Here is a 143,727-nt window from a genome sequence, read left to right on the forward strand (position 1 = left end):
GTTTGTTCTTTGCTTCGCATATTCTCTTTTTCTTGCCTTCTATTGAATTGATTATGTGTTCCTAATTCCCTTTCACCTGACCAGGTTGGACATTATATATTCTACTAAAGAGGGAACCTTAAATTTTTAAAATAAATACTGAACAAATTCTAATTTCCCATCAATATCTATCACTTTCTTATGAAATGGAGGACTGTTAACTTCGTATCCTGATGTCTCCCCAATCATCTTTTTCTTCTTTGACAAATATTTAATTTCTGCCTTGTCTGACAATCCCCCTGAGGTTAGTTGTTGTTGAATGGGGAGGGAAGTATTTTACCTAATATTTCTGTGTACTCAGAGCAGAACAGAGGCTTCCCATGTAAGTTTCGTACAGCACATCGATTGGAGTCCCTGATTTCAGTACGTTTGACAAATCAATTACCTTCACTGGGTGCCCATTTTTGGTCACACCTGGGAGAGAACATCTAGAAAAGGAGCTACCTCATTTTGAACTGAAGAGTGAGGACGATGCATATTATGATATTTAGTAAAGGAGGAAATCACTGTAGTCTGAAAAGTCCAGAGCTAACCACGGTTAGTCCTAGAAGAATGGGCAGAAAAGTTTCTTAAGAACAAGAGTGATGCGATCAAGGTGGAATTTCCTAAGATCAGTGAGCAGCAGCTTACCACAAGCTCCGTGCAGGAAGGGTTATTCTTTATAGATAGGGCAGTTTCATTAGAGCTGGCAGGAGTGGGGGAGGGCCTGCCTTCGGTAGGTGGCAGGAGTTAGGGAAGGAAGCGCCGAGTGGGAGGTGGTTGGACAGAAGAATTTCAGGAGGTGGATGCTAGCTGCACAGGAGAGGAAGGAAGGGGGGCCGGCGCTGATTGCAAGGGTTCCAACGGCGGGGCAGGGAAACTACCTTTGTTGGGCCTTTCATGGAAGCTTTTGGATTTCCATCTAGGTGGGGGTTTGTGAAGGCGCTGCCCTGTATGGTGCATGGAGATGACTGGCCTCTGGTGGGACTGGCGGGAGTTAGTGCTGGAAGGCCTCAATTGTGACGCCAGGCTTTAGTCACCCTGAGCTGTCCTGGCTGCTCGTGTACTCATTTGGGGAAGGCAGATAGTTCGCTACTGGGAAAGTCGCAGGTCCAAAGCCCAGCATGAGCTGACTTTCAGTGCCAGGGCCAAGGCTGGGTGGCTCCAGGAGGGCCTGGGCCTGGCTGAGGGAGGCCAGCCTCCAGGGGAGCAGGTGGGGGTGGGGGGGGGGTGGGGTGCCTGCTGGACTCTGCAAATAAAGAAATGCAGGAGTGAGTGGTATCCGAGATCTTAAAGATGGTTATGTCAGGGTGCAGGATTTCAGGTGTCTTTCCCTCTTTCTTCATTATATTTTTTCCTGTATTGTTTTACTTATTTGCAATGAGTAATTTGTATATTCAGAAAAAAATGTCATTTTCCTCGTGGGGATAAGCTACTGTTTCCAAGCACTGCCTGTTGCGCTCGGGGTCTTAAACCAGTCTAATCTCAAGCTGCTGTCTGCACTCAATATTCCAAGTTGATGGACGAGAACGAAGGCCCAGAGGCTAGCTTGCGCAGGGCTAGGGGAGGCAGAACGAGGTGTCGCAGGTCCCCAGGGCTAGCTCCTGGCGGGCCTCAGAGCAACAGGGCAGTCCTGAGGACTGACAACACCTGGGGACCCGGTTTAGCTGGAAGGATCCCGCTCACCTGGGCGGCTCGGGGCTGCTGGGGCGAGGCTGAGCTGGCTTCCGTCCCGCCCTGCGCTCGAGCTCCGCCCCCGCACGCCGATCCCGGCCCAGACCACGCCCCCAACGCTCGTCCCGCCCACAGCCTAGGTCCCGCCCCCCCCGGCCGCGCGGGTAGCCCCCTCAGACCCCGCCTCCTGCCGCTGGAGGAAACGGAAGTGGCGGCGGGCTCGGGCGGAAGCAGGAAGCGGCGGAGCAGGACCACGCGCGGGGCGGTGTTTGTTGTGGGGCCATGGCGGAGAAGTTCGACCACCTCGAGGAGCACCTGGAGAAGTTCGTGGAGAACATCCGGCAGCTCGGCATCATCGTCAGCGACTTCCAGCCCAGCAGCCAGGCCGGGCTCAACCAGAAGCTGTGAGTGGCGGCCCGAGTCCGCGGGCGTCTGCCGGGGCTGGCGGGGCGGCGTCTGCCGGGAGTCGCGCCGGGGAGCCGGGGAGCCGGGCCGCGGGGGAGCCGGGGCCTGGCCGGGAGCCGCCCCTCTCCGCCGTCGTCTGGGCCTGGTCTGGCTCCAGGCTGAGCGCCCGGGGCGGGCTCGCCGCCGCCTCTTGCCGGCCCTCCTCCCTCCCGCTCTGCTTTGCTGCAACCTTTTCTTGGGGGCCCATTTGGAGACGTCACCATGGGCCGACTGTGCAGTTTCTGGGCCTGATAATCAAAGCCTGTCCTCGAGCGCGTGTGACTCCTTCCTTTTCTCCTGGGCCCTCCTGGGGAGTTCTGTCCCCGTCCCCAGAGGGGAGGCGGACTTCACGGGGGAGTGCACCGGATTGAGCCCCGGAAGGAGAGGGGTCTGAAACCACTTGCTGTGGAGGCCTGAATGTGGAGGAGTTGGATGGGGGAGGTGGTGAGGAAGGTTGCAGACCGTTTATTAACTTTTTTGGCAACAGCTCCGTGCTGGCCATGGTATTAGTCCCTGGGATGAACAAGAGGCAAATACGCGAACAGAATGTCCTGATGAAGAGCTCGGCTTTATAGGGGGTACAGACATCCAACATAATTGCAACCCAGCATTACAAACCCAGTGCAGGGGAACTAGCCTGGTGATCTCTGAAGCCTCCAAAAGGAGGCTGAGATTGAACCAGCCAGGGATGGTTTTCTTACCCCCAGACTCGGAGGATGGGTTCTTAAGTGGGAGTCCGCTGCCCCATGTGTTCTCTGAAATTGCACACAAAACCAGGTGGAAGTCAGGGTAATTGTTTTTGAGAGAAGATTGATAGTTTTCATCAGATTCTCAAAAGGGTTGGTTTCTGTCCCCCCCCCCCCCCCCGCCCCCTGTATTGGTTGTTTCTACTTTAGCAAAGAAAGTCAAGGGTTGCCTGGGTGACTCAGTGGTTAAGCGTCTGCCTTCAGCTCAGGTCATGATCTCGCTGTTCATGAGTTCGAGCCTCACATCTGGCTCTGTGCTGTCTGCACGGAGCCTGCTTCAGATCCTCTATCCCCTCCCTTTCTGCCCCTCCCCTGCGTGCGCTCACTCTCTCTCTCTCAAAAATTAATACATGAAAAAAGGAAGAAAGTCAGATACCTGAGGGTATTCTCCAACTCCAGAGCTTTCCTAGGAATTCTGTAGCTAAACAGAGCCATGCGCCTTGTTGGGGTAAGGAACTCTGTCCCCTGTGGAGTTCTAGTTGGCCGCCTGAGTGGTGTTCCTGCTGTCATGTGAATTAACCACATGGCCCACTTTTGTTTTTTCCCCCAGGAATTTTATCGTTACTGGCTTACAGGATATTGATAAGTGCAGGCAGCAGCTTCATGACATTACTGTGCCTTTAGAAGTTTTTGAGTAAGTATCATTCTTGATTTTCATTTGAGTAGAATTCTTGTTTAATGATGCTATAATGACTCCTTCAGCTACTGGCATTTAGCAATTTATAGGTGCTGGGGATAAGCCAGTGAAGATAGACGAAAATTACTTGCTTTCAGGGAGCCTGTGTTTTAATGGGATTAAAAACTCAAAAAAAAAATCTACATATTGTTGAAAAAGAGTTAACATGTGAGTAAAGGTTTATTAAATATGTGAAAAACACCATAGGCTCTCAAAAGTCCATATCGCTTTTTTTCTTGAGGGATAAAAAGTTCTACTCGGGCTGTTATAAAAGAAAAAAGAAAAAACTATAGGCGGAAACAGCGTGAGAAGTAATTTGGTGTGATGTCTTTCAGGCTGCACTGGGAGTGCTAATTTTAGGAGATGGTAAATATCTGCTCTGGGGGGGGAAATAAAGGTTCTTAGACCAAGTGAAATTGGGAAGGCTGTTCACTGTTTGCTGCCGGGAGAGCTGTGTGTGCCTGTCCTAGGCGTGGCCCAGAGAACGCCTCCAGGAAATAAAGTTACAGATTTGTTTAGTTCAGGTTTTATCACACTGATTTTACAGGTGAGAGAACTGGTAAGTAACTGCGCCGGGCTGTGTGGCTCCTAAGTGTCAGAGTTAAGAGAAAAATTCTGGACTCGTCCTTCCTTGCCCAGAGCCGATGTCTCTTGCCGGGCAGCGTCTCTCTCCGGAGGCGGAGCCAGCATTGATGGCAAGAGCATGTCAGTCCTTTTGGCCTTAAAACTGCAAATGTTGAGTCACTAGATTTCCTTGGACAGTTAAGGGAAACGTTACCATTTTAACGTCGCGGAAAGGTCAGAGATGCAGGGCCTCGTGACAGCACAGCTCAGGAGCTGCCCACATAGACGGGACACACAGGCTGCACTCTTACTGCTCTTGGCCCTGTCCTTTCTCCCTGGCTATGGTGTTGCGTGTTCTTAGCGTGTTCTGTGAGCCCATCGAGTTCTCCGCGTGCGTGTGTTACGGCTTTAGGCTCCCGGACGGTGGCTGCCTGCCTACCTGCCTGTCTGCCTGTGAATTGCAGGAACGTGGAGGCTAATTTGCTTTTCTTGAAGTGTCCTCATTAGTGCTGTTCTGGCCGTGAATGTGTGGGATGGATGTCAGGCCAGATGCCAGGTGACTGCCCCAGCCTTCCGAAGGGCCAGTGAGAGAAAGGGATGGGGACTGATTGTGTATGGGCAGCAGGCGGTGCGGCCTGGGCCGCCACGGCCACAGCCAGTGGGCAGAAGGGACGGTTGAGGTTCATCCGGGGCGTTGGGACCGCGTTGGCCTCTGAGCTCCACCAGGTAGCAGGTGAGAACTGTCCGTCGACGTGCACGATGCGGGAGGAGTTTCCGGGGTCTCAGGGGCCTTTTTTAGCTCACGCTTCCAGACAGGCACACTGACTGGCAGAGAGAAAACTGTAACCCGTGCTCCTCTCTCCGGGACTGGGGGTTGATGTGTCCGCGGGAGCGCACTTGGCCCTTGGGCCTGGAGAGAGAGCCCCATCCGAACGCTGTTGCTGTTGAGACACTTACTTGTTTCGGACACTTGAGCCTGTCAGGTATTTTTCTTCAGAATTGGATGTGTTTTGTTCAGAACTAACCCTAACTTGGCTTCTTTCATTCCATCATTTCAAAAACATTACAATAAAATGGAATTTCTAAAACATGTGATGTATTGATTTTTTTATCTGTCATAATTGAAGGCCAGTTTTTATGCCATTAACAGTAACTGAACAGTGTTTTTGTTTTTTTTTTAATCTCTGAAGTGACAGTTTTTTGTTGGAGCGTAAACTGGACTTCGTGGCCGTGATTTCTTTTCCTTTGTAATGAGTAATTAGTGTAGCTGAAGGGTATGAAGGTCTGTAAGGTACGGAAGCGGGCACGTGGCCCACGGCTGGTAAACGTGGATATTCAGCCAGCCAGTGCGCTTGGTGAAGTCTGCAGGGGAATGAAGGCATGTTGGGGACAAGTGTCAGAAATGTCAAAAACAGCTCTACAATTTAGAAACAATTGGAGAGCATCCCTCTGTTAAATTCATGTTACTTGGGTGTATTTAGGGAAGTAGTGTGTCAGGGCCCCCGCCCCCCAAAAGTGGTACAGCAGTTTGTGTGTAATCTTGGGGCCGGCAGGGCTGGGGCTGCCCCGTGCACCGCTCCCCGGCCGCTCCGGCAGTCCCCAGGCTCCTCTGCAAAGGGGTTCCCCAGGACTGATGGGGTGCCCCCCCCTTCCCCCCCCCGCCCCGGAGTGGAGGCCACATAGTGGCGAGAACCCCTCCCCTCCCCAGCCTGAAACCCTGGCTCGCGTCGGTCCTCTCTTTGTCGAGAGCTGCCCGACCTTACAGGTTATCGTGAGGGTCAAGGGAACGGAAGTAGAGCGAACACTGAGGATGTGAAGCTCGCTTGGGTTGTAATTGGTCATTGCTTGGTTGCGTGAGTCAGTCGCGCTATTAGAGGTCATAGACCAAATCATCTATACTTGCGTGAATGGAAGAATCCTGATTCACTTGGTTCCCGGGCACTGTTTCGTCCAAACAAGGCCATGTGAAGTTATATCGCGCTCGCTCCTTTCTGTCCCTGAGAAAACTGAGAATAGGTGTCAGCCAGGAGAACGTTAATGGAGGTGTTTGCTGTCTCCAGATACATAGATCAAGGACGAAACCCCCAACTCTACACCAAAGAGTGCCTGGAGAGGGCCCTGGCCAGGAATGAACAGGTGAAAGGCAAGATCGACACCATGAAGGTAAGGCGCTTGTGAGCACAAGCTAAGGTCCGAATGTGAAGAGATCCTTACAAAGCAGATTTGGCCGATAGACCTTGTTCCTTTCCACACGTGGTAAAACGTGCACTATTTCCCACGGTGGCACAGCTGAGATCTCTGTGTGTAACGGGCGGTAAGTGACACAGAGCAGTGGAGGGCCTGGCCGGGGCGGACGGGACGCAGCAGGTGGCGGCCTGCCTTTTAGGAGAGCCCGGCGAGTTCTCGCGACGGTTCCTTGTCGCTGGCCAGCCGTTGGCACAAGTCCAACTGCAGGTTGTACTTTGCTGCTTTTTGATGCCGTCTGTTCTGCCACTTCCTGGAATGATGGTTCCGGGGCTTAGAAGGTTCCGAAATCTTTATTCCCTGCTCCTTGTTCAGTGCTTGTCTCCAGCGCCTGGCTCCAGGCCCGTTCGTGCTGTGGCCCCTGTCCTCAGCGCTCCACAGAGCACTTCTCTGTGTGTTCTTTGCTTTGATGAGAACTAGAAAATTCCATGCATCTTGGACGTGAAATATGCAGGGCTTTTTTTTTTCAATTTACATTGACTGAGTGGTGGTTCAGATTGGGGTGCGTGGTTCTTCCTTTCCCGCGCTGCGCCGTCCCCTCGTCGCCCATGCGTGCTGGCTTCGTGCTGCGAGCTCCCGCCTCCACCCACTCCTCACCCCTGCCTGGCTGCCCGGCCTCGTGTCCCCCTCCCTCCTGTTTCCTCTCGCGCGGCCTTCTCTGGAGCTCTGGCCTGTCCTCTGCACCCTCCGTCCTCGGGGCTCAGCCTGCGTCTCCTCCTCAGGCCTTGGGGACCAACCTTTCCATGGGGGCGCCTGAGGAGGAAGCCCCTCTTCCCTTCCTCTCCCATCTCGTCCGTGGCAGCCTGGGCTCCAGCACCTTGGGGACGAGCGTTGTGTCCCTGCTGGGGCCCAGCGCCCACTGAGTGCCAGGCCGGTATCTCGTGTGTGCGGGGATGGCCACGCGGTGACCTCGGGGCTCGGGGCCCAGGGCTCTGTGGCTGAGCGCGGGGAAGGAGCAGAGAGGCCCTGCCTGGATGACCGTGACGACTTTGTCACCTGCTGCCCTGGGTCACCGGGCTTCCTAACGTCTCCCCCGGTGATCCGTCCTGGTGGTGGGTAGCCTGCCCTGCGCGTGGCACTGCTGTGAAGGTCTGTGTGGTGCCCGCAGCTTCCTTCCTGTTTTGTCAGTTTGGGGTGCGTTGCCCTTGAGCTCAGCGTCACCCTCAGGACATCAGGCCGTGGTGGCCGGTGCCCTTGTGAGCGAGCGGACGGGTTGTGGGCTGTGTGCGCTCGGCTCCCGCTTTGGCCTCGCCCTGGTCGACTCCAGCGCCGCGGACAGTGCGGGGATCCCTGCGGGCGGTGACGCATGGGGACTGTGACCTTCAGCGCGCATCCGTCTCCGTCATCGGAGATCTGTGCGGGTCTCGTGGCGCAGTTCCGTGGCCTTCGTCTGCCCCGCGGACCGTGTGTTCAACCTTGCCCGAGTTCCAGCTTAGACGGTGGTTGTGTTGAGGTGCGGTGTCCCTTGAGAACATGTGTGAGGTCTGCTCGTGTCTGTAGAGCTGCCTTTCAGTGTGACTCTCAGGGAGAGGCTTTCAGATGCTGGCAGGTACTTCGCTGCTTTTCAGACCGGATTAGAACGAGTGTGAGGCGGATAAGGAGGATCCAGAAGCCGCAGCATTTGCAGTAGAGAGGTTTCCAGGTGCTCCGAAAGCTTTGATCAGGCTGCTTGCACACAGCGAGTTTGACGTGGTTTGAGTTAATAATTGCTTAGTTAAATATTGTGTGAGGATTCCCGTTACGTGTGTTGTCTGCAAAAGTCATTTCCACATGTGTGGCTGGCACCTTACAGGAGGGGCTTTTCTGGTTGAAGTATTTATGTTGTGCTCATGGATTCCTCTCTCAGGTAGTTCGTTAACGTACCTCTAACACAGTTCTAAGCTCGTAGGCATTGCTCGTAGCCGGGTCATGAGCAGGCACTGTAGACCGCCGCTTACGCAGAGGGAAGGCACAGTTTCTGTTCTTTTGAGTTTGAGGCTTGGGGGGTGGGGAGTAAGTAGTCTGTGACTTGGGTGACGGGTCACCAACAAAGATACTTTGATGCTGTGTGTTTTTCTTCTTAGAAATTTAAAAGCCTGTTGATTCAAGAACTTTCTAAAGTATTCCCTGAAGACATGGCTAAGTATCGAAGCATCCGAGGGGAGGACCACCCCCCTTCCTAACTTCACCGCCCTGCTTTCTGAAGACCCTCCTGGTCTTGCGTGAGTCGCTGTGACCTTCAGGCAGGCTGGGACTGACCGCGGCACCAGTGCGGCTTTCCCGGGCCCGTCCTCCAGCCACCCTGTCCTCGTCCTTGGCCCTGGGGGACGGTGGGGCCCGGAGGGCCGGCAGAGCTGTGCTCCCGGCTGCCCCTCTGTCCCCGATGTGCGTCTGTTCGGTCCCTGAGCTTTCACATGGCTGGGGATCGCACGTCTTTGAGTGCGATGCATTTAATTGTCCACAGCAGAGTAGTCTTGGGAATACTCGCTATAATAGTTAAATTAAGTTTTTAAAAATCCACCTGATGGTTTCTTTTTATGTGCTGTTTCTTTTCCATCTTACCATGGTTTCACACCTTAAAACAAAGAAAAATTGCTTTTATTTGAGCAATACTTTGAGTCGGTTTTGTGTTTTATGTTTTCAGTTATGGTGCATAAAGAATGTGTTCAGTGTGACTGTCCATGGATTTCGATTAGACGTAAGCACATAATAAAGCCTTTAAGTATTTACATGATGTATTCCGTGCAGTGATTTTTATGACATTTTATAGTGTAGTACAGTATATCTTGTAAACCGTCAAGTATCGCTTCCCCCAAAGTGTGAGTAATATTCATACAATTTGTTCTCCAGGCAGAATTCTGGAGGCGCCTGGGGGCTCAGTCCGTTACGTGTCTGACTCTTGATTTTGGCTCCGGTCACGATCTCAGTGTTTGTGAGATTGAGCCCTGAGTCGGGCTCTGCGCTGACCGTGCAGGGCCTGCTTGGGATTCTCTCTCTCCCTTTCCCTCTGTGCCCCTCCCCTGTTCACCTGCACGCTCTCTCGCTCTCTCTCTCTCAAAATAAATAAACATTAAAAACTACAGAGCAGCTTTGTGATTTCCTGCAGCCGGTTTCCTAGAGGGTGTACCATCCTGAGGGAGGCGGGTTCACGGACACCAGTGAAATGGCCCGGGGCTGCGCCTTTCAGCCGCAGGATGTGCAGGTCCGGGAGCCTGGTTCCTCGTAAACTCGGGCGATTCTCCTGGGGCAGGACAGCGGCCGTGAGGAGGGATCCTTGGAGTGGGCTGAGCACCGAGCACAGGGACCTGCTCCGGAACGTCTGCCTGTGCCCTGGGAGTTTTGTGTGGCTGCCGAAACAGAGCGCCACAAACCGGGTGGCTTAAAACAATGGAGGTTTAGCTTCTGGTTCCAGAGACCGGAAATGAAGGTGTCGGCAGCAGGGGGGGTCCTTCCTGCCTCCCGCGGGGTTCTGGTGGCTCCGGGTGCTCCTGAGGCAGCGCTGCCCCGATCTGTGCCTGTGTTCACGTGGCTCTGTCTTCTCCACGTGTCTCCCCCGTCTCTCCCAGTGACGTTTGTTGCTGGGCTTAGGTCCCACCTGGACAATCCAGGTCCAGAATCTTAATCGCACCTGCGAAGACTTTCAAAATAAGGTGACATTCACAGGGTCCAAGGGGACACACCTTTCTGGGGGCCACCACTCACCCACACGGTGTCCTGTTTGGCGGGTCCAGCCGTCAAGCGCCCTGGCTTTGCTGCTGGGGGGCTGCCGTGTCTGCACCCCCAGATCCGCTCAAAGCGGACTGCTGCCTGCGTGACTGCCTGATGAGCCCCTGTCACCCGGGGCCACGGGCCACAAATTGAGTTTGAAGCTGCGGGCTGGTGAAGACGGTGAAGCTATGTGTGTCTACGTGGAGACAGAATGATACTTTTTCCTTCTTCTGTAAGCTCTTTTTCTACGTTTTGAAGGCAAATACTAAGTTGTGCAAAAAAGGAAGACACAGGCATTATGGTTTGGTGACGAGGAAGCAGCATTGTGGGTGATGGTGGTGGAAGTTACAGAGACCCAGATACAGGCACATGCACACGGATCCAGACAGACACACAGACACACACACACAGAAGCACGTACACACAGATCCAGACGGACGTGGCCACGTGCATTGACACAGACCCGTCCGTGACGACTGCCTTACTGCAGGTGTGCTGGGGCCGGGGCGGGGGTGCGAGGGAAGGCAGTGTGTGAAAAGGCAGTGACTGGAGCCCAGCTGCAGCTTGGGGGAGCTTTGGGATCCTGGGGACGGAGGCTCCGGAAGGGCACTGCAGCCTCCGCGGCAGCCTTGGGGAGCCCTGTGTCACGCCCACGGGAGGAACGGTAGCGTGAAGTGACCAAAGCCACACCTCCTCATCTGGGTGCGGAGCCCACCGGCCTTCTCCCGAGCGGAGGACGCGTCCTGTCTGGTGGCACGTGCCGTGCAAGCTCCCACCGGTCCTTTATGTGAGTACGGCCTCCCAAAGCAGACATTTAAAATGGGTTCCGATTTTTGGGTAAGTGTGCTGCAAACACAGAGAGACGGGACGCACACGTCCATTTAATTGTAAGACACGTTGGAGGGCGCCTGGGTGGCCCAGTCGGTTAAGCGTCTGACTTTTGATTTCGGCTCAGGTCATGATCTCGGGTTTGTGAGATCCAGCCTCGCATCGGGCTCTGCTCTGACCCTGCAGAGCCTGCTCGGGTTTCCCGTCTCCCTCGCTCTCTGCCCCTCCCCTGCCTGCAGTCTCTCCATCCCTCTCAAAATAAACAAACTTAAACCACGTTGGAAGTACAGGCAGAGGACAGCTCTAAATCACCGGCCATCGTTTTGGGCTTTAGTTCCATCTGTGCACGGGATTGCATCCTGCCTCATCCACCAGTGACGGGAGGGGAGGGCCACCTGCATAGGAACCGTCTGGGTCACAAGCGGACTAAATGGTGGCACAGTGCCGTCCCAAGCCTGACCTCTAATCTGGTGCTCAGGAGCAGAGGGCTTTATTACTGAACTGACGTGGTAGCAGCCTTGAGTGTCAGTGGGGCGGGAACGAGCCTCGTCGGGGGCCGGCTGACGACGGCCTGTGCTGTGGGGCTGGAGAGGGAGGGACGGGGCCAGCCCTGTCCTTCTGGTCTTTGCACTGGAGGGTTGGTTTTCACCACATGGACTCAGGAGCTGAACTTGGACTTAAAAATGATTCCTCCAAAGGAGGTGAAGTCTGTTTGGTTCGGGGTGTCCGAGATGAACCGCTTGGAGGCATTCTTGGGAACCCTGCCCCATCCCACCGGGAGCCTTGTGGAGGCCTGGGTGTGTGGGCACCCCGGTGGCCCTGCCCGCCCCACATCAGGCCTCCCCACGGTGCCAGGCGTTGAGGCCGACGGCTGGCCTCCAGACATACACTGCGGAGGGGATCTGGCTGCCGCCGACTTTGGGAGCGCGAGAGCACGTGGTCACTGACCCCACGGAGAAAACGAAGTTGTTGCCCCTCCGAGTCTGCGTGGTGGCAGAGATGGCTGATGGGGATCAGTCACTGACTGTCCTGTCTCCTTTCACCCTCAGACCACATTCGCGAGGCCTCTCTTGTTCCCGCTGAGAGGGTTAGTGAACCTGGGACAGAAGGTGTGTTCCTGGGGTCTCGTACCCCCCAGGGGGTCTGTGCTCAGAGGCCACCGGTGAGGGGACCAGTGTGCTGCAGGAGAGGTGCTGGGGACAGTGGGCGGGACTTGGCCGGAGCTCCCAGGGAGGAGTGAAGAGACGCGGTGGGGACATGGCTGCCGGCCTGTGCAGCCAGTAATGCCTTCTGTTTGCAGGAACTCCGATTGTCTCGTGCACCTGGAACCCCCCCCAGGCCGGCCGGTGCCGCTCTCGCTGCTGGCATGGAGGGGAATGTGCTCGGACGGTTGTTCAGGAGGGGCGTGGGCAGGGCAGCGGGTGCCGGTCGTGGTCCGTGGTCCCCGATCCGTGCCACGCAGAAGGCACCGTCTGTCCTGGCTCTGGAAGAGCCACGCAGGGAGCAGGGACCTCAAGGAACCCCACCGGGGGTGTTCCAGGCCCAGATCTGCAATTCGGTGTAGATGGTGACCCCTAAGTCACAGAGGTAGCCAAAATAATAACCGTAGGATTCCCGTCGGTCTAACGATAGACGTGCAAATACGTGTGTGCCCGCCTGCGTTTCTGCACTGTGTAATGCATCATGGGCACCATGTGTATACAGACACACGCATGCATGTATGTATACACGTCCATAGAGTCCCCACCCCCTCCAAAGTCACATGTCCTAACCACCAGTGTGGCTGTATTTAGAGATGGGACCTCTGAGGACGTTAAGTACGGTTAAGTGAGGTCATGGTGTGGGGTCCTAATCAAATAGGATCGATGGCAGCAGAGGAAGAAGAGGAAGGACGCTGGCGGGCTTGAAAGTCCACATGGGGACACGGCGGGGACAGGGGGCCGTCTACAACGCACCAGGACCCGACCTCGGCAGCCCCATTGCCGACCTCTAGCCTCCAGAGCCGTGAGGAGCGGATGCCAGAGGTTGAAGCCGTCCGTCTGTGGTGCTTTGTTGCCAGCAGCCGAGCTGGCTGGGACACACCTGTGTACTCTGTGCTTGGGACACGACAGCTTATCAATCTACAGACCGACCGACTGACCGATAATGATCAGTCAATAAAGAGTCACGCACTTTTACGATTTCTCTGTTAAATTTTACTTAGTCTGATTGCTAGTCTCGGTTCCCAGAGCCACTGTCTGATTATTTTGCCCATCACACCCAGCTCGTCCACGCAGTGGGGTGCTTTACACTGGCTGGAGGAGGGGGAGGGGGGGAGGAGGAGGTAGAGGAGGGGGAAGGGGAGGGGGAGGAGGAGGCAGAGGAGGAGGCAGAGGAGGAGGAGGAGGAGGAAGAGGGTGATTGGGGGAGGAGAGGGGGAAGGGGAGGAGGAGGAGGAGGGGGAAGGGGGGGGACGAGGAAACAGGAGGAGGAGGAGGAGGAGGAGGAGGAAGAGGGTGGTTGGGGGAGGAGGAGGGGGAAGGGGAGGAGGAGGAGGAGGAAGAAGAGGGAGGTGGGGGAGGAGGAGGGGGAAGGGGAGGGGGAGGAGGAGGCAGAGGAGGAGGCAGAGGAGGAGGAGGAAGAGGGTGGTTGGGGGAGGAGAGGGGGAAGGGGAGGGGGAGGAGGAAGAAGAGGGAGGGGGAGGAGGAGGGGGAAGGGGAGGAGGAGGAGGAAGAAGAGGGAGGTGGGGGAGGAGGAGGGGGAAGGGGAGGGGGAGGAGGAGGCAGAGGAGGAGGAGGGGGAAGGGGAGGAGGAGGAGGAAGAAGAGGGAGGGGGAGGAGGAGGGGGAAGGGGAGGGGGAGGAGGAGGCAGAGGAGGAGGAGGGGGAAGGGGAGGAGGAGGAGGAAGAAGAGGGAGGTGGGGGAGGAGGAGGGGGAAGGGGAGGGGGAGGAGGAGGCAGGAGGAGGAGGAGGAGGAGGAAGAGGGTGGTTGGGGGAGGAGGAGGGGGAAGGGGAGGAGGGGGAGGAGGAAGAGGGTGGTTGGGGGAGGAGGAGGGGGAAGGGGAGGGGGAGGAGGAGGCAGAGGAGGAGGCGGAGGAGGAGGAGGAGGAGGAAGAGGGTGGTTGGGGGAGGAGAGGGGGAAGGGGAGGAGGAGGGGGAAGGGGAGGGGGAGGAGGAAGAAGAGGGAGGGGGGAGGAGGAGGGGGAAGGGGAGGGGGAGGAGGAGGCAGAGGAGGAGGAGGGGGAAGGGGGAGGAGGAGGAGGAAGAAGAGGGAGGTGGGGGAGGAGGAGGGGGAAGGGGAGGGGGAGGAGGAGGCAGGAGGAGGAGGAGGAGGAGGAAGAGGGTGGTTGGGGGAGGAGGAGGGGGAAGGGGAGGAGGGGGAGGAGGAAGAGGGTGGTTGGGGGAGGAGGAGGGGGAAGGGGAGGGGGGAGGAGGAGGCAGAGGAGGAGGCAGAGGAGGAGGAGGAGGAGGAAGAGGGTGGTTGGGGGAGGAGAGGGGGAAGGGGAGGGGGAGGAGGAAGAAGAGGGAGGGGGAGGAGGAGGGGGAAGGGGAGGGGGAGGAGGAGGCAGAGGAGGAGGCAGAGGAGGAGGAGGAGGAGGAAGAGGGTGGTTGGGGGAGGAGAGGGGGAAGGGGAGGAGGAGGAGGAGGACGAGGAAACAGGAGGAGGAGGAGGAGGAGGAAGAGGGTGGTTGGGGGAGGAGGAGGGGGAAGGGGAGGAGGAGGAGGAGGAAGAAGAGGGAGGTGGGGGAGGAGGAGGGGGAAGGGGAGGGGGAGGAGGAGGCAGAGGAGGAGGCAGAGGAGGAGGAGGAAGAGGGTGGTTGGGGGAGGAGAGGGGGAAGGGGAGGGGGAGGAGGAAGAAGAGGGAGGGGGAGGAGGAGGGGGGAAGGGGAGGGGGAGGAGGAGGCAGGAGGAGGAGGGGGAAGGGGAGGAGGAGGAGGAAGAAGAGGGAGGTGGGGGAGGAGGAGGGGGAAGGGGAGGAGGGGGAAGGGGAGGAGGGGGAAGGGGAGGAGGGGGAAGGGGAGGAGGAGGAGGAGGAAGAGGGTGGTTGGGGGAGGGGGAGGGGGAAGGGGAGGGGGAGGAAGAAGAAGAGGGTGGTTGGGGGAGGAGGAGGGGAAGGGGAGGGGGACGAGGAGGAGAGGGAAGGGGAGGGGGACGAGGAGGAGGAGGAAGAGGGTGGTCCCATGGCATCTCCACCGCGGGCAACCACAGCCTGCTTGGAGAAGACAAGACTCAGGTCCTTTGTTATCTTCTTGGAACTTTTCCAGCCTAGACATGCAGTCTGGGCAGAAGGGAGACAGACTGCTCCTCGAGGTGGGCACAGACCAATGGGGGGCACAAGAGCTGTCTTCTTTGCCATTTTTGGCGGGGGGGGGGGGGGCGCCGTTAGGATAATGAGGGTGGGAAGGGAGGCCAGCCTCGCTGTGCAGCTGAACACACACAGGCTGAGGAAACAAGGGATGTGCTGATGGAATATTTATTCCTGGCTTTATTTAGAGCATCGTCTGGTGCGGAATCAGAAATCCGCTAAGCAGCAGATAGGTGGGGCCGTCCCTCCCGTGTCCCGCCGCTGCTGGGACTTTGTGGGCTCTGGGGCTTTGTTTCCTCCCGCAGCTCTGACCCGTGTTCTGCTCCGGCCCCTGCAGTCCGGTCGTCAGGTTCTGTGGCCGAGTTACAGTCCGCGAGGCCTTTTACTGCCCGGTAAACGAAGGGACTCGTGTGCAAGAGAAGCAGGATTGTGAGAATCTCTCTTTCAGGAGGGCTTTCCCACCTTTCCATTTTTGTTAGGGAATGGTGTCTCACCTGGGCTGGGATTTCTCACTAGGACCCAGAGACATTTACTTTGTCCACTGTCTTTTCAAGTTTCAAAGGCTTTTCGGGCATGAGCAATCTTAGGTAGAATAATGCTATCAATAATGTTTTAAAACTTACAATGTTGTATAACTTATCTCGTTTGATAATTGCAATATACATTGAAAATAATTACGTACGCGTGTGCATGTATAATTTCATTGCTTTCATTTTTGTTACAGTTTTATTTGGTTGCCATCATTATTATTAGCCTCTATCACTCTTACAGGTGTGTAGGCAGCAGATTAGGGAAGGTTCAGCTAACAATTGTGAAAAAAGATGGGGCTTAGATTTCTTTCTCCCGTGGCAAGCGATTTGAAGTTGTCTGTCCAGAGCAGCTACAGCCCCTCCCAAGCATTAACCAGGCTCCACAGCGACACACCTTTGTCAATGCCACTTGTAGCAGATGGTCTTGCCTTCACATCACAAGATGGCTGCTCTCCGGGCACAGCGACTGCATTCCAGGCAGGGAGAACGTAGAAGAGGAATGGGCAAAGGGTGACAGAAAGACCGCGACTGCGGAGGCCTCGCCATTTCATTCTGGAGGAACTGTCTCCTTGAGGGGCTTGTACTGCGTCTCATTGGCCAGGATGGTGTCTCTTGGGCACCTCGAATCGCGAGGGTGGCGAGGGGATCTAGATCTTAGCTTTTACGGCCTGTAGGGCAGAGGCAGGCCAGGAGGGAGGGGACGGGGGAAAGGGAACTGTCAGGTGACCTACAGGGCCCCTTCTGGCACATTCAGGACATGAGACCTGGATTTCCAGGTAGCAGGTGCTGACGTCGATTCTTTCCCGCAGAAGCTCACTTGTAGGGGTAATTTAAGGCCAAAACCTTAAATTTCGTGGAAGTAAATTTAGATCCCAGATGCAGCGCTAGGAGTGTTTCAAGTTTAGTTTACTTGGCGCACACGTGGTGTCTTTTGTATTATGAGCCGAAGGTACAAAGCTACGTGTGGTCCCGCTGCGTGGACAGCGTGTGGAAGGGGAAGGGGCAGGACGCAGGGCCCTCCCCAGGCTCATCCCGGGCGCCGGGGGATAATCTGGACTCCAGAGATCAAGAGCAGGTGGAGCCTGTGACCCACTTCTCCTTTCGCCAGGGAGCTGAGTGGCCTCGGCAGTGCCTTGCCCCAGGTCCTTGTCACGCCTCTGACCCGGCTTCACTGTCGTCCCTGCCCGTGTGGTCCTTCTTAGTGGCTCCAGAGGCCGCCGTGGCCAGTGCTGGCTCTGGTCCTCCAAGGCCAGGTGGAGGAGCCCCGGGTCCCTGAGCTGCAAGAGCCTTGGGTGCCCCGTGGTTCTAAAGCTTCCTGCAGCTGGAGGGGGCGGGGGAGGGGAAGCGGGGGCCTGGGGAGCGCGGGGACAGCCATCGGCCTCTTCAAAGCCCGCTGCCCCACACGTTCCCCGCTTCTCCCCAACATCTGCCGTCACCTCTTCCACCTCCTTGTGTTCTCCCTTCTCCAGGCTGGGTTCCTGCAGGGTCTGCTGGCCCCCAGCCCCACCCCTGCCCCCCTTCTTCTCGAGAGGCCCTGAGCTCCGTCCAGACCGTCTCAGCTGCCCTCCTAGGGAGGCGCCGAGTGTGAGATGCGCTCGGGATGAAGGAGAGACTGGTCTTTTCCGCCCCGTCCTCCCTTCCCGCCCTCTCTGTGTGCTACCCCAGGCGACACTGCAGGACCCTTCTGGTAACTGGGCGGGGCCCCGTGTTCGGGGACCTGTGCACGTATTGTAGCCTGTGGGCATCCGTGTGTGCCGAGGCATTTATGAATTTGCGAGTGTGTGCAGACAGGAGCGTTTAGTGTCCAAAGGGATGCTAACGCGGTTGTCGGCGGATTTAATCAAAGGAAGCAGCTGGGGCCCCGGCAGAGAGCAGAACAAGAGATGGGCCTTTCATGTAAACTGTCTTCTGACCTCTTTAAGTTCGAGATGGGAGTGGAAAGCCAAAGGCCCGTCTTCAGAGTATATCCTGCCCCACGGTGAAGCCAATGGTGTTGCAGGAGCAAATGGAGGCCGTCATTACTGTTATTAATAACTGTTCACTCACCGTGCACAGTGTGCAGCCAGGCTCTTCGCACAGAGCGTCGCGGCCTCCCCACGTAGAGAAGGCGGGCCACGCGGTATCGATCGGGACCGGTTTTTCTTCCTGCGTCTTGTGTTAAGCTTCAGTGGTCCTGTTGGTACAGATGTACAGCAAGCGAAATCAGAGAGCATGCTTAGCGCTGTTATCTCACGTGCTTGTTTTCCACCTTGAAAAATGCAGACAGCACAGTGTGAATGGCATATGCCAGCCCCCAGCTTATTAAGTCCAGATACCTTCCCGGCAACCACAGATGCTCTAAGTATACGTCCACGCTTCTGCTTATACAGAAGCATGTGTGGGTGGCTCAGTCAGTTAAGCGTCCGACTTCGGCTCAGGTCACGATCTCACGGGTCGTGACTTTGAGCCCCGCGAAGCGCTCCCTACTGTCAGCACAGAGCTCCCTTTGGATTCTCTGTCCCCACCCCCCCTCCCCCCTGCTCGCGCTCTCTTTCTCTCTCTCAAAATAAACAAACTTCAAAAAATACAAACAGGATCACGTTATACACACTGTTCAGCCTCTCACTGTTTTTACTTACAGTATCTCTGGAGATGCCCTCCTGTCAGCATGTGTGGGGCCAGCTCAGGCTGGCACCAGAGCCTTGTCCCCCGGATGCGCTGTCCAGCACCCACACTGTCTCCATCGGGTGGTCCTTGGGCCCTTCTCTCAGCTCTAGCACAGATACCACAGGATGCACCTTTGTTCAGTACCGACGACATCGGAGGGTATCCCTTGAGATTAATTTCTTGGAGGGGAGTTGCACGTATATACATTTTCATAATTATTGCCAGATTGCTAGCCAGAGAGAGGCCCCGAGTAGGTCTCCCAGCGTGGAGCTCGGAAGCCCTGAGCCGGGACTGACCTCCGAGTTGCTGAGCACCAGTTCTCTGGACCCTCTGCACAGGCAGGCAGACCTCCAAAGCTCAAGGTTTTCTGGGTGTCCTTCCAGCGGTCGTGTATGTGTGCTGAGGTCATGTGCGTGCTCGCTCCCTTAATCCCCCAAATAGTCCGGGAAAATCTCCCCGGGCTGGGACGTGTGGGTCCCGGGAGCACTGGAAGTGCTTGGGGAGGTGCAGGCCCCACAGCGATGGCCGTGTCTGGCCAAGGAAATCAGAGATGTGTCCCCTTCTCGCCTTCCAGACACGGGCATCCACGTTCATGCAGGAGGCCGGCTGGGGAGGAGGGATGCAGACCCCGAACAAGCCGGCCCGACTCTTGTGTGGCTCGGAGGCCGTGGTTGGAACAAGGGGAAGGGTGGCTCTGTGTGCGCTTGGCTGGCTCATGCCAAGGTCAGTACGTCCGTTTCTGCTTTCAAATAGCTTCAGTGCACCCATGGTCAGAAACACAGTTTCCATCCCCTTCCAGGACCACGTACCCAAAGCCTCACAGAATCATACCTACTTTGGCCATACGTGTGAGCTTTGACCTACCCGACCCTCCCCCTCCCCTCCCTTCCCCTCCCCTCCTTTCTTTCTCCTTCTCTTCCCAGAAGCAATGGTGATTCACTAAACTGGGTTCACAGCCCATGGAGGGGCCCCTACCTGCCGAGGGAAAAGTATGCTGTGCTCCCCCAGTGTTCTTGTGATGAGAGGCGCAGTGTTGATTCAAGCCACCCAAGGTTAAAAATGGCTGAATCTCACCGCTCTGTTATCACTCCTCTGTCCTCACCCATGTCCGCCCCTGCCGTTTGGCCTTCCTCCGGCCAGCTGGCCATGGCCGGGCGCCCTGCACATGATGGAGGCCCCGTGGGCCCAGAGTGACGCTCTCAGACCTGGTGGCTCCTTCCCCCACCTGTGTGACGTCTGCAAGGGATGGGCTGTGGATCAGACGGTCACCCAGGGCACAGGTGTGAGGTCCGTGCGTGTGGAAGCCTTCTTCCCAGGAAGGGCGAGGAGGAGGAAGAGAAGGACACTGACACTGAAGGAAGGTTATTGTCACAACAGTTGTGTCCTCCCCACTTGGCCATGGAAGCGGATCCGGAGAAGCTGAGTCCCGGCCAAGGGCCCAGGCTGGCGGAACTGGCTTGGAGCTGGGCTGCCTTGCCCCAAGCTGGAGAGCTGGCTGCGGCTGTCCTTCCGTGGACAGCCCTTTTCCTCTGCAGCTGCTGGTGTGGCTCTGGCCGTGTAGTTAGTACGCGCCGGTCGGGCTGTGGACAGCCCAGGAACACGCTGTGCGCGTGGCCTTTCAGAGCGGCCTGCTGGCACCGCGGAGCCGGGAGAGGTCCATTTCTTTTGGGAGCAAAGCAGCACCGATCTGTAACCACACACTTGGAAATGGGACACTGCCCTCTAAGGACACCTCAGTTGACCGGACGGCCGCCTGTCCCTGAAGATGTCCTCTGAGGTGGGCAGCCCGCGACCGGCCTCCTGCAGCCCCTGTCCGCTCCACCCTCTCGGCACATGGCTCCCACCCTGGAGTGGGGGGGGGGGGGTCATGGCAGATGGAGCCCTCGGGAACCGCTCGCTCAGACGGAGGAGGCTGAGGTCCAGTTGGGCTTTGCAAAAAGAGCTCTGGGATGGATGCTGGGATGTCGTCTCTCAAGATTGCTGTGAAGAGGTGAGCAATCCCAGCCGTAGGAGCGGAAGGTAAAGGAGTAGGACGGAGAGGGAGCAGGGAGAGAGACTGCTTCCGGTCCTGGGCCAGGGCCTCATGAGAGGCGAAACCCTGTGCTTACATCCCCAGGCTTTTGCGGGGCACGAGACGTGGAACGCGCTGCCACCGGACCAGCCACGAGCAAGCTTCTCAGCTCCTGTGTCTTCCTCGAGGGCCGTTAATGATACGGATCTGAGATACTTTGAGGTTCCCCTCTCAGTCGCTGCAGCTTGAACTACGTACGTCTTACCCGAAGCTCCTCTCAGTTCTCGAAACATCTGTTTGGTTTCAGCTGAAGACCAAATGTTGGAATTTTCCTTTTTCTTGATTTCTAGTGTCAGTGACCCCAGTGTGGCTCACTCCTCCCCCGTTTTCTTCCACCCACGCACCGTCTCACTGTGCCCTGGCTGCTGTCTTCCCAGCCAGGGCTAAAATGTTACAGATGGTCACCGTTGCCGGGGGTCCCGCAAAGCCGTGATGCCTTCTAAACTCCGTATCTCTGATGGGCCGGGGTCCCTTTAGTTTTGAAGGAATCCATTCTCAAAACTTTGGAGATGGAAAGTTATTGGTACCTAGAGCTGGAAGAAGCCTGGGCCTTCAGGTGGTAGGTACCACGACTGCTTTTGCCGAGAACCCTCCGCAGAGGAGCGTCAGTGTCCCCAGGGCCTCTTTGTGAGCGCCAAGGGAAGAACTTGGTCCGTCCCCAGGCCACCCCCTCCTTCCACCTCTGAACGCTGGATTGTCAGAAAGTCCTCTTATGTGGTGACCAAGTGTGTTTGCCTGCAGCTTTCCTCTGGTGGTTTCAGTTTTGCTCTCCCTGGAACAAGATAGCCGTATGTCTACTGACATTTCCAATATAATGTATTTTGGGGTCTTCTCGGTAACTTTCCATTTGAGTGAACTTCTATCTATCCATCCATCCATCCATCCGTCTTTTATTTATCTACCCATCCATCCATCCATTCATCTGTTATCTATCGTATGTCTATTTTTAAAATTTTTTTTTTTTTTCAACGTTTTTTATTTATTTTTGGGACAGAGAGAGACAGAGCATGAACGGGGGGAGGGGCAGAGAGAGAGGGAGACACAGAATCGGAAACAGGCTCCAGGCTCCGAGCCATCAGCCCAGAGCCTGACGCGGGGCTCGAACTCACGGACCGCGAGATCGTGACCTGGCTGAAGTCGGACGCTTAACCGACTGCGCCACCCAGGCGCCCCTATCGTATGTCTATTTATCTGTCTATCCGTCCATTATCCATCCATTCATCCATCCATCCATCTGTCCATCTGTTATCTATCATCTATCAATTATCTATCAATCATCTATTATATATCGATAGGCTATCTATCATCTATCAATTGTCTATCATCTATCTATGTGTCCATTATTCATCCATCCATTCATCTATCCATCCATCTGTCCATCTGTTATCTATCGTCTATCAATTATCTATCAATCATCTATTATATATCGATGGGCTATCTATCATCTATCAATTGTTTACCCATCCATTATCCATCCATCCATTCATCCATCTATTTGTCCATCTGTTATCTATCACCTATCAATCATCTATCAATCATCTATTATATATCGATGGGCTATCTATCATCTATCAATCGTCTATCATCTTTCTCTCTCTCTCTCTCTCTCTCTCTGTCTGGTTGATACACCCTAAGATGACTCTCAATGAGTCACACTCGTGTATAATCCCCTCTCCCTTGAGTGCAGGTGGAACCTGTGAGTCCTAACCAATAGAGTGTAACCAAGGAGAGGACATGTGCCTTCCCAGACCACATAACATCATCTAACACGCCGTCTTAGCAGACTGGTGTGAAAGACATTCTTTCTTCTACTGGCCTTGACGATGCAAACGGCCATGTTGTGACCTGCCTGTAGAACCGAGGTGGCCTCCAGTGACAGCCTGTAGGAATCATAGTGCTCAAGGAGATGAATTCTGGAGCTGGAGCTCTTAGCCAGTGTGTTCATAAACACAATGTGTTACGAGGTAGGACACCTGAATTATGACCGTTGTTTATCTCACTTGTCCGAGAGTCTGACACCGGGCTGCACAGACTTTAGCAGCAGACCGTTCATGAGCTCATGCGGCAGGCGAGGAGCTGTGCATTTCTTCCCTTCGTGGGTGGGATGGAGCCCCCCTGCACGCAAGGACTGTTTCTTGATAAAGAAGAGGCTGGGAGGAGACTCCGGAAGACCTCCCTGCCTTCCTCTGTTGTGCTCCCTGGTGCGGGAGCCTGGTCCCTGCACCCTGCATCGCTCCAGACCCTTGCTGGTGGATCGAGCTAGTGCTGCTTGTGGTGGATGAACGTCCTCATCCCAACCCCCAGAACCTGGGAATGCTATCCTGTGCGGCAAAGGGGACTTGGCAGCTGGGATTAGGTTAAGCATCATGAGATGGGGAGGCTGTCTGGATGATCCAGGTGGGCCCAAAGTAACAATAAGTGTCCTTATGGGGGAACGACAGGCAGGAGATCAGAAGAGGAAGTGGGAAAGTCACAATGGAGGTAAGAGGTTGGGGTGATGTGAGGGAGGGGCCACACACCAGACAATGTGGGTGGCCCAGAAGCAGAAAAGACAGGAAAGGGATTCTCCCCTGGCGCCTGCGGAAGGAACCCCCGGCGACTCCTTGACTTTAGCCCAGTGAGACCAATTTCAAAATTCTGGTCTCCAGCACTGTAAGAAAATACATTTGTGTTGTCTTCAGCGTGTGGTGATTTACTTGCAGCCACAGGAAACATACAGCTGCCCTTTCTGCAAGAGGAATACCTCTCTTGCCTACCGCCACGGGGCTGATGGGGACCCTGTGTGGATGGAGCTCTCTCATCCGTGTTGGGCTGGGCCATGTGACTTGCGTCGTCCCATGAAGTGTGGGCCCTTCCAGGGCCCGGCACAGCCTCCTTGGTGGTCCTTGACCCGCCCTGACCCCCCTTGTCTGCCATGAGGACAGCACACCTGCTCTTCAGCCCAGACCCAGGTGTGATGGGCACTGGAGCAGAGTGAGAAACAGGCCTTCCTTGTGAGCCACCAAGGTGGTTTGTCCCTGTGCACAGCCAGGCTCCTGGCCTGGGTCGGCCCGTGGGCGGCATTGGAAGGAGGGTTGCAGCAGCCAGGGTGTCTTTGCTGCTTGTCAACCCCAGCAGGTGTCCCAGGACCCTCTCCCCTCCCTTCAGCCCCAGCAGGTGTCCCAGGACCCTCTCCCCTCTCCCCTCTCTTCAACCCCAGAGCCAGCCCTGGACCCTCTCCCGTCCCTTCAGCCCCAGCAGGTGTCCCAGGACCCTCTCCCCTCCCTTCAGCCCCAACAGGTATCCCTGGACGCCCTCCCCTCTCCCCTCCCTTCAGCCCCAGCAGGTGTCCCTGGACCCTCTCCCTTCTCCCCTCTCTTCAACCCCAGAGTTGTCCCTGGACTCTCTCTCCTCTCTTCAGCCCCAGGAGGTGTCCCCAGACCCTCTCCCCTCTCTTCAGCCCCAGAGCTGTCCCAGGACCCTCTCCCCTCCCTTCAGCCCCAGCAGGTGTCCCAGGACCCTCTCCCCTCCCTTCAGCCCCAGCAGGTGTCCCAGGACCCTCTCCCCTCCTTTCAGCCCCAACAGGTGTCCCAGGACCCTCTCCCCTCCTTTCAGCCCCAGAGCTGTCCCAGGACCCTCTCCCCTCCCTTCAGCCCCAGGAGGTGTCCCAGGACCCTCTCCCCTCCCTTCAGCCCCAGCAGGTGTCCCAGGACCCTCTCCCCTCCCTTCAGCCCCAGAGCTGTCCCAGGACCCTCTCCCCTCCCTTCAGCCCCAACAGGTATCCCTGCACCCTCTCCCCTCCCTTCAGCCCCAACAGGTATCCCTGCACCCTCTCCCCTCACCCCTCTCTTCAGCCCCAGCAGGTGTCCCAGGACCCTCTCCCCTCCCTTCAGCCCCAGGTGGTGTCCCTGGACCCTCTCCCCTCCCTTCAGCCCCAGGAGGTGTCCCTGGACCCTCTCCCCTCCCTTCAGCCCTAACAGGTATCCCTGCACCCTCTCCCCTCACCCCTCTCTTCAGCCCCAGCAGGTGTCCCAGGACCCTCTCCCCTCCCTTCAGCTCCAGCAGGTGTCCCAGGACCCTCTCCCCTCCCTTCAGCCCCAGGAGGTGTCCCTGGACCCTCTCCCCTCCCTTCAGCCCCAACAGGTATCCCTGCACCCTCTCCCCTCACCCCTCTCTTCAGCCCCAGCAGGTGTCCCAGGACCCTCTCCCCTCCCTTCAGCCCCAGGTGGTGTCTCTGGACCCTCTCCCCTCCCTTCAGCTCCAGCAGGTGTCCCAGGACCCTCTCCCCTCCCTTCAGCCCCAACAGGTATCCCTGCACCCTCTCCCCTCACCCTTCTCTTCAGCCCCAACAGGTGTCCCAGGACCCTCTCCCCTCCCTTCAGCCCCAGCAGGTGTCCCAGGACCCTCTCCCCTCCCTTCAGCCCCAACAGGTATCCCTGCACCCTCTCCCCTCACCCCTCTCTTCAGCCCCAGCAGGTGTCCCAGGACCCTCTCCCCTCCCTTCAGCCCCAGCAGGTGTCCCAGGACCCTCTCCCCTCCCTTCAGCCCCAGGAGGTGTCCCTGGACCCTCTCCCCTCCCTTCAGCCCCAGCAGGTGTCCCAGGACCAGGACCCTCTCCCCTCCCTTCAGCCCCAGGAGGTGTCCCTGGAGCCTCTCCCCTCTCCCCTGCCTTCAGCCCCAGCAGGTGTCCCTGGACCCTCTCCTCTCTCTTCAGCCCCAGGAGGTATTTCTGGCAGCTGCTATGTGCTGGCTGTGGTTCCAGCTTTTGCCTTATGGCCCCTCCTGAGGACCCAGCTCCTGCAGGGGACCTGGCCTCTGGGCTCCACCAACCTCTGCCTCTCTCTGGTAGTCCTCCCATCCCGGGGGAGGGTTCTTCTGCTTTAGCCAATCCTTGGGTTGCCTCATGGTTTGGTTTTCTATCTCTTCTAACATCTTTGTAACCAGTTTCCCATATTAAATGTTGTCTATTGAACTGTCTGGTACGGTCCTTGTTTTTCTGGCTACGTAGAGCTGGAATAGCTGGTGAGTGAATTAGGAGAAAGACGACAGCTGTTGGCAAAGGAAACAGAACACGACATGCGGACGTGTTTTGGCGGGTAGTAGGAATATAAGAGATGCACGGACCCTTCCCCCTACGAAGTGCAATTTACAGATGCTTCATTCTTGCAGATGATGCTGAAACCCCTACTCTCTTTCTTAGGCAGACACATTCACGCACATGCACACGTGTGCGCGCATCTGTCTGTGGGGCCCCCAACTGCACGTCCTTGGGGACGGGTAAAGCTTCCTGGGAAGCTGTGATCTAGAGGTTCTGGACGGAAGCATACGGGAAGAGAAAACACTGCATGTTTGCAAAAAATGGCAGCGATGATTCCCCTCCCTGTCTGCAGTGTGACGTCCACTCTCTTCTGTCAGGAGGTACCGTCTGTTTTTCTCCTGCTTGAATCTGGGCCGATCTCACGACTTGCTCTGACCGACAGTCGGTAACGGACGTGGTGCCGTGTCAGTGCCAAGTGCGGGCTTAACGGGGCCGTGTGCGCTTCTGCGGTCTCCTGAGAACTCTGCCCGGCTGCCGTCGTGGGCAGGTCAGGGCTGGTGTGCAGGAGGATCAGAACCTCGTGGTGTAGACTGACCTACCCAGCGGAGGCCCCCTGGACCGGCCAGTCCCCAGCTGACCCGGAAGCCGAGCTCAGGTCCGTGAGAGAGCCCCGCTGAGCCCAGAGCTGCCCGCTGAGTCCAGGCCAGATGTCACTGAGGAGGAAGACTTGTAGAGCTGGCCCGGGGTCCCCGTGAGCACAAACACGGCACAGTACTTGGAGAGGAAGTTAAAAGCATAATCGTGTGCAGCCTGAGCCTGGTTCTGTGGACCTTTCCAGGTCTACTGGTGAGAGGCTCTGGGAGGAACAGCAGGCCCACAGATGGACCGGGATTTCAGCGCGCAGGGCCATTGCAGCTGGGCGAGAGGGGGGGCCCGCTGCTGCTCAGCGTCCTGGGACCCTTTCACCAAAGCCTCTCTTCACAGCAGAGAAGGAGTCCGGCCTGGATTCCTGGTCTGGAAGCAGGGATAGAAGATCTGCCTCAGGGGGCACCGGGGTGACTCAGTCCGTTAAGCCTCCGACTCTTGGTTTTGGCTCAGGTCTTGGTCTCGAGGTTTCTTGAGCTGATAGCCTGGAACCTGCTTGGGATTCTCTCTCCCCTCCTCTCCTCCCCTCCCCTCCCCTCCCCTCCTCTCCTCTCTCTCTCTCTCAAAATAAATAAGCGAATTAAAAAAAAGACCTTCCACAGAACATTTTTTGAAAAATCATCACTCGTCTCACTTAAAGAATAATGAGTACTGTCTAGTTTAATAGGCTTGCATTTGCTCTAAATAAAAGAAGTTAAAATTTGTCTGCCTTGAGCAACATTGTTGGCACAGAAAGTGTTCCTTGTTTTACCCTGGTGCTTTTTGTCCCTTTGGTGTGCTCGTGGCCCCTGGTTGAAAAGCATGGTGGTGGGGTGGGCTGGGGAGGGTGTAGAATCGTGGGACAATTGGCTCCTAGGGTTTTAAACCCAGTTACCACTTGGTTCTTGGACCCAGATCTGCATTTTCAGCAATGCCTGAGGGCCAAGTAGGCAAAGTGCCATTAATAGGTGCTTAATATGCACTAATTAGTACCCCTCTGCTGGGGAGAAAAGAAGTTTGCTAGAAGATGAAACGAACAAGGTACGTGTGAAACAAGGAACTCACGTCTAAGCGACTGTCCCGCATGGCTCTCCATGCAACGCGGGTCGTCTCTTCAGAGGGGAGCCCTTTGGAGGGAACGCTGGTCACATGTTCCTCCTGCTTCTGCTCCGGGGTCTTGTCACGGCCCGCCCTCCTTGCTTCTCCTCAGTCTCTGCCTTGGAGCACACGCCATTCCGATCCTGGCGGGTTCTTGTTCCCCTAGTGGTGAGTCGGCCTGGGACCAACATACCAGTTGCAGAAACTTTCCAGTTTTTAATTGTGGCTTTCAGAATTTCGGGATTGTTGGCTACTGTGTTTCTATTGCTCTCATTACTTGTTGATGATGCTGGCTTCTGCACAGAGCTGTGCAGTTGTCAGAGCGGGGGACTCTCGGTGATGATGAGGCCACAGAAGCCCTTCTTTCCTTGCCCTTCCAGGAACCCAGTGGAAGAGCATAGGCTTGGAGAAGAGAAGAGGAAACCATGGGACACCAGCCAGGGGTAGGGAAGGTGCTGAGGGGCAGTGGGTTCCTCCTGACCCCCCCTCCCCCCGGGTCCAGGGCACAGTGGGAGCCCAGACTCATTGGACACCGGTACAGGCTTGTCCCACACCACGGGTCACTGTTGATGGTGCTGTCCCTGCACCGAGGGTGATGCTGTAGGTCTTGAAGAGAAGAGGTAGGGACTACGCTTCCCAGAGACACCTCACAACACCTTCTGTAGCCAGAGACACCCTGGGACACGATGGCACAGGCTGGAAAGTCTTCTTGGCATGATCGACGGCCAGTTTATAAGCACTTGTGCGCAAATGTGTTTACGGAGCCGGGTATCCCTGCCGTGACAGCCCTCTGGTATTTACCAACTGGTGCCCTTACACAATTCTTATATAATAATGCGTGGACGGGACAAGAACAACTGTGAGCACCACGGTGCCTCTTTATCAGAAAGTTTCCAATCCTGTCTCTCCCACTTCCTCTCCCCTGCCCTCTACCCAGGGCGCTGCCATTATTGTAGGGTTCCGGCCATAACAAGAAAATTCTTTCATTTAGAGATGAATTTTCAGGCCCCAAGATTATTGCTCTTACGGTACAACTATTGCTTTTGGGAGTGGCTGGCGAGTAATATTGTCAGATTTATTCTGAAACCAGAAATGAAGGTCAATTAAATGAACCTTATTATTAAAGAGTTCACTAATTAAGCAGCGTTGCACGTTCATTAGCTGCCCCCTTTGACAAAGGTAATAATGATTTTGAAGCTACATACAGAGAGAGGCAGTATCCCATATATAATTGCATATGCATGAAGGAAAAAAAATCATTGATTTTCTTAGCGCCTTTAACCCGTTAGACGAGTGTGTGCCGACTTCAGGTAAGTGATGCCAGACTGGCACGTTCCCTTGGACGCTATTCTTTTCTCATGTGTTGACACATATGTTCACTACTTCCTGTCCCTCGTAACCTCTTGTACGTTAATGGCCGATTGATAATATGGCCCCCAAATATGAGTGCACGGAGAGGTGAGAGCTGGCCAGGGTTTTCGCCTCCAGTCAGCCTCTGCCTCAGGAAGCCTGATGGTGCCAGGGCACCTCTGTCGCGTCTCAGAGCCAGCGTGCACGGTTCCCTGACCTGCCAGCGGGGACGGCCAGGCCCGTCCCCTCCTTCCAGGGGGCGAGGAGTGGTGTCCAGTGTGGGACACGCGTGGGGCACCAAGGTGAGGCTGAGCTTCTGGTGCGGGGCCCTTAAAGCCACGTCTGCCGCCTCCTTCTCTGCGGGTGACGGTGCCGTGTGGCTTCTCGCGGGGACAAGCACTTCTGGAGATAAAGGCGGGGCTGGAAAGGTGCATCCTTGACTCAGGGCCCTGGGGGCCCTTCTGCTGGCCACCCACCCACCTTCTCTTGCCTCAGCTGTTGGAAACTACATTAAAAGCTAGAGCGGGGTTCAGGTTCTGGGCGGTAGGTGTGGCAGTGGCTCTCCTGGGCCTTGGAGAGCCCCTCCGAGCCTCTGCTCCTTCTCTGGAAGGTGTCTGTGAACTAGCGATGGGAAGGTCAAGAGGTTGCCGCTGAAGGTCACGGAGAAGGGGAGTCTGGCCACTGTGAAGTTACCAGATCAGTCATTGGGGAAGTGGGGTTCAGAGCGGTGTAAGTGGAAGTCACTTGAGATTTCTCCCCCAAAGCCCTCCTTTCATAGATCAGAAGGCTGGCTTGGGAGGCACAGAGTGGGGCCTGGAATCCGGGCCTTGGGGTCCCAGGCTGGCTTCCTACCACCCCTGTGGGTCGGCCTCTTCCGTGGGAGACAGAAGCTGGCTCCTCAGTCAGGGTCAAACAGCCACCCCCAGGCTCCTGTCGTTGGGTTCGGGGTAGGGGGGCAGTGGCGGTTTCCATGACCCTAAGGAAGTAGCAGCAGGTGGAACGTTACCTGTCCTGTGAGGACACAGAGGGGGCCTGCGCCCCGCTGGCGGCTGGAAGCCCCGAAGCCATGTGAAGCTGGGTTCCTGCTCTGGGGGCCCCTCTCTGGGACCACAGCCCCGCGTTGTTGTCCCCCAGGCTTGCCGCCAGGCGCAGCCCTCTTCTGCCTCTGCCTCCTGCGGCCTGCCAAGCAGCCGGTCTGTTAAGAGTTGAATCTGTCCCCCAAAAGTGGTGTGGAAGTCCTAGAGCCTGGCGAATGTGACCTTATTTGGAAAGAAGGTCTTTGCCGACGTCATCAAGTTATGGTGATGAGGTAGGAGACTAGGCTGGTGCTCATCCCACGGGTGGTGTCCCCATAAGAAGAGGAATCCCAGGGTGGGCAAGCAGGGAGGGAAGGCCATGTGACGTCACGCAGGGAGACTGCCATGTGGCAGCAGAGGCAAGGACCGGAACACCGGGAACCTGGGCAAGCACCAGGGCCGCGAGGAGGGCGCGGATCAGACACTCCCCTGGAGCCCACAGAGGGAGCAAGGTCCTGCCACCACCCTGAGGACCCTGGCCTCCAGCCGCCCGGCCCCAGGGACGAGTGCGGGTTGTGAGCCTGCTCTGTCACCCCAGGCCCCCTGTGTCCCCGTGTCCCAGATCTCCCGTGCCACCCAGTCTGCAGGGCCACTCCGGTTCCATGTCACAAGCAGCTTGCACACACCTGCCGGAGCTGGGACGCCCGCAGCTGCCTTCTCGCCCTTGGCAGAGTTCCTGCCTCCACCCTGACAGCAGAGGGAGCTGAGTCCTGCTGTCCCCACCCATCTGCCCGCGGCAGAGGTGTCTGAACCCCGGTCCCGGGGGCACTGCTCCTGGAGCGGCCCCCAGGTGGCCTCCAGGGCCCAAGGCTCTCAGTGAGCCTTTGTGCTAGGCGTCTGGTTAGCCATGCTCCGTGACCACAGGCCGGGAGAACTGGGGGGAAGGTTCAGTCTGCATGAGCTTTGCTCATCTTGGGAAGCTGTATTTTTGATGAGTTTCATAAAAGTAAATCAGTGACCTTTATGTTTAAGACTTTTTTTTTTTTTTTTTTTTGAAGGACGTTGGTTATAAGTTCAGGGAGAAATAAATTGGTGTTACACATTTGTGCTTAGGAGAGAAGCTTTTACTAAAAACTGCTAAAGGCAGTCCCCCCAGCATCCTGTCACTAACTAAAAAGCCTATTGAAATAGTATTGAAAGTCAAGTTGAGAAGCTTAGGAATGCAAAGGAATAAACTTCATTGTAGTAGTCAGATCTCCATTAGAAACAGATCAGTTGCAATGAAAGCCACTGAAAATGAAGTAACATCTATTCTACATTATCTCAGTTACAGTGCAGGGGTTCATATTCTGGGAAGACAAACCACTCAGCATGCGTTCTGAGACGACTTCTCTAGCTCACGGGGGGGGGGGGGGGTGGGGTGGGGTGGGGGGGGTGGGGGGGCGGGGGAGTGGGGGGGGGCGCGCACTAGATGCAGGGAAGTGAGCGGATTATATTCCCCAGATGTTAGGGGCTGTTATTCTCGGTCTAATTTCTGTATTTTCTGGAACCTGTTTTTCCAGAATCTGAACAGAGTTAGCAATGTGAGCTGGGGGGCCTGTCTTCTGACGGCGTAGGAGAAGCCCGAGAATTGGTTCACGTGTTCACACATTCACTCATTTGGCAAGCGATGATAACAAACACGTTGGCGATGCGTGGCCAGCCGCGACCAAGGACCTGGTTCCACCCCTGGAATTGCTCAGCATGATCAGAAGCTAAGAGACACATTCAGAAACAGTTCTTCTTCAGCCACGGTGCACGGGTCCTGATGTCACTACAAGTTGGGGTGGTCAAACCAAAAGCTGGTGTCCAGTGGGGACAGAGCCTCTTGCTGGGTGCCGGTGGGTATGGTGAGGTGAGTGACCGTGGACTCTGGCCAGGCACAAGCCCCGCTCTCCAAGAGTTCGGTGGGAACACAAAGGCAGGAGGACACAGAGTGGTGGAGGAAAAGAAGGTTAGAAGAATTTTGTGCAGCATTTTGTGGTATGACATCAGAACTGCCACCCAATTTATTGAAACCGAATTGTACAATGCAAAGATAAAGGCTATAGAAAACAACAGTTCCATTTCACAGATGGGAAAGTGAGGTTATTGTTAGTTTTAGGTTCTGTTTAGTTGGAAGGTTTATTATGGAGTATCTCTCCATCTACCCATCCATATACTCACCTTCCTATCCATCCATCCACCCTTCCATCCACCATCCTGCCTATCCATCCATCCATCCATCCATCCATCCTTCCTTCCTTCCTTCCTTCCATCCACCTATCCATTCAGCCATTGTCCCATCCATCCATCCATCCATCCATCCATCCATCCTTCCATCCATCCACCTATCCATTCAGCCATTGTCCCATCCATCCTGGTTTCAGTATTTTGCATGGGTGACAGACGCTGGCAGACAGGCGGGTTTCATATAGAACCTGGGGTTCTCCTTCAGTTGCCACATCTGCCATCCCCAGAACCAGTCTCTGTAAGGTGACAAAGCCTCTCTCCTGGCTCCCCAGGCCTTAGCACCCCCTCTCCTCTTTCTCAATTCCCTCAAGGGCATCCATTTCCTATAAGTGTCTTCCTTCCAACTCCCCAAGCCACATCCGGTCGCTCTCCTCCATTGGCCTCTGGGGCTCCTACTGGTGGGCCATGTGAGGCCCTGTGCTCAGCAGATCCCAGGGCATTCTTATTCCTCTGTCAGAACCAGCTGTAGGGACTGTAAGGCCATCTGTGTGCCCTGCCTCTCTCTCGGGTAGCATGCCAGTCAGGGCGTCTGATTTCTTCATTCTTGCCATGTCTTTCTTGTTTGTGACTTGTTGATGTTCCTAGGCTCTGGTGCCAGGTTCTACCCCTGGACAGTGTGGCTCTTTGTGTCTATTTCATGGACAGTGGAGTAGATGTGGTATCATCACAGCCTTCTCCTACTCAGCGCCTGGAACCACGGTCACCTTCTAGCCTCTAGGATCTGAGCATGATAGGATCTGAGCATGATGCTCTTGGGGCCTTTGAAAATGATTTGCAGATTTCAACTCCTTTAATCCTTAGATTAAACTCACTCTGGAGTGAGTGTTTGCATCCTCCTGAAATTCGTAAGTTGGGACCCTATCCCCAGTGTGATGGTTTTTGGAAGTGAGGATTTGGGGAGGAAGTAACAATCAGATTGGGTCATGAGGGTGGAGCCCCCATGATGGGATTAGAGCCCCCGTAAGGAGCTGGAGGGATCAGAGCTTTCTTTCTCAGCCAGGATACAGCCAGAGGCAGCCTTCTGCAGGCCAGGAAGTAGGTGCTCAGCAGACACCATATCTACAGGCTTCTTGACCTTGGACTGAGCCTTCAGAAGTGTGACAAATAAAGCTTGCTGTTTAAGCCCCCCAGTCTATGGTAGTTTGTTCCACCAGACCAGACTGAGACGAGAATCTAACAAGGAAAGTCACTGTGATACCCATTTTTACAAACAGGAGATTGAGGCCCAGAGAGGCTAAGTAACTTACCCAAACTACCCAGCTGGTAAGTGATAGAGCCCAGTCCAACCTGGTTTCAAACCACCAGGCATCTGATGCCCTTCGATGGCTCCCTTTCTTCCCAGAGGATGCCCCAGCCCAGGTGGCATTTTCCATCTCTGGAGCTCTGCCCCTGTCATTCTCATGCCCTCTCTTCTCCCCGCCTCTCCCCCATGCAGCACTATGCCATGCCCCCAGCCCCTCTGGGCATGACGCCTTACCTCGTCTTGCGAGCTACCTTCTTTCTCCTGAGACCACGTATCGAACAGGTTGTGAGCTTAGAAAGGCAGGGCGCTTGGATGTGGTCATTTATAATTTGTGTTCACAATTCCTCAGTCTACCAATCATAGTGCTCTGTAGATGGGAATAGTTCAGTATGCGTGGATTGTCTGGGGGAAAAGCTTGCTTCCTGCTGACTCTGCCAGAGGAGGGGTGAAGGCATAGTTACATGAGCAAAATGAAGTGGAAAATGAAGGCAATTATATAGATAATTCAAAAAGAAAAAAAAAAGATATTTTGGGGGGAAGGAGGGGGGCTTAATTATGTGGATTTATCAGATGTGAGTTAAAAAATGTGTAATTACCCACACAATGGGCTGAGTGTTCCATTTCACTTTGAGTGGGTCAGAGGGAGGCTGAGTCTTTGTGTGTGGGACTCGGCTCGGAGGCGAACTCATCGTCAGGTCCTGGGAAGCCCAAGTAGCTTCTCTGGGCTCTGGTTTTCCTCTGTGACAGAGCTGGACCCAGCGATTAGCACAGCTGGTCTGAGTTACATCGTCTCCTCCTGTTAAATGTCCGTCTTAGTCCCTAATCCTCTGCGCCCGACACTTGGGCATTCGTCGTATACCCTGTTTACTCTAATGGATTCTTAGGAGTTTTGTCTCTGTGATGAGGTTACAAAGTCTATTAAGCCCATCTCCTTCTGCAGAGCCTCTGATATAGTGGATCTGAGTTTGGCCCCAGAAGCAGTATTTCATGGAGGGCCTCAGGTGATTCAGGGGGGGTCCTGAGCCTTTGCAGCGGTTACAAATACACCTCTGCCGTGGGCTGTGGACACCTGGCTTTTCATCTTACCAAGGCAGTGATAGCTCGTCATTGACAACGATGAAGTTGACTCATCACAACATCTTCCTCCAGGCCCAGGGACCTTGGCCATGGCCACAAAGGAAGCAGTATGGTGATCAGGTCTTCCTGTACTTAATAAGACACCTCTTTGAGTTGGTCCGTGCTCTAAAGGAGAGATTTATAATAAAGCTCCAGCACATACTGACTTTAAGTGTTATGGCCAAAAATAGAATATTGATTTTTTTGAATCAACCTTTAAAAACATTCCTTTTTTTAAAGCAGCAGTTCACAAGGTGAGCACAGTCCTGTGAGAGACTGGAAAGTTGGAAGAAAAGTACAGAGCGTCAGTGCACCCACATGGGCTATTTTAGGCGTGAACTGCTCTCAGAGATGCTGTCAAAATATGGCATTGGCGCTCGTCCAGTACTAGCACTTCCATTTGGCTATTAATCAGAAGCCCCAGGGGTGGGCAGGGCTTCAAACAGGCAAAAACTTGCAAGGTTGGAGATTGTGTTCGAACTTCCCCTGGCCAGCCAGCCTTGGAGACATCATGCGTCAGTCTGGCGAATCCCTGTTGGAAGATGGATCCAGGCTTGATTTGGAGATTTTGACTCGGCCATCAGTGAAATTCAGCGGTTTCCCCTGAAGCTTTCAGTGACCTTTGGCTTCATTCAAGCTGAGACACCAAAGGCCAAGGGAGAGGGGGTGGATCTGCAAACTCCTGAGTGGAGATTCCACAACGGAGATTCTGAGATCAGTCCATCCACCGCAGAACCGAACGGCGTCTCCTTTGCCTCTGCATCTTCCTTTCTCATAACGGAGGGGTGACGGTGGAGGTGGGGAACAGAGGCCCACAGACAAGGGTCAGGGAGAAGCCAGGAGGCACACGCAGACCCCGTCAAACCCACCCAGAGCTCCACAGAGCCCCGAAGGAGCCCCGAGCCCGTGTCTGCCGCCACGTTCCCGTAAATCTCCCGTTGAGATTTGGAGCTAGTGCTAAGCTGACACTAAGTGCTTTCTGCTCTGAGCACAATTATGTACTTTGAATAACACTTTTGAATGTGAAAATGGGTTAGATCAAAACGTCAGAGTGTACCTGCGTCCCCGATGATCCTTTTTAACGTATCTGTGGTTTCTGACATTAAGGGGAAATGTGAATTTTGCTGCGTGCTTTTCTGTCTCTAGTCCGCAGCTTGCTTCTTCAGGCTGTAGATACGCATCAACAGGGAAACAACAGAAGAGCATCAAATATTAATTCTGAATCTGTATTAAAGTATAATAAGCAGCAGTAAGCATGTGTTAAGCTGTCAGGAGGCATGCTGGATTGAACAGCGTAAGCTGGGGCCGGATTCTTCATTATCCCGTGGACCAGGAGCCTCGCTAAGGATGTAATTTATTCTCTTCGAGGCCATTGCTTTGGCGTCAAGATGTTTTCCTCAGGCTTTCCCGTGTGAATGATTTCCTCTTCTGGTTCTTCTCGGTAAAATATCTTTATTGCTGTTGTTTTTCGTTACGAAAAGTCCGTGTGTTTATCTTTAAGGATTTAAGTGATACAGAAATGAGTTGTAGGCGTAGCACTAAAACTGGAACGATACAGGGTGGATGAGCATGGCCTCGACACAAAGACGCTGCGCCAACTCATGACGCCTTCCGTATTCGAAAAGAAAAAAAAAAAAAAGAAATGAATAATAACAAATAGAAATTTCCAGAGGTTTACTTCTTGTTTGTAATTTAACAGTAATCTGTCCAGATATCTTAATGTATATAGTATACACACTATTTTTATGCATGTATATACTATTTGTTATTGACTTTAATTTTAATTGTATCATACTGAAGATATTATAGCTCTGTCTTTTTTTACTTAATAGTACGTATTTAACAACTTTCTGTGAATGTATATTATTTTTTATAGAAAAATATTATTATAAAAGATTAGCTAAAAATACGTTGTGATATTTCTTGGGAAACCATTAAAATGTGAATTGTCCCACATAGACCAATGGAATAGAACAGAGAACCCAGAATTGGACCCACAAATGTACGGCCAACTAACCTTTGACAAAGCAGGAAAGAGGATCCAGTGGGAAAAAGACCGTCTCTTTAGCAAATGGTGCTGGGAGAGCTGGACAGCAACATGCAGAAGAATGAAACTAGACCACTTTCTCACACCAGACACAAAAATAAACTCAAAATGGATAAAAGACCTAAATGTGAGACAGGAAACCATCAAAACCCTAGAGGAGAAGACAGGCAACAACCTCTTTGACCTCAGCCGCAGCAATTTCTTGCTCCACATGTCTCCGAAGGCAAAGGAAATAAAGGCAAAAATTAACTATTGGGACCCCATCAAGATAAAAAAGCTTCTGTACAGCAAAGGAAACAATCAATAAAAGGCAACCGACAGAATGGGAGAAGATATTTGCAAATGACATATCGGATAAAGGGTTAGTATCCGAAATCTATAAAGAACTTATCAGACTCAACACCCGAAAAACAAATAATCCAGTGAAGGAATGAGCAGAAGACATGAATAGACACTTTTCCAAAGAAGACATCCAGATGGCCAACAGACATGTGAAAAGATGCTCAACGTCACTCATCTTCAGGGAGATGAGAATCAAAACAATGAGATATCACCTCATGCCGTGAGAATGACTAAAATCAACAGAAGAACCACCAAGTATGAGAATGTGGAGAAAAAGGAACCCTCCTGCTCTGTTGGTGGGAATGCAAACTGGTGCAGCTACTCTGGAAAACAGTATGGAGGTTCCTCGAAAAATTAAAAATAGAATTAGCGTATGATCAAGTCATTTCACTGGTGGGTATTTACCCAAAGAACATGAAAATAGTAATTTGAAAAGATACATGCACCCCTATGTTTATTGCAGCGTTATTTACAATACTCAAATTATGGAAGCAGTCCATGTGTCCATCAATAAATGGATAAAGAAGATATATTACACACACACACACACACGCAATGGAATATTACTTAGACATAAAAAAGCATGGATTTTTGGCATTTGCAACAACATGGTTGGATGGAGCTAGAGGGTATTATGCTACATGAAATAAGTCAGTCAGAGAAAGACATATACCGTATGATTTCACTCAAATGTGGAATTTAGGAAGCAAAACAAATGAACAAAGGAAAAAAAGAAATAAGAAACCAGAATGTTCACTATAGAGAACACACTGATGGTTACCAGAGGGGATGTAGGTGGGAGATGGATGAAACAGGTGATGGGGATTAAGAGCACACTTACCTTAGTGAACACTGGGTAATGTATAGAATTATTGAATCACTATGTTGTACACCTGAAACTAATATAACACTGTATGTTAACTATGATGGAATTAAAAATTTTAAGCCTGAATTGGCAAGATTATATGATTACGTGGAGATACGATTGTCAATAAATGAAACACGAATACAACTATTCACAAACCAAATATCCAAACAAAATACGTTCCTTGTCTTGTTTAAGATGGATTTGTCTTGAAATTGCTTTGCTGGGAAAGATTCTCTTGGCTGTCTTCACAATGGGCTATCCATGTGGATTTTATTACTTACAATGACCCGGATGTGATTTTTTTTTTAATTTTTTTTTTTTTAACGTTTATTTATTTTTGAGACAGAGAGACAGAGCATGAACAGGGGAGGAGCAGAGAGAGAGGGAGACACAGAATCTGAAACAGGCTCCAGGCTCTGAGTTGTCAGCACAGAGCCCAACGCGGGGCTCGAACTCACGTGAGATCATGACCTGAGCCGAAGTCAGACGCTCAACCGACCAAGCCACCCAGGCGCCCCCCGGATGTGATTTTTAAGGGCAGTCCCTTCCCCACCTTGATCTCAGCAGGCTCGCTCCCTGGAAATGTCACCCAGCTGAATGACAGTGTGATGGGCAGTGGGTTTCCTCCTTTTGTGACCCTGTTTCTATCTTCCATCTCGTTAGAACCTCTTGGGGGAAACTAGATTTAACTCGAAATGCACTTTCTTTTTGGAAAGAAGTGAAATAAACAGTTCCGGGGAGTAAAATGTTTGACAGTGAACAGATCGCATATAAGGGGATCTAGAAATTTATTTGGGAGGTTAAATTCCAAACGGAAACAATGTGATCCTCCTACAGATGCAAGGAGTGTGTCTTCCCTAAAATAGCTGGTATTCCTGTTTGTTAAATGTGTCCTAAAATGAAATCTCAATTCCCACCTTCTATCCCACTTGTCAACCCCCAAATTGGTAAACAGAACCACTATGTACACTGTGGGTTAAGCCAAAGACCTAGGTGATAGTCTTGTAGAGAAGTTACTATGTACTTCTGTCATAGTAACAAATAACCTTGGAATCTCTGTAGCTCACAGTGATCAACATTTACTCCTCACTCATGGGTCTGTTGGTGTTAGATGGCCTCACCTGGGCCTAGGTGGGGTCTACAGGTCTTCCCATTCAGGACCCAGGCTGGCAGAGCAGTTACTCCCTGGGATGTGCCCGGTTTACAGTGTAGAGGACAAACTCAGGAAGGACGGCAGAAATAAGTGGTACCTTCTACACCCTCTGCTATGTCTGATACACTGGCTCTCCCGTGTAGCTCTTATTGGCCAAAGGAAGTCATGTAGCCAAGTCCAAAATAAATGAGGAGAGATTGTACTCTGCCTGCAGGGCCGCCATGCTCTGCGGGGATAGATTCCCTGTAGACAAATGGTTCACTTGACCACAGCCATGGTTCGGTTCAAGTCCTGTTGCCTGTCTGTCCAGAGCATAGCCGCCACCTCTCTCTTCTCTCCCCTTCCACCACCACCCTCCAGAGAAGCCACCATACTCTCTCTCTCTCTCTCTGCTTCCACTGTTCACCGGACCTCCCACAGTCCATTCTGCATATGGCAGCTGGAGTGGTCTAAAAACAACCCAACAAAATGCAAAACAGGCTATACTCCCTTGCTCAGTGCCACCCTTGGCTTCTCACAAAAACTCACGTTCCTGCTCCTTGACCATAAAGCCCGATGAGATCTGGTTCTGCCCCTCTCCCGACATCGTCTTGGGCGGCTCTCTTCTCTTACGCTCCCCAGTAAGCATACTCAGTCTTGCCTTAGAGGCCTCACACCAGCTGTTTCCTCTGCCAGGAGCATATTTCTGTTGGTCCCACCTGTATAGAGAAGGGTTTTTTTTTTTTGTTGTTTTTGTTTTTGTTTTTGTTTTTTTAATTTTTTTTTAACGTTTATTTTTGAGACAGAGAGAGACAGAGCATGAACAGGGGAGGGGCAGAGAGAGAGGGAGACACAGAATCTGAAACAGGCTCCAGGCTCTGAGCTGTCAGCACAGAGCCTGACGCGGGGCTCGAACTCACGGACTGCAAGATCACGACCTGAGCCGAAGTTGGACGCTTAACCGACCGAGCCACCCAGGCGCCCCGAGAAGGTTTTATTGGACATTGGTCTAGGGCATTCTCTGGGTGGCGCTCACCCACAGCTTGATAGCCCCTCTTTTTCCTTTCTTGGTTGCTCATTGTCTATTTCCTGTGCTCTCCACTCTTTGGCGGGGAATTGAGAACGCCAAGCCTTTGGCATCCCAGGTTCCCAAGAGTTCCCGCAAACTACCAGGACTTGGTGAATATTCTCAATGAATTTTAAAGTTTCCTAATGGGATCCATGACACAATATTTTCTCTAACCGTTAATGTACTTTTTTTTTTTTTAAAGTGCGCTATTGTAGGTGAATGTGGGAGTGGGGAGTTTGCCACACTGTGAAATCAAAAGCCAGGTCCAATGGTAGGATGAGGAATAAACTCACAGGGAGGAAAGACCTAGCACCTTCCATAAGGAGGGGCCATGCAATGTGGTAGGGCCAACAAAGTGCATGGGGTGACAACCAGGGAGAGTGGGGGTGACTCCAGTCCTATTTCTTCCCAGATGTGTGTCCCTGGCTACGTTATTCTATTTAGCTTAATCCTTGATATCCTTCAGAGGTAGATATTTTATATATGTGTATATATTTACAATGATATAAATAATTATATATTATATTAATAATATAATTAATATAATATACAATTAATATATAATATGTAGTGTATTTATATAATTTTATATTTGTACAATTATTAATATAAGGTTCTATAAATATAAAGTTATATATATGTAACTTTATACATAGATAAATAAGCTTTATAGATATAGATAAATAAGCTTTATATGTATATAAATATATACATCTATTAACGTATATATACAAATATTTCATAAGGGAAGGAGTTGAGTGTGAGGGATTATACGGAACTGGTGTGGTGTTTAGCCTAACAGAGATGTTCAGTAAATGCTGGCTCCCTACGTAAACAATCCGGGTTCTGCTGTGTGGTGCCTGTATAAACACGTGATGCATTACAATTCTAAGACGCGACTACGATAAGTGAAAGCCAGGTGATTTATGGAATTATAAAAATGCTTCTCCATAGAGGAATTCACCCCCGGGAATCTAACGGTACCACCACCTATCCCATTATAATGTGACCCCAAGAACAGAAAGCTCGAAAGCAGCTTTCAGTTGCCGCGTGGCCGGTGAGTGCAGAGCATATGTTTCCCACCCTGTCACTTACCGGGTGGCCCTGTGTTCCGTGTGAGCTGGGCCGGTGGGGCAGTTCCTGTCCTGTGATCTGTGTTCCAGTCCTGGAGCACGGATGAGTCGGGGTCCTGACTTGGTGCTGCCTCACGCTGGGGTTCTTCCTGGCTTGCAGAAGTCCTTCCCAAGGGCGCTCATTATATTGATTTAAAGCCATATACGTGATTATTGAAAAGCAAAGTAAATGTTTACAGATATTCAAGCAATTTCTGTGGGTAACAATTAGCGACTTCTGTCTCGGGTTCAAAAAAATGTTAATTCCCCGCCCGCCTCGGGCCCCTGGCAAATCGATGAAAGCACCCCTACTTTTCTTGTTGACAGTTAATTAGCCTGACTTCTCTGGCAGCACTAACAGCAATCCTGGAGGCCTGATCGCACGTTTTAGAAATGGGAAACCAGACCCAGAGAGGTTGACGTAGCTGCTCAGGGGACACAGCTTCCAAGGGGCTGTAAGTGCAGGTCCCCGGACCTCAGACCGCAGTGTTTCTGACCCCCACGATGACTTGCCAGCCACGTGTTCGTGTCCTGTGGCCGCTGTCACCAACTGCCACAGTTTGATTATCTCACCGCCCTCGAGGCCAGCAGGGCCATACCCTTCTGCAGGCTCCGGGGCAGAATCGGTCTCTTGCCTTTTCCCCGTCTGTAGTCCATCTAGAGCTCCTGGGTTCTTCCTCCGGCTTCGCTGCCAGCTCCGTGGTCCGCTGTGCCTTTTTCCACGGTCACTCCCCCGCCCCCCGGCTCCGCTTCTGCCTGCCGCACCTTGGGGGACCCTCGTGTTACGCTGAGGCCCCCCAGGTGGTCCGAGATGTCCTCGCTAACTCAAGGCCAGCTTATCAGCAGCATTAATTCCATCCGTGACCTCAGTTCCCCTTTGCTGGACAGCCCGCCATACTCACAGCCCCCAGAGATTAGGACGCGAGTCAGCATTTGGGGGGTACCTTGTGCCCACGACTCTGCCTGGGGCATTGTTGGTGGGTGCTGAGTCGGAGAGGCGGGACGAGGACACCCGGGTTGCCCAGCAGCTCTCACCCACCAGCGCGGGAGTATTTTATTCTTTTTTTTTTTTTTTTTTTTTTTTTTGGGACAGAGAGAGACAGAGCATGAACGGGGGAGGGGCAGAGAGAGAGGGAGACACAGAATCGGAAACAGGCTCCAGGCTCCGGGCTGTTTCCAGTGCGCTGGAGGAGGAGCAGAGGGGCACCTGGAGTCCAGGGGCCAGCTGGCTGGGCCCCCCATCCTGGGGCCGCTTCTCCTGAGCTCTGTGCGTGTGCGCGTGAGGGGCCCTCTCTGGGCCTCCCTCCCCCGTCTGTGAAATGGGGTCAGCAGTCCTGCCTCCTTGCCTCAGCGAGGCTGCTGTGCCCGTGAGGACCTGGGCGGGGGTGGGGGTCCGTATGGGATTGCCACATACACCTGGCTGTCCCCTCCTTCTGGCATCAGGGTCCTGGACCCTTTGTCCTTTGCTGGGGCACAGGATTCATTCTAGAAGGTGACATCTCAGGGCAGAACGTTTATTGCTTTCCCCTGCTTGAGCCCTGCTCTACAGATAGGGGCACCTCCCAAGGAGCTCCGGGCAGATGGCTGCATCAGACATGACTTCATCTTTCCTGGCCTCCATGCATAAGGCTCTCCTTGGGGGCGGAGGAAGGAGAAGGCTTGGCTGGCAGAGGTGGGGGCTGGGAAGGTGGTAAGGGGCTGGGTGAGGGGTGGGCTTCCCCACTGGGAACGACATGTGTCTTTTCTCCTCTCTGTCTCCACTCCTAGCACCCCCTCTCCTGAGGTGGTTCCCTGCCCCCCTGGGCTTTGTTCGAAACCTTCACAGGACTTCTGACACAGGCGGGGTCACCGCTGAACTTGGGTTCACACACAGCCCCGTGCGGAGGCCCAGAGCGCCAGCTAACACAGCAGATTTGGTCCTTGTCCGCTTACTTGATGTTTCTGTGAACACGGGAAGTCCTCAACAACCCAGTGCAAAACACCACGCACGCGGGCCTGAGCCTTCGCATATCGCTGTTGAGAAACAGAGACCCAGTGTGCTTATGCTGTGTAGCCAGAATTCTAGGGCTGATGGCTGGCCCAGCCATGATTTGAACTCGGGATTTTTGCCTCCATGTGGAAGGTGTGTGCATTCACCAGGATTTTGGTATAAAGAAGAGAATGTTTCTTCCTGACTAGTTTTAGCCAGAATGGGTCTTCAGTCATTAGCAGAATCCACGAACGGGGTTGCAGGGCCCCAAACAGGAGCATTGTCCCCTGGCCTCCTGCAGAAGTGGTCTGAGGGACCAGCCGAAGCCGGGTCCCGGTTCCTGACAGCCCCAGCTCCTGGGCCCCTGGGAACTGAGCGTGGGGGCACCACCACGCTGGCTGGATTGCCTCCTGCCAAGCCTGCTTCCCAGTGACAGACACAAGGTTTCAACGCAGAGCCCAACATGACCCTGCCTCCTGCTGGGGCCGGAGCCTGGGATCTGGCTTCTCACGAGGGGCTGAGTCTGCTTCCATTCTAACTCCTGAAATGGGGGTGCTCAAGGTTGCCAGCACCCCCCCCCATCCAACCTCACCCCACAAGACAGGAGCTCACCTGGCGCATTTAGTCCTGGCCTATCCGGGCTGAATCCCAGGCAGGGTGCCTCCTGACGGACTCCTGGTCTCCCCTCCTACCTCTGCGAACAAAAGGTTGGAAGAAAACTTCCATTTGCTGCGCGTGGGGGACAAGCACTCAGTGCCTGTCGCTCACATCGTATTTGAATTTCACAAAAACAGGGAAAGTACATGTGTGAGACATTTTCTATTCAGTTTCCAAGTACTTTCTTAAGAGTGACTTCTGACAACTGTCATTAAAAGGAAATAGACACAGTATGAAAAAACCCCTGAAATCTCATAATATAAAAATTACTCGATTTCCTCTGCTTTGCAGCTGGTTTAGAAGGAAAAAAAAAAAAAAAAAACCACAGGCTCTTTTTCCTATTTCCAGGTAGTGTGGTCCTTGAATTCATATTACTTAGGTTGCGGGTGGTTTTAATGCTCAGTATGTCTAAGTGCCTAATGGAGACAATGATGAAAGCAAAGAAAAAACCTCCAGAGTCCACAGATTTCATTTGAAAACATCGTTGCTGCAGTAGGAACAATTATTTACCAGCTATAATTAAGGGCAGCTATTTCTTGTGCTGTGTCCATGAGAACAGTTCCCTCTCTCTTTCTCTCTCCCCCTCTCTCTCCATGTGCACCCAAGCTCTGCAAACCATAAATCATGATTCAGATCTTTCTGTATGAACAGCAGCCACAGCCTCTCAGGAATCCCTGGTGAGCGTGCCTTTTGTTTCAGACTCCCTTGTCCTACATTTTCTCCCTCCCCCGTGGCACCCCCTCTGCATCCCATCACCTCGAGGGTGCTTCCCACGGGGGGGGGGCAGGGGAAGAGGTATGGGGGGGGATGGGCTCCAGGGCAGAGCCCGTGGACGCATGGTGCTGGGGTGAGGCTCCCCTGCTCAAGTGCACGCAGCTATCTGATTTTCAGTATCACTGGGTCCTTTGTAATCTGAGTGTTTTGTTTTATGCCTTTTAGAACAACGTTCTGCACAGGGTTAATAGCTTCACCAGGCTGCTGGAGGGAGCACTGTTGGACAGAAGGGCGGGAAGCCTTGATGGAGAGGAGGCAGGGCTGCCCTCTGCCCATGCCAGGACCCTGCGGTGGCAGCACTGGGGCTCAGCGGGCAGCTGGGCTTGCCCTCTTCTCTGGTCCAAGCGCTCCTTACCCTTCCCAGTTCGGTAGACTTTGAGCACATCCCTACTGCAGTGCTTTCTGCTGGGGACCCTGAGAGAGAGAGCCAAGCTGGAAAATGCACTGTGGCTTCTCCCCAGGGACCGGACGCTATGGAGGGCAGCTGCACAGAGAGCAGGAGAGAGAGAGAGCGAGAGCAAGAGAGCACGCACAACTTCTGTGCGGAAGACAGAGATGAACATCACAGTAGCGATCCAAATTGTTCTGTAAAAGGGGACCTAGGAGTAAGAGAGGAGGAAGGGTTGCATCCCAATGTGGGAGGAGGCCGTCCCGAGGGAGGTGGGGGTCTCGCCTTTGTGGAGGTCGATCTGTTTCATGGTAGGAGGGGAGGGCATTTCATATACAGGGGGATATGTAGGTTTAAAGGAGGAGCTGGTGTGTGCACGCACGTGTGTGTGTGGCAAAAAAGCCAATTGGTGGGAGATAAAGTGTGAAGACAGGGTAGGGGAAAGGCTGGGAGGGCAGGTTTCTGCTGCAGGAGGGGAAGACTGGAAGGTTGGAGGGCGGGGGCGCTCTAGGACACGGATGGGGATGACAAAAGAGGGGGCTGCCTGCCCTGCAGAGCTGAGCTAACATGTCAAGTGCCCCTGGAGACGAGGGCTGAGACAGAGGAGGGTCTGAATGGCGCGGCCCTGTCCCTGGAGATGGCTCAGTGGCTGCCCGTTTTTTCACTCAGCGAACACCTGTCAAGTCCCTGCTAGGTGTCCGAAGTGCTCAGCGTGGGAGGTACTGAACCCCTTGCGGCCGTGGTGCCCAGATGCCGTGGCATGAGGCATCCAGAAAGCTTTAAGATCAGCGCCCTCCAGAGACACTCATGAGCACGTGCACGTGAACGCGGTGCCGAACTGTGCTCACAGGCTGTGCTGCGCATGTGCGGCCAAGCAGAAAGGCCTGGTGTCAGGAGGCATTAAGGAGGGAGTTTCCAGATGCCTCCTTAGCTTCTCAGCTCTGTCCTCTTGAGTTGTCCCTACAGCTCCCAGCCTCCCTGCATTTCGCAGAGTCCCAAGCTGACGAGAGGGTAAGGACAGGGGCACCCGTGGCCCCCAGTTGCTGTGTCCCCAGGCGATGGGACCCTAGTGCGCGTGGGCACACATGTGCACAGACTCCTCCATGACGGGGCTGCAGCAGCACTGGAACACTTGAGGCTCGGACTGGGAGACCGTGAAGACCTCCCTTGGGGCGGGGGTGGGGAAGCGCTATGGAAAATGCTCAGGACTGACTCCAAGGTTCAGCCTAGAGGGTTCCCTGGGCTCCCTCTAGCCCACATGTGCATAATTACCCTGTGTTCCTGTGATAATCACACCTGCTTGTTTGTAAATGTTATCGTTGCAAAGTGACAGCTGGATGGAAAGGCCTGTAATTCTCAACAATAGTATTGAATGTTTGCCCATTCAGGGCAGTTAGCCTTTTGAGTGGATGGGTGTGGGAGGGGGGTTCTACGGCCCCTCTCAGGGGGTGCCTGCTCTTCCCGCAGCTCACAGAATTCCAGCTCACTTAGTGTGTGTTAATAGATACCTATTTTAAGAAGAGGTAGAAAGGCCAAGCTGGTGTCAGTGACAAGGAAACAGGGAAGGACTGTTAATAAAACATCAGATGGGAGGTTGAGTACACCGGGAGGCTGAAACTCCCCTGAGCCTGAAGAGGATAGAGAGAGCGGAGAAAACAGCACAGAGAGTGACGACATGGAGGTTCGGGCTGCAACCAATCAGTTGAGCAGAAACGAGGAGGAGCCTGTTGTGAGGAATGTGCCTCAGCTGTGAGCTCCACCACCACCACCACCACTGACACAGAATCCACACAGGGCATCCTCTCCTCAGTTTTCAGAAAGAGAAGCTACTTTCTCCAGCTGTGGTCTCCTCTTTGTCACCACCACCAAGCCACGGGGACAGGCTTTTGGGAGGATTTGCATCTGTCTCCCGATACAAACTCGGGGCTGCTCTGGTTAACATTTGAGCATGGTCTAATGAAATGGGGTACCTGAGCTGAATGACAGTTTTAATTATGTTCAAAGTAGCTTTTAAAGAATAAATAAATGAACGCATAAATGATACAACAAATAAACTATTGTGGAGGCTTGGAAACACTTTTCCAAAATTCCTTGACACGCTTTCAACAGAGGGATGGAGTTGCTGTCCCCGCCTCTTGAATCTGGGTCTGTTCTGCTTGGCTAAGCAGTGGGGATGATGGCTGTCTCATTTCTCAGGCTTCAAGAAACTGGTAACTTCTGCTTTCCACCTCTTGGGACACAGAGTGTGGGACCCCAGCTGCCTTTCTGTGAGGCAGCTCAAGCCACCTTGTGTAGACGCCCACCGGGAGAGGATCCAGCAGCCAGCCCCGACTTGCCAGCTCTGTGATGCACCACCTTAGAAGCAGGTACAGATGAATTGTTCCAACTGATGCCATGTGGAGCACAGCTAAGCCCCTGCTCAGCAAAAGAGTGAACAAAAGAAATAGGTGTTGTTTTAAGACACTAAGCCTCGGCGTAATTTGTTCTGCATCAAGAAATCACTAAATCTGATTTATGAATAGATTTTATGCTATGGAATGGACTGTATGTAATAGTCTAGAACTGTGGCTTGACTGTTTATTCACAGACACTATTCCTGAAGCACTGGCTGCATGGCCTTGGTGGACAGATGCAATCAGAGCTTAGAACGTCAGGCTCCTTACCTGTAGAGCGAACAGGTTCCATCTGCTGCTTATATCGGGAGCATGGGTTTCCATATGCAGAGTGGCAGTGCCCTTGACAGAGAGCACTCCTCGACAAAGCGTGGCTCCTTGTTTTCCTCCAACCCCATTCCCCACCCCTAGGGGATCGGTGGTTAATTTTTTGGCTTGTTTTCAGAACTGACCTAGACAGGTAACTTGGTGAGAGTCATTGTCTCAGAGAGGAAGGGAGTGCTCAGATTCAGGGGTGGCAGAGAACTACAGTCTTTTGTAGTTTGGACTTTTTTCTTTAAACAATGTGCACAAACCACCTTTCAACAAGAAGATACAGGAATAAACATATTTTTGGAGAAGTGGTCCAAAGGTCAAATAAAAAATGCATTTTCCGAAGCTAAGTGAATTTCCAAGAAGGTCAGGTCCCATGGCCAAACGTAGGTCTCAGGTTGTTTTTTTTTTTCCCACATTTGCTTGTTGAAGGGAGGGGCTTTCATAAACAGGAACACTGGCTCTGAGGTGGGAAATGCGCAGTGTTCCCCTCCTCCCCCCAGCTCCCAGGGCCTCTGTGGAGCTCATTCCGTGCTTGGCTGTGCATGGTCTGAACTGGGAGCATGCTTGTCCCTGTCAGCCTGTGGCCCAAACCTCACCTGTGGTGGGTGGGGCAGACACACCAGGAGTCAGACGCCCGTGGAAGCTTCTTGGAGCCAGCCTCCTGACCGGAGGGGCCACTTAGCTCCTTCTTCTGCAGAAAGCAGATAAAGACCTTAGTGACCATCCACTCTCAGCTCGCTCTCTCCTTCTGTGTCAGTCAATGCCAAGGTGAACACTGGGTCAGTGTTTTAGAACTGGATGGGGTCCTAGGTGGCAGGAGTAGCTTTCTGCCATTATCGTAGCTTGGATGGTTAATATTTCCTAAACCTTCTGGTTCACTGTCTTCTAGAGAGGACATTTTGAGCACCAAGTGCACTGCAGTCCTTTCTTCTGTGGGAGGGACTCATCAGTGTGCATCAGTGCTGGCTTCTAACTCTCCCCCATCCCACTGATGGGCATCTGCTGGTCCATGAATGGCTTTGTGGTGTGAACACTGGGGGTCATACAAGGTGTGGAGGGAGTTGTCTGATCTGTAAAGGTTGGAGCTGGGCTGGAATACATCGTTCCCCAAAGGATAATCTCAGGAATACCAGTGCCAGAGTATAGACAGAAGTTCTCAGGTGGACAGGCCCTGTCCTTTTGCTGCGGGACTTTTTAGAGCCTTTAAAGTACAGTGGCCTGTGATGTTCGTGTTGTCCCAAACATTCATGATCTGTGCCTGAGTCTGATGTGAAAGACTGGGGGCCTCATGGGTATCAGTTGGGAAGCCCTAATCTCCAGGGTCTGAGGATGTTATTAAATTAAAAAAATTACAGAGAAGGACAGGTTTATATTTATCTTCTTTGTCCCTCCTCGTGGCTCTCCTATAAATGGTCTCTGGGGGTTCCTGCTCCTCACTTTCCATGCTACCCAGGCCTGGACTCTGCTTCCTACTGGCTTAGGGTTTCTTCTCTGCTAGAAGGACCCTAATCCTACTGACCTGTCCCTCCACCAGCCTCTTCATCGAACATTTTCCCCTAGTGTCTCATTGTCTCAGAGCCTGGCTCTGCCTGCTGATTTCTCCCTAAGACTTCAAAGATGTCCGTCACCATTGTGCTGGGGGGACTTTGATATCTCTGTGCCTGCTCTGGTGTTCATGGGGTCTACCCATGTGGACCCACTGAAGATCTGCAACCAGAGGCTTCAGCTTTTCTCTCCTTGGACCCAAGCATTTGGGAATTTAGGAGTCTTCTTTGGTAAAGAGCCAGATAGTCAATATTTTCAGCTTTGCTAGCCATCTGGTTTCTGTTGTAACTAGTCAGCTGCTACCACACTGTGGAGTGACAACAGGCAGTAGGTAAATGAGAGGGTGTGGCCACATGTGGCCTGAGTGCCATAGTTTTCCAATCCTTGCTCTAGAATATATCATGGGTGCCCTTGGAGCACTCCACTGTTCACCAAATTATTATCTTTCCTCTCAGCCACAGCCTGGATAACAAGCTATAGAACTTGATTTCCATTTTATTTCACCCAAGGATTGGAGCCTATGCCTGAACTCGAACCCCAAGGCATAGGGCCTTGATTCCTGGCTGGCTGTTGAGGGCCCGTGAGTGGAATTAGACAGGGAGGAGATTTGAGTGCAGTATTCTGACTGTTAGGACTGTCCGTCAGTGGAAGCTCATTTGAGAGACCGTGAGTTGAGGGGTCAGTACCCTGACATGGAGGGTGGGAACACCCAGCAATGCTTTCAGGTTACTTTGTTCTGGAAATCAGAGGTGGGTTTTGATGGCCTCGAAGGCAATTCCAGCGCCTGACCTTCTGACGCGGATTCAGAGCCTGGCTTCTCTCCTCCCCACCCGTACGTCCTCCTGAGTGGATCCCTCCCTAGGCTGCAGCTGGGTGTGTGGCCGCTGTGGCTTCCCTTGCCCAGTGCTAACTTGCCTTACTTAATTCCCTCTGCCCAGATCAAATAGAAACAGATGCCTGTTAGAAAAATGAATTGAAGCTGGGAATATAATATTGAGTTATTGAGTTATTTTGATGGACTCCAAAGCCTGATGCAGTCACACCTGGCAGCCACAGCCTCCGCTTTGTCTGGCTGCTTATTAGCTTTGGAGTGAGCTATAGCAGAATCCCTTCTTGCCCCAGGGACTGCTTCTTGGCTCTGAGAGCCTGTCACCCTCTGCATCCCTAGCAAATGTTACATGTGAAGCAGGGTGGAGGCATACTGGGCATAAAGCTCTTTTGTTGCCCCTGCTGACACTTCATGGACCTTGTTTGTTCTGAAGTTGCTCTTCTGGCGCATCTAAGCATCTCAGCTGGTGGACATCAACAGATTGGATCCGAAGCACAACGTTGTCCCCGGAAGGGTGTCAGGACTGTGAAGGGTCTGAGTTTTTATCCTACTGGCAAGAGCACGAGTTAGCCTGGCACAGTTTCCTGGAGGCTGGAATAAGATACAACACTCCTGGCCTAGAGACAAAGGAGTTTATTAAACATGGTGGAGAAGTTCCCCTTGACTGCAAGCGCCATGGGCACGAGGCAAGTAACTCTGGATGGATGACGGATGCCTGTTCACACAGTAGGTGTTTTATACCTGAAGAACTTGAGCTTAGGGGGCCAGAATCTTTTAGTAATGGCAGTAAGCATGCCTGCTCTTTGGTATGGAGGGAGAGACTACTTCTATAGAGAGTTTCTCAACCTAGGCTTCATGAACATTGTGGGCTGGGTAATTCTCTGTTGGTGAGGACTTTCTTGTGCACTGTAAGATGTTTGCTTGGTAGCATTTCTGGCATCTACGTGCCACATGCCATTAGCATCCTTATCCCAATTGTGACAAGCAAACATACGTCCAGACATTGCCAAGTGTCCGCTGAGGGGCAACATTGCCCCTGATTGGGAATCACTGCTCTGTGGCATGTAAACCATGTTCTCACTATTTAAATATCCTTGAGAAGAATGGGCATTCTTAGAACAAAGGGAAGTCGGTGTCTCTGATCACAAAGCAAGTAGAAACATGAGAGACCCATAAAGAACTGTCTCTCAACGACAGGCAGGTGCATGTCATGTTACCTGGATGGGACTGGATGGCAGTGATCATCAGCATCTGGTCTGTGGCCCAGAGGTGGACTGTAAGACACAGTTATGAGCTGTATACCCATCCTGAATGCAAGACATTTCTTTGCTCTTATGGATGAACGGAAAGGAATTCGGTAGACTTTTATTTTTACGTGTGATTAAGGCCTACTTATTAGTACCCTACTAAGTTATTAAGGGCCAATAAAATCTGGTGTTTCAATCAGACAGGCATCGAATGACAACACTCCAAGTGTTGAAACTCAACCATCTGCTGAGTATTACCATCACAGAGTAAATGTCTAGGATATAAGAATAAGTCTGAATTTTGTTCACAATACGATCATTGTTATTTTTTGGTGGTCAGGTTTTAAGCTTGATAGATTGCTTTTGTGGTCATCCTACTGTGTACATTTGTGATGTGAAGTGTTCAATTGCTTTCTGCTGACAATGGTATAGTGTAAGTGTGATCAGTGTGAGGTGTTGCCGACCATAGCCACTGCCATGAAGGTGGTTTGGTGGCCCTGATGCTGAGGGTAGTGCCGCCTGCACTGTGTTTTATGATTCGAAATATAAATTTACACTTCAATTGAGTGACAGACTTTTAACATGAGGAAACCATTGGGGGATTTTAACTCCCAGCTTTATCTGTTATACTTGATTTTGAAAGTTGATCTTCAGATACTGACAATACATCTAAATAATGTGATTTGTCCACATTGCTGGCATTTTTGTGCTGACTGGATGTGATGGTAACCTGTGACTCATGTGACTGTCAAGCTGTCACGAGTGTAGGGATCTAACAATGATACTGTAATAGGCATTTGGCTAATTTCCTTCTAGAGGCCAAACATGAGCTAAATAGTAGATTCTGGCCAAATGCTGAGGCTTCTACCTAGTCTAATGAGGACTAAGACAGCTTCTCCTGAGAAACCTGGCTGGTCCACCAACTGGGCACCATGACCAATCTCCCTCTGCAGGTGAGGTGGTCAAGACGGATGGTGCGTTGAGTTGCTTGATGTCTCTCGAGTTGCTTGATGTTTTTACTGGCTGCTCTTCTTGACTTTGATGATAAAATACTATTTATTCAGATTTGTCTTTATTAATATAGGTTTTATTCCATACCTTTTTTTTTTTTTGTTAACCTGTCAGCATGTGGTGTTGCCATTTAATTTAGTTATATATTTTCTTTTCTTAAAACCCAATATGGAAACTTAAGGACACACACACTACAGTTTAAATAGTATTCCCTACTCTTCCCTTGATCATGGGGTGCCAAGACATTTGGTCAAACATTTTTCTGAATATGTCTGTGAGGGTGTTTTTGGATACGATGAACATTTGAATAGGTAGACTAAGTAAAACAGGTTGCCATCTCTAATGTGGGTGGCCCTTATCCAATCAACTGAGGGTCTGAATGGCACAAAACGACTGCATAAGAAGGAATTTCTTTCACCTTTCTGACTGAGCTGGACATTGGTTTTCTCCTGCTCGGGTATTGAAATTTACACCATTGGCTCTCCTTGTTCTCAGGCCTTCAGACTTGAACTAGAACTACAACACTGGGTCTCCTGTGGCTCCAGCTCGTTGACTACAGATGATGGGACTTCTCAGCTTCCATAATTGTATGAGCCATTTCTTTATCATAAATCAGTCTCTTTCTCTCTTGCTCATTTCCTCTATCTCTGTCTCATATTACTCTATTACAAGCAAATATCTGTGTCAATATCATCTATGTCTATATCTCCTTTTGTTGGCTCAGTTCCTCTGGAGAACCCTGACTAATAAGAGGGACCATCTAGGGAAATAGAAGTGAGAGAGTGAGAATGTACTTCAGGGAAAGGAGAAACATCAACAAAGGTTTTCTTACTGTATGGATTACCACTGAGAAAGGCTGAATGTCAACCCATTGGAGGCTTGAGGAACCATGATTCACATTTCTTTCAGTGGAGGACAAGTGGCATGAGGACATTTTCCCATGGATTTGCATCTCCCGAGGATTGCCCTGGGACACGGATTTTCCAAACTTCCAAACTATGTCTGTCTGCATGTAACTTACCCAGCACATCTTGCAGCTTTGGGATGCAGAGAAACCGGATGCTGAGATACTAGTGCTCTTAGCCTGGGAGCACTAGTAATGAGATGTAGAGCTGTCCAGAACCGTGGTGCTGAAGTTTCCTGGGCCAGAGGATCAATACCACACAGGTATAATAAAACTACCTGGTTACTTTTAAGATTATAGGGCATAGTTTTATAATATAATGGAAAGCTCCGTGAGGACATAGGGTTTTAAAAAAAAGTTTTGTTTATATATGTATCTCCTGTGCCTGATACATAAAGAAAACAATACATTTTTATTGAATGAATAAACATAAAATCAGATGTGTGAGCTCACATTATCCTCTTATAAAGCAAATAATAAGGCTTTTCTGTGTGTTGCCAAGAAGAAGTCTACTTCAGCAGTTTGTCTGTCTTTAGTTCTTCATCACTTGATTTTTTTTCTTTCTGAAGAGGAAAAGGGGTGGGAAAGATGGGCCACAGGTTCTTGTGCTCACCCAGAGCAACTACTCTAAGTCATTCCCACCAGCAGGACTACTGCTGAACTCCAACCAGACAGTCTTCGCCTGTAGGTGGTGATCTTGGAACCGGAGGCAATGAGATACAAGGACACAGCGGGGGTCATTGGAAAGTCCTAACCAAGGGCAATGGGGAACCACTTTATATATTAGGGTGACAAATGTTTGGATGCTCACCTTGCTATTTAATTTTTACAACCCAAATTTGTGATAATCAGCATCTTTAAGGTTTAATCAGAATATGAATTGGAGTGGCTTTGCCTTGTTTTCTATCTTCATTACTCTTTCTCCCTTGGGTCATCGATGGAAATCTTTCAGTGCACAGGCCAGTGGGATATGAATGCATCCTTTCCCAAGAAACGACTCTGTGTAAGCTTAAAAGAGCTTATTAAATTAGTATGTGAGATATGATTTCATCCACATAATAAAAGCTGCAGCTGCTTTTAAAGAAATGAAATTGTATTGCACATGGTGTTCAATCTTCAGCCCTACCCACACAGGTGCTCTGTTGGAGAGATGCATGGCTCCCAGAGGGCTTCTTCAGGGAGGGACATCAGCAAGGAGACAAATGAGCCTTCCTGCTTTTCATACTATACATGTTTGCTCTTCATTCGTGGAGGTTGGAAGTCATGGATTTCATTACTGCAGTGCATTGAGGGCCAGGGGAAAAAAAATCCAATTTGCTACTGCCTCAGTGACTTTGTGTTTTAATCAAATGGATAAGAAAGAGTCATTAACTGATGCTCAGACTGATTAAAATTCCAGTGAGAAGGAAAAGAAATGAGATTGTGACACAGCCTTAGAAGGTCACTTGCTCCCTGGTAGTTCTGCGCCTATAAAGTCTCCCTTGTTCGTTGTTACCATTACTGAGCACCCTTAGCAGCTGTGGACAGTCGGGGTGGCATCCTGACCTTTGTCCCTTGGACAGTGGGGGTGGCAGTCCTGACCTCTGTCCCTGTGTCCAGGGTCTCTGGCTGTGAAGGAAGGTGCCTACCCTTCCTGGGATGATCCAGTGAGTGGACTATATAAATCCCCTTCAATATGGTGATAAAAAAAGTTTCCTTTTCCCTGCACTCATGAATCTTGATTTTAAATCACAGGAACTTTTTAAAGATGTGGCCACGGTACTGATTACCTGTATCCTGCAGGGTCAGTGGAGGTGCGGAAGGCAGCAGCAAATGCATCTGAAAGCACTCTGAAAGCTCTCAAGTGCTACTCAAATTTAGATGCCTGTGATTATTGTTATTATTATTTTTATCTCTCTCATTACTATTGTTACTGCCACTGCCACTATGAAGTTTTAAGATTGCACAAATTTTCCACATGGCTTGTTTGCTTGACAGGCAGAGATCAGAGGGGGCAGTTGGTGAATGGGAAGCTTTCCTATGGAAGAATTTCTCGCAGCTGTCTCTGGGTGTAGCCTCGGGGCCCAGGAGAATTCATCCATAGAAGGGAATGGATTCCTGAGCAATTTCACTGATGCCTCCATGAGGAGGTGAAACAGACACTTGTGCCTCAGAGCAAGCTGGTAGCCTGCTTTCTTTGTTCATTCCCTCATGCCCTCCTTCCTTATCCCATTAATAGTGAGTGGCTCCTATGTGTCAGGCACTGTTCTTCCTGAGAGTCACATTTCTCATGATCCAAGAGGGACAAGGAGGAGCACTCATTTCTCAGTGTGTAGCAAGAACCTCCAAGGGCTGGTAAGATTGGCCACACTCACAGGGCAGTGCACTGAGGCACCTGAGCAGGCTGGGAAGTGGGCCAGACCCGTGGAGACGTGGAGGGTGGGGGGGGGGGCAGACAATCTTTAGGGAGTAAGCAGGAAATGCATGACTAGAATCAATATCAGAGACAGTTTGCAGAGAGCATGGACAGTTTTTAAAAAGTAAAATAGAAACAGAGGGTATATATAATGGTCAAGCAAAATGCACATTAGACTCAGAGGCCACGGTCAGTGGGAAAACCAAAATAGAGACCTATAGGGTGTAGTGTCCACAGACTTGCTGCCACTGAATAGTGAGCTGGGCTTAACTATGGAGAGCCCTCAAAAAACGAAAAATAGAAATACTAAGGGACCCAGCAATCCCACTTTTGGAAATACATTCAGAGGAAACAAAACCATTATCTTGAAGAGGTCTCTGCACCGCCGTAGCAGCATTATTCACAATAACTAAGACATGGAAACAGCCTAAGTGCCCGCCGATGGTTGAATCGATAAAATGTGCCATGTGCGCGCGCGCACACACACACACACACACACACACACACACACACACTCTGGAATACTATTCAGCCATTAAAAAAATTGAGATCCAGAGCACCTGGGTGGCTCAGTCGGTTAAGCGTCTGACTTCGGCTCAGGTCATGATCTCACGATTTGTGAGTTTGAACCCCATGTCGGGCTCTGTGCTGACAGCTCAGAGCCTGGAGCCTGCTTCAGATTCTGTGTCTCCCTTTCTCTCTGCCCCTCCCCCACTCATGATCTGTCTCTCAAAAATGAATAAACGTTAAACAACAACAACAACAACAACAACAACAAAAATCAAGATCCTGCCATTTGTGACAATGTGGATGGACCTTGAGGGTATTATGCTAAGTGAGGTAAGTGAGACAGAGAAAGACAAATACTGTATGATCTCACTTATAGGTGGATTAAAAAAAAAAAAAAAAAGCGAAGTTCACAGCAAAAGAGATGAGTTTTGTGGTTACCAAAGGCGAGAGATGGGGAGGATTGGAGGCAGATGGCCAAAAGTGCTACCTTCCAGTTACAAGATAAGTAAGTTCTGGGGAGGCAGTGTGCGTCTTGATGACACATAGAGCTAACACTGCTGGATGGTGTATTTGAAAGCTGCTAAGAGAGGAGATGGTGAGTTCTCAAGGGAAAAAAAAACCCACATTTTTCCATTTTCTTTTCCTTTTTTTTTTTATATCTATGTGAGATAATGGGTGTTAGCTAAACACTGTGGTGATCATTTCACAGTATATGCAACTCACTATACTACCCATCGTAAACTTATACAGCACTGTATGTTGATTATATCTCAATAAAACTAAAAAAAAAAGAAAAAAAAGCCCTGGGCTCAGAGCTCTGCAGGGGCCAGTGTGGAAAGGGACGAGCAGGTGGATATCTGGTCTCCATTTCCTGGGTCAGAGAAACAGCCTGTCCAACTCAGTAGTGTGGTTTAGACAAAAGCAACAGGGGCTTTTTCCCTTACCTGTTCGGATACCATCTGGGAAGTCTGTGAACTGACACTTCCACTGTCCCTACCGCTTCTGAGTCTGGAATCGTTCTTGGCTTGCAGTCTTCAGCTGAAACCCAAGTCAGGAGTTGTAATGTCCTGTAGCAGGTAGAGGGACACTTCCTTTTGGAGGCTCCGAATCGCTTGTCTTCCTCAGGGAGGTTCTCATATTTCAGGATTTGATTTAAATAACCAAGGCTCATATCATAACTTTGCTAATTAAAGCAAAATCGATCCCTAACTAGAATCTTATTTTTATTTAATTTTTAAATGTTTATCTTTTTGAGAGAAAGGGAGAGACAGCACGTGAGCAGGGGAGGGGCAGAGAGAGAGAGGGAGACACAGAATCCAAAGCGGGCCCCAGGCTCCGAGCTGTCAGCACAGAGCCCGAAGCGGGGCTTGAACTCACAAACCACAAGATCATGCCCTGAACCGAAGTCAGATGCTTAACCGACTGAGCCACGCAGGCACCCCTAGAATCTTATTTTTATTTTTATTTTTTATTTCTATTTATTTATTTATGTATTTATTTATTTATTTTATTTATTTTTGAGACAGGGAGAGACAGAGCATGAACAGGGGAGGGTCAGAGAGAGGGAGACACAGAATCCGAAACAGGCTCCAGGCTCCGAGCTGTCAGCACAGAGCCCGATGCGGGGCTCGAACTCACGGACCGCGAGATCACGACCTGAGCCGAAGTCGGCCGCCCAACCGACTGAGCCACCCAGGTGCCCCTAGAATCTTATTTTTAAAAAACAACATAAGAACACTAAAATGATTGTGATGGTAACAGCCGTCAGGTGGGGAATCGGGCAGGGCCAGAATTCACTGAGCATGCTGAGTTAGCCCTTCTTGCCTCCGTCTCCTCTCTACCAGCCACCTGCCAGGGGTGCCCTGGGACCAGTCCTTCTGGACCCAAAGCGGGGAGTTCGGTTCTCATGAGGAGGAGGCAAAGAGCACATGGGAGAGAGAGTGCTGTTCCAGCCAGAGGGGTGTTCTGCTGTATTCTTGTCCCAGTGACAGAGTGTCTGTGGCCACCATGTTGCACAAGTGTTGTGTGGAGGGGAACAGCAGCTTCAGGCAGAGACACACTGTGTCAGAAGGGTGCCAAACCTCGGGACTGATAAAGTGTGGTTGTTATAGGGGCCCCCAGCTGGCTCAGTCCATTGAGCCTCTGGCTCTTGATTTCGGCCCAGGTTGTGATCTTGTGGTTCATGAGTTCGAGTCCCACATCAGCCTTTGCACTGACGGCATGGAGCCTGCTTGGGATGCTCTCTCCCTCTCTCTGTGTGCCCTTCCCCCACCACTTGTGCTTGCTCTCTCTCTCAAAATAAATAAATAAACATTTAAAAAATGTGGTTGTTCTTCTGTTAATTTGTTCTAACAGTAATAATGGAACATAGCAAGCTCTCACATCACACCTACTCTGTGCCAGGCATTGTTTTATATCCTCATGTGATCGTTGATACAGCTTGCAAAACGCTGAGACTGCCACCTGTTTGCTTAATTCTCCATTCTCTGGGTGACGCATGGTGTGTTTTATTAAATGAAAATATTGTAGCTTTATTTTTATCCATTTTTCTCACGATTCGGGCTTCCATACCAACCTTAACACTAAAGCGTCTAATTCACCCAGGTAGAGAAAATTCGGGGCCTGTAGCTTCTGAGGAACCAATGACCCATATGTGTGATCCTTTCAGATCTGTCTCTTCCCTGGTTACCTGCAAGGCTGTGGATTTGGCCGTGAAGTAGAAGCCCGTTCCTGCAAGGATGAGTTGGAGTTTTGTTCTGTCTTTGAGACACCTCCAGTTTCTTTGAAAACTCCTCCAGAGCATCTTCAGAGCCTTGGGTTTTCTAGTGAAGTTATGGTGGGGGACATCTCAGGGGGTGGATCAGATGGAGCTGAGTAGGGAGAAGTGTCCTCGGCCCATTCACCATCCGGAGGATGGCGGGCCCGTTCATTATGTACCTTCTCTTCTTCCGAAGTCTGAGATCAGAACCGTGGTAGCCATGTCAAGAGGAAACCACCCTGCTCTTGTCCCTGCAGCCACGTGGGGATGTAGCTGACTGTTCTCCCTCCTGGTCTGTCGTGGTACGCAGTGTTCCAAGGAACCTTCTAGGATCTCGCAGGTGGCTTTGGTCAGCCGTGCAGAGAGTGGCTCCGTCTTTCAGGGGTAGACTCACAGGAGCCAAGCTAGCAAGACTGATGCGTGGAACCGGCAGCCTGATTTGTTTAATTGACAGTGAAAATTCTGGCACAGCAGGTGCACAGCGTGGGTGGTTTGAAGTGGGTGTTTGCACACTGTATATCCACAGGCGGTGGAATCCAAAGCTGGTTGGCTGAGTGGTTCCAAGGTGCCAGGCTTGGCATCCATTTCACAGTGGGTACCCTCTCACCACTGGGAGGGAGGCCAAACAACCTTCTAGTGGCCAGCTTCTCTCTGGGTCTCTTCCCTACCTGCCTTCTGGTTGGCGTCCCGTGTTTCTTCTCACATCTGCTCCCTTCTGCTGAGTTGGCTCCAGGAGGCCCGTGGCCCGAGAGCTTCCGCTCTTCAAGGTGATTCCCATCTCTCTCCTCTATTCGTTGCAGACATTACAGACTTCAGGGTAAGACCTCATGGGCCTTCCAATATCTCAGTTACTGGGGGACGTGTGAACCAGTCCTGGGGGTGAGGAGGTAAGGAAATGTGAACAGTGAAACGGTACGCTCCATTGGAATGCCATGGTGTGTATGTTGGTTCTTCACTGACAAATTTCCTTTCCCTGGTGATTTCCAGGCCTCCCTTGTGGTGCTATCTGAAAATAATCATGCTCATCGCCAGCACACATGGATGCCCTCATGTGTCAGAGGGCTGGAGGGCACAGGGGCTGCCGAGGAAAAGAACGCCAGTGTTCTCAGTGAAGAGGTCGAGGCGTCACAGGAGGCAGCTCCAGGTTCTTGTCCCTGCCCTGTCCCGGCTGAGGCTGGTGATGAATGAGGGAGGGTCCTGGGGGTGGCAAGCAGGTGAACCAGTGTGACAGGATTAGCCTGGAGAAAGCTGACTATGTGTTGGAACTTCTCAGATGTGCTCAGGTGTTTGCTTGCCGTGATTAAAAACCCATTTTAATTGTTTTCTTTGATATGCTGCCATTCAGTTGCTGAGGTCATCTGACTTTAAGGGGATATATTTCTACCCTCATTGGATGCCTTCATAGAACTCATTTCATTTTCAGTTTAAAAGAGTGGTTCACACATGTTTTTCCCCCCCCTTCTGAATTGTCTGTTGTGCAAAGGAAATTGGTTTACTTACCCTGCTGTAAGGGAGGTGTGACTTTCAGTACCACCAGGGATATTTCTAGAGGGTGGCCTCAACTGACACCCTTGGTCCTCATTACTGTCAATTACAACATATCTGATGGGTTATTTCACATCTGTAGCACCTGTCATCCATAGCAGAGGTGATACGGTATGTGTTTCACTTCTCCAGGGATGTGGGCACCTCTGTGCTTCTTTTTATTTCTTTTTATTATTTTTTTAAGTTTATTTTTTTTATTTTGAGAGAGAGAAAGAGGTCACAAGCTGGGGAGGGTTAGATAGAAGGAGAGACAGAATCCCAAGCCATATATCCATATCTGTATCTACTTGTCTATTTATCTATCTTATTTATGTACCTGTCTATCTACCTATGTATTGTATGTATGTAGTATAGTATATGAATAGAGTAAATTCTCAGTTTTTGAGCTCAAATCTTTGGACGTTACTTTACGTAGAGTGGTTATATGCTATGGGCTGAATTGTGTCCTCCCCAAATTCATACGTTGGAACATCAACCACCATTGTCACTGTATTTGGAGATAGAGCTTTTAGGAGGTAATTAAGTTTAAATAGGTCATCAAGGTGGGTGTCCTAATCCAATAAAATTGATGGCCTTATAAGAAGAGGAGGAGAAAGAGATCTCTGTTTCTCTCCCCACACCCATGCTCCAAGGAAGGACCATGGGAGGACATACGAGGAGGTGGCCATCTATGAGCCAAGAAGAGAGCCCTGGTCACACCAGCAAGCTGATGTCAGACTCCCCACCTTCAGAACTGTGAGCAGTAAATTTCTGTTGTTGCAGTCTGTGGTGTTTGTTACGGCTGCCTGAGCTGACTGATACACCACGGCTGATAAATCATTCAACGTTCATTCAACAAGCGAGGACGCCATGCATGTGGGTGGAGGCCATTTATTCCCACCATTAGATTTTGGGAGTAACACTAGTGTTGAAACACAGTTTCTGAATTTCCTATTTATGTTTCTCTCCTGCCTTCACGTCTGACCTTTGGCCATCACAGGCTCACAAATTGCTCAGAATCACAAGGTCTGCGATGAAGCCGTGGCGATAATTCAAAGGATTTGTTTTCCTACTCGGGCTCTATCCATCTGATTACATTGTAACCAATATTTGCTGCTGTCCCTGTGGACAGAATTTGTTCATAAACTACAAAGAAATTGCACAGCCATGGAAGAAATCAACTTGTTAAATGGGCTGTGGTTTTTCTCCCTAAGCAACAGAGAACCTGTAAAACACTGTTGTGCTAAAAACAAACAAACAAACAAACAAACAAACAAACAAGAAAAAAGGAAAAAAAGAAAAGTAAAAGAAGCGGGGGAAGAGACCCCCAGACGCAGAAGAAACATTCTTGGAAACTAAGTTCTCAGACCATTCACGCGCCTCCCCTGCTTATTCTAATAGGGGCTATGGTGGTGTAACTCTCTTTCTTCCACTTGGGACATTTTTCAAGGACGTGTTGGTGAGGAAAAACAGCTCCATCAGCAGAGGCACGTGTGTGTCTGCTGGAATTGATCCATTCCGAAGGCAGCTAACTTGGTCAGCAGATCCCAGGAACCGGGGTGGGTGTCAGGCTCCGGTCTGCTCACCCTCGTGTGTGAGCTGCTCTCTACCTTGAAGAGACAGACGTGGGTGCTTGCTTAGGTCGTCCCTCTGTGTCACGAAGTGACGGGGGGCACACATTTCCCCACAATGCTTTAGAAGAAATGAGTGGCCATGTGACCGGGATCCTCTAGCCAGGACTCGGCCACCCATGGGGTCCCCACCAGGAGGGCACCAGGTGTCCAGGCCAGCACAAACCGTCCCTGTCACCCGAGTGCACTTCCGTCTCCTGCACGAATGGAGTGACAACAGTACAGTAAGCTTCCCGACCTCTCTGCCATCAGTGCCCTGTGGCTCCTCGTAAACCTGTCCCTCCTACCGCCCTCACCCATCCCGGTAAATGCCACCCTGGACCGGTGCCACTGTCTGCCACTTGGGTTCTGGGTACCTAAAGGATAATACATACTGGCTTTAGAATATTTTCTTTTTGTCTCCTGGGACTCCATAGGAGCTGGGAAAGTCGTCGTCTCTGGTTTGGCTCAAAAAACAACATTCTGAAATTGTGAATAAAGACAGAGAACGCTCCCTTCCACCCCTGCAACAAGCCACCGTCTTTTCCCCACTTCTGTTCCTTCCCAATGTCTCTTCCCCATTCTGTTCCTTCCCAATGTCTCTTCCCCACTTCTGTTCCTTCCCAATGCCTCTTCCCCACTTTTCTTCCCCACTTCTCTTCCTTCCCAGTGCCACAGCTGCTGTCTACACGTGATGCCACCGGGCCCAGGAAACACAAGGAGAGGGGGAAGACTCAGCTTGCTCCTGGGACCTTCCCTCCTGATGGTGCGATGTTTGCTCTGGTACGCCTTGGCCTTTGTCATTCTATGCCCATGCGCATGGCGCGTTCGTGGCGTGACCCAGCATTTCAGCACAGACACAATTGCTCAACACCCATTTCACGACTGGCGTCCACTGGCTGCACAAATATCATTTTAGATGCTAAATAATGTTTAGGGGCAAAGGGAAGTGAGGATATTCTTGGACAAAAGGGAATGCTCGTTATCCGTTATCCGCTGAATAGAAAAGGAACTAGAGAAGCCTGGAAAGAAACAGCTTTAATCCAATCACACACACACACACACACACACACGCACGCACACACGCACGCGGAGTCTCACTAGAGTCTGGGCCGGCCATGCAATTTCACCTGAAACACGGTTACCAAGACCTGCCTCCTCCTTCCTGCATCTGAGCGACTGGGTGCTGCTGGCCGTGCTGAGGCAGGGAGGGTGACGTGTGAAGGTGCCATACAAAGTGCCCCTCACACGTCCCTCTTGCTCAGAACCCCTCCTTGGCCTGCGTGCGGAGAGATCCAGAGATGAGAGGTTCACTTTTCTGTGCTCCACTGGGCCTTGTCTCTCTTGTGTCTGCTCTCTCCCAGAGCTCCCGAAAGTACCTTGACAGGCACTGCCCTCTCGTTAGGAGGAGTTACGAAATCCAGCGTGAAATCCCGAGCTTGGCCAGGAAACAAGAGACACAGGTCCTCGGCAGACTACCGCCCCCCACCCCTGCTCAGGACGTTGGAATTAAGAACTGCTCACAGTCCCTCACACCAGCGAAATACAACTCTGAGAGCTTTCTGGTAAAATGCAACATAATTCAGATGACTTTTGAATGTACGCAAGGCTTTCTTTTTCTCTGAAGTTATTTCTTTCAGGCAGAAAATTATTTTGTTAGCGTCTTGGGAGAAAGCAGGTGGAAGCGGCTAGATTAGAGCCCCTCTGTGCAAGCAAAATGATGTGCAGCAACACTGAAATTGCTTTATTCTTTCTCTGAAAACGGAAGGAATAAATCAGGGGGTCGTAAATTTGGAACAGTAATAGTGCAGCCACGACCTCGCCACAGCCAACACCGTCATTTTCGGGGCTCCCAGAGACGTGGCTGACGATGGGGGAGGCGAGGTTGCAGGTGGCAGGCTCTCCGGTCAGGGGCACGATGGGGCTGTCTGCTCAGGGGACAGGATGTTTTCTTCAAGCTCCCAGGGAAGAGCCACGTGTAAGTGTCAAAAGTGTGAGCCTGGCGTTTCCTCAAGTTCCACCCTGAGTTCCTGTATTTGGGTCACGGTCAGAAGGGAACAGAATCCAAGAGAGACAGGCTTGAGTTCGACAGACTTGCCAAGTGACTCTCCACAGAGCGGTCACCTTTTAATTGAAGACAGTGGCTGCCCAGTGGCAGAGGCTGGGTGAGCCCCTAAGGTGACTGCTGAGAGCCCCAGCATGCGGTGGTCACGTTAAGCCACCTCCATGCCATGTGATCAAGCGTCACCCTTCCTGGGCGTTCAGGTCCTATTAGTTCTGATCAGCCAAAGTGCTCTGGGTGGCTCATCACTTCACATTGAACTGTCCCCTGTGTCTTCATAAGATTTTCGTTTTCTTTTTAACTGCACAGCGGGTCCGTTTGTTTCTGTTTTGTTTTGCTTTGTGTTTGAAACGGCACGCAAAGCAGTGGGCAGTGGGAGGGAGAGGCAGGTAATGAGCTGTCTGTCAGGGAAGCACCCTGGTTGGGAATCCGGGTTTAAAGCACGGGGTGTGAGGATCTGGGTCCCCCTTCTTGCTGCTGCTGGAGTGGATGGCAAATCCTGGGATGTGTAACAATCGAGGGCAAGTGTGGGCTGAGGGGTTGTCGGCTGTGTCCCCTGAAGCCGGGGTCTATTTCTGGGTGGAGGGAGGCGTGACAGCCAGCCTTCCCAGGGCCCTCTCTTCAGAGTCTCCGCCTTGCCCATCTTGGGGGCGGAGCAAAGAGGAAGAGGACGGGGACGACGCCAGCTGCCGTAGCTGCAGTCTGGCTCAGGCTCAGAGCTCTGGGTGTCCCCGCACCCCTGCCCGGTGGAATAAAACCCACACCCCACTGGCCCGTGTTCCTCATTCTCTCTCAACACGAACATTCATGCCCAGACCCCGGCAGGTGACAGGAGCAGGACACTACTTGGAAATCATACCTGACACGTGTTTGTCCTTGTGATTCCTTTTCACTCTAATTCTTCTGCCATTGACCTGGACAGTGAGTGAGGCCAAGGCTCGTGGCCTCAGGAAGGGAGGACACGCAGATTTACAATCGTGGCTTTGCGTTCAGGAGTTGTCTTGGGGGAACTCTAGCTGTACAGTGCAAGAGGTTTTGAGGACAAGGATGGATTTTATGTGATTATTTACTTATTGGGTTTTGGGTTTTGAATGCCAAAGCTTGGCCTTCAGTATTGGGAGTGACGTCCAGAAGCCTCAGAGTATCAAGGCTCTGCCGTCTGCCACACAGACAGTGGGAGTGGGGGTGCTTGCGCAATTCCCCTGCATGGAGGGGGCACAGACCCTCAGGCCACAGGTGCTGTGGGCACCTGACCCTCCCTCCTGAAGGGGAAGTTCCCGTTGGAGAGGGGCATCCGTGCGGCACAACCACCACTGTATGAGGCAGATCTGAGCAGAGATGAATGACGTCACAAGCCCTATCCTTGACCCCACTCTTAAGCCCTCACACTGGGCACAGAGCAGGGTCTGAAGGTTCCCCACAAACATCCGTCGCCCCAGGAGAGACAGGTGCTGATGGAGAATGGCCAGTATCAGGCATGTGGGCTCAGGACCAGAGGCCATGGGAGCACCCACTATGGGAGCACCCGCTAATGTAGGAGTACTGGAGAGGGAGCAGAGCAGAGGCCATGGGAGCACCACTGTGTGCTCCCACCATGGTGTAGAAGGCACTCTGCCGTGGATGCCAGCCAGGACACGAAATAGCCACAGATCAAGTTGTCCCTCTTCTTGGCATCATGACATCATTAAAGAAGTTCACCGGAGCCCAGGTGTCACGCACATAGGGAGGAAGGAGGTGTGGGTGGGGCCGGCTCCGCAGGTGCTCAGGACAAAGTGTCAAGGCCGCGGGGTCCATGATGGAGCTAGAACCACCCAGTTTTGAGCTTCCAAGTTTGTGACCACAAATTTCGACCTTGCCACTTTACTAGTTGGCACACAACTACCTTACCTGCCATTGGATGAGACTTTGAGTCAATCCTACAGTCTTCTGGGTCTGGCAGGAGAATTCTCAGTTAGGTTGATACATGATATATTTTGCATCAAGCACACCCACCGTGGACATCGGTGGTGCTCGGCTTATGGAAAAGCAAACGTAGACCGAGGGAAGTATCTGAAGCTGGTTCTCGGTGGCTGTACAGCACGAATCGAACTGTAAGAAACACACTGTGTGCAGTGTTAGAGCCAGAGGTCTCGGGTACCGTAGGGATGAGGGGCTTTGGCTGTGGAGAGTGGGGACGTCCACGAGTCTTCTGGAAGCAGGGCTGTAGGGCTTGACCGACACCCGCTTTGCCTTCTGGGTCCCACCAAGCACAGGCGCCATACTTCTCGATTGGAGACAGTGGCCTTGCCTCCCGTCAGCCTCCCCCTCCCAGGGCTGTTCCAGTTGCTTCTTCCGACCACACGGGTCCTGTTCACGTGCCCCGGAAGGTCAGCCAAGCCTCCCCATGGCTGCCAGCTGGACTGCTGGCCCTCTGTGACCTCGGGGGTAGCCTGGGCTCCCCTGCTCTTCATACTTGACTCCGTTCTTCCTTCTTCCCCTTCTCTGGCTGCCCCGTCCGCTGTCAGAGTGTGGGCTTCCCATCCTCTCTGTTCCTTTGCAGCCTGAACGCTGGTTCTGAGAATAGTCCTGGCTCAGGGCCTGGAAAAAATCACCGAGTCAGAACCTCAACAGAACAACTCACACGGCTGCTTAGCGAGCGTAAAGTTGGAGCCGAGAGAGCCGGATATTCTTACGGGTTGTCTCCGATGTGCTGTGGTGGCAAGATACAGTGCCCTTTCCAACTCTGGGGCTATTTGCAGAAGACGAACTGGGAGGGGGCTTCTAAAATTGGGGCATCCGCCCTCCCTGATGGGGCCAGGAGAGCGTGAACACACACCTCCTTCCCCTGCCTCCTTATACAATATTCCGCCGCTCACCCCAGGCTGCGGCAGTCACAGCGCGTGCATTACGGGTTCAGGATCGCACTTCATCCATCCCCTTGGCATGACATCTTGAGGAGCCTTCATTGTATCAATGATGCATTCATAGATCTTATCCAACGGATTGCTTTTGGAAGATTTTTGCTGATGAGTGAATCTGACCTCCAGTGTCCGGTCCCGGATTTCCCGATGGGAAGTGAGACCCTGCTGACCCACATTCCCAACCTGGATGGGGACAGGTGGTCTGTTCCCCTTGGGTTCACGGACGCCACCCCTGCCCCTCTGCCCATCAGCTCCCAGTGCAAGTGTGACTTCCTTAGAGAGGTGGTCCCTGAGTCTTCTGACCAGGAAAGACCCTCTGATATTGACCCACACAGCACTGTCCCCCCCACCATAGTGCCCAGCCACCACAATTTTACCCACATTTTGGGTTTTTTTGGTTAATGTGTGTATTAATGTCCTAAGGCAGTTGTAACAAAGTACCACAAAATGGGTGACTTGGTACAACAGAAATTTATTGTCTCACAGTCACGGAGGCCAGAAGTCTGAAATCAAGGTATCAGCGAGGCTGTGCTCCCTCTGGAGGCATGAGGGAGGCGTCTGTTCCAGGCATTTCTTCTGACTCCCTGTGGCCTCAGGTGTCCCTGGCTTGGAGACGCATCATCCCACCCTCTGTCGACAAACATGCTTCACACGGCACTTCTCTGTGTCCAAATCTCCCCTTTTATAAGGTCACCAGTCGTAGTGAATTTGGGCCCAAACCTAATGGACTTATTTTAAGTTGTTGATCTCGTAGAGATCCTATTTCCAGGTAAGATCACATGCTGAGGTACTGGTGGTTAGGATGTCAACATACGAACTTTTAGGGGACATGAGCCAGCCGATAGCAGTATGTTGCCTCCATGAAGGCAGGGAACTTGTTTGTTGTTATTTTCAGGGGAGCCCCCAAACCTAGCATGCTTTCTGGCCTAGAGGGAGTGCCTAACAGCTATAGCCGAATGTATGAATAAAAGAAAGAAAGAATGAATGAATGAAAGCTGATTACCTGAGATCACCCCCACTGCCCTCATGCACCTGTGGCAACCTTGAAAAGCAACTACTCACAGGTGTCTTGAGACAGCTCCAACCACACAAGAATCAGGCCTCATCCTATCTATCCTGCCTTTCGTTGTTAGAGAATCTGAGCTTGAGGGAAACCACAGTGAATTAGCTCTGCTCTCCTCCCCCCTGGATTCGTGAATAGTGGAGAGATGTAGAACAATAAATAGAAGGAGTTTGGCCTTGGTCAAGTATAGGTTTGGCAGATTTAGCAGATAAAAATGTAGGATGCGCAGTTAAATGTGAATTTCCCAAATATTGCATAGGACACAGTTACACCAAAAAGATGCCTTATTTATCTGAAATCCAAGCTTAACTGGGCACCTTGTGGTTAGTCTGGCAACCCTGGCTGTGGTTGGCATCTTGGCGGTGCACTAGATTTTTGAAAATTATGAGAGATTCCTCTGGAGATCAGAGTAAGAGGTAGGAGAATGGGGACTCTGAGTGAGGAGAGGTGAGAAGGGCAGAGCTCCAGATGGATCTGCTGGGGCCAATTTCTTCTGTGTCCGGCTCCTCCTATTTAGGTATAAACAGCTCTAGAGAAGCTTCTCACTCACCACCTCCCCCTCTCCTTCATCCTGTTTCCTCTCTTTCTGCCTCTTCCTTGCTTCCTCTAAGGTAATAGTCCTCCTTGAGAGAGTTAAGTAGTGTGTACCTACACAGTGGTTACACTAAGTACTGCCTGAACAGTCGTAGGGGTTTCTGCTCCATTATCTCTGCAGGTAGCTGGCCCCATGTCAGAGGCTCAGGGCTCACCTGTGATTCCAGGGCATGTGCCCACATGAACAGACCTCTCATTGTTCATGGGATACTGCAAATTCTCCAGACTCAAGGCTAATCTGGGTCTAAATATCCTCTCTGTCTCTTCCTAGCTAGGTAACTAGGCCTATTGTAGTTCTCATCTACAAAATGGCAATAGCAATACATCAACCTTGTATATTGCGAGGATTAAATCCAATAACCATATTAGGGTGCCGTGGATCTAACACATAATACACATTTAAAGATATTAACTATCATCAGCATCATCGTCACTTTACCCATATTACCCTTACGTCTCCCCCGCCCCTAAAAAGCTGATCTAGTTGTTTAAATCCTTATTTCACTGCTGTGGCGGGTACAGTGCTTTCACCAACATTTTGATAAGTTCTCTGGAGGCATACCTCCTCAGGGCTGCCTTTGGTCCAGCAGGAACCTGCTTCTGCTGACTTAGTCGAGTGTTAATCGGTTATCACTCGGTATCTTCGCGTGTAGCAATTATCTTAATCTGGGTAGCTTTGATCTGGACATGAAATTCATCACTCACCCAAGCATTTCGATATGTAGATGACTTTATAGAAACTTTGGGGGAGCATGAGAGTTATTATTGTACTAACACAAGCTGAATTTTCCATAGTTGTATTCACAGATTTCTGTACCTTTTCAACTCAGCCCCCACTGTTCTGCCACATTGTCTCCAACCTTCACCTTTCCTGCTCTCTTTCTCTCACCCTGCGCCCCAAATCCCTCTTCATTTCTGCTGAATCTCTTCAAGACTTTGGCCCTCAAAGTCTTACGTTTCTTCCAAGCAGCTTATCAAAATTTTTTTCCTGAACACACTTTCCTTCCTAAGAGAGTCTGGTGCAGGCTACTGAAATGATAAGTTTTACTCAACTACAATTACTTTGAAACACTCAGGGAAGAGCTTGAGCTGCCTTCTTCTAAGGCACATTCTCCCTTTTTTGTCTGCAAGAACTATTCTATTTCACTTTCGCTTTCAACATATGGCCCAGAGTCCCTTGCATCTCAGAAACTCAGTGGCCTCTTTAAAGAAGATTCCAGAAACATCTTTCCCTATCTGGGTAGTTCAGTTATCCACACTGCATCATCTCTCATCTCTAATTACCGTCACACATTTTGAATTGCACTTCATGAATGAAAAGCAATGGTAGAAAAGAATCCCACCAAAAAAAAAAAAAAAAAATCCTTCTCAAGACAAAGTTGGGAAAATGGAAAGGTTTAAATGCGTGCTGGCTGAGAAGCCAGCCTGAAGCAGCCATGGAGGATGGACTTCCCTCCATGAAGTGGCAGCTGGACGGGCTGCCTGGAAAGTTTCCTGTGATTTAGTTCTGAGGCTCACATGTCAGAGTTATTGTTGGAGATTGGATTTGCTTCTGCAGGAACAGCGAGGATTCAGGGCACTGGCGCTGAGCCCTATCGATCTGTTTGGGTGATGTTAGCTCCTGAAGCCAAGGGATGTTCTTGAGGCTCCAGCATGAAAATCGCTCATTTTGACACCTTGGAACCATCCCCACCTTGCAGAAGTGTGTCCAAGAAAAATAATGACTCTTATGACTCTGAGGGAATATACCTTTGGGTCAACTGAGGTTTCCAAACTTCATTATTACTCTAATATTTTGACATTGAAGAATTGGATTCTAACATTGGGCTTGGGATCAATGCCAGAGGACTCTAGAAAAGTTATAAATAAGGCTTTTATGGGGTTCATTTCTTTAATTAGGGAGGCTGTGTAATTCCCAGCTCGGCAGCACAGTAGATAGAGTTATGGTGAATTTTCACTTGGTGTGAAATCGACTGTGGCATGGCATTCCCACTAAATGCAGCTTGACGATTCAAGCATAAGCTGGAGGCAAACGTATTCAGCCCGTGTGGTAGAGGAAGGAGAGACGAAGGGAGAACACACAGTGTTGTGTGGGAGACCAGGTATTTCCTGTCTCCATTCTTTCTCTTCTTACCTGACTGGCTTCCACTCTCTTCCTTGTCCCTGATTCGCAGAGTCTGGGGCGAATTTAGGGCCCGGAGAATGCCCTGGGTGAACAAACTATATATAAGAGGCTTCCAGAAGGCTGGATCCAAAAGGGAAGGGATTGGCGGAATGTTCTCACTGAACCACTGAGCCCGGGAGAAGAGGGAAGCTGTCTAGGATGGGGCTGAGGTCAGGGCTGGGCAGCTGGCGTGCGTGATGCTTCTCTGCTTCCCCTTGAAGCATTGATGATTCTCAGGTGTAGTGGGTTGAATGGTGTCCCTTCATCCCCCTCCACCCCCCCAAAAATGCATGGCCAACTAGAACCCCAGAATGTGATCTTATGTGGAATAAAAGTCTTTGCAGATGTAGCTAAGATCTCAAGATGAAATCACCCTGGATTAGAGTGGACCCTGAATCCAATGGAGGTGTCCTGAGAGTAAAGAGCAAGAGACATAGACAGGGAGGGGGAAGCCATGTGAAGACAGAGGCAGAAACTGGAGGGACACGTCTGGAAGCCAAGGGGCCCCAAGGGCTTCCAGTGACACCGGAAGCTACAGGACGGCATGGAGCAGAGTCCCCCTCAGACCCTCCAAAAGGAACCCACCTTGTCAGCACCTTGGTTTCAGACGCCTGGTTTCCAGAACTGTTAGAAAATAGATTTCTGTTGATTAAGCCACTCAGAGAGGGGAGCCTGGGGGCAGGAGAAACACCACTCACCAGCCACAGGACACCCTTGACGCCCCTGAAAGGCTCAGAGCCCAGTGTGGGTCTGGCTTGGGGCAAACTGAGTTTGGGTTTGTCCCTCTCGTCTCCCCCCTTCTCTCTCCTTTCCATGAAGGGCCCAAGCCCCAGAACTTGGCTCTCCTTCTCCTCTTCACACCTTCAGGAAACCTAAATGGTCCTGGTCAAGTCCAGTGAGACATGTCTAGGATTATTGCTTTGATTCCATTGTCAAGCTCTTGCTGAAAACATGACTTATTCATCTTTGTTAGAATAATTCAGTCCCATTCAGAGAATAGCTGAGTGACCACCCTCTCCCTAATACTTTTGTGGACATTATCGTGTGCCCTCCTCAGAACTCTGTGACATGGAATGACTTTTGTCCTTGCTTTGCAGTCGGCAGCGCATGGGGCAAGCCGGTGGTCAGGACACTCATGGTGAGGGTGGGGCCGGGATTTGAATCCAGGTCCACAGAGACTGGATCCAAGGTAGTTGCTTTCTCCTTCCACACAGAGCATTTCATTAATCCACAGGGCCTCTTAGAAATCACATTTCCTCGGCGATAAAATTGTAAATGCTCGTTACTGAAAATTTGGAAAACATGGAAGGGTACAAAAAGACTATAAACACCAACTCTTCTCCCAACAGAGAAAAATCATTATTACACTTGAAATACTTAATTTTCTTCCAAACATCATATTATACCTTTGCAAAGTAGACACGGAGTCATTTCATGTAAGTTTATTTTTCACCCTCTCTCCTCCTTAACAATGTGTCGTGAGCGCACTGTGTCCTTCAGCACCGTTTGGAAATACCACGGCTGCGTGGGATTCATCTTGAGGATAAATTGCGATGCTTCCAACCCAGGGTCATGCATTCAAACTTTGTCTAATTTTCCCTTTCAGAAGCAATCCCATTGTGATCATCTTTGTACATAAATGTGTGTCTGTGTTTTTGACTGTTTTCTTGGGAAAGGATCCCCCTGAAAGGGTCATTTCAAAGTGTTTCCAAAGGCAGCTTTGGCTCCTGGCTACCACGTCGGTGCTTCTGGGGGTTCTTTATTTTTCAAAACAGAACATAAGGAGGTATTACGTCTTGAGATGTGGAGAGAAGCTCTGGTTAGAAGAAGGCTTAGTTGAAGGACATCTCTGTCGATGTGTCTGTTTACTGTCCTCTGGCATCAGATCTGGGTGACTTGGAGTCTCATTTCCTCATGCTTTTTGGAAGCTGGCAGAGAGGTGCTCTCACGGGTCTGGCAAGATGAACAAGCTACCGTGTCCTGAGAGCTCCAGAGGCCCACCTTTCCCCGACCAGGTTGCTTCCCACACTAGAGTGGCATAGATGTCCCCTGGTGAGAGCCGCATGGAGCTTCCTGGGTGGGTGGGTCGGGGGTGTCCCTGCCTACTGCATGGGAAGGGCACACCCTCTGCGGGTACTGAGCTCAAAGGATCACATGTGCTCTATCACTTCCTTGCTTGTCGATTTTCCAATAAACTGACATCAAATCCTGCCAATGGCGTGACTTGGAGCCTCTTTTGAGCGACAGGGATGGTAACTTGGGTGGAGCTTTCTCAACTTATAAAGTACCAGGTAACCACCTCATATGGGGTGAGTGCTCGTGATTCCTCCCTGGTCCTCTGGGGACCACCTTTTGCTTTGTGACCTCCAGTGTCGGTGGAACAGCTGTTGGCTCTGGAACACTGAGAATGTCACTGGGCTCGTGGGGATGGTACCAGCGACTGGTCTGTGAGAATGGGACTGGCCACATGCACGTGCCGCTCACCGGGGAGTCATTAGTTAACATCAGTGAGTGCTGTTCTTATTCAAGGTCATGGCGCCGCATGAGAGATTTTATACACAGATAGACCAGATACACGATTGCATCTGAATTTCAATAGCAATGATACTAGAAGTAGTCATCATCTTGAGAATTTTCAAATTACAAAGATTGGAAAATAGGAAAATAAAAATTTCCTTCCAGATAATGTAATTGTGTACATAAATAGATGGTTAGAATTTGTAATAAGGATAGCCAGGTTGATAATGTATAAAAAGTTTTTTGTTTTTTTTAATTGCTGTATATGAGCCACAGAGACAGGCTGGGTGCCCATTAAGCAGTCTGTTTTCTGGGATTGGGCTTTTGGAACTCTACTGCAAATGGGCAGGGGTGAAATGAGGGCTTCCCCTCTCTCCTCCCCACTCCTCACTCCTTCTGCTCCCTTTTCTGCTTCTTCTCCCCTCCTGCCCACCTTCCCACCGCTACCCCTCTCCCTTCTGTCCCCTCCTCCTGACCACAGTCTGGACCCCAGTGAGCAGAGCTGGTCTAACATGTGGCTTTGGGAGGTGATGCGTGGGCTTCTGAGAGACGAGACCTCTGTGCAAGGGTGTATGTACCCTCACCACCTGTTGCTGTGAATTCACCCCTGGGGGTAAATCATGCTTGCTGATGAACTGCAATCGTGTGACCTAGGAGCACTAACCCAGTGGCTGGAAAGCACCCAGGAACACATTATGACACATTCACCTTGCTCAGGTCCTTATCTTCACGTGGGGTTCCTGTTGTGGATACACATTCCTACATACAATGTAGCAGAAGGCCCACTTCAGTTATACTTCAGTGGGGATTGTGGAGATTAGTCTTAATTAATCTTATTTACCTTGAGGTCCTCTAAGGAGTGGTTTTAACTTCTACAAAAGAACAAGGACAGTACTTCTAATTGGGATAATCTTAGTGAAACAGTGTAAAAAAATCCAAGATTACGTGAGTAATAATTCCATTAAAAGAGGCTTTCTATACATACAGGAAAGCATTATGCTGAAATTAGAACTTTCTTCCTAATTCTCTTGACTTTTAAATCTTTGAACTGTGCCTAAACATTACTTTATTGATGGTGGCATGCCTTAACGTAATAATGTTCTGTTGTAAAATAACCCTTTATAGGTGCAGAGTTTTAAACAGAGAAAGCATTCTTCAGACAATAGGCTTTTATAGGTATTTGAGCCTGTATCTTTGTAATAAAATGTACTTCATCCCCTAGACTGCACAATCTTTTTATGACGTCCATGGGGGTGTTCACAGGTATTCAATTAGCTGTCTCCCTCTCTGAGGGAGAAAGACATTGAGAATTACAGGAAAACAATAATAGCAGATAAGCTACGAAGATTCAAGTGTGGTTCACGTATATGAAGTTTGCTTGTTTGGACTTTTCTGAGCAAAAGTAGCACGCATAATGTTTCCCCGCTAGTGTCCCTAGGTGACCGTGTACAATGGAGCTAGTTCATGGAAGTTACCCCTTCGTGGTGTTTTAGAGGGTTTAAATTCATGTTGTCTGCTCCTCTGGCAGAGGCCGAGCTGATCACCTCCACTGGCTCTGGTCTATGAATTTCAGCTACCCTCACTCTACCCTCTTTCTGTATTTCCTGAATGTAATAGGATTGTGGGGATTATGACATACACATTCATTGGAGCCTGGCTTTTGGTGTCCATTTGGAATTATCAAGAAGCTTGGTCCATTAGAAAATATGCTGTCCATCGTATTGATTTAAGAAGAGTAATTGACGTGTGGTATTTTGTCCCACTGGAAATACGAGAAATGATTTCTTATGTTGTATTTAAAATTTTTTCGCCATGATCACCTGCTGAAATAATAAATTCAAAATTAAGTTGGTAGAAACTCTGCTTAAATTTGACAGATTTTTTAAAAAAAAATTTTAATGTTTATTTTTGAGAGAGAGAGAGAGAGAGAGAGAGAGAGAGAGAAAGAGAGAGCACGTGTTGGGGAGGGGCAGACACACACACACACACACACACACACACACACACACACACAGAATCTGAAGCAGGCTCCAGGCTCCGAGATGTCAGCACAGAGTCCGACGTGGGGCTCAAACTCACAAATTGTGAGATCGTGACCTGAGCCGAAGTTGGATGCTTAACTGACTGGGCCACCCAGGCACCCCAAAACTGACAGATTTTTTTAAGAACAAGGGAGATTTGAGAAACCTAGTGTTCCTTGTTCTGGAAGGTTCTGTACCAGGCCAGTTTGGGAGGGTGGCTGTGCCTTCCTCCCGTCCCCTGCCCCTGTGGGGAATGGAGGGCATGGGGCCGCAGGTTATTTAAGGAAGGATGCTGACAGTTTGACTGTGACACACGCCTGTATCTTCTGTTCAGGGTACGATTAGAAAGAGCCCTGATTCTGGCAGGCTCCAGGTTGCAGGTGCGGACTTGTGTGTCCTGTCCTTTGCAGTATTTCTGGCCACAGCTGAGAGGAGTGAGGGACTGTTCAGGGATATCTGCTTATAGCACAGAGCAGAGCCTCAGATGTTGAATTTGCTTCTGAACATTTTACAAGGAGCCTGGCATACAGTGTCGACAAATATTTGCTGAATGAATAAATAAATTGTCTAGAGTGTCTCTCCTTTTTTTAACCCTTCATTCACTTAAAAAAAAAAAAATCTTTTTTTCTCCTGAAGTAGAATGCACACACAGAGAAGTGCACAGCCATAAATGTGGCATTTAGGAGATGACACTGTGAAACATCCCCGTGTCACCTTGTCACCGGCCACCCAATTCAGAGAGAAGACTGTGTTGGTCCACTCAGGCTGCTATAAAAAAGTACCCGCCAGGTGGCTTATAAGCAACAGAAATGTATTTTTCCATGTCCTGGAGGGTGGAAGTCTGATTTCCCGGTACGAGTGTGGTACCAGGCGTTCCAGATCGCAGACTTAACCGCTCTGTCCTCACCTGGAAGAAGTGGGGAGGGGGCTCTCTGGGCCTCTTTTGTGAGCACACTAATCTCATTGGTCAGGGCTCCACCTTAGGAACCTCATCACCTCCCCAAAGCCCCACCCCCTAATTACATCACCTTGCTCATTTTCAACAGACGTGTTTTGGAGGGACGCAAACATGCAGATCATAGCAAGAATGTTTGCAGCCCTCCGGAAGCCCCTCTCCTCCTCCAGATCACTGCCCTTCCCCTCCCCTTAAAGACCATCAACATGCGGGACGCCTGGGTGGTTCAGTTGGGTCCCCCTCATGCTCTGTCTCTCTCTCTCTCTCTCTGTCAAAAATAAAATAAAAATTTTCAAAAAAGACCATCAACATGCTGACTTTTGTCAGCTCCTCTTTGCGGGTACACCTGGCAGGCAGCACCCTGAACCCACAGGCCGTTCTCGGTAAATGGAATCAATCAGTATGTTTCCCTCTGCGTCTGGCTTCTTCTGTTCCCTGCACGTGGGCGATGGTCACTTGCATTGTTGTGTGTGGTTCTTTAGCTTTCGTGGCTGTTTGGTATTCTGTTGTGTGACTGCACAACAAATTATTCAGCGATCCTGCTGTTAATGGACATCTGGGCTGTGGACATCATGGCTTTGGCTCTTACAAAGATCCCTCCCTAAGCGTCACTCTGTGTGGCCCCTCGTCACCTGTGCGTGTGGCTCTGTAGAGGGTACACCCAGGCAGTGCTGGCCCTGGATCAGGGCAAGAGGGCCCCGTGCTGGGCTGTGCATAGAATAACCACAGCAAACCACACATTTATTTAGGGACACACGGCATCTTTCCCATTCAGCACCTGTCCCTCTGTGCAGCGTGACCCTTAATCCCAGACCTCTTATCTGGTGACTGACACCATCAGGCCCCCACATAAACTTCCTCACATTGGATCTGTGTTTTAAGAGCAGAGAAAAGGCTCTGAGTGCCAGAAAGGGGGTGTGAGTTGCCCCAGGCTTTGCAGTGAGGGAGCTGCTAGAGGGGCTTGGCGGAGTGCAGGTGTAGTGAGCCATGATGGGAAGCATGATGGCAAATCTACTCATTGGCTTATGGAAGGATTTCAATGCAAGAATTCTGAGTAGCTTTATATGTATAAAACATTTAATAGGATTAAATTATAGTTTAGAAATTTATATAATTACAGCTTTATTTGTATAACTTGGATATAAAATTCTTGACTTTATTAATTATAATGTGTGTTTGACCTTTAATTTAAAAAATTAATTTAGGGGCACCTGGGTGGCTCAGTCGGTTACGTGTCTAACTCTTGGTTTTGGCTCAGGCCATGATCCCAGGATCGTGGGATAGAGCCCTGTGTCCGGCTCTGTGCTAACAGTGTGGAGCCTGCTTGGGATTCTCTGTCTCCCTCTCTCTCTCTCTCTGCCTTTCCTCTACTTGCTCTCTCTCTCTCTCTCAAAGTAAATAAATAAAAGTAAAAAATATTTTGAAAAATTAGTTTAAGTATTGTAGGAAAAGAACTCTTTGGGAAAATACAAGTATTTTAAAATTATAAATTCTTGGGGCGCCTGGGTGGCTCCGTCAGTTAAGCGTCTGACGTCGACTCACGTCATGGTCTCATGGTGCGTGAGTTCGAGCCCTGCGTTGGGCTCTGTGCTGACAGCTCAGAGCCTGGAGCCTGTTTCAGATTCTGTGTCTCCCCCTCTCTCTGCCCCTCTCTCTCTCCCTCTCTCAAAAATAAATAAACACTAAAAACATGTTTTTTAATTATAAATTCTTTAAGAAAAAAATTTTTAATGTTTATTTGTTTTTGCGAATAGGGGAGGGCAGAGAGAGAGAGAAACATAGAATCTGAAACAGGCTCCGGGCTCTGAGCTGTCAGCACAGAGCCCGACGCGGGGCTCAAACTCACGGACCGCAAGATCATGACCTGAGCCAAAGTCGGACGCTTAACAGACTGAGCCACCCAGGTGCCCCCAAATTATAAATTCTTAACATTATTTCAAAACATTTACAGACTTCCATATTTCATGATTTAATTTATATTTTGGTGGCAGTTTATTCAAATGTATACATTCAAGTAACATTTTATTGTATATTTTAATCTGAAATACATATTATAAGGTAAAAAGTTACTTTAGATCATGGAGAATAAAATGTAAATTAATTTTTGTGTATTTGTGGAAACAGAATATGGAAACAGGGCTCAGAAATGAAAAGCTAAAAAAAGAAGTAAGTTTTTCAGAGGGTGCCCTGCTTAGATTGAAAATGTAATCTGGAAATAAGGAAATTAAGCAGACTTTTGTCAAGTGTGACTCACATGAAATTTACAAACAGGATATTATAAATTTTATAATTAGATTTAATTAATGAAACAATAATGAAAATGAGCATAAAGTTATTCTCACCAAATAGAAAAAGAGGTCAGATAAAAATCTCTTTTATTTGTTAGTAAGGGAAGATTGAAGTTTGTTTTGGATCAAACAATGGAAATGGGAAAGAGTAATTCTTATCAAATCTGCAACCAGAAGCCGCAGACAGAGCCCCGCCTGCTGCCGTGATGAGGTGACATTCACGACATTGGTAAATTGGGCAAGAACGTGGAGACCTCCGCACATCGTCTTGATAGTGTGTGAATGTTTCTAGCAAACAGTCTGATTCAAATTGACGAATCAGATTTTCCCTTCGGTAGGTCTGACAGAACACTTAGTATTTTACATCAAAATTAAATTATTTCTAGCGGAAAAAGAAAGTACAGAGACCAACTTTTATAGTTTAGGTTTAAAGGCAAAGTATTTTATTTTTGTGTGTGGTGTCAGAAAGTGGTCCAGTCTTTCCCGGTTATTGTGGAGCCAGTCACTGTGAGCAGAAGAGTCCCCCCAGGGCACCCTGTACCAGGTGACGTGGTGAGTCCCTCATGCCAACCAGCACAAGTACAGGAAGTTTTTGGAGATGGTGAAGCTGTAGGTCAGCTTGAAGAACTCTGACCCTCAGAAGAACAAACGCTTCTCAGGCATCATCAGGCTTAAGTCCATTCCCTGCCCTATGTTCTCTGTCTGTGTTTTGGGGGACCAGCGGCACTGCAATGAGGCCAAGGCTGTGGATATTCCCCACATGGACATCGGGACACCAACGAAACTCAGCAGAAATAAAAACTTAGTCAAGAAGCTGGATTAGAAGTATGATGCCGTTTTGGCTTCAGCAGATCCCACGAATCCTGGTCCAGGACTGAATAAGCCTGGCAAATTCCCCTCTTTGCTGACCTCCCATGAGAACATCATGGCCAAAGGAGATGAAGTGAAGTCCACGATCAAATCCCAGATGAAGAGGGTGCTGTATCTGGCCTTGGCCATTAGCCATGTGAAAATGACAGATGATGGGCTTGTGAACAACATCCAGTTAGCTGTGAATTGGTGAACGTCCGGGGTTTATACATCGAGAGCACCATGGGCAAGCCCCAACGCCTACACTAAGGCACAGCTTGATAATCCCTAGTGCTGTCAAACAAACAAACAAACAAACAAGTAAGTAAAGGAATAAATAACGTGGCCCAACTCTTTCGCATGTCGCTGTCCAGTTTTCCCAATACCATTTGTTGAAGAGATTGTCTTCTTCCCATTGGATATTCATTCATGCTTTGTGGAAGATGAGTTGACCATATAGTTCTGGGTCCATTTCTGGGGTTTCTGTTCTGTTTGATTGATCTATGTGTCTGTTTTTGTGCCAGTACCATACTGTCTTGATGACTATAGCTTTGTAATATAGCTTAGGTCTGGAATTGTCATGCCTTCAGCTTTGGTTTTCTTTTTCAAGACTTCTTTGTCTATCGGGGGTCGTTTTTGGTTCCATACACATTTTAGGATCGTTTGTTCTAGCTCTGTGAAAAATGCTGGTGGTATTTTGATAGAGACTGCGTTGAATGTGTAGTTTGTTTTGGGTAGTGTCAACGTTTTAACAATATAGGATCTTCCAATCCATGAGCATAGAAAGTTTTTCCATTTTTTGTGTGTCTTCAGTTTCTCTCATAAGTGTTCTATAGTTTTCAGAGTACAGATCTTTTGCTTCTTTGTCTGCGTTTATTCCTAGGTATCTTACGGTTTTTGGTGCAATTGTAAATGGTATCAGTTCCTTGATTTCTCTTTCTGCTTCTTCACTATTGGTGTATAGAAATGCAACCGATTTCTGTACATTGATTTTGTATCCTGCAACTTTACTGAATTTGTATATCAGTTCTAGCAATTTTTTAGTGGAGTCTTTCGGGTTTTCTATATAGAATATCATGTTGTCTGTGAATAGGGAAATTTTTACTGCTTCCTTGCCATTTTGGAGGCCCTTTATTTCTTTTTGTTGTCTGATTTCTGTGGCTAGGACTTCAGTACTATGTTAAAAAACAGTGTTGAATCACTAAATTGTACACCAGAAACTAATATTATACTGTATGTTAACAAAATTGAATTTAATAAAAAGTAAAAAAAAAAAAAAAAAAAGAAAGGCAAAGTATTTTGTAACTTTTCTACTTTTTATGACTTAGCTTTCGCCACCATGTTATTTGTGGCTGGAAACATCCGAGTTCTTAATTATAAGAACACAAAACATCCCAGGGCTCCTGGGTGGCTCAGTTGGTTAAGTGACCCACTGCAGCTCAGGTCCTGATCTTGCGGTCTGTGAGTTTGAGCCCCGCGTCAGGCTCGGTGCTAACAGCCTGGAGCCTGCTCCGGATTCTGTGTCTCCCTTGCTCTCTGCCCCTCCCCCACTTATGCTCGGTCTCTCTCTCAAAAATAAACGTTAAAAAAATTTTAAAAAAGAACACAAAACATCCCTTGCACATAAAAATCACACAAGTGTAATTACTACCATGAAAAGAAACCTGTACAGCAAACAACCAAGAATCTTCAAGAAAGACACGTGAACATTGAAATACATGGAGGTGGTGTTTCTTAAAGAATATTCTGTCCAATATTTAGCAAAAATGATAATGTTTTCTCTGTGTGATGCCACTAGTACAATATTTATAGAAAATGATAGACATTTCTTAGTTTTGTACATATGATTTCAAAATTAGATGATAGAATGGTTGAATGTGGAATATAGAAAAAAAATGAATGCATATGAACATGATCAAGGATGGAAAATTCAAGTGAGATCCATATTTTAATGGATAAAACAGTGAGAGAAAAAAATCATACATAAATGTTTAAAAAAGTAAACACTACTCACTTAAACTAGATTGTACCAAGGACAAATGTCCTGTCGAACAACTAACGTTTTTGGTATGTGATGTTAACTATCATACAAAAGAAAACAGGGACTTCAAAAGGAGTGGTTATGTCATTGGTTTTATATCTGTTGTAAAATGTATAGGTTTTGACTTAGGTAAGAGACAAGATAAATACTTTGAGTTTTAGGCATTGATTTAAAAGATAGTTGAGGGACTATGGTAAAGGCACTAAGACTATATTAGTCAAGAGGAGAGCTTACAAACCAGAATTTTAGCTGAAAATCCATTTGTTACTGGGAGTCATGACTCAATTATATCCATAGTGACATATTTGTAGCAATGAATGCAGTAATTATATATGCTATTTTCTTTATCTTCCCAAAGGTGGAATATCTTATCAAATTTGACCTTTCAATCATTCTCAAACACCTGAAGGGAATACCAAATAGATGCCGGTAGAGAAATCAGATTTTATTTTGACGAGATATAATATTTATTAGAAGAGTTAAGTAAAACAACAAATGACTCTCAACTAAAAATTAATATGGTCCTTAGCACACAAATCAAATAAATGTTGAATATGCATCCTACACAGTTATGGGGTATGAACTCATGCTTGCTAATGATATGTAGCAAAAAGCATACACAAAATCCAAATCCATATTTAGGTATAAATAGTTTTGAAATGTTTTTGTTTAAAAAAGTGGACTTTGCTCATGTGATACATGCATGGAAGGTGCCAGTCCAACAAAACCTGAAAACTTAGAACCAAGAAATGAAAATATTTGCATGCGTATGAAAAAGAGTGTGCATTTTTATGTGTATTTATTTTTGAGAGAGAGAGAGAGAGAGAGCATGAGAGAGAGCAGGAGAGGGCAGAGAGAGAGGGAGACACAGAATCCAAAGCAAGTTCTAGGCTCTGAGCAGTCAGCACCGAGCCCGACATGGGGCTCGAACTCACAAACCGTGAAATCATGACCTAAGCTGAAGTCAGATGCTTAACCAGCTTAGCCACCCAGGCACCCTGAAGCAGACTGTGTATTAATGATTCTAAAACTAATTATGCCCATTGTGACTTAGGACACAGTCTCAAATGAAGAGAGATTTGAGTAAATTAAGCTGTGTTCTGTCAATTTGGTTTTCTTTATAATGTTCCAGAATTGAACAATTTAAAAGAGCTTACACAATTGAGTTAAGTAAGAATTAAGTAGATAAAATAAATGAAAGATTAAGGAATTTCTCGACTGTATATTGTTATAGCTTATTTAAACAAACCAATACTGATGTTATCATTAACGCAAGCTCACGCTTTTTTCAGAATTTCTTAGTTTTTACCAAATGTTCCTTTTCTGTTCCAGGATCCCATTCAGGATACCACATTTCGTTTAGCTATCTTGCCTCCTTGGGCTCTGCTTTTTTTTCGGGCTTTCCTTGTTTTTGATGACCTTGACAGTTTTGAGGAATGCTGGTCAGGTATTTTGTAGAATGTCTTTGAACTGGGATTCGTTTAATATTTTTCTCACGATTAGACTGGGGTTATAGGTTTGGGGGAGAAAGACCACAGATGTCAAGTACCATTTGTACCCCATCATATCAAGGGAACACACTGTCAACATGACTTGTGACTGCTGATGTTAAGTTTGAGCACTTGGGGAGGTCATAATTTTGTTTCTTTAAAGTTACCCCTCTCCCTGCGTACTCTACTCTATGTGAGGGAAGCCCATGCTTGAGTGGAGAGTTATGCTCTACCCCTTAGAAAACAGAGTTATCTATTTAAGTTGTTTGGAATTCTTGTGCATGGGAACTTTTCTATTCTCCTCCATTATTTATGTATTTGATCATTTTTTTTATATCAGTGTGGACTCATGGATATTTATTCTATACTTTGGGTCATTATCTAATACTACTTTACTCACTTTGTTGCTCAAATTGGTCCAGCTTTGACCATTGAGAGCTATTTTAATTGGCTCCAGTGACTTTTTGCTATACCCCCTGGACATAGGTTTTTTATATTTTTTTATTTTATTTTTTTAACATTTATGTATTTTTGAGAGACAAAGCATGAGCAGGGGAGGGTCAGAGAAGGAAGGAGACACAGAATCCCAGGCAGGCTCCAGGCTCTGAGCTGTCAGCTCAAACTCCTGGACTGTGAGATCATGACCTGAGCTGAAGTCGGATGCTTAACCAACTGAGCCACCCAGGTGCCCCACCCCTAGTCATAGTTTTAATTAATTAATTATATTATTATTTAACACTTCCTTGCCTCTTGTACCACAAGATGCTCAAGGCTCCTCTTGTGTATTTCTTGCCCCAGTCCTAGAATCAACCATTTCTCCAAGGATCCCTGGGTCGTCTCATTACAGAACGGTATTGGAAATCAGGATGTGGTGCTGGATGTGTTTCTTCTTACAGGGTGGTGGTGTTCCTGGGTTCTGTCATCTGACAGAGAAAGGAAAAATATGTGAGAATATCAACTTGTGCATAAACACAGATCTGTAAATATTTCTTGGTGAAGCCATTTGCATCTATATTAAGCTAACCATGAGTGTATGTCTCAACTCTCAACTGTTATGACCTGGGTCATTCTAACATCCTAGATGAAGTTGGAAGCTTAATTGACTGAGCCACCCAGGTGCCCCATCTTTTATCCATTTTAAAAATTGGGTTATTTTCTAATTTTTGACTTTTAAGCTTCTTTGTGTATTTTCAGTAGAAGTCCTTTATCAGATAGTGTTTTGAAAATATTTCCTCCCAGCCTGTGGTTTATATTTCTACTCACTTAATGTGTGTTTTTACACAGCAGAAGTTTTTAATTTTCATAAAGTCCAAGTTAAGAATTCAGTTTTTTCTTTCATGGATCATACTTTTTCTGTTGAATCTAAAACCTCATCATCAAATTCAAGTTTTCATGGTTTTTCGCCTAGAATCTCTTAGAAAAGTTTTATGATTTTGCATTTTTCATTTAGAGCTAATATGAGTTAATTATTGTTAAAGTTGTACGATCTCTGTTAGATTTTTTTCAATATTGACATCCAGTCGTTCTAGCATCATTTTTGAGCAAAACTATCTTTTTAATACTGAATTTCCCTTTCTTTTTTTGTCAAAAATCAGGTAACTATATTTTTGTAGCTCTATTTATTGTCTTTCTGTTCTGTTCCATTGACTTGTCTATTTTTTTATTAATACTATGCTGTCTTAACTTATGTGGTTTTATAGTAAATCTTGAAATCAAATAGTGTGAGTCCTCTAACCTCATTCTTCTTTTTTAGTATTGTATTGCCTATTCTAGTTTTTTTTGCCTTTTTCTATATACTTTGCAATTCGTTTGTTGATATTCCCAAAATAGTCTAGTGGGATTTTGATTGAAAGTAACTTGAATCTATGGATTGGGTTGGAAAGAATTGTCATCTTAATGATATTGAGACCTCCCATCAGGAACATGGGGTATCTCTCCATTTATTTTGATATTTTTTGATTTCCTTCATCAGTATTTTATAACTTTTTGCATGTAGGCCCTATATGTATTTTTGTTAATTTATACATAATTATTTAATTTTTTGTTGGTATTGTATTAGTTGGTGTTTATATTCATCAGGGTTTGTAGAACCAACAGGATGTGTGTGTCTATATCTATCTTCCTGTCTCTCTCTTTCTCTTTCTCTATCATCTCTCTATCAGTCTTCATCATTACCACCTATCTATATCTATTATCTATGTTTCTATGTATCTATCCGTCATCATCATCATCTACCTATTTTCCTATCATCTATTGAGAGAGGTTTATTTTGCGGAGTTGGCCCATGTGATTGTAGAGGCTTATTAAGTCCAGAATCTGAAGGGTAGGCTGGCAGGCTGGGAGCCCAGGGAAGAGTTGCAGTTTGAGTCCAAAGGCAGTCCACAGCTAGAGTTCCTTCTTCCTCAGAGAAGCCCAAACCATGTTCTATTAAAGCCTCAGCTAATTGGATGAGGCCCGCCCATCTTATGGAGGGTAATCTGCTTTGACTCAAAGTGCAATGACTTAAGTCTTAATGTCACCCCCAAAACACCTTCACAGAAACATCCAGCATAATGTTTTTCAAATATATAGACACTGTGGCTCAGCCAAGTGGACACGGAGTTAACCATCAGAGTGCTTTTAGATTTGAAACTAGTTGTTTATTGCCGGCTTATAAGAAAACAATCGACTTCTGTGTTTTAAGCATGTACTGTGAGACCTTGTTTAACTTGTGTATTTTTTTTTTTTAACATTTATTTATTTTTGAGACAGAGAGAGACAGAGCACGAACAGGGGAGGGGCAGAGAGAGAGGGAGACACAGAATCTGAAACGGGCTCCAGGCTCTGAGCTGTCAGCACAGAGCCCGACGCGGGGCTTGAACTCACAGACCACGAGATCATGACCTGAGCCGAAGTCGGACGCCCAACCGACTGAGCCACCCAGGCGCCCCTAACTTGTGTATTAATTCTAGGCCTGTTTTTGTTGTGCTTTTCTACATACACAGTTATGTCTGTAAATAAAGACAGTTTTACTTATTTGTTTCCAATCTGCATATGCATATTTCTTTGTCTTTCATTGTTGCACCAGCTAAAACTTCCAGCGCCATGCCGAACATGAATGGTGAGAGGACATCATTGCCTTGTTCCTGGTCCTAGGGGGAGAGTGTCTGGTCTCTCATCCTTAAGTAGGATGTTAGCTTTAGTTTCTTAATAGAGGTTCTTGATCAATTGGAGGATGTTCTTCTCTCTTCTTAGTTTGTTGATAATTTTACCATGAATAGGCATTGGATTTTGTTAAATTATGATCAAATGATTTTTCTTCTTTAGCATGTTCATATGAGAATTGTATTGATTCATTGATAGATTTTTGAATGTTGAACCAGACTCATATTGCCTACAATCAATCCCACTTGGTTTTGGTATATAGTTCTTTTTATACATTGATGGGTTTGATTAGCTAACATTTTGTTGAGCATTTTTGCATCTATATTCATAAGAAATATTTTTCTTAACTTTCTTTTTTAAAATGTTTTTGTCTGGTTTGGGTATTAAAGTAATGTTGATCTCATAGACAAGTTATGAAGTGTTCCTTCTGATTTTATTTTCTAGAAGATATTATGGAGAATTAGTATTATTTCTACCATAAATGTTTGGTAGAATTTACCAATGAAACCATCTGGAACCAGTGCTTTCTTTTTTGAAAGATTATTAGTTATTGATTCAATTTCTTTGGTAGATATAAGGATAATTATGTTGACTATTTCCCTTTGTGTGAGTTTTGTTATTTTGTGCCTCTCAAAAAATTCCTTCATTTCATCTAAGTTATCAAATTTTGGGGCAAAGAGTTGTTAATAGTATTCCTTTATTATCCTTTTAATGCCCAAGGAATCAGTCTTATATTGGTGACTTGAATTCTCTCTTTTCTCCCTCTCTTCCTCTCTCTTATCCTGGCTAAAGGTTTATCAATTTTATTTATCTTCTCAAAAAACCAGCTTTTTGATTCTTTGATTTTGGTTCATTGATGCTTTCTCTGAATCCCACAAATTTTGCTGAGCTGAATTCTCGTTTTTATTTAGTTTAAAATATTTTAAAATTTTTCTGAGACTTCTTTTTGGTCTATGGGCTTTTTATAAGTACGCTGTTTATTTGTTTGTTTGCTTATTTATTTATTTATTTATTTTTCATAAAAGAATTAAGATTTTAATTTAAATGTACATATATTCTTTTTTCTGAACAAAGATGCATCTAGAAAGACATACATTTAGTTTGATATTATTTAAGTTGGGAAACTATATTTGCAACTCAAGAAAAATGCTTTTGTAAATAATGATAAAAAACAAACCTTAAAATATAAGACTTACACATGCTTTTAAATTCATTTGTCAGGAGGGATACAGAACTGAAACCGTAAGATCTGCAAGATGAATATTTAGTGAGGGAGTCTCTTTTTTTTAATACATTCCAGAATTTTTACAATAAAAACCTAAAAAGTCAGGGAGATTGTTAGACCAATCTTGTCCAAACGTGTTATAAAATTATAACATCTTACATTATCTAATGTTTTCTTGCTGCCAGTCTTAATTTTAAGACCATAAGGTATAATCTGAAAAAATTTAAAAACAATTTCCAAAGTTTATCCAAAAAAAAAAAAAAAAGAAAGAAAGAAAAAACAAACACCCTATCTCAGTGGCCAAGGTCAAATCCGATTATGGTATTTTAACCCATTAGCAAACCTGGTATCTTCAATAAGTATGCTGTTTAATTTCCAATTGTTTGGGGGAAATTTCCAGCTATCTTTCTGTTACTGATTTTTAATTTCATTTAATAGTAGTCTGAGAATATACTTTGTATGATTCCTATTTTTTTAAGTTTGTTAAGGTATTTTTCATGGCCAGAATGTGGCTTATCTTGGTGAATGTTTCCCATAAACTTGAAAAGAATGTGTGTTCTAGCATCACTGAATGAAGAATTCTAAAACATGTCAATTAGATCAAATTGACTGATGGTGCTGTTCAGGCTGTCTATATATTTACTGATTTTCTGCCCACTTGATATATCAATTACACGCAGGGGATATTGAAGTCTCCAACTATAATAGTGAAGTTGACTATTTCTTCTTCCATTTCTATCATTTTTTTCCTCACATCTTTTGATGTTTTGTCATGTGGCATATTCATGCTTATCATTATGTCTTCCTAGAGAATTGGCTCCTTCCTCACTATTTAATGTCCTTCTTTATCTCTGTTAATCTTCTTTGTTCTGAGACCTACTTTCTCTGAAATTATTATAGCTATTCCAGCTTTTCTGCCTGTTCGTGTTAGCACGATATAACCTTCTCCATCCCTTCAATTTTAACTTGAGTCTTTCTTTATATTTTATGTAGGTTTTCTTTTTTGTAGACAATATAGAGTTGAGTTTTTTTTTTTAATTCCGTGTGAGAATCTCTGTCATTTAAGGAATTTCTGAAGCCATACACTTTTTTTTCTATTGTATTTATTTTTTCGTTTTCTTTTTCTTTTACTCATTTAGCCCATCCCCCCTTCCACAACCTGTCCAGCAACCCTCTGTTTGTTCTCTATTAAGCGTCTGTTATGTTTTGTCCCCCTCCCTGTTTTTATATTACTTTTGTTTCCCTTCGCTTATATTCATCTGGTTAGTATCTTAAATTTGAGGCCATACACTTTAAAGTGATTATAGATATATTTGGATTTTTACTGTTTTCAACCATTTATTATTATTATTATTATTATTATTTCTTTTATTTCTTTCTTTTTCTGCCATCTCTAGTTTTAATTGAGCATTTTATTTCCTCTCTGGGCATGTCAGCGTGTTACTTCTTTTAATAATTTTTAGTGGCTGCCTTAGCATTTACAACATACATTAAAAATTTTTGTTTTACTTTATTGATTTATTATTTTTTTTTGAGAGACAGAAAGAGAGAGAGAGAGCGAGAGAGAGCGCAAGTGGGGGAGGGGCAGAGAGAGGGGGAGACACAGAATCTGAAGCAGGCTCCAGGCTCTGAGCTGTCAGCACAGAACCTGACGTGGGGCTTGAACTCATGAGCTGCGGGATCATGACCTGAGCTGAAGTCGGACGCTTAATTGACTGAGCCACCCAGGTGCCCCTCCAATATACATTTTTAAGTAAACTGAATCAATCTTCCAACAGCACTATAGCCTACCATGTATAGTGGAAATACTTCTATGTGTAGGACAGGTACTTTTATAGGTAGTGTAATTCCTCACGCCTACCCCTTGCTACACTCCTGTCACTTAAGTGCTGTAATCACAATACCAAATTACTCTTATTCCCTTAAGCAAAGAATTAACTTTCAGATCGATCAAAAATCAGAATAATAAAAATATTATACTGTCGTTTATTTCTTCTCAGATGCTCTTCCTTTTTAAACAATATAGACCCAAGTTTCTAGTCTATATTGTTTTCTTTCTTCCTAGAGAGAGAACTTCTTGTAACGTTTTTTCCAGCGCTGATCTCCTGACAATGAATTTCCTCAGTTTTTGTTTGTCTAGGAAAGTCTTCATTTTCCCTTTTCTTTTGAAGGATAATTTCCTTGAAGGACAGATTTCTAGGCTGGTTGGTTTTTTTTCTTCCAACCATTGAAATAGCTCACTTCTGTTTTCTGATGAGAAGCACTGCAATTCTTATCCATGTTTTCGTAGAGACAAGACTTCCCCCTGCCTTCTTTCAAGATTTTCTCTTTGTCTTTGGTTCTATACAGGTTCAGTGTGGTACGTCAAGGTGTGTGTGTCTGTGTGTGTGTGCGTACACATGTATTTTGGTATTAGTACTGCGTAGTACTTTCAGAGTTTTCTCAATGTGTGGCTTGGTATTGACATTAATTTTGAAAATGTCTGAGCCATTATTACTTCATATATTTCTTCTGCCCAATTCTTTCTTCTCCTTTTGCTATTACGACTTTTGAAATTGTTTCAAAACTTTTGGATGTTCTTTTCTGGTTTGCATTTTTTTTTTTAACTCTTTTCCTCTTTCAGTTTGGGAAGTTTCTATTGACATACTCTTTTTTATTTATTTTTTTACTTTATTTTTATTTTTTTATTAAAATTTTTTAAATGTTTATTTATTTTTGAGAGAGAGAGAGAGGAGAGAGCATGAGTGAACGAGGGGCAGAGAGAGAGAGACACACACACACAAATCCGATGCAGGCTCCAGGCTCCGAGCTATCAGCACAGAGCTCGATGAGGGTCTCGAACTCATGGACCATGAGATCACTACCTGAGCCGAAGTCAGTCGCTTAACTAACTGAGCCACCCAGGCGCCCCTCTGTTGACACATTCTTAAGCTCACTGATTGTTTCCTTGACTGTGTCTAGATTACTGATGAGCCCATCAACAGTGTTTTTTCATTTCTGTTACCGTGTTTCTGATTTCTAGCATTTCCTTTCAGTTCTTAGAATTTCCATCTCTCTGCTTACATTAGCCATTGTCTTAGTCTTTTCAGGCTGCTGAAACAAGATGCCGTGTATTGTGTGGCTTTTAAATAATAGAAATGCGTTTCTCACAGCTGTGGAAGCTGGGCATCTGAGATCAAGGCACCAGCAGATTCGGGGTCTGATGAGACCCTGCCCCCAGGATGGCATCTTTTTGCCATGACTTCATACGGTGGAAGGAGCAAGGGAGCTGTGTAAAGTCTCTCTTATTGGGGCAGCTCTGCCACTTGGGAGGGCTCTGCCTTCATGACCCGATCACCTTCCAGAGACCCCACCTCCAGACGCCATCACACGGAGGGTTAAGATCTCCACATAGGACTTTTGGGAGAGCACAGACATTCAGCCCATAGAATCATCCACTTCTGCCTGTTGTCTCTTTATCCACTTAACATCCTAATCAGAGTTGTTGAAACATGCTAATACTCAACATACGAATCACAGTTATTTAAAATTCTCTGGCTGCTAATTCCAACATCTTTGTCACATCTGAGTCTGATCGTGATGTTGCTCTCCTTGTTTCGACTACTTTCTCTCGCTCCTTTGCGTACCTTGCCTGTGTTTTGAAGGCTGGGTAACAGGAATGGAGGCAAATAGGTCTTGGGTGTGAAGGTTTATGTTAAACTGGTTAGGAGTTGGGCTTCTTTTTCCATGTTTGCTCTAGGTGTAGGTGCCAGGGTCTGAAAATTCCTCTAGTTTTGGTGTTTTTGTCTCTGCTGTTGTCTTTAGCATCTCTTGGAACTCTTCCTGGGGTCTGTTTCGCAGTGGTCTTGGCTCTGTTCCGCCGTTCCGCTAGGGTCCCGGTGCGGTTGGGGGGAAGGCATAGGGGACGGGAGTGTTCACGTGTTGTGTGGTCTGCTTGGGTCTCAGTGACTCGGCCTGGGTCTAGGGGCTGTGACTTTCACCACTGTGTCTCCATGGACGCATCCTTTCCCCCCACGGTTCTTCCTCGATTCCCTCATTTTGTTTTCTGGAAGTCTGGCCCTGTTGGCCGCTCTTCCCCCTCGTGAAGCAGAAAGGCTCGCAGGGGTCTGGAGCAGGATAGAAGCACCTGACCCATCTGGGATAAAGTTTTGGGGATGCATTGTCCCCTGGGGAGTACACCTTTGCCAGGGAGAAGGTCTGGGCATATTTCGTGATGATTATTCCTCCCTTCTCCCTGCCCTGGCGGGGGATCCTTCTCAGGGCCTCACCGTAAAAACCTGGTGTGGCTACGGGTAGTAAAGCCCATGAGAGTGTGCTCCCCCCAGCCCCCAAGGTGTGGGTTCCGGGGATTTCTTACTCTCCTGGGAGTCCACACTTAGCCTCCAGCAGTTCAAATCGCCGAGTAAGCGTGTCTTCCGGCTGACGGCTCCAAGGGCTTCTCCTCCAGGCAGACAGATCTTGGTTGCCCATCTCTCCGGTTGTGACCGTCTCTCCAGATTTGGGGATGGTCCAATCAATTTTTCTTCCACCTCAATGTTTCTGTTAGGTCCAAGCAAAGTTTTTGGTTTTCAGCAAAGGAGAAAGTTGCACAGCTACGCCGAATTTGGGCTCCCTCTTACTCTGGATCTTAGGAGTGACAGAACTGAGAGCAGCCGCGTTTGTTTTGTTCCCGCTCATCCTGGCCTTTAATCCTCCACGAGCTTCCTTTTGCTTCTGGGGCTGGTACCCATCTGTTTCCCCTCCCTAGTCCCTTGTCCCTTGTAGCCTTCCGGAAAGGGATATAAAAGTCATTCTTAATTGTAGTTCCAGGGTAGAAAAAGCTGATCTTGCATTAGTGTCTTAAAAACGGGAAAAGGGGACACACAGCACAGAGGTCTTTCTGAGGGGCAGCCACAGGACTTGGTGACCAGTGGGGTGGGAGGAGGGTGATTGGGGTGTAGGCAAAGCAGGAGAAAGGACTTTAGGCTGTTTGGGTGGACCGATCGTTGGTTAAGTATGCCCTGAACATATCTGATGAATTGGTAGATACTTCCACGATGACGGGAATATCAAGCGGGCAGCTGCAGCTAAAACAGAAGCATGGCCGTGATCACATCGGTGATTTTACAAGGTGACCTCAGGGGGGTGGAGAAAGGGCCCATCGAAGCAGGTCACTGGGAGATATTTTGCGAGCGGGTAGATGCCAGGCTTCTCTCGTCTCCCTTCTCCTTGACAGAGAACCAGGCAGGATGAGTCGGGTGTTGCTGAGACTGAGCAGGAGACACAAGGAACCAGCAGCAGAGTTGCTCATAGGTCTCGCTGCAATGCTTTGTGGGACAAAGAAACTCAATAATAAAAGCTTCACTTTCAAAACGCAGCAGGCTTCTCTTCGGAGAAATAGATGCTATTTCCTTTGTTTTCTTTCTTTCTCTTTTTATCCTGCACTAACAGGAAACAGAATTAAGGGTGAGCCTCGCGCCGCGGGCTGGGGTAATAGATACAGTTGTTCTCATGCCTGTGATCAAATATTGAAGGTGCACTTGGGGAAACTGATGCCAAGGTGGAAGCTGCAAATGAAACGTTCTGTGCCTCGAATCAAGAGCAGGCTTTGAAATCCCAGACCCATCGCCCCGCTGCTACGTGAACTCTATTTTGGAATTGTGAGAAATCAATACGGAAAAGTATATACGCCGGGAACAACGTTAAAAGATCTCTTCACTCCCCTGAAAACGCCAGACTTAAAGTGTTCCCACAGTTGGCGCGTGGTCTGGGGGCACTGCCGCGATCAAATCTGAACCACAAGACCCACACCCTCCTTTCTGAACCTCCGAGTCCTGTGCCGTGCGCGAGCGGTGTTGGTCCAGAATCTGCAGTCACTGGGGCTCATGGGAGCACGAAGGAGCAGATCGAGTAAAAATTTGGACAAAAAAGCGAACCTTAGATTTTTATAAAAAGAACTCAGGCTTCCTACTTTTAAATATATGGATTAGCCCCAGCTGGCCAGAGAAAGTGCTTGACTTAATTACAGGGCTTGACTTAACGAGGAATAATTCTAATTCGTGTTCATATTTCGGTAACCCTGTTTACATTAATGGCCTGTTCAGATACGTCTGAGAACAATTGGCTTTCTTGAGTAGCAAGCTTTTCTTCATAATTTACACATTTTAGCTTAGACACTGCTTTTTCACAGGTCCCCAGGAAGTGACCTTTTGTGCCGGCCCTTTGCAGATGGCCGCTGGCAGTCCCATGCTCTGGATGGCGGGGACAGTGATGGATGAGCGTCAGCTTCCAGGACCCACTGCCAGAACCCCCAGAGGTGCCGTCTCACATGCTGATTAGCTAGACAAGTTTCCAGCTCCAGGAAGACCCTCCTGCCCAACTAGCCCCATGTACACAGTTAGCACTGACTGAGAGATAAATACACATCAGTCCCGTCGTCAGGCACCATGGGTCTAGCCGGTGGAGGGAGATTGTGCAGTCGAGGCAGTAGGACCCACGGCGTAAGTCAGCACAGGTTCTGTGCGGTGGGGGCCGTGGGGGGGGAGTCGTCAGTTCTGCCTTTGGTGGAAGCGGAGGCTCAGAGAAGTTACCTGGAAGTGACTTTTGGGTTGAATTATGAGAAAGGCGTTGGTTGAGAAACACCAGGCCCCAAGACGAAGGAGCGATGATGGCCCGGGACCATGGGCATGAAGCAGGTGCTGCCTTCGGGGAGCCTGTCAATAGCTTAGTGTGGTTGGATAGTGGTAGCATTTGCGTATGTGTGTGTGTGGGGGGGCCCTTCATCAGGGATCGTGACGGGCGGGGAGCAGACAGACAGCAACAGGAGGCGGGATCACGGGGGGGTTTCAGTGCCACAGCAAACAATTCAGATTCTATTCTAGTGACCCTGGCAAGCGAGTTGATGGCCTTTCAACTTTGTAAAACGCTTTTCACTTGACGTAATTTTGGACTTCCGAGAGAGTTGCAAAGATAGCACTCAGTTCCCGCACACCCCTCCTCTGACTCCGTCTCATGTCCACATCTGTGTGAGGCTGGCACACGCAACAAAGACATTAACCCCGGTCTGATATTATTAGCTCAGCTACAGATGAGTCAGATTTCATCAGGTTCACACGTATGTCCTTTTCTGTAGCGGGATCCCGTGAGGGGCTCATGACCTCTTCGTCCTCATGCTCCCCCGTCCTTCATAACTCGTTCATCTCCCTGACGTGTTTGGAGACTATTGGTCAGGTATTTCATAAAATGGCTTTCCCTCCCCTCCCCTCCCCTCCCCTCCCCTCCCCTCCCCTCCCCTCCCCTCCCCTCCCCTCCCCTCCCCTTCCCTTCCCTTCCCTTCCCTTCCCTTCCCTTCCCTCCCCTGCCCTCTCCTCTCCTCTCCTCCCCTCCCCTCCCCTCCCCTGCCCTCCCTTCCCCTCCCCTCCCCTCCCCTCTCCTTTCCTTTCCTTCCTTCTTTCATTTTTGAGCACTTTCTTACCTCATGGCACCACAGAGTGCTCCAAACTCATGTCGCGTTGTGCTTCCTTTGCCCCTCGCTAACTTTGCTTTCTAAGCAGTGAGTGACATGACTGAAATCCCCTGACGTGACAAGATCTGTGTTGGAAAGATCCCCTATGCAGAGGATGGACGGGTGTGGAAAGGTGCGACTGTGGCACTGATCGGGCTGGAGATGAAGAAGCTGAGGCCAAGTCAGCGGCATCAAGGGAGGAGGAACCGGGGGTGCTGGGAGGAGGGGAGGAAGTGGCTGTATGTGACGAGCAGGTTTCTGTGATGATGGGTGGACGCGTGGTTGGTTCCTGGGACAGGAAACACGGGAAGGGGTTTGGCTTTGCTCTTTCGTCCTCCAGTGGCGGTGTCACCGCACCCGTTTTCGGTGCTCTTCTTCTGGGCTCTTTCTGTGTTGTCTCCTCGGTTCTCTGGATCCTCTCCTTTCTTAGCACAACTTCCCTGAATTGCCTCACTTCGTGCACCTGGGATGCTCACGGCTCACGTAGCCCTTTGTGTCTGATTTGCAAGGATGACCTTCTTTCTTGCCCTGCCAGGCACCGTTGTAGGCAACGGGAGGCAACTATCATGGCCAGCTAACCGCTCTCCTGAAGCTGGTAATTCTAGGACAAGTAATAAACAAGTGAACCAATAAACAGCCCAGAGCGTTCTAGCTAGTGGAATAAGTGTGATGCCGGGCACACAGTGAAGTAATCTGATGGAAAGGGACTGAGGATGGGAGAGGGGTAACCTTGACTGAGAGGTCACTACAAGTCCCATTAAAGAGGGGCATTTGAGCCAAGATCTGCAGGGAAGAGCCAGCCATATAACTACCAAGGAAAGAACATTTCAGACAAGGGACTGGCTCGTGCACAGCCCCCAAGAAGAAGGTGAGACTGGGTGCACATTATAGGAACAGAGAGAAAATCCACGTGGCTGAAAAATGGTGGACCAGGTGGGAGACGGCAGGTGAGATCAGATGGGAGACATTCTGGGTGGACTGGTTGGCCGTAGGAGGATGACGAGTTATATTTTAGGGGGAGGAGAAAGCCATCGAAGACTTCTACCTCAAGGAATAACCTGATCTGATCTATGTTTTTAAAAATTCTCTCTAGCCTCTGTGGCCCCGGGGTTGTAGGAAGGCAGCAGTGGGCGCAGGGAGACAAGTCAGGTGAGAGAAGGGGAGGGATTTGAACAGGGGACAGAGATGGGCAGAGGGCACGTGGGAGACATGATGGCAGCATTTGCTGATGACGTGGGAGGAAAAACATCAAGGATGAAATCTAAGTTTTCGGCTTGAGCAACTGGGAACTGAGGACAGCTCACTGGGGGGCAGGCGTGGGAGGGGCAAGTCTGCAGTGAGGGGATTAAGCCTGTGGTCCTGGGCATGTTGATTTGTGATGCTGATTACGAGTCCTGGCAGGGGCAGGCGGGTTGAGAAGGCAGCCCTGGGTGTGGTGCTCGGGTGAAATATTGAGACTTGCCAGTCTGAGGGTGGGGTTCCAGGCCTTGGGCCTGGAAGGGGTCGTTGTGGGAGAAGGTACAGATGGAGAGCTTGACTTTTGTGCCTTCAGAAACCCCATCCCCCTTGGGGCGCCTGGGTGGCGCAGTCGGTTAAGCATCCGACTTCAGCCAGGTCACGATCTTGCAGTCTGTGAGTTCGAGCCCCGCGTCAGGCTCTGGGCTGATGGCTCGGAGCCTGGAGCCTGTTTCCGATTCTGTGTCTCCCTCTCTCTCTGCCCCTCCCCCGTTCATGCTCTGTCTCTCTCTGTCCCAAAAATAAATAAAAAACGTTGAAAAAAAAAATTAAAAAAAAAAAAAAAAAAAAGAAACCCCAGCCCCCAAACGATTGCTTTTGCCACACAAGGTGGTCAACTTTACTCACCTACAAATAAAACTACAAGGTCCTGATAATAAAGAGAATATGGTTAAGATGGGACAAAAAATGGAAATTAAGTGATTGCAACACCAAAGGCTAAGAAACAGCTGCCATGCCCATAGTCCGTTGCCTCGGGGACCAACGAGAACCCGCAGGGATGCTGGGCCTGTCCCTGTGACTGGGAGTCACGAGGGGAGCAGCAGGGGACAGAAGTAGAGCCATGCTATGCAGGAGATGCCCTCAATCTAACTTCTCCTAAGGAGAATATTTAAAATAAGATTCCTTGGTTTTGTCAAAGCAGGAAGGGTGACAGAGGAATCTAACAGGGGACAGGAGAGGGGGGTCCTCGGGAAAACAGGCCAGGGGTCTGGGGCCAAGGCTCAGAGCCACCGCTGGGAGGTCTGGGCAGAGTCACTGGGGTGATGGTGGCTGAGGACTGGGTCAGTCTGGGCAACCAGAAAGTGAGGATTTAAGAGGGCAAGACTGGGGAGGTCCGCATAATATGCAGTTTGTCTGAGAAAGTCTCGGCGGGATCCTGTTCTTCTGAGGTCTTTGCTCCACAACGGCCTATCCAAGGCAGGAATTAGGACCTCAAGAGGAGGCACACTAAAGATGAGCCATTCAAGGTGCACCAGAATGTGTAACGCGACATTAGGAAGGGATTGGATTGGCTCTGACGGACACCGTCCCGGGTAGGATTATCTAACCCAGGGACACGTGGGCATTGTTACTGTGAGTGGCAGATGCCTAACTTCCTGATTTCAGCTCTTCCGCGGTGGGATACTTCACCAGACAAAATCTAGTGGGATGTGCCTGAAAAACAAATGTTGGAGTTTGGAATGCTAAGAGAAGATGAAGGAAGACACGGATTTCTGGAAAACGGTGCTAATTTTCCATTTCATGGGGAAGGCGAAAAATAAGCGAGGAAGCAAGTTGAAGTGTTAGAAACTCAGCTGAACTTTCCTGAAAATAGTGGCAAAGAGAAGAGGGAAATAAAACACAAGAGGCCTATCCTCCCCCCCTCCCCCATTTCAGGAACAGAACCGATGTCGCGGAGACATGCTAAACAGAGCCACCGGGGAGCAGAGGAAGTGTCTCTAAGAGCACATGGCGTCTCTAGGCTTAGAGGGGGCAGATTCCAGAGACACTGATAACTGGTTCATGAGTCCACTGGGGGTGGTTCTTCAGCAGGAGCACAGCTGGGGATGAGGGGGAAGATGTCCAGTGGGGAGTGTTTCACAGTCTTCCAATTCCACGGCAGGAAGGGACGATGGCCATCACTGTGACCCAGCCGAACTCATAAGAGAAACCATTACATATGAGACAGAGCCCGTCATCGCTGGGACCCTGGGACGGGAAGGAGAGGGACGTCAGGAGGAAAATGGAGATTGAAAGCATTTGTATGTGCAGGAAGGGAAGGGGCCTCTCAAATGAGACCCAGAGATGGGTTCCCCACTGCTGCCAATTTCTAATCTTTGCAGAAGGGACATGTGTCTGAAATATGTCTGAGATGAAGAGACAGGACACATTGTCCCCCGCTAAGTTTGGTAAATGCGGTGTCCAAAGCAAGCATGATAGAGGACTGTATTCATGCGAGCTCAGGTCACAGGGTGTAGACTCAGCATTCAGGGCTGGCTGCACGTGCCCTGTGCTCGGAAGGGCCCTGCACTTGTTCTGATGCGCTATGTGGTCACCGGTTTGGAATTATTAATCATTTCATATTTGAACGTGGGCTTTGTAAGTGAAATCTGATGGGACAGTGAAGCATGCATATGAACAGAGAAAATCTGTGCGGCGAGCACACCGTTCCCGGCCACCTTCATCACGTGTAATGTTGGCTGAGCCCACGAGGCCAGAATTCTCATGGACTCTCCATGGGTGGGGAGAATTTTCTGACTTTTCTGAATTTTTTGGTGTGCCACCAGTGCTGAGATGGTCGTATGGCTTTGATTAACTCTTTAGATTCTTAAAAAAAATTTTTTTAATGTTTATTTATTTTTGAGAGAGAGAAACACAGCACAAGCAGGGGAGGGGCAGAGAAGGAAGGAGACAGAATCCGAAGCAGGCTCCAGGCTCTGAGCTGTCAGCACAGAGCCCTACGCGGGGCTCGCACCCACAGACAGTGAGATCATGTCCTGAGCCGAAGTCGGACGCTCAACCTACTGACCCACCCAGGCGCCCCTCTTCAGATTCTTTAAAGAGTGAAGATTGTGAGCACATTGGGGTTGAACGGACCCAGTCTCTGAGGTCTTGAAGGACCCATGACAACTTTTAAGGCAAATGATTCAGGCCCGGCTTCTGGAAGGAGCCTGATGTTGCTGGCATTTGAGAGAGAATGGAGAAAACTAGAGTATTTTTTTTCCCCATTCTAATTTCTTTAAACTTAAGTGTTTCTTTAAAGTATTTCTTCAGCTTTGGGGCGCCTGGGTGGCGCAGTCGGTTAAGCGTCCGACTTCAGCCAGGTCACGATCTCGCGGTCCGTGAGTTCGAGCCCCGCGTCAGGCTCTGGGCTGATGGCTCGGAGCCTGGAGCCTGTTTCCGATTTTGTGTCTCCCTCTCTCTCTGCCCCTCCCCCGTTCATGCTCTGTCTCTCTCTGTCCCAAAAATAAATTAAAAAAGTTGAAAAAAAAAATTAAAAAAAAAAATAAAGTATTTCTTCAGCTTTTACAATTTTCCTTGGAGGTTAGGTTTTGGATTTTAATTCCTCTGGCTTAGAAATTTTTTATTTTCATTTCTCTGGATTTTAACTTAGGAGCGAAAGGGAATTGAATCTTGGGATGTTAATCCTGAGAAGTTAAGTGAGAGGGTCCGTGTTCAACTCGGAGGCATCTCTGGACTGCAGGTGTTTTATTATTATTACTTGTTGTCACTTTGCTCACCACACCGCCCGACCTCCCCCTGGTCTAACGCCAGCATCCCGTCCACCAGGCGCCCACACGGCACACAGCCACGCACGCGCTGTCTGCTCCGATCACACTGGGCCCTGCGATGCCCGAAGAGGCACACGCTGTCCCTTCTGTCTGGACTATCTTTCCCTCCTCCTCTGGCTTTCAAACTCAAAGTTTTTTGCCAGTATCCCTTCTTTCCTATGACTCGCTTCTTTGTCTCCACTCTCAGTCATTTTGCCGGTCTCCCCTGGGGGCAGAAAAGGGGAGTCCTGCTGTGATGTGTCTACTCTGACCCCGCAGCTCTGCATTCCCTTGGCCTTGGGGTTGCCGGGGCCTGGCCTTCAACTCTGCCCTCGTCCAAGGTTGTGTAAGCTCTAGAGGAATGACGTGCATCACACGCACTGCTGGTTTCTTCATTTACAGCGGGTCACCTGTCTCTTTAGATGCCACACATCTCCCGAGCTCTGACTACTTCAGTTCAGGCCCCTTTTCGGCATCAGCGTCTCTGCTATCCTGGCAGCTGCTACTTGCTTTTCTGTCTCCTCTCTCCACGCTTCTCCACCTGCCGCGTGCTGGAGAAGACGGGCCCACATGGACCAACTCTCCTCCGTCTTCCCGCTGGATTTGGCCGCTGGCGCTGGCAGATGGTCTTTAGGTTCCCACCTAGGAGGTCTCACTCAGCATCTCAGTTAACTTCTCTCTGGGTTTTGGAAGCACCCCAGCCCTTTGCCTTTGGGTCTAGTTGTTAGGGTCTCCCGGTGCTCCCAGGCTCAGGGTGTCGGGTCTTCCCCTGTTGGGTTTTCTTACCTCTGCCCACATCTCTGCAAATGCCTCCCTACCAGGCTTTCTTCAAGTACTTGTTGACATGCTGTTGCTTGTGGGGACCCAGACCGACATAGTTGAGCAGCATAATCGTAATCATAAACTAATAATAATTATTAATATTTAACATAGTATTTTAGTAATTATTTATTATTATTATAGCAAAATGAGGTGAATTCTCTTGAAGACTATTTCATCAAGACCTTTGTTTTAGTTTTCTATTGCTGCATGACAAACCAAACTTAGTATTTGAGAACAACACCCATTTATCTTATGTCCTAGCTCTGTAGGTCTGAAGCCCAGACTCAGCTGGGTCCTCATGGAAAAAAAGAGCTGCCGACACATGCCAACACGTGGGCAGGGACTTGCTTCCAAGCTCATTCAGACTGATGGCAGAATCCGGTTGTTTGTGGTTGTGGGACTGAGGTCTCCATTCTCCTGCAGGCTGTTAGCTGGGGATTATCCACTCAGAGGCAGCGCTCATGTTCCTTTGTACTTGACCTCTCCGTCTTCAAAGTCAGCAGAGAAGAATTTCTCTTGTATCAAATCCCTTTCAACTTTGAACATCCTTCTCTAGGAAGAACCGTATCCATGTTAATGGCTCACTTGATTAGGTTAGTGGTGCCATTTCCACACCTCATCACTTGGCCACTGCCCCACCATAGTTACAGGGCCCTCCCAACTCAAGAGGAGGGGGTTCTACAGGGCGTGTGTGAGCCATTGCTGGGTCATTTCAGAAATCTGCACACCACAGACTTGACGAATCATGATGGATCACCCAATTTCTCACTTCCCCAGTGGCAATAACATGTCTCCCTTGGATTTTGAGTCTTTTCCTTGGAAAGCTGTGGACAAACCCAGCTACCTTCTGGGTCTTTGTCCTAGCTTTTGTGTGCTCCTGGTTCCTATTTGGAGACTTACTGCCCTCGTAGGAGGTGTTTGGAAAGGAATAGGGTGGTTTTTATTTCCATCACTACCGAGGGGCCTACCAGCAACCTGGTGGGCTTTGACCAGGGGTGCTGGACACACTCATGATGTGAGAGCCCTGCACAATACTTTCTCCTGCCCACGTGGTTTATCAGGAGAGAACACTATACCACAGATTAGGTTTCTGCTTCCTCAACTGTAATTACATTCCAGCTGCTTCCAGAATATGTCCAGGTTATGCTTTGGGCAAAAACTTTTGCCTGCCTTTGTATGAAGTGACCATTTTTAGACAGCGTGTAAATGGGCTCTGGGAAACCGAGGGAAAACAAACAGCTCCTAAGTGACACCAGTAATAGAGGGCTGGAGCTTAGGCTGAGGAAGAGAAAATGATTCTGGAAGAGTTTTTCTATGGCTACTTGATGAAAGACCCATCACATCACTGTCAATACCAGGTCCTACAGGATGAATGTGGAGCCTGGAAAGACTGACCACTCCCCAAGTCAAAATAGCTCTAGCCGCATTATTTTGGGGGGTCCCCCAAATCCAGTGTCTCCCTAGGATCTGTCTCGCCTTTTCTACCGCTAGTTCCAGTGACCAACAACTATTTCTTGAGTTTATATCATGAACCAGGCACCGTCCTAATTACCTCTTGCTTAAGATTTGCCTTTTCGTCTTATTTAGTTTCTGTCTCCCATGCTAGGCCCACTCCAGTTAATTCTGTATTCTGATAATCTCAAGTAATCATGTCAGGTTATTGACCAAAACCCTTTAGAACTTCTCCTGTGCCTTCTGTGGTTAAAATCCTAGAGGGCAAGACGCAGTCTTCTCCAGCATGATTCCAAACCACCTTTCATGTCCTCCCCGCAACTTCCAACCCACTGCCCTTCTGGAAGGATTAGCTTCCCTGAGTTTGCTTTCACCTTTACTGTGTTTAACCCATGTCTCCTTCCTAAAATGCGTCCCCTTTCCCCTAAAACATTCTACCCCTTGAAATAGAACTCATCCTACAAAACCTTGCTAAATAGTTTGTCGTTCATGAAACTTTGCATGTTTTTTTCTAAAGAGTTAGACCTTGTTCCCCGTTAAAGTTTGAGGGGGGTTTTCCTCCCTCTGCTTTATGTTTCCTTTCCTGTGTCCTTATTCAGAAAGTGTTTGTTGAATTGAAGTCACTGTGTGGTTGCTATAGGTCTCTGACTGTTGAGTATCGCTGCGTACAGGAGAGGTGCCTTTCTTCTCTTGGGACTTTGAAAATAGGATGTGACACATATGTGGCATCAGTAGGTTAATATATGTAAGTGGCAACCCTCCCCTAGAATTGTCAGATTACAACCGCACGGCGCTTTCTCACGTGACATAGGGCTATTCACCCACAAACATGCTTTCAGATAGAATCTACAATTGTTGTGTTTTATGGCTCCTACAGCATTTTAGCCTAAGCTGTTTTGTTTGATGCTCTTAATACTATCCTATGGGGTTGTGTAATATAAATAATACGTAGGAATTGTATCTGTTGAAATAAATTTCCTACAGTCTCAATATCAATGGAAATATAAAACCTTTCTTATTATGCATTGTAAATAACACAAATGACATACAATATCATGGATGCTTACCACTGGCTTTTTTACTGACCACGGCTAACAGATCTATACACATACAGAGTCTGTATGTGTCACATAACGATGCGTGAGCTTTTACTCAACATATGTTTTTCCTAAAGTGAATGTGTCTTTGACCTTGGCTGTTTGCATTTGAGATAGGAGAAACCGATGGCTTCCATTTATTAGTGTTGTTCAGTGAATAGCATGGCTTTGGAGACCATTGACCCTTCATACTGTGGTCTTTAGCTCAGGAGAAATTGGTTTTTCCTGTATGTTATCAGCTAATATTATTGTAATTAAAGATTATTTTTTTCTCCATATCTCTATTTTATAAAGAATGAAAAAGCAAAGCGTAAGAAACTGCCTGAGTTGCCACGTTAGGGGCAGGTGTTGGAGAATCTGGGAGAGCCACCATGGCAGTGACCCCCATTTGGGGGCCATAAGGGCTGAGAGAGATCTCTCGCAGCCCAGCTTTCTCATCAGGAAGCAGCTGGAGCAGAGGTGCCAAATTATTTTCTTCCAAAAAAGTATCCTTGTGTGCCAGATCCTATGCTGGGTGAAAGTTGTTCCAGGCTCCCCCTAGAGTGGTAACGAGTGGGGGATCTGCAAGAAATGAAGGCTTTGTCTGGCTCGTACTCAGGGCAATTCTTCTCGTGCCCCAAGGCTGGGCTCTGAGCGTGTGGACTCCCACGTCTCCTGTTCCCTTTGTAGGTTGGTCTCTCCAGGAGGCTGACTCTGAGACAGAGTTCAGGGTGTAGGACATTTATTGAGGAGGTCCCTTGGGATCAACAGCTGTGGAAGGGTAAGGGGGGAAGTAGGATTGGGCAGAGGGAGAGCTGGGTTGAAATGCAGCCTGAGGATGGCCTTGGCCAGCTCCACGAGAGCTCTGAAGCAAAAATGGCCCATCACAGTTGTCTTGAATTAGCTAAAGTAGCCAGTCATTTATACCCTCGCCTCAACCAGGCATTAGATGTGATCCTGTTCTGGGGAAGGCATGATCTCGGGTGAGGAGATTGAGTATAGACCTTCATGTCCCCTGTGTATGAGCTAGGAAATGGTGCCCCTCTGGGAAGATGCAATTCCTCTGTGCAACAGTTGGGACCCTTACCAGTTTTTGGCCCCCACTTGTCCAGGAAAAGTGACTTTGGTAGGTTAGCCCCTTCTGGTGTCTCTGAGGTTCAGACCCCTGATAGGGGAATTGGAAATGTCTAGGGGTAGGATGGTCTTGGGGGACTTGTCCATAATCCTAAGCATCCCAACTCAGAAACCCAAGAGTAAAGGTATTGGAAGCCATGTCCTTGAGATATGTTTCTGAGAGCATCCCACCTCCTTGAGATTCAAATAGGCAATTTGCCGTCAGACTGGAATCCCTTCTGCCTGGTGCATCAAGCCACATTTAAAGAGACCAGAAAGTCTTTTCATATTCCAAATAAAACTTATCAGTAAGATTCCAAAGGAGGTCAAAATGACTCTCTAATTGTTTAAACACAGAGCTGACACTATGTATAAGCAGAGTTTGAGATAATCATTGTCTTTGCTAGCTCTCGGGGAACTTCTGCTGTCGACTTGCTGTTGCCTGCGTCTGAATGAGTGACATTTACAACCTTTAAACACAGGAAGAGGAGCTGTACCTGCCTTCCGGGTGACGTGAAGGTCCATGGAAATGCCAATCACAAGTGGAATTACTTCCATCCTCTGGATTTTATTACCCTAGGTTAGCTTTCTATTTCCATTGAAAATATTCCAACACGAACTTCAGATTGATACCTCTTTCACAGAGCTTCCACGCAGAAGTACATTTTTAACTACTTGTTAGAAATGATCCCTCCATGCACCATAATGACATTGGATTAATCCAGGTTCACATGATATATATATATATATATATATATATATATATATATATATATATATACACACACACACACACACACACACACACACACACACACACAGATTTAGAAACCAAATAAAACATATATGACTATGGCCACTTATATATGACCATAGAATTAATTGTGAGTAGTTAGAGTTGCAAGGTTCCTTTGAGACCCTTCTATTTGAGATTATTTTAACAAACGGGGAAGAAGTAAGGACCTTGGAGATTAAACCATTACCGACAACCTCACGACTCTGCGTTCACCCGTTTCATAGAGCGTTTCACGTGCAGTAGATTCCTTTCTGGTGGCGAAGACGGCATTTCTTATTGTGCGTGATGACGGTGGTGGGGAGGAAACAGGAAGCGTGCAGTTTATGGTCGTGGCATCAGACAGTAGGGCTAACAGTTAGACTCGGCTACTCCCCTCTGCCTAGGGTTTTGTTCCCGTTGCACCATGGCATGTTTCAATTCCAGATTCCCCCAGTTGGAATGTTGAAACTGTCGTTGCAGAAATACCCTTGTTGTCCATAGCCCCCCACCCTGCTTTTGTGCAAGGCTGCGGTCATCGCTTGGGTGGTGAGCACACCTATACCTGAATTAGCTTTAGGCTGTAGGGGCTCTGGGGGGAGATAGCATTTCATTTATTAATTAGAGATAAGGCTTGGATTCTAACCTTTTGGATGAAAACCGGACATTGTCTTTTGTATGTGCTCTTAAATGATAATTTTAGGAAACGGTGAAATAATGATTCTCAAAGACGTAAAATTAACACGCATCAAAGATTTTATTTCACTCCTTAATTAACGAGGGAATCAGTATGAGGTTCTAACTGGTAGGTAGTCAACTGTCAGTAATCAAGCGCCTCTCCACCAGACGCCAGTTGCTTCTTATGGGCGTGAATCACTAGCAGTGTCATTACTGTGTCACCTACATAGTTGTAGAGACAGGGAAAGGCGGAGATCACCTGGAAGGGCGCCCTGCACAGCAGTGCAGATTTGCTCATTTCGAAGTCTCTTACGCATTTTCCTGACACTATATTTTGAATGCTACCTTTGGACCCGGCTCTAATATTTCACAGAAAGTTTGCCAGTGAAGTTAAAATGCTTACGTTTTTCTACATTGAATTCATGTGGAGTTAACCTAGTAACAGAGTAATTGTTTTCACACAAATATTTTTGTTAGCGAAAATCATAACTTTTACTTCTTTCAACTGGATGTGTTTGGAATTAATTTTTAAAAAGTACATCTAGGTTAGGATAATATAGGAGTTTGGGATTTCCATTCCCAACCTGCACAGGTTTATTATTATTCATTTTATTTTATTATTTTATTTATTATTTTTGTTTCCCTTCCCTTATGTTCATCTGTTTTGCCTCTTAAAGTCCTCATATGAGTGAAGTCATCTGATTTTTGTCTTTCTCTGACTAATTTTGCTTAGCATAATACCCTCCAGTTCCATCCATGTAGTTGCAAATGGCAAGATTTCATTCTTTTTGATTGCCGAGTAATACTCCATTGTATATATATACCACATCTTCTTTATCCATTCATCCATCGATGGACATTTGGGCTCTTTCCATACTTTGGTTATTGTCGATAGTGCTGCTGTAAACATTGGGGTGCATGTGTCCCTTCGAAACAACATACCTGTATCCCTTGGATAAATACCTAGTAGTGCAATTGCACAGGAAATCCATTAAAGTCGCTAATGGTGCATAGTAGGGAAACTTTGGGTGGAGGTCGTGAGAGTTGTATGTTTGTTTTTGAATGGCTGTATGACCTTAAACAGTTTTTTTTTTTTTAATTTCACTGGACTTTGGCTTCTTCATCCATAAATAAGAGTGGTTTTTTTAAAGATTAATTAATTAATTTTTTAAAATTTACATCTGAATTAGTTAGCATATAGTGCAACAATGATTTCAGGAGTACATTCCTTAATGCCCCTTACCCATTTAGCCCATCCCCCCTCCCACACCCTCTTCTGTAACCCTCTGTTTGTTCTCCCTATTTATGAGTCTCTTCTGTTTTGTCCCCCTCCCTGTTTTTATATTATTTTTGTTTCCCTTCCCTTATGTTCCTCTGTTTTGTCTCTTAAAGTCCTCATATGAGTGAAGTCATATGATCTTTGTCTTTCTCTGACTGACTAATTTCGCTTAGCATATTACCCTCCAGTTCCATCCACGTAGTTGCAAATGGCAAGATTTCATTCTTTTTGATTGCTGAGTAATACTCCATTGTATATATATATACCATGTCTTCTTTATCCATTCATCTGTCAATGGACATTTGGGCTCTTTCCATACTTTGGCTATTGTCGATAGTGCTATAAACATTGGGGTGCATGTGCCCCTTCGAAACAGCACACCTATATCCCTTGGATAAATACCTAGTAGTGCAGTTGCTGGGTCGTAGGGTAGTTCTGTTTTTAGTTTTTTGAGGAACCTCCATACTGTTTTCCGTAGTGGCTGCACCAGCTTGCATTCCCAAGGAAGAGTGTTTTTAAACTCATGATTCTTTCAGCACAAGATTGAGTGATTCTACCATCTCCACTGTGAGTGCTGAATACTGGGCATGCTTCTCAGTGGATGTTACACAGTCCCAACCTGGGGTCATCAGAAGCATCTTAGAGCCCTGGCCCAGTGACCACTCCCCTCCCCAGCTCTGCTGGATCTTTCTTTCTCCCATCAAATTCTCACTTTTGCTTTTGAGAAAGATATAAATTTACTCACCAAGGTACTCCTCTTCTAGAACACTGAGAGCAAAATACTTAACCAGTGGATACCCTTTTTTCCATTTCTGTGAAAAATGTGAAATGCCAAATAACTCCGAAGTAGGAAACAAAAATAGTCCCTCACTGTGCCATTCACACCCTTCCAGATCATAGTTTCCTCAGCTGTCCAATCAGCAGATCTAAATCTTTCATATTTGCAAGTTTTTATTTCAATTCCAGTGAGTTAACGTACAGTGTTACATTAGTCTCAGGTGTACAGTTTAGTGAGTTAACACCTCCATACAACACCCATTGTTCATCAGGACAAGTGCCTCTTTAATCCTTATCACCTGTGTCACCCCCTTACCCCTGTCCATCTCTCCTCTGGTGACCATCAGTTTGTTCTGTGCAGTTAAGAGTCTGTTTCTTGGTTTGCCTCTCTCTCTTTTTTTTCCTCTTTGCTCCTTTGTTTCTTAAATTCCACATAGGAGTGAAATCATGGTATTTGTCTTTCTCTAACTTATTTCCCTTAGCATAATACATTCTAGCTCCAGCCATGTCATTGCAAAAGGCAAGATTTCATTCTTTTTTATGGCTGAGTAATATTCCATTGTGTGTATATTCCATATATATATATATATATATATATATATATATATATATATATCTTCCTTATCCATCCATCAGTCGATGGATATACACCATGTCTTCCTTATCCATCAGTCGATGGACATGTGCATTGTTTCCATAATTTGGCTATTGTAGATAATGCTGCTATAAACATCAGGGTGTATGTATCTCTTTGAATTAGTATTTTTGTATTCTTTGGGTAAGTACCTAATAGTGCAGTTGCTAGATCATAGGGTAGTTCTATCTTTAACTTTTTGAGGAACCTCCATACTGTTTTCCACGGTGGCTGCACCAGTTTGCTTTCCCACCAGCAGTGCAAGAGGGTTCCCCTTTTTCCACATCCTTGCCAACATCTGCTGTTTCTTGTGTTGTTGATTTTAGCCATTCCGAACCGGTGTGAGGTGGTATCTCATCGTGGTTTTGATTTGTATTTGCTGATGATCGGTGATATTGAGCATCACACTCTTTTCCAGTCTTCCTGGTAGGCACCGGACAACTGTTCTCTATTTTAAGCCCTCAGGATTCAGTTATTCCATTTTACAGAAGAGGAAAGTGATTTTCTTGGAGCTTAAGAGACCTGCCAGGACTGCACTCACAGGGTCCAGGTCAACTGCCAGACCAAGAATATGGGGAAAGGATGTGGAGGTGTTTGAGTTGGTGCTATGCCTGGTCACTTAAATTTTTAAAAACCTACTTTTCTTTCTGTTAAAAGAAATTTCTTGGATTGTTGGTCTGCCCTTGATAAGCTGCTTTTCTTTCTGTTAAATTAAAATAAAATTGAAAGCCAAGGTTAAGTGAAGCTAGAGCTTTCTGAGAGATGCATTCCCGTTTCCATCTCTTGCTCTGAGCTGCTCTCCAGCTGGAGGAAGAGCTCAGGACCCCCAGGCACGGGGAGCGTATATGCCATGACTGATGGTTATATTGCCAAATAATTTAATTTTAAAAAATCCTTAAATGCTTAAAAATACTACTACCCCAATTAAAATTTGTGATACAGGCGGCTGATTGATGATCATCTCTTTTGCATCTTACATGTCCTACCTTGAATTATACAGATTATTAGCTTTTCCAAGCTTTCCAGATGTCACCTGCTGCTGCCAGGAAAGTAAACATTGATTACTCCACCCTGACCCTGAACTTGGTCATCAGTCTGGCGATCACATGGGACGAGAAAAATATTTTCATATTTGGATTTGGAAAAAAGACGTGAGCAGAACACAAACATGTTTTTAATAAATTTTGAGCAGCAGGCTGTCTGCTTATAGAAAAAGTCTCTTTGTTGGGGCGCCCGGGTGGCTCAGTTGGTTGAACGTCTGACTTTGGCTCAGGTCACGATCTCGTGGTCTGTGAGTTCGAGCCCCGCGTCGGGCTCTGTGCTGACCGCTCGGAGCCTGGAGCCCGCTTCGGATTCTGTGTCTTCCTCTCTCTCTGCCCCTCCCCTGCTCATGCTCTGTGTCTCTCTCTCTGTCAAAAATAAATAAAACATTAAAAAAAAGCTTTAACAAATATTAAAAGAAAAAGTCTCTTTGTCAAAGGAAGAGAATATTTTATGAATTGCTCAAAAAGATGTGTTTGCAGCCCTTTTTTTCTATAATGACATCATCCAGATTAGAATTATACCCCAAATGACTTTTCCCTCCATTTGAAGTATGAAATTAAATTAAAATTCATTTTATTTACTTTGAGAGAAAGAGAAAGAGAGGCAGAGAGAGAGAGAGAGAGAGAGAGAGAGAGAATTCCAAGCAGGCTCCACACTATTAGAGCAGAGCCCGAGGTGGGGCTCGATCTCACAAACCACGAGATCATGATCTGAGCTGAAGTTGGAGGCTTAACCGACTGAGCCACCCAGGTGCCCTGAAATTAAATTTTAAAAATTCACGTTAAGTAACTGGCTTTTAGAAAATAAAGTCAAAATGCAGAAGAATTGTTAAGGTACTCTAGTTTGACTGTTTCATTTTATACCCTGTCCTGGCTATTTTTTTCTGTGTGACCTTGGACAAGTTATTTAACTTCTCTGTGTCTCAGTTTTTTCATCTGAAAATGTCAATAGTAATAGTTCCTGACTCCCTGGGTTGCAAAAGTTAACATCACATAACAAATCAAAACATCACCAAAAAAAAAAAAAACAAAACAAACCCATAACAAATGCTCAATAGATATTTTTGGTAGTAATAGTCATTTCTTACTTATGGTAGATAAGGAGACCAGTCCTAGATTCAGGCAAATATGCTGGATAATGGTATTTAAGATTACAGAGCAAACAGATTCAGGGTTGTTTCTCAGCATAGTGTGCAGATGGCAAACCAGGCTACCATGGAATCAGAATCACATCACAGGTTTGGTGGAGTTCCAGCAGCTGCCTGTTTCCCTGGGGACTTTCCAGGGAGCAAGACAGAACTCCTGACCTCAAGTTACATCACGGCATCATCATCTCTGGACTGATCTGGTATGCCTGTTTTCCACAACTGTTTGGAGGTTACAAAGTTCGTACATAAGACTGTCAGGATAAATACTAGGAGTCCCTATGCTGGTGATTACAAATACAAAAAGCTTAGTTCCCAAATATTGCCAGTATGAGCACAGGTTGACAAAGATGTGGCCCTCCCTTTCTTAGAGTGGTCCTCCTCAGCTACAGCCGAAGTTAGGCCCCCTGTGCATCCAGAATGACTCGCTTAGTGAAGCCGAAGCCAAGTTGTAAATTATTTCTATAGTTTGGTAGTTTCGAGTATGGTCTTTTATTGATTTCTAATCACTCATGAATAAAGAAATGTTGACCAAAAATTAAATTTACAAACAGCGCACTGATCGTAAACAAGATATTCAGACTAAAATGGTTTTTTAATTACCATCGGTGAATGGTTTACATTTTCCTTGTAGAGATCTTCTTAATCATCACCCTCATCATTTCTTTTCTTGATCTATTATTTATATTCACTGAACAGTGACTATTTAGCTCCTATTGTATTTTTGTCCTTCGTTAGTGTTGGGACTATAACCGTGCTATCTTGGGTCCCCCGAGAAGCAGACACGAGATACGATGGCACATGTGAGAAGTTACCAGGACGATGCCCGTGAAGGAGAAAAGTGAGGAGCCCGAGGAGGCAGTGGGAGTCTTCAGACCGTGAGGCAGGCCTGACACCGGTGAACAGAGAGGAAAGGTTGAGCAGAAAAGCTCCACACCTCCATGCAGGTTGGAGAAGGATCTGACCAGTCTGTTGAGTTAGTTATTCTCTAGCCAAAGCTGCTCGAAGCAGGAGAACTCTGGTCTGGCAAGAGTGTGCAGGCAGTGGCTGAGAGCGTGTTCCGGCAGCATGGGCTTGCTGTGCATGCAGTGAAGGCTGCAGAGGGCTGTGCCTGGGCCTGTGAATCAGTATTGCTCCCCACAGCAGGAGCACAGAGCAGTGCGTTGGCATGGGGACCACGGTCTCCTGTTTCAAGAAGCTTGCAGCATGTTGGGATGTAGTGTCCTCCATAACCTCCATGGAGGCATGTCCAGGATACCTGTGTAGGCAAGTGGGAAATAACCATTTGCATGGCTTCTGGAACTAATTCTTGACCAATAGAGAGACCTGGTACAACAGCACACAATCATCATTGACAGTGTATGCTTGTTGAGGGCATATCTTGTCTTAGCACCAAGGGACACAATGGAGTGTTGCTTGATCGAGGTGGACGGCAAGCTGTCACCGCTAGCCTTCCCACGCAAAAACTCAGGTGCCTTTGAATCTGTCCACCTGTGGTCCCTTTGCTAGCTTCTGAGCTCTTTGAAGACAAAGATGACAGTTTAGTTTCTCTGTGTTCCCCACGCACAGTAACGTTTAGGCATTTAGCAGATTTGTTCTCATTGTCAATGAGCAACATGTTGAGACACTGATACGTCATTATCATGATCACCATTGCAGTTGTCCCAAACCCCGTCTCCATCCCATATCATCTCTCCCAGGGAATCCTTTTAAGGAACAAGAGAATCACTGTCTTGTGGGACAGCCACTCACTGCCAAGGTGTCATTTGTAAGATAATGGCTGGCCTCCGGTAATGAAATAGAGGACAGACCTCCTTCCTTCCCTGGATCTCCTTGCTTGCTGACTTGTGCCTTTTCCGTTATTCCTGCCATTTGCCTCCAGACTTCTTCAGGTATGAAAGGTGTGTCTCCCCCAATGAAATCCCTACTTGAGAAAGAACTAGACGTCAAGCTTATGTGGAATTACTTCCCGGAATTGTAACTTCCAGGGCTGTTTGCCCTCTGGTAGGAGAGCGCCATGATCCACAATGAGGGAAAGACGAGCTAGAATTGAAATAGACTCACCTTCGTCCCCTCTGGGCTGTCCTCCTCTAGTTCATCCCTTTTCAATGTGGTTCACTTCGAGAATGTTTAGACATACAGAAAAATGTAGAGCACAATGTAAGGGACCACCGTGGACTGTGACTCAGCCACATGAAATCTTAATACTTCACCATGTTCGCTTCATTCCTTTACGGGCATAAAGTATCACAGGTGAGTCTTGTGAACGTTTGTCCTTGACTCTCTGCTGTCACTTATCACCCCTGGGCATGTTTTTATATTTTCCTATCAGACATGTGCCTCCATAAACGATGAGTCATCTTGTTTTGCATGTTCTTAAGCTTAAACCACATGATGTTTTGTTTGCGTTCACTTTGAGGGTCCCCAGATCACCCGAGGTTCCGCGCTTCCATGGTGGAAGGATTCCATGGTGCTCGGGCTCCCCGCTGTGACTCGTTGCAATGGGTCAGAGCTGCGAGGAGGGGGAGCGCAGAGGGGGGTGAAGAACACAGTCAGAAAAGGGAAAGGCATGGGACTGGGGGGTGGGGGTGGGGGTGGGGGTGAGGTCAGGAGGAAACCAGGCAGGAGCTTCCTAGGGTTTTGCCCAGCAGCCACACAGAACACGCTTGTTCCTCTGTGTGTGAAGGGTTGTCCTCCAGGGAGTCTGACAGGGGCTCGGGTCCCAGGATTTTCATCGGGGGCTGCTCATGTTGGTGCCCCTGCCTGGCTCAGCACCTGGACTCCAGACGCCCCAAAGGAAAGCAAGTTCCAACACCAACTGCATTGTTTGCACACCTAGTGTTATCATGCCAAGCTTTTTTTTGTTATTTAGGGGATGGAGGGAACCCTCTTGAAATCTGATGCATCTTTCTAAGGACAACAGGCCCAGGCTGGCCGTGTTCATGCTTTTTTTGCACAACGTCCATATTGCAGCAGCTTTAAAAAAAAAAAAATCAATATTATGGTTTTAAGATTCATCTACTTGATACATTAATTCCAGTTAACTTATTGAATTTTTATGGTATTCTATTGAACATTTAAATTATTCCGTTTTCCCAAGTTGCAAGTAATTGCAGTAACCATTCTTTTAAATGTCTTCTTGGACGTCTATGCAAGTATCTCTGGGCTCTGTGCACATCTTCAGCTTGCTGGGAGTGATCAAAGTACTTTCCAGACTGCTTGCCTTAGGATCCCACCAGAATGTGTGTGAACCCTCATTCCCTTGCCTCCTCACCAAAGCGTAGCACTGTCAGGATTTTCACTGAGCTGATTAGAACAAATGTTCTAATGAATGTTCCCTTCATTGCAGTGAGGGACATAGACACACACCTGGGTGGCACGGGGCGAACACGGCAAGGACTCGGAACTGCTAGAAGGCGGTCCATGCAAGCTCAGGACAGATAGAAGAGACGAGCCAACTCTCCCCAGCCGTTCACATCTCTGGCAAGCGTGCTTTGAGAAATACTGAAATAGCATTAAGGGAAGTTGCACTTCCTGATCTATTACTTTTATCTGTCATCAAATACTGCCAGTTTCTGGGTAAAAAATAATCAGGGTTCCTTCCTGTGATTCATATACCAGTCAGAAATTCTTGGCTTCCTAGAACTCCAATAAAAACTCTAAATAGCTCAGTAATAATTCTTAACAGTACTTTCTTTTTGGCTGAAGAACTCCAAGAGTACGGTCAGGCACAAAGGGAAATGTTTTCCACATCTCCATAAGGATTTCTAAAGGCTCCCTTCCCTGAATGTCCCGTGTCAGCAGGATGGGGGCGTGATGCCCACTCACACGCTTTGTGTATGCTCTGCAGCTCACCCTGGGGAGACTGAGTCCAGTAAATGAGGTGCTCACAGGCCAGTGGAAGGCAAAGCAGACCAGATCAGCTGTCCCCAAGCTGTCCTGCCCGGAGACCTGCATCGGACACAGAGAAGGTGAGGAGGTCCATGGTTTACAGGAGACCTTGCCACCAAAAATAGGAATTTATAACAATAGCAAAGGGTTTTATGGGCTGAGTCATGTCCTTCCAAAATGCATAGGTTGAAGTTCTAGCCCCCGTTTGCCTCAGAATGTGACTGTATTTGGAGACAAGGTTTTTATAGAGGGAATTAAGTTGAAACGAAGGCATTCATGTGGGCTCTACTCCAGTATGACCAGTGTCATACTGAAGAGGAGATCAGGACACAGAGGGAAGACGGAGTGACGACACAGGGAGAAGATGGCCACTATAGCCCGGGAGGAGGCATCAGAAGGAAGCAGTCCTTCCAGCATCTGGATCCTGGACTTCCAAGTCTTTAGAACTGTGAGAAAATAATACGTTTCTGTTGTTCAAGCCACTGAGTCTGTGGTACCCTGTTGCGGTGGCCCTGGGCGACTGATGGGGGACGCATGATGGAGAGGTGTTGAAGGCAGGAAGGAGCCAGCCTCAGAAAAGACATGCAGGGAGAGGGGAAGGTGTAGAGGGAGGAGAGTCTAGCTGGTATCTGTCTCCTTTGATGCTCCTCCCACCTCCCCCTCCCCATCTCTCGGTCATGCAGTGGAAAACGCGTGTTGGGGAAGCCCTGTGCTTCACAGGGTGGAGCTCTAGCCACCCAGGGAGAAGGCTTGCATTCTTCCCTCAGAGGCCCCCAGGGAAGGACTTGGGTGTGAGGTTGCCCCGAAAAAGCCAAGGTGCTGGGATGAGGAAGGTCAATGCTGGGGCAGCCATGAGGGTGAGCCGGCAGGGCCACCCTGGGGGCAGGAGAAGGTCCAGGAGGTCAGGGTTGGGCTGAGCAGATTACAAGGTGTTGGAGAGGGTGGTGGGGGTGACTCCCAGGGCTGGGGTGAGGACTTCACACTGCTGGCCAGGAGGAGCGAGCTGGGGTATGTTGCATGGGAGGTGGCCCCTGTGAGCATTGCCGAGATGCGTCAGGGGAGCCTGGCCCAGAGCACCCTCCGGCCTGCGGTTTTAATCTTTCTTCTCGGAGCGTGATCGAAGGCGCTGAGCAGCAGAATGGCACGTTCAGGGTCAGATCCCAGTTTGCTCTTTGGACCAACAGCTTCTGAATCAAGCGAGGCACTGGCTAAAAATTGGATTTATAGCCACACGCGAGACCTACTAAATCAGACTTCCTGGGGTGGAAGCCAGGAATCTAAATTTTTAACAAGCTCTCCAAGCAATTTGGAGACACACTGGGGATTAAGAATCATTGATCGGGTGTCTGGAGGAGTAACGTGGAAGTTGCTGGCAAAGACTTTGCCTGCCCCGTCTCTCCTCTCTTTGTTGCTTTCGACCTTACTCTAAGTAGAACAAGTCTTGGTTATTTTGCAAGGTTATATTCCCTGGCTATAGAAAGCCAGCACGTGTGTGTACGTGTGTGTGCATAAGACTGTTTGCTATGAAACCCTTGACAATCTGCTACGTGAAACCCACACTGCTTCCCTGGGGAGGCCAAAGGGAACAAAGCAAAGCAGCTCAAAGAAAAGGATCAGGAAGCAGAAGCAGTTTGGATTAACAAGACACTCAGCAAAGCTAATCTGTAACCCACTAAGGTCAAAATCAGGCAGGCAGGGCCCACTTTAGGGGCCTTTTCTCTTTTCCATGAGGAAGACAGGCAGCCCTCTTGTGGGCAGGGGCCGATTTCAAGTGGAACAAGGTCCCTTCCCCTGACTTTGCCGGGGATGAAGCCCTCGTTATTGGGCTTCTTGTTTAGGTGACGATCTCGGCACGAAGGCCATTCAGGAGATAGAGCGCATTGCTCACGATGTACAGCACCTTGTATGTCGCTTGGCGATACGTTGCCTCCATGGACGTTGCTTCCTTACCGACTTGAGGCATGTGCACCTATGACGTATGTTCTCTCCAGGGTCTGTTTATGAGGGGAGGTGGTCAGGGCTCAAGCAACGATGGAAGGAGGGTCCTGACAGTGGCACCTGGGATGATATAGGACTCAGGACCATGGGGAGGAACGTGTGAAGAAGAAGCTATTGCCGTTCTCTGGGCCAGTTCTAGTCCATCTTTGCAGGGTACTGTTATCTCTCACTGGACCACACACCTCTTACAATTCACTCTGCTTGTCAGAGGCTGTGTGTTGAACATGCGTCAGCTCAGTGCATTCCTTGGGCCATTTCTGCTCCTTGTTCAACAAAGATTACAAATAGATTAGGGAGGGGATCTGTGTCCACTGGGCTTGGTGGCTGTGACTTCCCACAGACATCTTTATGGCGTTCAGGAATGTACGTAAAGCTCACACTTTGGTGAGGAAAGACTCACTAATCAAACAATCACAGTGAAGAATATATTAGACATGCTCTTGGAAGAAACAGAAGACCCTGAGAATGTGTAGCCCAGAGCTGGAATCCCCTGTGAATAAGAGAAGGTCCAGTTATTGAGATGCCCACACTCTGGGAGACTACATTGGACCTGGGAATACCAATTAGGTGAAAGAAACGACCTTGTAGGACAGCAAGGTGTGTCTGGCAATAGTGAGCTGTGGGTCGATTTGACAGGCATTTGGCAGGTGAGAAAGACGGGAGTTGGTGTGGAGTTGACACTGGGAAAGGAGAGGGAGACACCAAGGGTCGTGCCGAGGTGGTGGCTTGTACAGTTGGTAAGTGGTTGGTGCCATTCTCTGAGGAGGGGAACGTTTGGGGCCATGCTCATGGTTGGGGGGAGCAAGGGTGGAGGTGATGAGTTCAGTGTCTGGTGGGTGGTGAGTTGAGTTTGAGGTTACCTTGAGACATCCAAGTGAAGACACTGAGTGAGCACTTAGACATGAAGGTCGAGAGCTCCATAGGCAGGTCTGTGCCTGGAAGGTTCACTTGGGGATCTTTGGGGTGTATTGCTGCCATGCTTAAAGTTGCCTCTGGTGTCTGCATCATTTATCAGCACCATGTCAACCGTTTTCGTCACCAGCTCCATTGCACCCAGAAATTCTGTGAATGAGGGCCTAAGGAGGAGAGAGATACAATCTGATTTGTGTTTCTTAAAGACCACTCTGCCATGAGGAGGTGGACTGGACATAGACCAGTGCAAGTGGGGAGCCCACATATGATGCTATTCTGATCAACTGGGGGAGACATGTTGTAGGTGAGGACTCCTCGCCAGGATGGGGATAGGGAAGAAGATGGCTTTGGTTATATTTTGCAGGTGGAGCTGATAGGATTTGCTTGTGGGTGGGATGTAGGACGTGAGAAGAAGACAGAGGTCAAGAAGAATTCTTAGATGTTTTGTCTGAGCAACTAGGACAGTGGTGCTCCAATGCACACAGGTGCAGGAGACTGGAGGGGCAGCCATTGGGAAGGGGTGTGCCATGTTTGAGATGCCCACGTTTACATCAAGTGGGGTGTTAGAGAGCTGGCTGGAGTCCATTACTGAGGAGGAAAGGCTGGCTCCTTGGGAAACCCAGGAAGCGAGGGACCTCTGAGGGAATAGAGGGTGCCAAAAATTGGGGTCCTAGTTGTTGAAGACTCTACATCCTCTGAGATGCTGCCTTTGGGACTGGGATGGGGGTGTGGGTCTCAGGTCCTAGCTCTTTCTCCCATCCTTCCTGGCTCCATGCACACATAATTATTCAGATAAATGAGGTTGGAATGATTGCCAACGGAGACCTAAATACTTCCATTCATCCTGTTAATTCCTCCTTTCCTCTTCCTTCTAAGGTATCTGAGAGGGAGACCAAGGGCAAGAGAGGACTGGCCTTGTTATAACGGAGACCTAAATACTTCCATTCATCCTGTTAATTCTTCCTTTCCTCTTCCTTCTAAGGTATCTGAGAGGGAGACCAAGGGCAAGAGAGGACTGGCTTTGTCATAAGTGTCGGCACAGACGGGAGTGAAAACTTTGTACCAGAGCTCAGCGAATGGCCCTGCCACCCAAGTTGGCCTTATTTAACTGATTAAGGGACTTCCTGATCTTTGGAAAATCCTGGAGCTGGTGAAGACAACTTAATCTTTCTGTACCTTAAATAGTTGCCTCTTGGCTGCTGTGGCCACCTGCTTTTCTTCTTGCTATTATCTCAAGAAATATTCTATTCTCTGTATGGACCACCCAACTTAACCACTCATACTGTCCTAACAACCAGTTTGATTCTGTCCCAGAACCCTGGACTTTACCTGCAGGACCCATGAGAGGACAGGGGCTCTGGGGAAAGTTCAGAGAGGTGGCAAATGTGTTCCTTCCCTAAGCTGTTTCTTTTCTGTTTTCAGGGACCTTAATGCACATGTTCTATCTGATCTTCTTTCTGGATCAAGGGTTTTTCTGTGTTGTGTACAAATGTAGTTACTTGTAAAACTGTGACCCAAGCTTACTGTAAAATACCTCTTAGTTCTCATGATAGTCAATATGTAGAAATGGCAGGAGTGGCCTGTGACCTTCCGGTTAGCTGTTGGCTGTGTTTTAATTGGTTGGGTTTCCAGATGTCAGATTTCTCTAGTGTCATGACATAACTTCCTTAGAGGGCTGGCTGCATGGCTCCCGCCTGCAGGGAGCCAAGCTGGGTTTGGTCTACATCATCCAAAGGCATGTTAGATTGTATATGTTCCTAGCAAATGGTTGACAGTTTCCAGTCCAGAAAACTTGCCAGCTGGGCCAAACCCTGATTCAATGTCTCCCTTTGAAGAGAACAAAACAAACCGTGAGATGGACGTCTACAGTCTGTCTATAGGAGTCTTCCTTGTGTGGCTGGGGCAGACTTGGAGTGCGGTCATCAAGGTCAGATGCTGGTCCTTCCAGGACCTGAAGAGCCTGTAGCCTTGGGGCTCTGGGCTGGGCAGTCTCTGATCGCTTCTAGGGAAGCCCCCTCCCTCCGTGTCTTGGTCGGCCACGTGGTCCTTCAGTAGCCCAAGGCCACTGCAGATGGGGAGAGTAAGTAACTAGCTCCAGGTGTCCGGGGCGCTGTGCAGCTTCTGGGGGGAGAGCTGTTAGGTACAAACCAGCACAACATGGGCATTTCTTCCAGTTTCTGGTCCTGACCTCCATCCAATCTCTGAGTCACTGGATTATCTTTCTTTAGTATTTTATTTTATTTTTATTTTTAAAATGCTTATTTATTTTTGAGAGAGAGAGAGAGAGCACAAGCAGGGGAGAGGCAGAGAGGGTGGGACAGAAGATCTGAAGCAGGTTCCTCATGGACATCAGAGAGGGAGATCATGATCTGTGCTGTCGGAAGATTAACCGACTGAGCCACCCAGGCACCCACTGGACTATTTTTAAAGCATTTTGGGGGGAATACATCCAGGCATTTCACAGATGTGATGTAAAAATCTTCTCCCTTTCCTTCCCTACCCCCTCTTTTCTCCTTCTCTTTTTCTTCTTCCTCGTCTTCCTTCTATGGAATCATTTCCCTCTTCTCTCTGGCCACAAGTTCATCTATAGAATCCTTGAAATAAGGTCTCATGGTATTTGCAGTGCCATGAGGCTAGGTGACATAAATCAAATCAAATTGGGCTTGATTTTTTGCTGTACCTTTTGGGGACTTTTTCCTCCACTCTTGTCTCTGATCGATTTAAGACAAATGGTGCTATCTTTAATTTGCAAGTTCCCTACTTCAGCATTGCTCCCCTGATTGAATATCCTGTGACCTAATACTTCCCCTGAGAGGGGTTTCCCTTAAGGTCATTAACGCAATGATACCAAAAGTCATTTTCGAAATCAAATTTATTTCCATTGCTATAAATCTTCATTTTGATCCCCACAAGAGCTTACTTGAAATCTTTCATGGTCTGTTTCAAATTCAATTCGGTAGGATTTGACATAGTTTTCAAAGGCCCTCAGAATGGCAGGACCAAAACTTCGTTGGATATTGTTGTTGCCTGTGAAGTACACCCCTCCCCCCCACAACAGAATTATTTCTTGCATTATGTTCATTTACTTTCTGGATTAATTTTATGGTGGAAGAAGCTGACTGCTGATTTCTTCTGGGAAACACATAAGGAGTCCAGATTTTAATATATTCTTTCCTTCTGCCAAGAAAACTTCACGAAGCCTCAACTTTGTGAATATATATAACCCAGCTCTCAGAATTCATTTGTGCAGTAGTCTGAATTCAATCCATTAAGCTCCCTCCTAAAGTCCCTGTGTATGCAAAATTCTCGCTAGGGTTTAAATTAATTGATAAATAGTTGCATCTTTAAGTTTCAGATTATTTTAGAAAGTGCATGGGTTGGCTGTAATTTCTAAGGTGGTTTGTGATGATTGGCTGTCTCCAACAAAGAGGCTTTCACCAGTTGTGGAAACCTTGCTTATTTATCTCCTCATTATGAGTAAAAATAGATACTAATAAAGCCACCAGCGAGATGACCCAAACCTTGTAGCAGCTAAAGAAATGACAATTCAGCTGTTAAAAGTTGCAGGGAATAATTAAGCTGGTCGCTGGGAGGCCTCCGTCTCCCGTAAAGAGACTAGAAGTGCAGGGCGGCTACCGGGGCCTCAGTTGGGAACGTCCCCAGCCAGTCTCTCGGGAGACTCTGTTCAGCTACTTTGGAGAGACCCCTTCTTCTGAATGGACTGATTCTGTCAAACCTCAACCATCGCAAGGTACAAGGTGCATGCCTAATGCTATTGGTTTTGGCACTGAGCAATCCTTGGATTCTTTCCTTATCAGGTGTAGTATCAGGTTTCCCATTCACTAAGTAATATTCATGCAAAGTCACAACCAGGAACACTGGGGACTCACATGCAGCCACGGGTGGCCATGTGACAGCCTGCGCTGATGGGGAGTGGGTGGAAGAGAGGCCTGCCCCTCTGGGTTTGGTCCTTCCCGAACTCAGAAGCCAGATCCTCTCCTGTCCCTTCCCACTCACTGGAATGTAGGTGGTGGAGTCACAGAGCAGAAAGAACCTGGATTCCTGCATGAGCCCATGGCAGAGAGTGGCTCCCCCTGCCCAGGGCTGGGCACGACGCGATGGGTTCATGAGGAACTTCCTTTTAAACGTACTGCATTTTGGGATTTCGCAGGTTAGAACTTACAAACACTTACCCTGATGAACACACCGCAGGAGTTCCCAAGGTCTCTGTAACAAAGCACCACAGACTGGGTGGCTTACCCAACAGAAATTTATTATCTCATAGTTCTGGAGACAAAAGGCAAACTCAAGGCGTCAGCAAGGCCATGACCTTCTGAAACCTGCCCGGGAGACTTCCTTGCCTCTCAGCGTCTGGGGGTCCACTGGAAGTCTTTGACGCTCCTTGGCTTGTAGATGGGTTGCTTTCATGTTCACCTGGTGCTTTTCCTGTGTCTCCATATTGTCCGCCCTCGATGCAGGTCAGCGCCTGTGTCCCAGTTTCCCCTTTTGATGAGGACACCCGTTGTATTGGTTTGGAGCCCAACCCTGATGACTTCATCTTAACCTGATTATCTCTGGAAAGACCTCATCTCCAAATATGGTCACATTCTGAGGTGCTGGGTGTTGGGACTCCTACGTATCTTTTTGGGAGACACAGTTCACCCGTGTTTACTGGGGCCTCACGGTGCTCTTGGCATCTCTCGGAGCATTGACACAGATTACCTTATTTCATTATCGTGGTGCCTTCGTGAAGAGAATAGTCTTGCTGCCCCTTTGTCGGGTGATGAAACAGGGATGCAGAAGTATGAGGTAACTCTCCAGGTCACACACATTCGACGTGAGTGCTGTGTGTGCAACCAGAACCCGCATCATGTGGTCTTGCCCATCTCTCAGAAAGGAGCTCTGGTCATCAGCAAGAAGAGAAACAGGTAGTTGAGGCTGTCCGTGGGGATCCTGCGACCCCCCTAATACTTCCTGATGACCTGAGGTGTGAGACTCCTCTGTTCCGAGAGGCTGTAGGGAGATTCTGATGCACTCGTGCTAATGGAGGTGAGTGGACCAGGAGCTCCTGTCTTTGGTCTTTTGGGAGCCTCAGGCAGGCCCCACTGAAGTTCCGCCCCATTCCTCCCAGCCAGTTCCCCCCAGATCCCCCCAGCCAGTTCTTGAGTCTGGCTGCTTCCCCGTGGGTGTGCGTTGCCTTTGTAAGTGGTGGGCTCTTATGTAACATCCGGCCTCTCCTTGTGGCCACCTCTGTTTCTGTTTCTCTGGGAGCTTCCCTTTCTGTTTTTGTGCAGTGCTCATGGGTTTCTAAAGGGTCAGAGTTCAGCTTTGGTGCAGGAATCCAGGCTCTTGGACCTACCTGGAAGTGAGTGTACCGTGTGGGGTGTGTAGTGTGAGCTGTGGCTAAAGAGTTCCGCTGGGGCTGGAGCATAGAGAGCTGCAATGCCAGTGGGCAGCTATGGGCCACTGGGGGCAAGGCCTTCACCCCCATGTTCTTAAGGCTACTCGGTATACTGGAGATGCTCAGTGTCCGCTTGCCCCACAACACACTGTAAAGATGACGTCTCCTGATTAAGGTCCAAGGGGAGGGTCTGTTCCATCCTTGCTTAGATGATGACCTTCTGCCATATCCTGAACCCCTTAGAGCTCATCATAAGTTGCCCACTGCCCCCACATACCACCTTCCAGCCTGTAAGCTTTTGAAAGCAGTTTCAATTACAAATGACATCAGATCTAAATCAGGATCTGAGGAGAGCAGCCTGCTTTTAATCAATCACTCCAGTTGACTGCTTTATGTGCCTACTGGCAAAAAATAGATCCAGTCCATTTAATAAGATCGCCCAGCCAAGGAGAGAGCCTGACCTGTGAGTTCCTCACTCGGGGGCAGCAGGCACCTGCAGGGTGGCAGGGAGTTCCCGGGGCTTCTCCGAGGGGCTGTTTTTGACCATGGTTTCTGACTGACACCTCTCGTTTACAAGGTGACCCAAGCACAGAACCTTTTAATTAGCCCACAGATCCGGAGCGCTTTGTGTGGGTGACTGTCAGTTTCTTTGCCTTCCGCGGCCCTCTGTTGCCAAGGCAACACTCTCCCAACAGTGGATCAGGCTGCGGCAGGGCAGTGGAGAGGCAGGCAGCCCGGTGCCAGCTCCCAGCCAGATAGTAAATATTCATGATAAGACCGCGAGGTTAAAAACTGCATTGCCGATGAGTTTTATTATTCAGGGTCAGCATTACGCAGTGCTGGGGGGGGGGGTGGAGAAAGGAAGCTTGTTTGTCTGAAGGCTATAACACAGAAGCAAAAGTACCAAAGTCTCAAAAAATAACACAGAAAGTGTGAACACTTCTCAGCTGTTGTGTCTTGACTTGATTAATATCAAATATTTCCATGGAAGTACAAAGAATATGGGATTATCTTTCTTAACAAGTAATATCACTGTAATATTGTCTTGCCCATGTGTTTGTTTAATAACTGAGTCACAAAGGAATGTGCTTAAGAAGCTGAGATCCAGTCAACATGTAATAAATAGTCTGCTGGCAGTAGGGGCATATTCGAGCTGCCCTGGACTCGTGAATATGTTTATCCCTTCCTGTGAGGACATTTTGGGATGAACAAATCTGAGGGTAGATGCTATGTCTATTAAAAAACAAATACAACTGCTGATATTCACCCTGCAGATAGTTCCAGAAGAGAAGTAATGGGAACTAGTCACAGGCCAACTCAAGTAAGATCTTTCTCTCCCTTCTGATCACTTGGGTCTTCGATTCCTGGAGGGCTCTCAGGTTCTGGTTGGTTCCACTGCTGGTTGACAGGACAAGGCTGGTGCCAACGCCTGGTACAGTCTGGGCCACAGGGTGTGAAATTGGGCTTCTTTTCACCTAAAGATTTAGCCCTGTGAAGGGATCATAAATTGCCAGTTGGGTCCTTAGATCCTCATAGGAAAGTCATTCCATAGGAACGGGACTGCTTCAAGATAGAGGAAAGACTTACCAGATCAATACTTGTAGGAGTATTTCATTAAGTGTTAAATAACTATTGTAATTACATCACCTGCAGCTTACTTGATTATTTAATTCAGCCTGTTGAGGAATTAATTACTATTTAATCAGTGCTGTCATTTAGAGGACAGACATAATCACCGAGTTTCTGTGCTGGTAATGACACAGTACCATTCTTCCTCTCAGTCTGGTGTGGTCTAACAGCTGGAGGCGATATTCCCATCTGCTTGTTGGATCTTCTGGATCCAGATGAGTGTGGGCTGGGTGTTGACTGAGCACCTACAGGGAGCCACTCAAAAGTGTATCTGCAGGTCACAGGGTGACATCGCCTGTCCTGGTGCCATTTCTAGGCACTGGATGGAAGGGGCAGGAGCATCTTCGATAGTGAATGTCACAGCTGACACCCGCAGTTGGTCAAGGCTGCAGGAGACAGAAAAGCAAAGCCATATTTTAAAATTTCCAGTAGGCCAGTATTGCTTGAAGGGAAAAGCTGATAAATTGTAAAGCATCCGTTCTGTGAAAGAAACTGTCAAGGGAATGAGAAGGCAAGCCACAAATTAGAAGAAAATATTTGCAAAAGACACATATGATATATCCAAAATACACAAGAACTCGTAATATTGAACAATAAGAAAATGAACAGCCTGTTAAAAAATGGGCAAAAGACCTGAACAGACACCTCACCAAAGAAGACATACAGATGGCTAATAAACATGTGAAAAGACAGCCCACATCATATGTCATCAGGGAAATGTAAACTCAAAGAGCAATGAGATACCACTGCACACCTATTAGAATGGCCAAAATCCAGAGCACTGATGACACCAAATGCTGGCGAGGATGTGGAGCAACAGGAACTCTCACTCTTCGCTGGTGGGAATGCAACATGGTGCAGCCACTTTGGAAGACAGTTTGGCAGTTTCTTACAAACTGAACATACTCTTGCCATATGTTCCCGAATTTGTGGTCCTTGGTATCTACCCAAAGAAGCTGAAAATTTATGTCCACACAAAAACCTGCACATAAATGTTTATAGCAGTTTTATTCATAATTGCCAAAACTTGGAAATAACCAAGATGCCTTCAGTAGGTGAATGGATAAGCAAACTGTGATATATATAGACAATGGAATATTATTCAGTGCTAAAAATAAATGAGCTCTCAAGCCATGGAAAGATGTGGGAGAGCCTTAAGGCTCTTCTAAGTGAAAGAAGCTAATCTGAAAAGGTCACATGCTGTCTGATTCCAACTCTATGACATTCTGGAAAAAACAAAACTATGAGACGGTAAAATTATTGCCAGGGGTTCGGGGTGGGGGGAACAGGAGAAGCACAGAAAATGTCTAAGGCAGTGAAACTACCCTGTAAGGTACTATAATGGTGGATATGCATCACTATATGTTTCTGAAACCCACAGAGGCACAACATCAAGAGAGAACCACATATAAACTGGGAACCCTGGGTAATAGTGGTGGGTCACTGTTCGTTGTTCCAACAGATGTGTCTGCTCTGGGGCACGATGTTGATAGTGGGGGAGCTTATACACATGCGGGGGTAAGGTATGTAGGAACTCCATACTTCCCACCCAATTGTTCTGTGAACCTAAAACTGCCCATAAAAATAAGGCTTATTAATTTAAAAAATAACACACAGGAGAAAAGTCGTGTCATTGAACAAAATTACAATGGAGACTTCAAGATGACTGAAGAATTGCCCTCTTTAATTGTGTATAGCTACATATTTGTGGCTCCTTGCACAGAGCTGACTAAGGCTTTAACTCATCGTGTAAGATGGATGTATACACAGGTGAGAGCTGACTGGTGCAGCTGGCTTCTTTTCACTTCTTGTGAGGCAGCTAGAAAAATTCCAACGCTGGCTGGGGGCTCTGGCCAGATCATGATGGAATTTCCAAGTGTTCTTGGGTTCTGTTGGCCAGCAAGATCTTGAAGAAATATTACCATGGAAGTTTCAAACTCTGAGAAAGGAGAACATCTTTCCACAGCATCTCCAAGCATCTGTCCTTGTGGGTAGTGAATGGTTTCTCCTGTGAGTGGCACGGGAGGCCCGCATTAAGTCAAGTGGCACCTAGAAAGGGCGAAGGAAGTTTTTATGTGGGAAAAAATTTCAGTTACATTCAATATACAGCATCCTCAATTCACCCAATTATAATGGCTACAATTTATTGGGTGCCTCAGAATCCCTGTGCCAGGGATATTTTTTTATTACAACCATGTGGGAAAGTATCCCCTTCCCTCTTGTAAATGAGGAAAGGGGGCTCAGAGAGGTTAAGTGACTTTCCCAAGGCCCTAGGTAAAGTGAGGATAAAGTGGGGATTCCAACTCTACGGGTAACTCCCAAGGCCCGTGTGATTTTCAGCATGCCTCCTGTAGTTTCCATCCCACTCTGACTCAGCACGGGAAAATTCCAGCCCAGCCACTCAGGGTTCTTTAAGCCACCTGGCAGATGTCATTGACCATCTTCCAAAAGGGCCTGCGTTAGCTATTCAAAGACTCTGTGGTGATGACACAAATTGGGATAGAGCCAAATGTTGAAGTCAAGGCTCTCTTTCCTTCACCTAAGAGATACTATGTGTTGCAAGTGGACGTTCTAGCCCTATTTCCTGGCACACCCAACTTGGTAAACAAATGTCTGATTCAGGACATCCTGGGATTCCTAACAACCCCCACAGCACTTGTCAGCATGCAGAGGATCTCCACTTAGGATGCTAGAATCTTGGAACGCACGTCACGCTGGAGATGGGTACACTATCTCTCTCCCAGAACAAGAGAGACCAATCGCTCAACAGCCCAGTTTGTTTTCAGCAACTCCAAGTGTGAGGAAGCTAGCTCTTCGTTTATGGTCAGCGAAGACTCCCATCCTTGTATGTCCTCTGATCAATGGCTGTTCTGCTTTTATAATCACATAGAATAATGCTGCTCTTCATTACCTAGCAGTCAGACGGCCATTTGGCCATAGGGTTCAAGACGTTCCTCAGGCTTCCTCGGCTATTTTCTCATGTGCTGAGGTGAACAGATAGATCACCATCCCAACTGGGCCTTGAACGAAGAACTCAATTTTGGTGACTATGGATAAGACTAGGTACCCTTTGTACAAGTTTTCTTGGAGTCCCGTAATTTCAACTCACTGTATGGACAAGACAAGCATGGGGAGGGTGGATATATGTACAAGCCAGGCAAACTCAAGGTCATCCTTCAGTCAAGAAGTGGGAGATCTTATTGCAGCCATCCCCAGCTGGCCCGTCCCCATGGCCTAGACTCTCCCTAAATTCCATGTCTGTTTTCCTTCTTACTTTCTATCATTGTCCATTGCATCCCAGTGGGGACCATTACACAATCTCAACCTTGATGGGCCCTAAGTGGACAGGCTGACTTAACTCATTCAGACATTAGCAAGAATGTACAAAATTCTTAGTCCTCAGTTCACATTTTTAGGGGAATTCAACAAATCAACTGGTGTTCCCACTGTAATATCAAGGTACAGAAATGCTATGTGTGTATTGTCTCAGGAATTAAATCCAACTGCCCCCAACTTCTTTCACTGGGCCCCTTTTATCTCTAAACTGTGAAGAAATGTGAAATAACCATTCTACTTGACAGAGAATTGATTGGTTTTTGTAAAATATATTTTTCTTTTTTTTTTCTCAAAGTACACTCTGGAGGAAAGGTCGGGGGAGGGGGCGGGAATTCCATCTGCATTAGATCCCTCCTTAATACAGAGTATGGCTTGATCTGGGAGTTTTTTTGTAAGTACAATGTACTTTTAAAGGTGTCATTCACATTTTTTCCACGGATGACCATCTGGTATTTGAATAGCACTTCTTAGTGGAGGTAGGAAAAAAGCTTTTTCTTTAAACAGCAAGATAAACAGCTGACTCATTCCTCACCTCTAATTGTAATTCGAAATACTGTATTTGTAGCACCTGACATCTTTTTGTTACTGCTTTAACTCTAAGATGAATGGGGCTGCTGCCTTTGTACTGTTGAAGCCTGACGTCTTAGGAGGTCTGGATTCCAGAGTAGATGACTAGGTGGAGACGCTCATAAATGCATGTCATAAGTGCACTGGAAAAGATCGTAACAGGTGCACAGTTTGTGGTGTTGCTTAAATGCAATCTAATTTCAAGATTCACATACTGGTATTTTCCAAAAAAGTTCAGAGGAAGAAAAGAGGCTTGCTGCACTGAGAACTTCAGAATGCATAAATTAGCAGGGGAACTACACAGGCAGGATCATTCCAAATGTATGATAATCTATATTTCAGCATTTATGGTCGCCTGGTATAAATGAGGGGTAATTTCATTTCTGCCATCCCTGCAGGAAAGCCGGACATGTTGTGGCATCTTCATTTGAAATGTGCAGGCTGTGTTCAACGGGACTTTTTACCCTAGATTTGTTAACCTATCATGATGACAATCTATAATGCAGACGGAGTTTTGGGTTTTGTAGCTGGGCACAGGGTGCAATGAGATCGAGCGTACATTTTCTTGGCATGGAGCATGAATTATGATTTCTCTAATGGGCTGCAGCTCCCTGTAAAATACTTCCTATTTATTGAAAGTAAATGTTAAATTGTTAACAGTGTATTTCTCTGCATTTTTCAAATTATTATTTTATGGCAAGAAATTGAAATATGGATTGCAGTCATAAGAGCCTTTATACTAAGCATCAATTCAAAATAGTTTGCTGCAGCGAGACATGAATCAATTAATGCATGCACCTGGCAATCTCAAAGCCCCAAATTGTGGACAACCTGTTGGCTATAGCCTTTGACTTGGGCCACTAGCCCAAGACCTATTTGCTGAACTTGGTTGGGGGGATGGGCTGTGAACCCACATAGTGGCCACGTCCTATGTAAATGCAGTTGAACTCTGCATGGTGGCTGATAGAGGTGGGTGAGTATGTATGTGTGTGCATGTGCTATGTATGACAAGCCTGTGATTCATGTTTAATTTGACTCTGCAGTTTCCATGGCATCCTGTGATGCTTTTGTTTCTCTCTATGGAGATGAGCTACATTTGCTGCTGTCACTACTTTGAACCCTAACATCCAAGCTGCACAGACATGCACCCATGTATGAGAAGGGGGGTTTTGGTGAACCACACTGAAACTAGGGAAAAGGAGAGTGACAGGATTGCATGGGTAGCCTCAGGGGTGCAACAGAAGTCTAATACTGGAAATAACTGGCTAGGCAACTCCATGCACGTTGCCCATCTAAGTCCATCGAAGCTGAGTAGAACCGCGGATTAGTTTGCTTGGCCACCATAGGAAATCACACAGTTGGTGGTTGCTGACTATCCTTGGTGATACGTGGCATCCTTACTTGTGATTGCATCACTCCGATTTCTGCCTGAGTCTTTACATGGTGTTATCTGTGTGTGTGTGTGTGTGTGTGTGTGTGTGTGTGTGTGTGTGTCCAAATTTCCTCCTCCTTCTAGGAATAATCATTGAATTAGGGCCTACTCTAATCCACTATGACCTCATCATAACTTGATTACAGTGACTCCCTCGTCACCATCATTCTGGTCTCTGCTTCTATGAGTTTGACTATTTTAGATATCTCATCTAAGTGGAATCATGCAGTATTTGCCCTTCTTTGACTGGCTTGTTTCACTCAGGATGATGTCTTTCAAGCTTATCCATGTTGCAAATGATAGGATTTCCTTTTTTAAGGCTGAATAATATCCTATTGTGTAGATACTACATTTTCTTTATTGATTCATCTGCCAATGACATTTGGGTTATTTCCATATCTTGCTTGTTGTGAGTAATTCTGCAATGACCATGGGAGTGAAGATAGCTCTTTAAGAGTCTGATTTCAGTTCTGTTGGGTCTATGCCCAGAAGACCAATGGAACAAATAAAGATCCAGAAATAAATGCATGCATATACGGTCAACTGATTTTCAACCAAGGTGCCCAAAATACATAATGGAGGAAGAACAGTATGTTCAAGAAAGAGTGTTGGGAAAACTAGATATCTAATGTGAAAGAATGAAATGAGATCCCTATATTACTCTATTAAAAAAAACAAACAAAAAACTCCACCCCACCTCAAAATGGATTAAAGATGTAAATGAAAGACCTGAAACTAAAAATGTCAAGGAGAAAACATAGGAGAAAAGCTTCACGACACTGGGCTTGGCAATGACTTCTTGAATATGACACCAAAAGCACAAGCAATAAAATAAAAATTAGACAAGTGGAACTATGTTAACCCAAAAAGCCTCTGCACAGCAAAGGAAACAACAGAATAAAAAGGCAACATACAGAATGGGAGAAAATATTTATAAACTATGTATCTCATAAAGGATCAATTTCCAAAATATACAAGGAACTCTCGCAATTCAACAGTGAAAGAAATACAAAACCAAACCTCCAAAAATCTGATTTTGAAAATGGGCAAGGGACTTGAATAGATAGTTCTCCAAAGAAGACACCCAGAGGACCAAATGGTGAATGAAAAGATGCTCAGCATCACTCATCTTCAGGGAAATGCAAATCAAAACTACAACAAAATGTCACCTCATACCCATTAGGAAAGCTATTATAAAAAAAAAAAATAACAAAAATTGTCAAGGATGTAGAGAAATTGCACACGGTTGGTGGGAATGTCAAATTGTGAAGCTGCTATGGAAAACAATAAAAAGAGACCTCAAAAAATTAAAAATGTAACTAACTTTTGAGCCAAGCAAAGTCAAGCCAAGGATTCACTAGCCTTGTCCACTTTCATCAAAATTGTAAATAGGCCAAGACTCTTTTTGCAAATAAGGTCAAATTCACAGGTTCCTGGAGACATTGATTTTGAAGAGATACCATTCAAACCACTACAGGCCACATATCTCGTTCTTGCCAATGGACTGAGGTGGAATTACTGTGTGTCACTTCTGAACTGAAACACTTAATAGTTGGTGCAAGTCTGTCCAGTGCCCTCTTGTTCTAAGCCCACTATGGAGGCTGCATGGTCCACCTGGGGCAATTATAGGATGGCAGAGCCTCTGCGGAAGAGAGTTACATAGGATGGTTGCCTGGACGTGCACTGGATATTTAACAATGGGTGAGAAACAAATCTGAGCTGAGTTAAGCCATCTGGGAGTACAGGGGCAATTCTTTAGGTTGATGAGGTTGAGGACCGTATGGAGCAGGTATGGCCCACCCTCTTCTTTCAGATCTGCATGCTTGAAGACCTATATCCTCTCCCCTCTCAGTCGTGGGCCAAGCTCAGGGCACAGGTTCTGTCTTTCCCAGAGGAGCTCTGTGTGGCCCATCCCTGCTAGCGATGATAGCTAGGTGAATCTGGGTAATTTTGAGACTAGAGATTAAGACCACTTGGTGAGATGACTGAAGCCATCATCTTCAGTGCCCGCTTAATGATAAAAAAAAAAGCACTCTCTTCATTTCAATCATTTCTCCTGACATTTTCCCCTAGATGGTTTAGAATGTGGGTGAGGAGAAAAGGTTGACAGTCATTAGTCCTTCAAATCCTCCTGGAAACATTATATCCATAAAACCAACCCAAAGTCTTACAATAGAAATACTTAGAGTAATAAATCACTTTATTTTTTTTTTTTAAGTTTTATTTATTTATTTTGAGAGAGAGGGAGTGAGCGAGCAGGGGAGGGGCAGAGACAAGGAGAAAGAGAGAATCCCAAGCAGACTTTCCTCACCATCTGCATGGAGCCTGATGCAGGACTTGAACTCACAAACCATGAAATCATGACCTGAGCCAAAACCAAGAGTCAGATGCTCAACCAACTGGGCCACCCAGGCACCCCAATAAATCACTTTTAGAGTATAAAATAATAATATTTTTTAAAATTTAAATTCAAGTTAGTTAACATACAGTGTAGTCTTGGCTTCAGGTGTAGAGCCCAGTGACTCATTTCTAACATGTGACTCGCAGTGCTCATCCCCAAAGTGCCCTCCTCAATACCCATCACCCATTTAACCCATCCTCTCACCTGCCTCCCCTCCAACAACCCTCACTTTGTTCTCTGTATTTAAGAGTCTCTTATGGTTTGCCTCCCTCTCTGTTTTTATCTTATTTTTCCTTCCCTTCCTAAATAATGATATTCATAGTGCTTATTGTGTGCTGGGCATTGTTCCAAGCACATTATGTCTGTCTGTCTTTCTCCATCCATCCCTCCTCATTTAATCTCCATGACAATCTTCAGGAGAAGATTCAGTTTCTGTCCTCATTTATTAAAGATGAGGGTACTGAAGCACAGAGTTGTAATCTTTCCATAGTAACTAGCTTCACAGTCTATATTTAACTCTCTTTTCTTCTAAATATGAATTGTTAGAATAAAAATTCCCATTGAATGACTAGACGAAATCAAGGAAATTGTCCACAACATAGAAGAAAGGACAAACAGGCGATGTTGCAGGTTTGTTCACATAGTCTTTCCCATCTTTAGATCCCGAAGTACTTCTTACCATTGTTCTTGTAACTCTCTAGTGCCACCTGTCACGTTTGAGTCTCTAGTCCATGTATGATGTGAAGTAGGGATCCAGTTTTAATTTTCACCATAGATTGAGCCAGGTTTACTGACAATCTTATTAATAATCTTTCTCCAGGATTCATGGGGCCATTACTATCTTATAAGTTCCCACATACGACCTCTTTGTTTTCTTTCCTTGGTCTTTTTTGCCTTTGATTGCACCATTAACTCAGGGTTATTATTACTAGATCTTCTTTAATGCCTTAATGGTTGCTCAAGATAATTCTTAGACACTTTATAACATTGTTGGTTGTGAGTCCTATTTTGTTTTAAATATATTTTGTTGGAGATGAATTAAATAATTTTTTAGATTTACCCTATATCTTGCCACCTTCCTGAATACTCTTATTTATTCTAATAGATTGTTAGTTATGTTGGCTTCTCTGGGTAGATGTTCATGGCTTCTTGAAATAATGGCAATTATATCTCTTCCTTCTTCATTCTTACATTTATTTATTTTTCTTCCTTATCAGGAACTATGTTCAACCGTAGAGATGACAGGGAGATTTTTTCCTGATCTTAAATAGAATGTTTATAGGGTTTTCCTTTCTATTTGTGTTTTTTGTTTGTTTGTTTTTTGTTAGATATTTTTATTGGGTAAGTGTTAATATGTGGTTATAATTATTCTTTGCTTGAATTGGGATACTCATATGGTTTTTTTTCTCTTTTAGTCTATGGATGTTCTGCTAGTAACTTTTAAAATAGTGAACCATATTTGCATTCCTAGGATCAATTCTCCCTGCTTATGATGGTTTATTATCATTACTATACTCTTAGATTTGGTTAGCCACTATTTTATTTAGGGAAATTAAATCTAAATTCATAACTAAATGAGGCTATACATTTTATTACTTATACTGGTCACCTTAATTTTGGAGTGAATATATAAAATGAACTGCATGTTTAAAGCTTTGTATTTGTTTTGAAACAACTGTTTCTTGAAAGTTTGAGGCAACACACTTAGAAAGCTAAGCCTGTTTTGGTTTGGTGTGTGTGTGTGTGTGTGTGTGTTAAAGAGAGATCAATTTGCCTAATATTTATAGATTTATACAAGTTATCTCTTTTTCTTGTGCCAAGTGACATTTTATGTATTTCTAGGAATGTATCTATTTGCATTAAGTTTTCAAGCTTTTACTGCATAACTAGGTTTTCAAGTTTTTTGCTGCAAAAGTACTGACACTATTCTTATGTTATTGTTATTATTTTAAATTTCCATTGTATCTGTGATCATGTTCCCTTTTTTATTCTATGCTTTGCTTTTCCATGTTTTACCTTTTGCACCGTATCAGTTTTGTGAGTGGCCTATCTTAATAATCTTATATCAGTTCTTGATTGCATGTTCTTTTTAAATGATATTTCTGCCTCTGTGTCACTTCTTACCTTCCTGTGTATTTGTATTTCCCTGTCTTTTTTCCATCTCCTAGGTTAACACAAATGTTTTTGGGTGATACCCAACGAACAAGAAATTGAGTTAAATGTATATTATTGAGAATTTCTGAGGCAACCGATGGAAGAACCAGAGATCGCTCTGTGGGATGACATTGGGAACACTATCTGACTTCATCCTCCAGCTCCACTGCCTCTGGCCATGTGATTATACCAACAAGTGTCTCAGTGCCTCTCAGTCTATATTTCCTCATTTGGAAATAGGGTTATTAAGCAGATCAAACTAATTATCAGATCTTTTGGCTTAGAACAGTGCCTCAACATAATGATGGTCAGTAAGTGTTAGCCCATGATGATGACAGTGGTGATGATGGTGACGATTAGTACTATTAATCAGCTCTGAAACACCGGGGAGAGACGCTCCCTTCACCTCTCCCTGTGCACTCACCAGCATCCATGTTCTCCTCTTTCTAAGTCCACAACTAGACTGTATTTTCTTTTTCCAGATCTTGCATCTAAGTGTGGCCACATGACTAATTCTTATCAGCGGGGTGTGAGACAAAGTGAGATCTGAAATATCCAGGTCATGGCCATTAAATGTAGGTGTGCCTTCTCTACGGGCCCACTTTCCCCACTCACCAGGTGAATGCAGGGGAGGACAAGGCCCTAGAAGTTAGCGGAAGATTTCATAGGAGTGTGTGTCCCTGACTGCACGGAAGCCCTCTGCTCACACTTTATGGATGTGATAACAGCAAGAGGTTAACTGTCCTTGTGTGAAGCCACTGGGCTTTAAGGAAGAGGACCCTGGCAATATGAAGGAGCCTTCACAAGTCATCAGGCCCAGTCACGTCCCAAACTTGTTCTATATCAGTAACCTGTAGTGCTCAAAAACGAAATGAAACGAAACAAAGCCAGATTCCAGGCCTGATATCCAGACTTCTGAATTTCACAGTGTAAGATCCAAAAGTCTTTTTTTAAAGTTCCCTTGGAGAAGGGATACAGGAGTGCTGATGCATAGGGGCACTTGTACCCCAATGTTTATAGAAGCACTTTCAATAATAGCCAAATTATGGGAAGAGCCTAAATGTCTATCAACTGATGAATGGATAAAGAAATTGTGGTTTATATACACAATGGAATACTACTTGGCAATGAGAAAGAATGAAATATGGCCTTTTGTAGCAACGTGGATGGAACTGGAGAGTGTTAAGTGAAATAAGTCATGCAGAGAAAGACAGATACCATATGTTTTCACTCTTATGTGGATCCTGAGAAACTTGGCAGAAGACCATGGGGGAGGGGAAAGGAAAAAAAAAAGTTAGAGAGGGAGGGAGCCAAACAATAAGAGTCTCTTAAAAAACTGAGAATAAACTGAGGGTTGATGGGGGGTGGGAGGGAAAAGAAAGTGGGTGATGGGCATGGAGGAGGGCACCTGTTGGGATGAGCACTGGGTGTTGTATGGAAACCAATTTGACAATAAATCTCATATTAAAAAAAAATAAAGTTGCCATGGAGAAATCAATGAAATCAATTCACTGCATGATATTTGGGAATCACTGACTATACATCAACTTGAGGTGGAAGAGAATATCACCTATTCTGGGTTGTTAATGGAGTGTGGTCTAAAATTCTCCTGAAGAGAAGATTCCACATTCTAAAGCATTTCTCTTTGTGTGTTTCCTCAAAACATCATGGTCTTTCATGAGTCAGTCTAGCCATGTGGCAAATTCCCTTCCCTCCATCAAGGGTTTGCTTAAACACTACCTTCTCAATGAAGTCCACTCTGACCACATTCCTTAATACTGTACCCAGGTCTCTGTTAAATGTTTACACTTTTCATTATTCCATTGCATTTTCACCTTCTTAGTATTTTATATAGATTCCTCATGTATTATATCTCACCCTGGGAGGATAGGAGCTCCCCAAGCAAGAATTCCGAAGTGTTCACTGATGTATTCAAGTGCCTAGGACTCTGCTGTGCACATGGTAACTGTTTAGTGATATCTGTTGAATGGATAAGTATATGGCTCATGGCTCACATATGGCTTCTCCAAACCAAACTGAAGACCTGGCTAACATTTAAGGTGAAAATAGATTGGGACTGTTTTTGAGTTTGGCTTTTTCCTTTCTCTATTTCCAGAGAGATATTTGGAGACTCAGGAATAAATCTGTCTGGTCTGGACTGAACACAATATTTCATTTTGGTTTTAACCTTCTCATTTGGGGAACAAGCTGGGTACATATTTTGGCAAGTTGGTGAAAGAAGCACATTTCTATATATTCTAGTGAATTTTTTTAATGTATGTATTCCCCCCAGTGAATTCTGCAGTATTTGCATTTGGGGAAAAACATTTAGTATTTGGGGCACATGGCTGGCTCCGTGGTTGAGTTTCAGTGCTGAGTGTAGAGCCTGCTTAAGATTCTCTCTCTCTCTCTCTCTCTCTCTCTCTCTCTCTCTCTTTCTCCCTCTTTCTCTTCCTCTGCCCTCTCCCCTGCTCACATGCACACATTCTCTCTGTCTCTCTCTAAAATAAAGTAAAAAAGATAATATTTAAGCAACTGAAACTTAGAGCTTCTAAAACTTTGAACTGCTACTCATCTATACATTCAGGCATTTATTTATTTATTTATTTATTTATTTATTTATTTATTTGAAATTTTAAAAAATATTTTTATTTATTTTTGAGAGAGAGACAGAGAGACAGAGAGAGCATGAGCAGGGAAGGGGCAGAGAGAGAGGGAGACACAGAATCTGAAGCAAGCTCCAGGCTCTGAGCTGTCTGCACAGAACCTGACACTAGGCTCGAACTCATGAACCACAAGATCATGACCCGAGCCAAAGTCGGACACTTAACTGACTGAGCCACCCAGGCTCCCCATAGGCATTGATTTTTTGAAGAACCAGCTAGTCAAAGTGTTGGGCTGGGAGCTGAGGAAGTATCCCCACAGCTTATGAGCAAGTACACGTGTGTATGTATATGAGGAATTTTTTTAACAATACGTTTTTTTTTTATTTCTATCAATGGGTTGGTTACATATGATCTTGAAAGTGCTCAAGGCACCTTGGTGGCTCAGTCGGTTGAGCATCCAACTTCGGCTCAAGTCACGATTTTGCAGTTTGTGAGTTCGAGCCCCACATTGGCCTCGCTGCTGTCAGCCTGCTTTGAATCCTCTGTCTTCTCCTCTCTCTGCTCCTCCCCCACTTGTGCTCTCTCTTTCAAAAAATAACTTAAAAATAACTTTAAAAAAAGTGCTCAAGAGTATAAAGGGCAAATGGTTGCACAGAATTTTGGAAGGCATTCAAGATGTTTTACTGACCTGAAGTCAGACCTCCTAGGTTCAGTGAATGGTTTTATTGTGACATTTGTTGTGGCCAGAGTAAGTGCTGTGACCCCCTCAGAGACTTCTTCCTTGGGTGTCCTTTTCTGCTTCACACAGAAAGACAGGAGATGTGGTATCGGCTTTGTATTTCTAAGAGATGCATTTCAAGTATTTTATTATGTAGTACCCTAATCCTACAACAAAATCGGAGTGACAGTCCATGCAAACTTGCAAATAAGAAAATATTGTATGGGATAGTTATTAATAGAAAAAAAGAAACTAGGAATAAAAATATCTTTAATAAAGCAATCGTTCATAATTGAAAGATCTCCATGCACTAAGAACTCTCCTGATAACTTTGGTCACTTAACTGTTGTTCAGATTGACCTAAAATAACTCACCCATGCTAGGAAATGACACTTCAGACCATTTTAATATGGAAATATAACTGCTTTGGCATTCTTTTTTTCATGCATTAGAATGATGGAATGTTAATATTTGCCTTCATCTCTAGGAAGTTTTAAAAGTAAATCTATCTTGGGGTTCCTGGGTGGCTCAATCGGTTGAGTGTCCAACTCTTGATTTTGGCTCAGGTGAAGATCTCACGGTCATGGGATCGAGCCCAGCATCAGGGGTTTTAATATGGAAATATAACTGCTTTGGCATTCTTTTTCTCATGCTTTAGAATGATGGAATATTAATATTTTCCTTCATCTCCAGGAAGTTTTAAAAGTAAACCTATCTTGGGGTTCCTGGGTGGCTCAGTTGGTTGAGTGTCCAACTCTTGATTTCGGCTCAGGTGAAGATCTCACAGTCATGGGATCGAGCCCAACATCAGGTGACATGCTGAGAGTGGACCTGCTTGAGATTCTCTCTCTCCCTCTGCCCCTTCCCCGGCTTGCCCTCTTTCTTTAAAAAAAAAAAAAAAAAAAAAAGGGAAGGCTATTCTTGGTAGTGCTTTGGTTGTGAAAATTTTGGCCTTGGGTTAATGTTGCCAACCCCAGTTGGAGGTGTGGAAGACTGTGGGCAAAGCAGGAGCCAGGAGAAGGGAGTGAGAGTGAGTGTGGGGGTGAGAGGGACAGTTTCTCTTGGGCTGATCAGCCTGAGAAGGGAGAAGGGTGGTACCTCTTTGAGCCATCATGGAGCATTATGGGTCTCTCAACTTGGTCTCCAGTGTAACCACTCATACTCTTGCTGCAGGAACCTTGTGCACTGGGATTTGCAGACTTTCCAATGACTTTGTGTCCCCAGTATGTCATGGAAGCACCCAAGCAACAGAGGTCTCAAGATATGTCTCAGATAGGGACAAAGGACATCCTTATGCTAACCAATATGGACTTGTGGCCAATAACCAAAGAGATCACCCAAAGCCATGGCCAACCATGGTTTCCTGGAGGCAGAGTGACCAGGAGAGGGAAGGGTCCTGATGTTGACTGGGAAGGGATGTCCTCTGGCTTAGAGTGAGAAGTAACAAGATTTAAGAGACATTTTAAAAATGTTCTTTCTTAATCTCTTGAGTTTGTGGACTGAGATTAATATCTGCTGTCATTGAATCAAGACATCCCTTAGCATATCTAACAAAAAGAGCATCAGAGGCTGAGGCTTCCAAAAGAAAATTGAGAGAACCACTTGTATGCCATGAAGATCTATATGCCTCATTGCAACCTAGATGTATGGACGCATCCAGACTTTGGACATCAGGTCACATGAGAAGCACATCAAGAATTCTCATACTGCTCTGAGCAGACAAGAATTCATTGACATGAGCTGTGGGTGTGTTTCCTATGTGCACACTTTGCTTGTGGGTCTTACGGGTCTGGGCACCTCGCATGCGGGTGGGAAGCACCAGTTGTGTGATGTGATTTGGCACTTTTTAAAAAATTAATTTACTTAAATTCTAGTTAACATACTGAATAGTATTGGTTTCAGGAATAAAACCCAGGGATTCATCACTTATACATAGCACCCAGTGCTCATCCCAAGTGCCCTTCTTAATGCCTGTCACACATCTAGCCCATCCCCCCCACCTGCCTCCCCTCCATCAACCTTCAGGTTGTTCTTGTATTTAAGGGTCTCTTATGGTTTTGTTTCTTAAATTCCACACATGAGCGGTATCATGTGATATTTGTCTTTCTCTGACTGACTTATTTTGCTTAGCATAATACACTCTAGTTCCATCCACGTTGTTGCAAATGGCAAGATTCCATTCTTTTTCATTGCCAAATAGTATTCCATTGTTTATATAAACCACATCTTCTTTACCCATTCATCAGTCAATGAACATTTGGGCTCTTGCCATGGTTTGGCTATTGTTGAGAGCACTGCTATAAACATTAGGGTGCATGTGCCCCTTTGAATCAGCACTCCTGTATCCTTTGGATAAATACCTATTCATGCAATTGCTGGGTCATAGGGTAGTTCTATTTTTAATTTTTTGAGGAACCTCCGTACTGTTCTCCAGAGCGGCTGCCCCAGTTTGCATTCCCATCAACAGTGCAAGAGGGTTCCCGTTACTCCACCTCCTTGCCAACATCTGTTGTTTCCATTTGGCACTTATTCTTACAGACATTAAGACACAAGCACATTTGGACATTTTTAAAAATATCTTGATTAGAAGGCACTGTTTAGTTTTTGTTTAACCTTACATGAATGGGGGCCTCAGGGAGGAAAGCAAGGCTCTTACAGTGTGCAATTTTTCATACACGGATATATTACTGTTTTGCATAGAAATTCTCTTGCTCTACAAAGGCACATATACAAATGTAATTTTAAAACGATTTTTCCCCCACAAAGCACAATTCACATACCATGCAAAATTTAAAGTTTTCTTTCTTTTTTTTTTCTTTTTTTCTTTTTTTCCATCAAGTTCTTTGTTGCCTCACAGCCAGTGTTAGGTCAGGTCAAAACTCTACACAAAGCAAGTAATTTCTGAGGTTTTAAACATGAGAAGAAACCACCTGGAAGTCCATATATTTCACCCGTAACAATTTTAGTTGATTATTGCAACTAAAGTTGGGAGCTAAGGGAAGAGAGAAATTCGAGATGGAAAAATTCTTTACTGAGAAATTAGCTGTGGAAGAATCTATCAAGCTGAGTGGTTGGTAGAACTAAAAATCAGAGGCCATGCTTCTGTTGGGTTTGCCCAGTAGGGGGCTTTGGCAGGAGGTAAAGGTGAGTTCTTAGTGTCTTCTCTGTGAGATCCCCTACAGCCTGGCACCTGTTCCCTCCCCTCATCTCTGCAGGCCTGGGCTTAGCAAGACCTGCTTTCCTGAGCCCCGCCTTGTGGTGCTTCTATACCCAACCTTCGTAAATAATCCTCGGGTAAAGGAACTCTCCCCAAATGCTTCAGTTTCCAATGCACCATTGATTTCGTGTTGGAACATGACAGAATGGAGCAAATGGAAGAAGTGGGAACTCAGTTCTCTGACAAGGGTCTCTAGGATCCGGGTTCCTGCCCACTGCTCCGCACTACCTTGGAAACCTTTCCGGGTTCCAGCCATGGAAACAGGCTTCTGGCCCTTTCACTGCCTGTGTTGTTTGCTGTGCTATTCCACGGACTTGGGGTTTCTTCTGGGGGGACAATGTAAATGTCACCAAAACAAAACAAAAATAATACTATCTGCAAATTCATATCCCTCGGTACATTTTTATTGGTACTTTAAGACCTAAAGGCTATCAGGTAAGTTGTTTGATGGAAAGCCTAAAACAAGGGAGTCAACTTTCCAGCTAATTTATGGGGGAACTTCATGCCAGACATAATGCACCCTCCAGATACAAAATATTCAGACAGGCAACATGCGAGTGGAAAGGCATGGTGATCATCAGAGTCTTAGCACGGAGACGTTACAAGCACGTACGGAGGAAAGGACTGTATTCGCAAATTAACCGTTGTGTGGATGGCTTTGGAAATAATTCTGGAGTGGCTGGTAAGAACAGCACAAGGTGTACCCAGCCTGCTCCAGCATCGACAGCTTCTTTAAAGAAATGACTCTTTTCCTCCTTTGGTACCTCCTGTGTTTTCTGCACTCATCAGGTGTTCTCTGCTCTGTCTCATTAAACTAATGACAACCATTAAGAGACAGATGTGACTGTACTAGTTATGGGGAGACAAACAGAGCTCAGAGGTGAAATGACTCCTTCTGGGGCACAGAGCTGGAAGTGGGTGAGCCACCGTCAAATCTGGGTTTGCTGGGAGGATCTTAGTGTCTCATCTTCAGAAACAGAAGAAGGTGGGTTCTAGGAGAAATAAATATTTAAAGAAACCCACTATAAGACGGGTCATGATTATGTTGTTCTGCCATGGGCCAGATACCTTCCTGAAACCTAAAAGTGATAAAGAACTGGTAAAAACGTAGTTCCTACAAAAGCTGTTAGGAGCTGGGCGCCCACCACCAGGTGCTTTAGCAGATGTCATGACGGAAAAGGGACATTAGAGCTCTCCAGCCATGAATGTGCTCGTTTTCTGGCCACTTGCTCTTGCATGAGTCAAACATTCGGAAACCAGGGGATGTGTGTTCACGCGCAATGATGTGTGGTGCTTATCCAAAGAAGCAGGAGGTTTGCTTTGCTTTGTACCTTAAAAACAATTGTGTGGGACAAATAACTTTATGGAAGAACACTCCATTGTTCCCGAGAAAAATTGGAGATGCTTACGGGCAGCACGTTTTCGTAGTTTTAACGGTTTATTGTTCTCCGCTGTCACCAGCGCATTCTTTCTTATCCATTAGTCCTTTTCACAGGTCTCTCTGTCTTGGTGCCCCTGACAGCCTGTGGATGTTAAGTACCTATTTCATCTTCCCTGTAACTGCTTTTGTACGGGCCTAACTGCTGAAGTCTGTGCTTGTATTATCCTTCCTCCCTTTGGCATCAGTATCTCTTCCTGCCCTGGCTTGTTCCCATCAGACGAAGGCGATACTGTGCCCTTTCTCACCTTAAAGAAACACAGAAGATAAAAGAAAAACCGCCTGAGATTCTGCGTAACCTTCTCCTCCGTCTGGCTTTGCTTCTCGTTAGAGCAAAAGCCTCCTCCACCTCCTGTAGGGTTTGACCCTCCTCCCGGTGCTCTCACCCTCCTCTTTCCAGCCCCACGGCTCACCCCTTGGACTCTTCTCTATCTATCCTCACTCCTAGGTGTTCTCACCAATACCCCATTTTTAATGCCATAATATGCATCGGCATGTGACTGTCTCCTGCCTGCATGCCTGAGAGATGTTTTGATGTGACATGTCTGCAAAGGTTCTCATTACTTCCTGCTCCAAACCTGCTCTTCCCTCCATCTTCCCCACTCAGAGGAAGGCACCTCTGCTGGTGGCTGGAAGCTCAGGCCCAAGACCCTGGGTTCTCCTTGGTTCTCCTTCTCTCATACCTACTTCCAATTCATTAGCCTGGTCTTTCAGCCGTAGTGTCAAAGTATACACAAATCGGAACCTGTCTGGCTCCCGCCATCCTGCCTACCCTGAGAGGACACACTGGCGTCTCTCACCGGGTTACCGTAATAGCCTCCTGTCTTACCTGCCTGCCTCTACACATACTTTCTGGGGATACCTTTTACAATGGCTCGAAGGGCCTTTAGAGATGGACGCTTCCTAGTTACTCCCTTGCTCAAGGCCTTCAACGCATTCTCAACACCTTCAGGATAAAGTCTACATCCACCGCCATGGCCTACAAGACTCGAACTAAGCCGGGCCCTGCCATGGACTTCACCAGTCTACTCACCCCAGCCGGCTCCCTCCCTCTGTCCATGCTGGCCTGCTGCAGGTCAGGAATTCACTGTGCTCCTCTCCTGTGCCAAGCTCTGTTCTAGGCTCTGGAGACAGGAGTTTAGATTTTAGTGGGGAAGACAGACACATCTACACACAGAGGGAGTGGGGTGTCTGCTGTGAAGGAAACAGCAGAAGACAAAGACCCAGAGAGATGGAAGAGGATATTTCAGATGAGATGAGATGCGGGCATCGGGGCACAGACCTGCTGGGAATGTGTGAGGAGCCCTGAGAAGACACGAGGGAGAGCCAATGCGGCGCGGGGGCCTAGTAAATGGGGCAGTTCTTTTCTCTACAGGCAGGTGGCACAGGGCTGTCCCTTTCAGATTGTGGAAAGCCCCACAGTTCTGGGGCAAAGTGTAGGGGAGAGAAAAAGAGGTTAAGGGAAGGAAACACTGGGTTATAGACGGTTTGTCGGGTGATGGGACAGACACACAAACAGACCGTAGCTTCACCCCTTGAGTGGATGATACTTTCTGCTTTGGGGAATAGACTGGAGTTTCACGAACCCATAGAACTCACAGCAATTGGAAGGAATGGCTCCTCCGAGAGTCGGGATCATCGTCTGAAAGTGGTGGCGCTGATCATGCAATCTTCATGTATTTTTCAGGCATCCTACAGTTAGTAACTTTTCAGAAAAATTAAGTCTTATTTAATTCCATCCCTGACTCATGGATTTTGATTGCTCATTGTTATCAGAGCCTCATTTCATCCTCAACGGAATGCCAAAAATAGAGCAAACAGAATGGGTTTATTTGCTTCTCTTCAGTTTCATTCCCATGAAATTAAATAATGTCATCTGAAGCCAATCTACTTTCAAAGGGACTCTTCCAGATGAATAACGTTTTTGGATGTATTTGTTTCTTTTAAAATAATTTCTTAAACAAAAAACCACTTTGAGCTTTTATGTTTTACTTATAGGTGTTTTAAACATTTCTTTATAATGAGGTCATTAATTTTGATATACAATTACAATTTTTTATCTGTATCTAGGGCTTTTCCATTTGAATGTTAGTAGGCCTTACTATTTATTTTCGGGGGTGTGATTTAG

The 143,727-nt window shown here is 47.6% G+C and overlaps 1 protein-coding gene and 1 pseudogene across 2 annotated transcripts; both read left to right on the forward strand.

The window, feature by feature from the left end:
- The first annotated feature begins 1,919 nt into the window (after positions 1-1,919).
- MED10 (mediator complex subunit 10) lies at positions 1,920-117,705 on the forward strand. 2 transcript variants are annotated; one of them, XM_042997830.1, is made up of 5 exons: positions 1,920-2,096; positions 3,433-3,516; positions 6,183-6,285; positions 113,750-113,870; positions 117,683-117,705. In XM_042997830.1, exons 1-5 carry the CDS (start codon positions 1,975-1,977, stop codon positions 117,688-117,690), a joined length of 438 nt encoding a protein of 145 aa, XP_042853764.1. In that variant the 5' UTR covers positions 1,920-1,974; the 3' UTR covers positions 117,691-117,705. The 2 variants fall into 2 exon arrangements, with proteins under 2 accessions (XP_042853764.1, XP_042853766.1); XM_042997832.1 differs by lacking the exons at positions 113,750-113,870; positions 117,683-117,705 and adding an exon at positions 8,430-9,073.
- LOC102953364 lies at positions 78,493-79,229 on the forward strand (annotated as a pseudogene).
- Positions 117,706-143,727: the final 26,022 nt, after the last annotated feature.

Source organism: Panthera tigris, chromosome A1 (assembly GCF_018350195.1).
Source record: "Panthera tigris isolate Pti1 chromosome A1, P.tigris_Pti1_mat1.1, whole genome shotgun sequence".
Taxonomy (NCBI): Eukaryota; Metazoa; Chordata; class Mammalia; order Carnivora; family Felidae; genus Panthera; species Panthera tigris.

Excerpts from the sequence above, each read along its gene's own strand:
- MED10 (XM_042997830.1), top strand. The coding sequence starts at position 1,975 with ATGGCGGAGAAGTTCGACCACCTCGAGGAGCACCTGGAGAAGTTCGTG. Across the intron at positions 2,097-3,432 it reads GCCGGGCTCAACCAGAAGCT|GAATTTTATCGTTACTGGCT; the intron begins GTGAGTGGCGGC and ends TTTTTCCCCCAG. Across the intron at positions 6,286-113,749 it reads GCAAGATCGACACCATGAAG|CTCACCCTGGGGAGACTGAG; the intron begins GTAAGGCGCTTG and ends TATGCTCTGCAG.